This window comes from Vicugna pacos, chromosome 12 (assembly GCF_048564905.1).
Source record: "Vicugna pacos chromosome 12, VicPac4, whole genome shotgun sequence".
Lineage (NCBI taxonomy): Eukaryota > Metazoa > Chordata > Mammalia > Artiodactyla > Camelidae > Vicugna > Vicugna pacos.
In genome coordinates this window covers 58,504,320-58,645,091 of record NC_132998.1, presented here as the reverse complement: position 1 = coordinate 58,645,091, position 140,772 = coordinate 58,504,320, and the positions used below count along the sequence as shown (strand labels likewise).

The window sequence follows — 140,772 nt, the reverse complement described above, 5'->3', positions numbered from 1 at the left end:
CTCCATAGACAGAGTGCAGGTAGTCTCTCCAAAGAGGAGGGAGCGAGAGAGGTGGCCACGAGACGTGGTGTTGCCAGTTTTATGGGCTCAGTAGCTTTACGCCTACATGTGGGAGGACTATTCCAGCTACCCTGGGGAAAGGGCTGGGAGTCCCAGGAATTTGGCCACTGCCCACTCTTTGACTTTCTGTGGTCAGCCTTGGGACTGTCATGGAGCCTGTGGATATGTTATTTATCATGCTAATATGTTACCATGAGCATATAATGAAGCTCAAGTTCTACTAGAAGTCAAATCTCTGCCATCTCAATCCTCAAGACCTACTGGGATTTGAATCTTCTGCCATTTTGGTGTTAATTGCTGTCACTCCTTGAATGGCTGTGCCCTGCCCGCTTCCCTCCTGTCTCACCCACCCCCATCTCCTACTCCTCAACCTCCCCTTTCAGGGCCCAGGATGCACCCCCAATCCCAGCCTTCCCAGAGTCTCCTGCTGCCCCGTGCCACCCACCCCCTCAATGAATTCCTCCTTCCTCTACCCTTGCATTCATTTATTCACTTACTCATTCACTCACTCACTCACTCACTCAGGAAAGAATTCTGATATTGGCACTGGGTGCTGGCCCTGTGGGGACCCAGAGATGACCGTGCTTCAAGGGAAACAGACCCAGAAGCCAAACCACAGCATTACCCCTTCCTGAGCCACAACACGTGAATGCTCTCGTAAAGAAGAAAGTTCTCGTGGACCCTGAGGCTGTCTTCAATCATTTTTATTATAGTGTTTCCTATCTATTCACAGACACAGAGCCAGGTATAAACCTTTTGTGTTTATGTTTGCCTCCAACATTAAAACCAAAGCGAATTTACAAACAAATATAAAGAATATTAGCAGAACCAATAAAATTCAAATTGACAACAGGAAGGGACCTTGTCAGCTCTCACCACAGATGGTTGGGGGTCTAGAGGGCTCAAAGAGGAGCTGGTTCTCTGGGACTGGGGTCAGAGGTGGAGGGCCTTGGCCACAGTGAAGGGGCCTCCCTGCACCACCTCTGTTCCCCCACCTGCCTTGTGAGGCCCAGCAGGGATGGTGCCCGGCAGCACATGGCCATGCTGGGCAGCCAGGCTTCGGCTGGGCACAAGTCTCCCCCTATCTTTTCTCATCAACTGCCAGTGACTATAAACTCTCAACTGTCCTGGTCAACACAAACCCAAGCACACTGGGTGGCAGGACTTTTTTTTTTTTAAATTGTGGTAAAATATATGTAACATAAAATTTACCATTTTGGCCATTTGAAGTACATTCACACTGTTGTACAACCACCACCACCATCCACCATCCTGAACTTCACCTTCCCAGACTGAAACTCTGTCCACGTTAAACACGGACTCCCCTTCCCCTGCCAGCCCCCAGCATTCTAATCATTCTACTTTCTGTCTCAATGAATTTGACTCCTCTAGGTACCAAGCGTGAGTGAATCATACAGTATTTGTCTTTTTGTGACTGGCTTATTTCTCTTAGTATAAATGTCCTCAAGGTCCGCATGTTGTCATATGTGTCAGCATTTCAGTGTTTTACAGCTGAATAATAGCCCATTGTAAGGATACAATACATTTTGCTTATCCATTCATCCACTGGTGGGCATTTCATCCATCCGTGGGTTGTTTTCACCTTTTTGCTACTGTGAATAATGCTGCTGTGAACATCAGTGTATAAATATACGAATCCCTGGTTCCTATTCTCTTGGACGTATACCCAGAAATGAATTGCTGGATCATATGGTAATTCTATGTTTAATTTAGGACTTATTTTTAGGCGATTGTTCAGATGATCCTAAATAAGATTACAGCCAATTTGTTTTTAATTCATAGGCTCAAAACTCACTAAATTTTAAAACTCTCATACTCTGCAGATTGTGTTCCAAGACTCCAGTTTGAGACTCTCTAGAGCTACACTGTCCTGTGAGGTGACCAGGTGCCACGAGGGGCCGCAAAGGGCAGGAGAATGGCTGGCCTGCCTGGCAATGCTCTGAGCAGGTAAAAAACACCCATGTTTCAAAGACTTAGTATGAAAGAGCAATCTTATTAGTGATTTTTATATTGATCACATGTTGAAGTGATAATATTTGGGCTATATTGGGTTAAAGAAAGTAGAGCATTAAAATGAATTTCCCTTGTATCTTTTCACTTCTTGAGTGGGACCACTAGGGAATCTAGCACTGTGTTTGTGGTTTGAATTCTCTATTGGAAACATAACCCTCACAGGTTAATCCAGGTGCTTTCCAAGTGTAGAGGAGCTGCCTGGAGCTCGGAAGCCTTGGCTGTTTCTCCTCTTTGTTTATTTTTAATTGAGGTAAAGTTCACATTAACATACATTAACCATTTTAAAGTGTACAATTCCAAGTGGCACGTGGTGTATTCATAGCCTTGTGAAACCACCACCTCTCTCTAGTTTCAGACTTTCTTATCACCCCAGAAAAACGCCCCGTATCCACTAAGTAATTGCTCCTTATTCTCTCCTCCCCCAGCCCCTGGCAACCACTAATCTGCTTTCTGTCTCTATGGATCTGCTTATCCCGGACATTTCATATACATGGAATTATATAACATGTGATCTACTGTCTTTCTTCCTTTGCTGGGCATAATGTTTTCAAGGTTCATCCATTTTATAGAATATATCAGTCCTTTGTTCTTTTTTATGGCCAAATAATATTCCATTGTACGCATAGACCACCATCATTTATCCATCCATCCACCAAGGGACATGTGAATTGTTCCCACCTTTTGGCTATTATGAGTAATGCTGCTACGGAAAACTTGTGTATAAATTCTGCATGGACATGTTTTCACTTCCTGGGAGTGGAATTGCTGGGTTCTATGGTAATGGCTGGTTCTCTTTGTCTTTTTAACATTCATCTTGTTTACCAAAGTCCTAGATACCCATTGTCGAAGAGTCAGTTGCTTCCCAGGGTGTTAGGACAGACACTTGAGCTCACTGAAGGGAGGTTTGGGAGCACTTGCTAGGGACACCCCTCCCCCAATGTCAGTATTTTTAGGACTTTGTTCTTGGGAGGATTCAGTTCTTCAGAGAGGACCCTTAAATGTCCTGCCTGGAAGGTAAAGGGCTGGCTGCCGCTGGGAGCAGGACTGGGGACAAGGCGGAGACCCCAGATTCAGAAGCCCCAGACTCTCGGCTCCCTGATTTTAGTACAATGCTCCTATCTCCAGGCCAGGGACCCTGGGCTTCCTGTTGTCAGAGAATGACCCTGGTTTTCTGCTGGGGTCGGGAAAGGTGACTACCTAGCAATCCTGGGAGGGGAGTTGGGGGTCTGACTGCTCCTTATTTCACTGCCCCCTACGACTCCCACTTGGGGGCTGCCAGCTTGGACTGAGCCCTTGGCGGTTCTGTGGGGTAAATCACACTGGGGCCCAGCAGCCACCTGCTCACATGGCATGTGGCTTTTCTGAGTCTCTAAGTCGGCTGCCACTTTACTATTCAGCTTCAAAGGTGCACTGAGTTGTTTCCTATCCTGCTTGCACTATCCTTGTGGATTTATACCTTTAAAAAAAGAAAAAGAAAAGGAATTCTTTTCTGTCGTCTTCACATGGTTGCAGGAGGGGAAGAAATGTGGCACATGTATTCAATCTGCCATCTTTAGCAAAGTTGTCAGGACACGGCTAGCCTGGAAGTCCCGAGAAGCCCAGAGCCTTCAGAAGTATTCCAGCCCCCACTCTGGGAAGCTTCCAAACCCCCAGCTGGAAGGGGTCTCCCCCTCAGCCTGGGTCTCAGGGCCAGTTCTGGCTGGAACTCCAGGCGCTGCTGGTTTATCTTCCCCTCCAGAGTGAGTCTTAACTGAGTCATCGGACCCCCTCCTCTCTCTGCACCCTTCCACTCACAGCCCCCAGCGCGGACTGCACGCGGCCAGGTGCTCAGCATGCTTTGCTCCTAGACAGGAAGGGCACGCCGGGGAGAAGACACGGCCGGCAGAAGCTTGGAGATGATGAGTGCCAAGAGCCAGGGGACGTCACTCTGCTTTCATCCCTGGGTCGCCTCCTACCTGCTTTTGAACTCTTCTCAGATCCTCTTCCTGGGTCTCAGACCCCAGGAGTGCTGGGAAGTTCAGGAAGTCTGGGACTGGGAACTCAACTGTAGGCCACCCCACTAAAGGGTACTGAGGCCCTGCTGGTCCCCACGTGGCAGGACCGACCTCATTAGGTACAACAGAGCCTCAGGGGTTGGGACCTCCTGGGGAGGAGGCACCAGCACCCCCCCTACCACCCCCACCACTGCCTAACTTTCCTCCCAGCCCCACTCTCTGCTAAGAAGGTTCTCCTACACCAGGGAGTCAGGATGTCCTTGGAGGCTAAACTAATGTTAAGAGATCACTGTCAATTCCCACCTCTGAGGCCTAGAAGGGCCTTTGAAAATCACGAGGAAACATGGTGGGGCACAGAGAAAAGTCCTAAGTTCAAACTCCTGCTCCTTCCTGTGTGATCTTGGGCACCGGGCTTATCTCTGAGTCTTTGTTTCCTAATCTTTACAGTGGGGGTCACTAACATCTGTTCCTTGCTGAGCTGTTAACTGTTACATGAGATCTCACGTCAAGTACGTGCCTGGTACATCATTTCAACTCATTAAATGATAGTTGCTTTGCTTTTGGAAATGAGGCAGGGATCAGAGAGCTTTTGGGCCTCATCCAAGGCCCGTTGGGCACACAGAGGTAGGACTCACAGAAGCACCAAACCACGGAAGGCCACATGGAGGGGACAGGAAGGCAGAAGCCATTCAACTCGGCCTTTAGTCAAGAACTCCAGCAGCACCTGGTGTTGCGAGATTCCTCTCTGGGGCCTCTCTGGAGGTTTTGATTTGTGAGTCCAGCGTGCGGCCAAGGAATCTGCATTTTTGACAACGTCTTCATTGCCTCTCTCTGAAGTGCACCCAGGCTGGGGCCTGCAGCTCAGTCCTCCCCACTCCGTCTGACGTCAAGAGGAGCAGCCTCTGCTCACACACGGTAATGACGGGATGCTCCCACCATCCATAGGCAGCCCTTTCCAACATTCAACAACTCATGTGCTATTGGAAAGTTCTTTTTGATCCCAAGAAATCTGTCTCCTGGGGGTCTGGGAGGGCGATGAGTATAGCTCAGTGGTAAAGCACATGCTTAGCATGCACAAGGTCCTGGGTTCAATTCCCAGCACCTCCATTTAGATAGATAGGTAAATAAATTTTTTAAAAAAGAAAGAAGGGAAAAGAAGTCTGTCTCCTGATCATTCTGCCCAAACCTCTTCACTTGTCTGTAATTTACTTCTTCATCTTTAAAGTGGGGACTAACTACAGGACCAGTGAACACAAATCCCTGCCTGGTTGCACTGGGCGGGGTGGGCAGCGGCCACCATGTGGAGTTAACCCCAGGAGTTAACATCTTACAAGTTCCCAACTAGCACACAGCAGCTCGTCAGCAAGTTATTTCCTAGGATCACCTGGGCCCCTCAGCCTGGGACCTGCTAGGTTCCCTGCGATGTGCTGAGGTTTACACACCTACAGGACTGACAATGGAGCACTTCCTGAAGCATCAATTTACTTGATAATAAGTCATTTAAAATGTTGTTTTTGGAAAAAAAATTGCTTGTCTACTAAAATGAATGAGATATTATGGATTTGACAGCAGAATTCACCTAAATATTCAAAATAAGTTATGAAGTATCTCATTTCTTACAAATGCCCAAACTCTTAAGGGTACTGGGTGGGAGTAGTTTTCTGTTGGGTTAAGATGTTTCCTGTAGGAAAGTTCCAGAAGCTCTTCTCTGGGCAGTTGGCCTACTGTCTGTTCATGTTCATCTGAAGTTTCTTAAACCCTGCCCAGAGGCTGGGCTATTGAGATGACTGGAGGAGAGGGTCTAGGGAGGAACGAGCAAGCACACAAACGACTCCAACACAGCAGGTGCCAGGAGGCAGGAGGCTGGAGCTGCAGAAGGATCTTAAGGTCAGCACTTTGCTGAAGCGACAAGTGCAGGAGCTTGATCAGGAAGGGTGTGGAAACAGGCAGGGGCTCTGAGGCCCATCCTGGCCACTGTGTGACCTGGGAGAACAGGGGGAGAAGGGGCTGGACAAGACAGCTGGTCCACGCAGCATGAAGGCAGGGGGTCTCGGAGGCAGGAACGGAGCCCATGAACTGGTGTCAATACTCCTCAAAGCCACCGCCAGACACTGTCTTCCTTGAGGAAGCCGCCCAGGCTCGTGGAAATGCCCATCTTTGCTCCGAGCTGACATCACCTCTGCATGGGAACAAAGCACGTGCTCATGCCGAGCCCTTCGGGATTGGCAGGAATCTATGTCCTTTGGTTTCAAAGCAGAGGACCCAGAAAGAAGAGTCATGAAAGATGCCCTTGTTGGAAGAAATGTTCAGGACCCTGGCTGACAACCTCCATCTGGGCTTCGCTGAGAAGAGGCAGGAATCACCCCCACACCCCAACGTCTGGGCTCCTAGGGGAAGTGGCAAATAGCACCTGCTATGGACGAGGCTCCAGGGGAGCCTTCATTATACATGACTCTGTAGTGTTAGAGCGATGAGCCCTTAAGTCCTATGAAGCAGTTCACTTTGTGAAATAGTATTCATGGCATGTCCTCCACGCAAACAAAACCAAAATGAAGCCAAGGAACCTTTTCAACATCCACTAACCAGGGAGAGTGTGAGAACTATGTCTTGCTGACCCGAAGCCACACCTCTACTCACACGCCAGAACCTGGGCTCAGTCAGGAAGAGTAGGGGCTGCTCCACAGCCCAGCCACTGCCCACGGGCCTGGAGGACCTGGCCCACAGCAGGAGGGAACTACCACCCTCTCCAGATGCGTAGGGACCTGGAAGGATGCCAGACAAGCCAGTGCTCTCCCCTCGGGCTGGGAGACGGCAGCACTGGGTCTAGTCAGGAGGCCAGGGTGCACGCCCAGCTGCACCGCTCCCTGGCCTGGTGGGCTGGTACTTCCTGCTGCTGAGCAGGACAGGAGGAGGCATCCACCTCCCAGGGCCGTCGTGAGAGTTACACGAGACAGGAGTAAAAGCACTGTTAACATCACGACGTATTAATACCACCATTTATTCTTTCTTTACGATGGTAAAAAAGTAATTCTATTTCTGGAGACCAAACAGCATCACAGAGACATTCTTGGAAGAGAATTCCCTTTGTTCCCAATCCCAAGCCTCTGTGACTGACTTTAGATCTGCTCACCTGTACAACGGAGATGGCTTTGTAGCAGAGGGGGAGCAGGGCCCTCTACTAAGATCTGCTTTTCCTCTGCTTGTGCCTCAGCTCCCCTCAGAACCCGGCCTCTCCCTGGCACAGCACTAGGAAAACATATTCCTGGACCACAGAGCGACCAGGGGCCTTAGAACTGGCCTTTGACTTTTCAGAGTCCAAGCACATTGGAGGCTGCACACAACGGCCAGTCCCTGGTGAGCTGTGTCTGGGGCATCATCCTGGGGCAGGAGGCTGGGGGCTGGGGGTTGGGGGTGGTAAGAATCCAGGAGGGCCTCAGAGAGTGACAAAATGTTTGAGTTCTATTCCACCACTGTGTGACTTGGGGAAGTTCTGAGTCTCCTGGACCTGCTTCCTCCTCTGAAAATAGGAAGGGCAATTCCAGCCGACAGCGCTGGCAGCGCCCCTCCCCACTGAAGGCAGAGAACACACGTGAAGTGGGCTAACTCAAGGCCTGGGCTGGCCTGATCCCGCCCCTAACCGTCTGTAAAAACAGTGCACATCTCCAAAGCACATCAGCCACCAGAGCGGCTGGTCTCCAAGAACCTCTTTCCTTTTGGAATCATTTCCCTCTATTCTCTGTTTACAACGAGCTCCCAGGCCTGACCTAAGACCTGTTTGTTACCCTGAGGCCGGCAGAGACTGAGTCTCTAAGGACTGCAATCTTAGTGGCTCCCCAATCTGGGGCCGTCCCCAGCTCCAGTACAAAGCAAGGCAGAGCCAGCTCGCCCCGACTCAGGGCCTCCCCGCTCCTGGAGGAGCCTGACAAAAGCAGCCCCTGCCCCGACATGTCCCCTCCACCCGACTCTGGGGAAGCCCGGCGCTGTCTGGCCTACCCCCGGGGTAGGCTCCAGGACCACTGCCCCTCGGGGACTGGTTCCCTCCAGTTTCTCTCCACCTGACTCCCCCTCTGCAGCCATCCCAGTCCCCCTAAACCCAGGGCCCAGGGAAGGGTGCAGGTTTCAAAGGTGCAGAGACCAACTGGAGTTCCACTCTCGAGGATGGAGAAGAAAGGAAGAAACCACCGGCCAGTGCTGAGGAGGACACTAGCCGTGGCCACAGGCTCTTCCAGGGGAGGCGGTAGTGGGAAGTGGGAGGCCTTGAGAAAGCAGTGGCTGTGGGCCTGTCGCATGCAGGGTCACAGGAGAACGTCTTCACGTTCAGCCCCACTGGGTGGGCTCAAGGGCCAGTGTGCTTGTGCCCCTCATTCTAAGAACCGGTGATGGTCTTGGCTGAGGCTGCCTGGGGGGTGCCTCTGGCCCCCTGTGCAGTTGTAGTGACGAGGGACCGGGTCTGCACCGGCGCTGAGAGAACGTTCCCCACAGCACCAAGGGCTGTGGGGTGAGAGTACCATGCAGACAGAGGCCTGGGCCCCCACCGGCCCCCGCGGCATAGGCAGACGGCACAAGGCCTATCCTAAGGAGCCGGCCCCCGCCCCCAGGCAAGGCCTTGCTTGGGCTGCACCCCTGGCCACCTAGGGCGCTGTCACCGCGCTCTGCTCGCCGTGGTCCACGCTCCAGAGGCGGTAGAACTCAGCAAAGTCCACGTAGGGCTCGACCCGGCCGTCCTCGCCGGGTGGGAGTGAGTGGGGGGGCCGGGATCGGAAGAGGCCCCCGTCCGAGCTGGAGCTGCTGCTCTGCGTGTGTGTGTTGGTGGACTGCAGGGTCAGGGTCGGGCTCTGGCTGTGGGCACAACAGGGCGAGTCAGTCACAGGCCTTGGCGTCTGGCCTGGGGACATAGAGGCGCCTGCCTCAGCCAGCCCCTCAGGCTACCGGCCTCTCTGATAAAGGGGACCACAGGAGCCAGCCCAGCCAGATGTTCTTAGGGGCAGATGAAAAGTCAAATGTATTTTTGAAGCCCTGGCTATATGTGACTATTTAAATTAACTAGAATTAACTAAAATGGACTGCTCGCTTCAGTGCTCTATAATCATGCGTGGCTAGCGGCCACTGTGTAGGACACAGACGTGCCACCAGCACTGAGCTGGAAGTCATCCATCCTAGCCTCTCGGAATCCATCCTAGTCCAAACCCCACTCATCCCAGGCAGGAAAGGGCTCTTCTCCCAGAAAACCTCCTTCCGCCCTCCTCCTCATTCTCCTCTTACCGGCTACGTGGGGACAGGCCCCCCCATGTTCTCAGAGCTCCCTGGGCACCCACCTTCTACCACAGAGCATGTAACATCCAGGAATTACCTGCTAGCCCACCATCCTGCAAACTCCCCGCACTGTCCAGCCCTTAGCACCGGTCCAGCCCAGGGTGGGGGTGGGGGAGCAAATAAGGCTCAGATGTGGGATGGAGGGAAGGGACTATTTAGGGACCCAGGGAGCTAGAGGCACAGAAGGATGGCAGGTTCTCCTGCCTGGTCTGGGACAGTCACTCTCATACCCTGCCTTTGTGGACATAGCTGGTGGCTCCCCTGGGCAGCCCTGCAGGGGTGTGGAGAGGCCACCCCTACTGCGCTCAGGATGCCCATTGCCCAGCCGCCCGGCAGGCCCCTCCAGCCCATAGTGCTGGTTGCAGCAGCAGCCTGGGGGCAGGGAGAAGGAAAGCCAGCCACCCCCTTCCCGCGCCAGCAGCCAGCACTACTCCTTTCCTGGTGACCCTTCCAATTGGCCACATCCTGAGTGGGCTGGGTGTGGCATTTCTATTATTCTGTGCAGAGCTGGAATGTGGAAACCAGATCCGGGTCCCCTGATGTGATGGGGTGGAGGGGGGTATACATTCCACAGAAGTGGAGGGGGTGGGGTGGACATCAGACCTGTCAGGCAGGTCTGCCGAGAGGAAGGGGCAGGCCTGTCCCACCCCCAGGCTCCAGACCCCCTGCCCCCCTCCACAAGCCCCGCCTGAAACTAGAGAACTCACTTCAAAGCTAAAATCGGACACTTTAGTCAGAGAGCACTGCCTCTCACAAGTCAGTACAGGCCAAACAATGTCCCACAAGCACGGATGCATCAGGAGGCCACCCAAATCACACACTCCAAGACAGGAGGAAAGAAAAGAACAAGAGGAGAACCTTCCCATTAAATGAAAACAAGTAAGTGGGACCTGCAAGAAAAAATGAGCAGCAGGCTGTCTCCTCCAGGCCACTGTCCACACCGCCCCAGCCATGCCCCTAGCCTCCAGGCCTCGCCGGTTAGCTTCAGGGAGCTGCTGGAACCTGCGCTGCCTCTTCCTGTCCCTGCGTCTAGGGAGGCAAGCCCCGTCCTTCCGGGAATGGAGTTGGGGAATTTGAGAGGAATAAGACCTCAGGGCATCTCATTCAAGATTACTCAACTATAGAATGTGGCCTCGTGGCCACTCCTGTCCAAGTACCAAGGGCTGTCCCCAGGAAGCAGGCCTGAGAAAGGCTGGGGGAGGGAGTGAGCGCTTACTTGGTGAGGGTGGGAGTGGCTTCATCCAGGGTGGAAGCACTGTGGGCCCCGTTGACCAGCTGGCCCTGGGAGGGCATGACGAGGGACAGGGTCACACTGGTCTTGCTGGTGCTCTGGGCACTCGAGTAAGGCACAGATACAGGGTACACACGTCCTCCTGCGGCTTTGGGAGGAAGAGAGTGGTGGGCCACAGGGAACGGCTGAGAGGGGAGCCCTGGGGTGGGGGGATCAGGGCCTGAGGAGGCAGGTGGCAGCCCGGCCTGGTTCTCCCTGCTTGGCCCTCTGCCCCTGGGGACAGCAAAAGAGTATCTGTGGCAGAGACTCTACCAGGCCAGGCAGGGGCCTCCTCTAGGCAGCAAAGCACTGCCGGTGCTCAAAGCAGGAAGAGAAACAAGTGCTGAGTTGCCTCAGTGAAAGGGTTACTGCCTGGCTTCCAAAGATGCTTCGATCCAAGGGGATAAGTATGCTTCTTGTTGAAGCTGGCCCAACACAAATATGGCTGCAATAACAAGCTAGAGAAGTCCAGTGACCCCAGTGTTCGTGGGAGAACAAATCCATCCATGGATGCCTGACTGCTAGGGCTGGCTTGTTCGAAAAAAGAGAAAGAAATGCAGTCCCTGGAAAACGATGGTCTTGACACTAAGCAGCACTGGGAGTGAGGACGAAAGACAATCACCTCGCTTCCTGGGCAACATGACTTCAGAATTTAAAAGGTAGAAAGTGAAGAGTCTCTCCCCCACCCGCCACATGCCCTACCTTGGTCTCTTCCTCCAAGGGCCTCAGTTTCCCTTTCTGTAAAAGGGCTGTTAATGAGGACAAAAGGCAACGGGCGGGTAAGGTCCCTGGCGCACAGCAGCCAGAGTCTGGGGCTGCCGTCGTCCCTATGATGTGGCTGTGGCCCTGCAAAGTGCTTCTCCTGCACTCAGTCTTTCGGAGGCGGCCAGGACAGGGGGTATTGTCCTCATTTCACAGACAGAAAGAGAAAAATCAGTGCAGCTCAGAGAGCTTTAAAGCCAGGGCCTGGACTAGAACTGCTCAAAGGCAGGCCTTCTGACTCCACTCCATCCCAGGGAGCAAGGCCCATGGCCCCAGCCGCTCAGCCCCCACCCCAGCCCTGGGCGCCGTCCTCGGGTCCTGCCCAAGCTGCACACGTACCTGGGGCTGGGGCCGGTGCGGGCTGGCTCATCTCGCCCAGTGGGTAGCCAAAGTTCCTCACCAGCAGAGTCATGTCCTCATGCCTTGGGCAGAACTTGGCACGCTCCCCGCCACTGGCGAAGGTGTCGCTGTGGATACGCTTCACTCGGTCCACCACAGCCTGGGCCACCGCGTCCAGGGAAGTCTGCTTGGCGAACTCAGTGTCAATCATGGCGGCGATCTCCTGGGGGCAGGGGGAGCACAAACCTGGTGAGGAACGGGGGGGCCCAGGGACTGTAGGCCACAATGTCACAGCCTGATCAGGACACGTAGGGGTCACCAGCCAGGCAGGTGGATGTCCCTCCCAGCCGAGCCTGCAATCCGAACTTCTCCAGGTATTTAGGATAATTCTTCTGGAACTTTCTCATTAGAAAAGGTGTGACTTTGTGATCTCTGTCTGATTTTGTTGGCTTCCACACCAAAAAATGAGGGATAATACCTGTTTTACTGTGTTAGAATGAGGGTTAAATAACATAATGGATGTTCGGACACTTTGGAGACTATTAATTGTCATTATTATTAAGCTTTCTTTCCTGGAATGAACTTATTGCAGGGGATGATTTTGTCAGAAATTGAGGATACAGGATGAAGACAGGGTCCCTGCCCTCAGAGAAGTCCACTGTCCAGTATATTCTAGAACCCAGTAGAAGCCATTGGATAATTCTATCGTGAAGACCAAAAAAAAAAAAAAGCCACACTGATTAAGATAAAATACATGAACACAAAATCCTCTACATGGATGGCTGGCGAGAGTCTCCTGGAGGTAGGGGGCAGGGACAGTTGACAGGAAGTGACCTGGGCCTCGTGCAGGGTGGGCTCAGCTCCATCACTGACCAGCTATGTCACCTCTGGCAAGACCCTGAACTCTCAGCCCCAAGGTCCCTAACAAGGTGGCAGTGAGCCCCTGCCTCTACTATGTTATAAGGCTACTGGAAGGAATGAGATAAAATAGGTGAAAAACCTTGAACACAGGTATTAGAAGACACATACGACGTTCCCTCATAATTTTTAATTAGGACAGAGCAGAAAAGCTTACTTTCCTACCAGAATCATAGATGAAAGGAGAAATACATCCTGAGCTATCTGACCAATCTAGCAGGTCAAGGTCAAGCAAAGGCAGCTTCCCCTCAAGATCACCCTTGAAGTGACTGCCTCGCAGCTCCGCTTTAGTGTCGGCTGCCCGACACATGTACTCTGAGGCGTGGGAAAAAGCAGCAGCTCCCACTGGCTGAGAACCTATGTCTATCATGCTTAGCCCACACCACAACCCCACGAAGGCATCTGAGAGATGAGGAACAAACTGAATTATCCGTAGCTCAGACGGCGTTCACGTGGAGGCAGTGGAGTGGGATCTGAACACGGCCGCACACTCCCTGACTCTGGGTACCAGGCTACACCCCTCTGGGCTTTCCTCCTTGGCCTGGGCCCTTCCTGGACAGTCTCCAGAGCTACACATGCCTGTGGAAGTTCACTTCCCTCATCCTCTTCCCTTAGACTTTGCTCAGGGTCCTGGGGACTGATGCTGCTTCAAGCCCAGACAAGTACAGCTTTTGGGTGCAATGGGTGTTCTTGGAGCTCTGGGCTTTTTCTTCCCGGCTTTGAATCCAGAGAAGATATCTGGCGAAGGCATTTGAGAATTGGAGCTCTGGGTCCCTGAGCACTTTGCAGCTGAGCAGGAGGGCTGGCTGGGTCCCAGGGGAGCACGCCACCCTGCAGACTGGCCACCTGCGCACTGCCCAGGCCCAGCTCACCTGGTTGGCCTGCCCAGGCCCGTGGGCTGCCTCCAGGGCCTTGTACAGCCCCTCGGACATCAGCACCAGGAAGCCAGTCACCCCATCCAGGGGCTGTGCACCATGGACTTCGGGCTCCGCGATGATCGGCTTGGACTTGGCAGCGCTGTGGGAAGAGTGGAGGGGAGAGCTGTGCTTGGAACGGCCCCCGGGGACATTTATTCTGGTGAGGAGACAAAGCTACACCCAGAATGTAAAATAAAACACACATCTGACAAGAGGAAAAGAAACAGAGGAAAGAGCAAACCAGATAAAGACCCGTCTTATGAGGGCAATAGTCAAAATAAAGCTCAGTGGGCCAGGAAAGCCAGTGGGCAGCTGGGGCCAGAATGGCAAAGGTCAAATGCCCAATCCTGGCCCCATTCCGCATCTCCTGTCCACAGAGCCGGGCAGTGGTTGGGGAGGTAGAGTGGGGCAGCAAGATGGACAGGTTCTCTTTCAACAGCCCACTCCTCTTGGGCAACCCCAAGCTGACCCAGACCCCACACACACTCTCGGTGTGGAGGGATCATTACTGATGCACCATCAGGGCCAGCACACGTCAGGAGGCTCCAGCACGGGCACATGCACACAGGGCAAGGATAAGAGCATGCTCTTGGCAACAGGACTTAAAAGAGTCTGGAAACATCACGAGGGTCCATCAGTCAGGGCAGGTTAGGTGAGTGCTGACAGCTACACACTGGAATCCTAGCAGCTGTCACCAAGGGCATGGCAGCCTCAATGGTAGGTGTGCAGGAATGCAGGAATCAGCACCTCTAATGAAAAAGGGAGCTGCAGACCCCTGGGCACCGTACACTAGCATCTGTGGGTGTTTTCAAAAGAAGCCTGCCCCTCCCCACCCCCACCAAACACACACACACACACACACACACGTGCACCTACACATAGAAACTGCAGGGTACAAATGTGCAAGAAACCAGCAGCTTCTGAGGAAGCAGTCTGGGCTTGGGGCGGGAGGAAGTCACTTTTCACTGCGTATCCTTGGTGCTGTTTGAATTGTTTTAAATCACAGATGTACCTTCCCATAAAGCACATATAACCCCACAAATCAGAGACAAAAGGTTCCAAACTCAATTATTTAAATCTTGTGAGGGTAAGGAGTTCTAACACATGTTTTCTAAGATACAAGATGGGCATATCTCATTCACACACACACACACACACTCTCTTTCTCTCGCCTATGTTCCCAATCGGTGTCCTCACATACACCTGTGGTTAAGGACTCATGCTCTCAATTTAGGCTGCTGGAGTTCAAGTCTCGCCTCACCTCACTGCACTTGAGACCAGGCAGGCTACCTAATGTTTCCATGTGTCAATTATGAAAATACCTTTGGGGCAATAACAGTACCTACCTCACAGGGCTTGAGTGAGACTGAGTAAGACAGAGCGTATAAAGAGCGGTGCACAGGCTTGGATAAAGGCTCACAATTATTGTCATCACCTGTTTGCTATGAGCACTGGGTGGCACCCAGAAGGGATAATCCATCTTGACACCCCAACCCTGGCCCCAGCCATGAAAACACTGACCAACAGGCCTTTGGTCTATGGGCTGTCCCATCCACACCAGGCAGCTCAGGCCAATTCTGGCCTCTCCAGCCAGGCCCTGTGGCTCCGGCTGCTGCCCTTGGCTCTGGCCTGGCTCCCCAACTTGATTCTTTGCTGCCTAGCTCTATAGGACCCCACCTCCTGGCCTGCTGGGCCCAGGGCCCACCCCACATCAACCTCTCTGGGAAGACGAGTCTCCTTGGGCTCTGAACTATCTCGACTGTACCTTCCATCCCCAGAGCCTAAAATCTGCATCTGCCCTCTGGCCCTACAAACAAACGGGGGGCAGCCGGGCCAGCCTACCTACCTGAGTAGGTCGATGTCAGTGTAGCCATACTTGACCTTGTAATCCCCGATGCGCCTGGTGCTCTCCTGCCCACAGATGACCCCCACCTGCTTGATCTTTCCTGCATCCAAACCTACCAAAGGGAGAACACCATGACAACCCCAGACTTTGTTCATTAAGAAGAACAAAAAGAAGGGGATACAGACATATCCACAAAAAAACACGCAATGGGGATGCACTGAACAGGAAGTGAAGTCACACCAGGGCACCATGGAGGGCAGCTAACCCAGAGTACCCCAGTGTCCTCAGTCCCCATCCCCCTCAGAACACCCCTTGCTCAGAGTCCCTCCTCCAGCACCGCCCAGCCCGGCTCCCTCTGCTGCCTGAACTCACAGGGAAGGGAGCGAGGGGCTATGGCAGTGGCTGGAATCCCAGGACTTTGGGCTCTTGGGCTGCACCAATAATAGTGAGTAGCTCCATGCGCCAAGGACTTTCGGAAGCATTTTACACGTATTAACTCTTTTAATCCTTACAACACCCTGACTAAGTGTTACTATTTTTCTCATTAAACACATGGGGAAACTGAGGCACAGAAAACTTGAGTAAGTTCCAAAATCATCAACTAGTAAGCGACAGAGTTGGGATTCAACCCCAGGCAGGCTGGTCCCAAGCCCAAGGTCACAGCCTGTCCACTTCAGGCCTTTCACTGCATGGTCCCCAGAAAAGAGGCACAGGGTGAGCCACCAGGGTTGAACCCCACCCCTCCACAGACCCCTCAGCCCACTCACCCAGCTGCGAGAGCCGGAAGAGCTCATCCTCATTCTCTGTGGTGTGGTCCACGTTCAGCTGTGTCACCTGCAGGCCATCCACCGTGGATTTGCATAAAAGTGCACGGTTGGTACCTGCAGCAGAATTTGAGCAGCTGAGCAGACTGAGAGCGTAGGGAAAAACAGGACACGTTGAGAAAAGAGAGAAAGAAAAGGCAGGCATCTCACACGTGGAAATCCTTGAAATGGGCAAAGAAGACAAGCTCAAACCACTGAGCAAGTCACCAGTCAGGGAGAGCTAATGATATTGAGGAATTAGGTTAACCTTTTCCAGTGTCATCCGAGGATGATTATGAGTATAACTTAGACCTTTTCTCTGAGGAGACACAATGCAATATTTACAGATAAGATGACACGGTGTCTGGGTTTGCTTCACAACAACGTGGGGACAGAGGGCTGAAGATGAAATGGGACTGGCCATGAGGCGTGATGTTGGGGCTGGGGGCTGGGCACGTGAGGGTTCATTAAATACTATTCACTCTATTTTTTTAACATTATAACGTTTTTCCCATAACATCTTAAAAAAAGGAGGAAGAGAAGAGGGACCTTATAAGGGGGGCCTCTCAGCGCTCCTGCAGTCATCTGCACCCTGGGGGTACCACCTTCTCGGCTTCCCACATGGCCCTCCTTCTTTGCCCACATCCAGCACCCTGTGCTGCCCTTCAAGGGAGGCCGAGTGGGTCTTCCATAGCCAGGCAACCTCTTCCAGAAGAGGAAGCTACTGAGGTGACCCAGGGAGGGGACACAATTCATTCAAAGCCGCAAGCCAGTCCGGGGCAGAGTCAGGACTCAAGCTGGAACGTCTGCCTCCCAGCGGGTACTTCAATCACCTGGGGCTGGGACTGAGACGCTCTTGTGGAGTAATGGGAGACGCTCCATGGCCTTAGGACGCTTGAGCTGGAGGTCTTCCGTGTCCGGGAAGCAGACTGTCCAAAGGACACACGGACCCCAAGGCTGACCTTCTCACCTGACCTCCTGCCCTGGTACAGGCAGGTGACTCACCGACATTGGCGACATAGAGCCTGTTGTTGAGAAGGACTGCCACGACAGCCATGGCTCCTCCTGCAATCTCCTTCTCCAATGTCTTGAGTCTTTCGAGGATCTTCTGATACTGAGGAGGCAGCTGGTGCTGAGGGACAGCCTAGAAGGCACCACTGGGGCTCAGGGCAGGCCAGGGCCTCGGAGACCACCCCACTGACCCCCTCCCTGAAGAGCAGGCATCTGAGGGCCTGGCCAGGAGGGAGGCTGGCTGCAGCTCCAGGGCAGGCTTCTTTCAGGGAAGCCAGACTTGACCTAGCTTGTCCCGTCAGCCCTGAAGGTGCTGGCAGGTGACGTGAGCAGGTCGGCAATGAGGCGATGAACAGATTCAGACTGAGGACTGACCTGGAAGAGCCTTCTCTCACAGCCCCTGCCCACCCCAGGGGAGTCTCAGAGCACAGCTGCCTGGAGCCAGCTAGTGAGCACCCTCAGAGGGCAGACTGTCACCACCTGCATCCCCAGTCAGGAACTGTTCCCCTCACGCCTGCTGCTCTGGCCCAGCTGTGCCTATGGCCTGGGAGTGACATGGTAGACGAGTCCTTGCTCCTAGCAAAGCCGGGCTTTGACGTGCTTCTCGCAGAGCAGAGGCTGGGGAGAGTACCTCAGGGAGCTGGGACTGGAGGCTCGCCTTCTCAGCCAATGCATCATCGATGGACTCCAGGAAGCTCCTCTCCACCACATCGAAGGCCTGGGGGCAGAGGGCGAGGAGGTAAAGGCTGGTTCAAACACCACTGTCACCTGATGCTGGAACTTTTAACAGCAACAAGTTGTAGTAACTGAGGTCACCCTGTGATGCAGCTTCACATATGGCACCGCCAGGCAAGAGCACAGGCTTGGACCCAGGGTCCCAGCTCTGCCACTTGCCGGCTGGGCAGCCTCAGCCTCCTCATCTAGGGGTAAGCGCTGCTCTGAGGGCAACTGGGAGAGCCCACCCTGAGCACACGACACCTGGCTCACAGTAAGTCTAGGTCAGTGACAGCTGGTGTCATCGCCACATCCTGCCAGCCCCTCAACACCAGTCATGCTGCCACCTTTCCCAGGGGCACCAGATGAGAATCACTGGCACAGGCCCCTGAGGCCACGGACAGTGCTCACGCCCTTGGGTGCTGAGGCAGGAACGTGGCTAGGAACACTGTTCCCGAGGAACAGGAATCCACTCTTCTCATCTAAAACTAAGTTAATTCTGGACTCGCTTCCAAAAGGAGATGCCAGGAAGAAACACTCCAAAACAACAGCAAGCAGAAACACAGAACTGGCAAAAGAGCACCAGCCAACCAGAAGTGACTAGGCAAGGCCCGGGGTGCCTGCAGCGACTCAAGGGAGCGCCTGGGCCACGCAGAGGGGAAGGGGTCTGTTCCACCAAGGCTTGGGCCCTCCCACTACAGCCCTGGGTCCAAGGTGGCGTGCCTAGTTCCCCTTCCCCAGGAGTATTCCCTCCAGGGCCAACCCTGCCAGTCATGCGGAAGGACCACTGCTGGTTGCTCAGCCCTGCACCCTGGGAAATGGGGCGCCCCTGCCGCTGGGAGAGGCTCCCAGAGCTGGTTCCTCTGCAGAGACAAGGAGCCGGAGAGTCTTCAGACCAACCCCAGGCTGACCCCACACTGAGTCTCAGGGAACTCGGCCACCATCAGCCAGGCCAAGCACCAGTACCTGCAGCAGCACACGCCGCACATCGGCCTCTGTGTGCTCGGCGCTGAGCTGGCCCAGCAGGAGCTCCGCAGACAGCCGCTGAGCCACAAAGTTGGTCACCCGGTTGCCATCGTAGCCATTGAAGACCCCATACAGGAAGCAGTTGTTCTCACTCCTGACAGAGGGAGAGGGCAGGGGGCAGCCTGAGATCAGTGGCTCTCAGTAGAGTGATGCCAATTCCAGAGTGAGGAGGAGGAGGGAAAGGAATCAGGGAGACAAAAGATACAGTGGCTGTGGCTTCAGTTGCTCACCTGGGTCCTCCCAACAATTTGACCATCATTTCACTTTGGTCATGACCTTCTGGGATGCCCCCCACCCCTCTGGAGCAGGTCCTCAACTGGTCTGAGGTCTAAATGTGGAAGGGACAGCAGCAGACACCACTTCCCATGGGCCACATCTCACCGGCAAGCCCCATGCTGGACAGCTGCAAACCTGTCTTTTCTCGCTTGCAAACCAACTTTCGATGCCCAGGAGAGCATGCCGGCACTCTCACCTGAACTTGAGCCAGTTGTCCTCCGGTGGGTGGCTCTCGGTGCTCTTGCCATCAGCAGAGTAGCTGCGGTTGGAGGCTGAGCCCACCCCGGAGAGGTGGCAGAGCGGCAGGTCGTCCGTCCAACTTGGCTGCTGCTCCTGGGAAGGACATCAGGAAACCAAGAGGCATTACCTTCTCGCCCAGGGCAGACCCCACCTCATCACCTTCTTCTTCCCCAACAAAAGCCTAGCAGTCCCAGAGCCCCACCCAGAGGGTCCCACTTCCTTCTGGAAAACAATGACGTGTGTATGAACAAACACCTGCATGAGAGTTTGCATGGTTTTAAGGCTAGTCCACAAACTGTTCCCCAGGAAACCTGAAAAAGACCAGAGTTCCCAAACCCAAGGCTCAGCAGTGGTCTCCAGGAGTGCGCTACGCTGCAGAGCACAAGTGAAACACACATACACTAGGGAAGCAAACTCTTGGTATAAAACTTTGGTGGGCCCTCACCTCGTACTGCAGTAGCTCTGACTCCAATCCCCTGGGAACTGGTAAAAACCACAGATCTCCAGGCCCCACCCGCAGAATCAGAATGTCTGATCCTGTGGGGGTCAGGATACCTGCACTGTCGGCAGGGGACTGATTCAGGCTACCCAGGACCACCTCTTGAGAAACTGACTTACAAGGTAGCCTCAGTCACTCTTCCTGGCACTGGGGACTCCACCTCCTGGTCCCACCCACCTTGGTATCCTCTCCCACAACATCCTCTTCCACTAGTACCAAAGGCTCCCAGTGCCCTATCCATACCTCACTCTTTCCCTCTGCATGGAACACCCTCTTTATCCTTGTCTAGCAGTTCTCCATGTCCTTTGGGACTCTGGCTCAGAACTTACCTGAAGGAAGACCCTCTCCAGGAAGACCCTCCCCAGGCTTGGCTGCCAGCCCTCTCATGTATTCCTACTACATCTGGCCCCCCACACCTCAAAGCAGGCTGTTCAGTATAATTATGACGGAGCTTCACACACACACACACACACACACACACACACACACACACACACACTCTGAGCACCTGCATTTTCTAAGCCCCAAGTGTGAGCCATCACCTTTTAGTGAAAGTCTCCCCTACACCAAGCCCCCACCTAAGACTCGTGTCTGGTGCACAAAGGCTCCCCAGGCTCCCCATGTTGAACTAGAGCAAAATAAAACTGGGAAAACTTTAGTTCAACTGCAATGAGAGTAAAATTTGGATTGAAAGCTTTACTGAAATAGTAAACAAGCACAAATACTGCACCACAGCTTACAAGTTAGCAGTAAAAGGCTTCAAAAAAGGATGTGAAAACCACTTCAACAGGCTTTTGCAATCAGATATGTAAAAAGCCTGTGGTTAGCTTTTGCGGCAAACTTCACCTTCTGTTTATTTACATACTGACAGAGAATGACTTTATGGCTTTTTTCCCCCATTTTAATTGCTTTTGTGCTGCATTTATTCCAGAGCTTTAGTTTTGTGCTTCACACCCTGGAGCAATTTCGGCAGGGTGTGGAAGTTTATTCTCAAACTAACGTATAGTAACATTAACTTTGTGGTGTGCAGGCCTATGAATTTTGACACTTGGAGAGATCTGTGTAACTACCACCACAATCAAGATACAGAAAAGCCCATCACCCCAAAGCAGGCCCTCATGTTGCCCCTTCGTAGCCACACCCTCCCCTAACTCCTGGTGACCACTGACCTGTGTTGCATCACTATACTGTCTTCTCAAGAATGCCATAAATGAAATTATGCAGTGCATAACCTTCCCCTGCCAACCTGTTTTTTTAGTTCCAATTTCTAGTTTTAATATCTTCATCAAATCACCTGTTAGAAAGAAGACAGCACTAAGTAACATCTCAGTAGAAAACTTCAGAAAGAAAATATTTGTGATCCTAAAATATAACTATTTCAAATAATTCTCTTCAATAGTACTTACTAAGTAATTTCAAAGGAATGGTATCTCTTGACTTTTTTTTTTCTTTTTAAAATTTTTTTCCCTTTTGATTGTGGTTAACACATATAACATAAAATTTATCTTAAGCATTTTTAAGTGTACATTTTAATGGTATTAAATACAGTGTTCTGTGGTCTTCACTATCATCCATCCCCATAACTCTTTTCATCTTGTAAAACTGAAACTCTATACCTATTAAACAGTGACTCCCCATTCTCCCCTCCTTCCACCCCCTGGCAACCACAACTACAGTCTAGGTCTTTAAGCACATAACCTTTCGAGACTGGGCTTCTTTTACTCAGCATTACGCCTCTGAGATTCATCCAAGTTGGTACCTGCATCAACAGCTGTCCCTTTTTATTGAAGAGCAGTATTCCACTGCATGGATGCAGTACAGTTTATCCATTCGTCCACTGAAGGCATTTGGGCTGTTTCCAGTTTTGGGTAATTATGAAGAAAGCTGTTATAAACACTCACGGGCAGGTTTCTGTGTGAATATAACTTTTCATATCTCTAGGATAAATACCTAGGACTGAGACTGCTTTTTAACTTTATAAGAAACTGCCAAACTATACTCCAAAGTGGTGTACCATCTGCAGTCCCACAGGTAACGCACAAGAGTTCCAGCAGCTCCACACTGTCACCTCTACATGGTACTTATTTTTTTAATTTAGATATTCTAAGTGTGTAGTGATAGCTCATCACAGCTTTAATCTGCATTTCCTTAGTGGCTAATAATGATGCTGAGCATCTTTTCATGTGCTTATTTGCCATCCACATATTCTCTCTGGTAGAGTGTTTGTTTAAGAGTCATGACCATGTTTTAACTGTGTTGTCTGTTTGCTTAACTGTTGAGTTTTGAGAGTTCTTTGTATATTTTGGATAAAATTCCTTTGTTGCATATGTGATTTGCAAATATTTTCCCCAGCTGTAGCTTACTATTTCATTCACTTACAGGTGGTTTTTGAAGAGCAAAAGTTTTTAGTTTTGATGAAATTCATTTAATCAATTTTTCTCTTTCATGGTTCATAGTACTAATGTCATGTCTAAGAACTCTGCGCAGCACCAGGTCAAGAGATACTCAGTTTTCTTCTAAAAGTGTTATAGTTTTACACTTTACATATAGACATGTGATCCATTTTGAGTTAATTTCTATACAAGGTAGGAGGTTTACGTCTTTTTTTTTTTTGCATGTGGGTATCCAATTGTTTCAATACTATTTGTTGAAAAGATTATCCTTTCTCCATTGAATTACCTTTGCACCTTTGTAAAAAATTAACCGGCCATACCTGTGTGTGGCTATTTCTGGACTGTCTTCTAGTCCACAGACTTATGTGTCTATCCCCCCACCAGCTCCATCCTCTTGACTACCATAGCTTTATAAATCTGTACTTAAAATCTACATTATAAACTTGGTTAGTGTGATGCCTATAACTTTATTCTTCTTCAAACTGTTTTGGCTATTCTAGTTCCTTTGCCTTTCCATGTAAATTTTACAATCAGCTTTCCTGTATTTACAAAAAAAGATCTTGCTGGGATTTTGATTGGGATTGTTTTAAATCTATAGATTGATTTGTAGATGCTGACAGGCATATGTAGAATAGATAAACAAGACTAAACTGTATAGCACAGGGAGATATATACAAGACCTTGTGGTATCTCACAGTGAAAAAGAATGCAACAATGAATATATGTATGTTCATGAATAAATGAAAAATTGTGCTCTACATTGGAAATTGACACATTGTAAACTGACTATAACTCAATAAAAAAAATCTATAGATCAATTTGAGATGTGACATCTTTATTACACTGAATCTTGCAATCTATCCAATGGTATATCTTTAAATGTCCTTGTGTCTTCTTTATAGGACTTTTTTAAAAATTCACATAATTTTACCACAAAGGCTAAAAAGCTACCAATGCCTACTACTAGCCTTTGAAAACAGAAAATATGACTGAAACCTACTAATGGAAAAGGAACAGCAATAAGAGCTGAAATTCTGCTCAGCTCTTGGTGACACTCGGCATTGAATACTTTCAGGTCAAGCTACAGAGAAATAAAACAAAGGAAAAAACTGCTTCATAGTAACACAAAATCGTTTCTAGTTCTAAGCTTAACCTGTCTCATTTTAAAGCAACAAAAATGTCTCTCTTAACATAAGTGCGAACTTGAGTCTTGGAATCCACATACAACATTATGCGATTAGAATATATTTGATTAACACATGTTTTCACTCAACAAATATTTACTGAACATTTACAACAAGCTGGCATTACTCCAGGTGCTGCAGACACAGCGGAGAAAACAGAAGAGGGTCCTTGTTTGAAATTTCCTTTCTAGGGAGAGAGACTTCAAACATGTAATACAATAAATAAACGAAGCCCATTTAGACAGGGAAGTGTGCTATGAAGAAAATATATCAGGTAAGAGGACCGAGAGTGATGGGGAGGGCTCTCTTAGATAAGGTGGTCAGAAGAAGCCTCTCTGGGAAGATGACCTCTGAGACAGAACTGAAATGGCAATGGAGTGGTGGCCCTTTCAGAAAGTGGGAAAGGAGACTTCCAGGCAGAGTGACCAGCATATGCAAAGATCCTGAGGTAGAAAATAAAATGTGTTAGGTTTAAGGAAGCATGAAGCTGGCGTCGCCTCTGTAATGAGTAGCAGGGAAAGTGGCTTGCTACTGTGTTCACACACATGCATGCACATGTGTGCCTAGGTGGAGCAGTGTAAGGCCTTTTAGGCCAGAAAAAGGAGTTCATTGCCAAGGAATTAATTATTTTTCAAGGAACAGATGTCATGAATCATCCCCTATGTCTTAGATCTGATTAATATATCTGCATCACCAAGGACCTCACAGAGGTCTCACGCAACCTGGCAAGTAAATTTCCAACATAAACTCCTTTTTCTAGAGTCTGTCTCCTGCCTCCAATGGGGATGAAATTAAGCATAAGATTAAACAGGAGCACAAAAGCATCTCCTCAGTCAGGAGTGTCCCTTGTCCTCCTGAAAAGATGGGCTAAGAAGCCAATATTCAGCATCCCAAAATGCCACCGTTGTTTTAAAGCATGGGAAGAGAAGACATCAATACTTTCTAGAATCCCATCTGTAAGTAAGCTGAGGTTAAGACGGACTGAACTCATCCTCTAATATGAGATGAACAACAATGTGTTGCCTATGACGCAATGCCTGTCATTGATGCTGCAATCACAGTGCCTCCCCTGCCGTTATCCAACTCCCACAAGGGGACAGAGACAGGCTTACAGGGACTTGAATCTTTCCAACAAATTCATACTTTCCAGAAAGAATAAATATTAACCAAGCAACTAACCAAGTATCCCACACAACAGTGAGAGATACACTATGAAAAAGACTAGTAAGTTAATCTTTCACAAGGAAGAAAACAAACTCAAATGGATGACTGAGGAACTGCCACGTCAGGGTGTGGTGGCAGAGGAACAATTCACCTAACAGCACTTCACGGTGGGAGCTCACGACGTGGCTCCCGGCAGTGGCTGATACTGCACTGACCGCTGCAGCCCTATCTGGCTGATGTGAGGACAGCAAGCTCCCCAAAACCAGCACAACTGTGTCCAACAGTGGTCAATCTACCTGACAAGCACCACGTTCTTCAGAAAGTATTTACGGCTAATTCTGGATACTTCTACAACATTAAGTGCTTTTTATGAAATTTGATTTTCACACTGTTGAGCTAGTAATATTTTGGAAATGTATTATTTTATTAACTGACTGGCAATCAGTGTTCAGGTCAACGGATAACGACTCCAGAGCTATATTCATTTAAGGGCTGTCTTTGCCTATTCCTGATTGGAAAAAAACAAACAAACAAAAAAACACTTAAGGAAACAGTAATTGATGGAGATTTTCTTAAAGTACCATTATATGTATACTTCAGTGGGTCCTAATACCAGCATCTTCCTCAGTGGGGAAACACAAGAGGCATTCGCATTAAGAATCAGGAATACAGCAAGGATACCTGCAATCTCCATTACTTAATGAACTAGAGGTGTTTGCCCATGCAATCAGACAAGAGAAAAGAAGGAACCTAAGAATTGGAAAAGAAGTACAGTTATCTCTATTTGCAGCTGATCTTATAGTACCTAGAAACCATAAATGATAAAACTAACTCAAATGAAGTAAATAAGTAAGGGGCAGGATAGAAAATCAACACAAAAAGTCAATAGCCTTCATATATCTAAAGAAAAGACGGGCATCTAGTCTCCAAGTGAAAATTCCTACATACTGTCAACTAAAATGACAAAGTCTTTTTCCTCTGAAGTTCACTTGAGTCAGTCCCCCACAAGCACACTCCTGTAGAGGCTTTTTTTAAACCTAAATTTGTATCAGTTGGATTATATCTTAATGCTTTCATCTCAGCCTTCCAGTCTGTTGACATAGTTTTGAATCTCACCCTTTGACAGATTAACAATCTCACTCAGCTGTCTATCTTGTACAGATAAGGCCTGCTATACAGTGTTCTCAAATCATTTCTAAAAAACTGTGACCAGAACAAAAAGTGTGGGAAGCTAACCCACTTCTGACAGGAGGTGTCCGTGCCAAACACAGGAGGGAAGTAACACCTCCACCAAAGGTCTATTATACTTGAAAAGCCATATGTATTTTTGGAGCCCTGAGTGAAGAGGCTACTGACCTTAGGGGCACAGTCACAGAAACAAGAACACATTTTAAAACAAACCAACTATTTATATACATGAACCTTGCTGAGCAAAGTTCTTATTTCACACTGGCACTCTTTAAACACTAAGTGTCTAGCCAATCTGACTTGGCTTGCTATTTAAATAAAGAAAGAAGAAATAAGAAAAATTACCCAAAAACCGTATTAAAAAGTACCCATGGTGAGGCAAGGCCTCCCCTTTCTGTATTTCCAAATCCTATCTACCAGTAAAGGCCCTGCTCAAATCCAACTGGTGCCAGAGCCCCATGTCTCCCAAACCGTGCCAACCATCCACTCACCATCTTCAACAAGTTACCCACTTCATGTTTTTTCTTTCATCTCCCACTTTTTTCTTTCATTCAAATGATTTCATTTTGAATGTAACCTTTTCAGTACTGTAAGTGGAAAGCCATTATTACCTGCAAAATCTTGAAGGTAATAAGGAAGGAAAACAAAACAAGGCTATTAAATTCTAGCTGAACCCATGGCCTGCTGCCCTCTGAACTGTTGATAAAAGGTAGATTAGCAAGAATCAGAAAGGTGTTACGAACACACTAGGACCAAACCAAGTCTACATCAGAAAGTTCAAAAGGTAACTAAAAAACAAATAACCTCCACATATAATGATGAGGTTTACACAGGTACCCACCCACCACCTCACTGTATATGTCCCAGGCTCTGCAAAAATACTGCCCAAGGCCATGGAGTCCTTCCATGAGAAACCCATCCCCATGGCCTCACTGTGCACCAGTTCCCTGGCCATTAACCATTTGGCCTTGTGGCAACTCTCAGGTGGCAGCCTGATATTAATTGGGTACTTTAGTTCACTGATTCAAAGATATGTATTTTCAACATTTTTAATATCTCTGAAGTTGGTAAGTTACAAGTTAATTAGCAGTGCACTTTCTTTCTTAGTAGTATAGAAAATAGTGATGTGTCCTTGTAATCAATAGTGTCTTAAGTCCAATGACATACGAGCGACTTCTCATATACTCAGGAGCGCTCCTTCAATGGCCGGACGGCCTAGGATGTTGTCCCCACAGCAGCTCAAACATTCAGTAACAAGCGGCCAGAGAATTCCAGGAGGTGCTACCTGTGTGGGAGAGCATCTGGTCCTCCCTGATTTCAGCGGGGGCCCCAAAGCCCTCTCACACTGCTGTGGGTAGGTGAGCTTCACCTGTGTTCTCCCACTTCTCCCCACCTCCGTTGGGGATTAGCCATAACAAGCATTCACTGCTCATTCTATTAAAACCCACCAGACTGCCAACCCTCTTGCCTCCTTCCTCCACATTTCTGAGCAATTTTCGGAAAGGTCATGTATTTTCTATTCACAGAAACCGCCCACCCCTCCACCCCTGCACATACTGATGCATCCTCTCTCCCTTGCCCACAGATGCGGGCCCACAGCACCAGCAGCTTGAGTGCCCTGAACACGAGTCAGCCGGGAAGCTGAGAAGGGAGCGTCTCGCCCTCAGCACAGCCTCGTAACTACAGACAGCGGTGAGCACGGACCACTTTAACTCATTGATGGCTTACAAATTAATTCCTCACAAGAAATTTAACACAAAATACGGTAAAATAGAATCTGTTTCAAAAAGCCTAATTTTGACTTGATTGTGTGAGGGAGTTTCCAAAATTCATATTTTGGTATAAAGTTTCTCTGTGATTCAACTGTATTTAACCCATTAAGGGCATTACACCGTATGCACATATACTTAAGCATTAGCACCTCATGTACATATGTGACCACATCACATAAAAATAGCCCATAAAAGTCCCCAGAGACTCATCTCAAACTCCTGGGCAGCAGAAGTGGACAAAAGCATGATTTCAAGTTCAGGCTACAGCTTGAATATCAAATTATAGTATGAAAAGGCTGAGTGTTTTTGTGCCGAAAGCACCCGGATTCCTCAAAGGCAAAAAGGAAGCTCAGAAAGGGAGAAAAATGCCCCCAGGAAGATGGCTTAGGGTGGGGGGCAGTTCTTTTTCTCCGAAAAGCTTAAAACACCCTGACACCTCCTGCCATCTCTGTCTTTCTGAATGACCCCCTTTTCCTTCCTTGCTTCTCTGGGAGCAACTCCACTCCTGGCCCCCACCTCTTTCACTAGGGTTTCCATCAAAGGTTCTTTATGTTTTCATCACAAATATAGTCCTAATACATTCTTAAAGGGGCTACTAATAATTGTGGGGCGCTGACTGTGCTAGAGCAGCTGGGCCACATCCTGACAGTGAATGAGATGGTTACAGGGATGGTCTAAAGGAGGTTTTTATTTTAAGGGTATGTGTTTATTTTAATATACATTAGGAAAAAAATATATAGCTAGGACCTGTGATTTCATAGATATAATTGCTTGGGAAAAATCTGATTTCAAGTTGACTTAGAAAAAAATAATTAAAAACAGTTTAGGCAAAATTAAGTCTTGATTCTTCCTGCCCCCAGGGTGGTCCTCCCCCAGGGTTCCCCATCTCGGTAAATGGCATCACTGTGTTCCAACCAAACCTTGTAGTCCTTCTTGACTCTCCTGCTTCTGCCACACCCCCCACATCTGATCTGTAAGCAAATCATATCACTTCTTCCCCCAAAATACGGCCAGGTACTTCTCACCACTCTTCTGCCATCACTCTGGCCAAGCCTCTGTCACCTCACACATGGACAACTGGCAGCACCACTCAGCAGGTCCCAAGCTTCCACTCTCACCACTCAAACTCCTCTCCAGTCACAAGTCAGAGCACTTCATGCCTCTACTCAAACCCACCTGAGAGTTTCACAGCACACTTAGAGAAGAATCCAAAGTTCGCATCAGGGTCCACCAGGCTCTACTGGACCTTGGCTACTGCCACTGCCCCAGTGCCCTCCACTCCAGCCATGCTGCCTCCCTGATGTTCCCTGAACAGGCAAGACTTTGCATCTCTTTTCCCTTGAGCAGGAATATTCCCTTCCATATCCCATCAAATGTTAAAATGGTCTTCCCCTCTGTCTAAAACAGTCCCTCCACCATTCTGTCTTTTAATCCTGCCCAGTCCTCCTCATAGCACCATCTATGTTATATTCTAGATATTATTATATCATATATAACCCAGACTTACTCGTTGTTTACTGTCTCCCTTACTAGAACATAAGCTTCATGAGGGCAGGGTCCCTTGCACTTACACAGACTGAGTGCTCAGTGACATTTGAGGCAGTGAACTGTAGGCACTCATCTACAGCAAAACTGAACTTCATGGCTGGAGAGTAACCACACCAGGCTAGAAGGGTAACGTATTCATTTAATACAACACTCCTAGGAGTCCTCAGTTGGGGAAACCAAGGTTCAGGGATGCTAAGTGACTAGCCCAAGGCCACATGAGACTTTATGAACTGTTTCAGCAGGCTGTGAAGGGCCCAAGTTCTTTTGAACCTACTTAAAAAGCTCATATTTTCTTCAAAAGACCTTTTAAGGTACTACACTGCCTGGGGCCCAGAGGTGAAACTCCTCAGGATGACAGTCCCCGAAGTGCTCTGCCACCTTGGCCCCGGCAATCCCTCCCAGCACCATGTCAGCAGATCCCCAGCCCTTCCTACAAGCCTCCACCAACCTGGTCAAATTAGGCCACCTGCAGTCCCTCAAAACATTGACATTAGAGTGCCTTCCACATCGTATTAGTGATATATGGCTCCTTCTCCCAAGCAAGACTGCAAATGCCGTGAGGGTGGACACCAGCCTTGTTTACCTTCGTATCCCCAGGCCCAGTAATTACAGAACAGCAGCCCTCACAGTCCTGCTGAATGATGGTGTTTGAGCTACCCTCACCAGACTCAGGACAGTGGAGGGCAGGTCAGCAAGCCCAGTACATCACATGGACACTTGGGACACCCTGTGAGCAGAGACATCTTGATCATCATTAGGGTGGAAGGGGCCTAGTGTGAACATCCCCGATGTCCCTTTGTCTTTTATCAAAATCCTATGTGCTTAAAGCTAACTGTTCAACCTTAAAAGATTTCACACCACCCAGGAACACATTCTGGAGCTAGCAAAGCTCACCTCCGTTTAACCCGAGTCCCTTGGGCTCCCTCACATCTAGAAGGGAGGGAAGCTGGTAGCCAAACTCCTCAGCAAGCCAAGTCAGCCTACAGCAGGTATCTGTACAAACAGCATTTACCACAATCCAGCCAGTATTTCTGGAATGCTTACCACACTGAGGACATTTACACAGGGGCCCTGCCTCCTACAAAGCAGAGGATCAGGCCTACATAACCAACTCAATGAGAAGGCCAGCCTGCCAGGCAGTAGTCAAATAAAGGGGCAGCCAAAAGTGTGGAGAGGAAGAGAGCTATCCTCACCCAGGAAACCTGAGAATTGCTGTCCTGGAAAAGCAACTTTAGAAGAAACCTACACAAAGCTTGTCATTAGTTTGCAGCACTGAAGGTCATCCCTTAGCCTGAAATTCCGATGCTTCAAGACCCCTAGGGGCAAGAGGGCCAATGCCTGCTGCATCTCTGTAAGGCCAAGGCTGAGCACAGGACCTGGCTTGAATGCTTTACTCATTATTTTACAAACAATTAATTGAATGTCCGGCACCTAGTGGTGGTAGGTCTGGTGATACTTTTCACTGTAGATCACAGGTCCCTCTCTTCAAAGAGTTCACTTTTCAGTACACGAGAGAGACAAGTCCACAGGAGTACAACTGACTGCCAGGTCTAAGGAGGTGACAGGGGACCAGTGACCTGCCCTGGCAGGCCAGAAAGGTCCATGGTGCCAACATGCGTGTGCATTGACGTGCATGTGTGTCAGAAGGATGCAGGGGATGGAAGACACCAGTGACAAACACTTGAGGGTCCAGATTGGGGGCTGGGGTGCGTCTCAAGACAATCCTCCCCCTGCCTGCTTTTATCTAACCGATAAGGAAACTGAGGCCGATGGAGGGATAGTGAGTTAGAGCCAGGACCAGAACCCAGGCTGCCAAGACTCCAGTCATTCCTTCCGTATAGCCTAGAAATTAAGAGGGTTTCTGGAATCAAAATGCCTGATTTTAATCCTGCCTCTGCCACTTACCAGCTGTGTGGCCTTGGGCAAATGACCACCTCTCTGTGCCTCAGTTTCCTCATCTGTAAAACAGGAAGAATTACAGTACCTTTCTAACGGGGCTGTTATGAAAATTAAACTTACAAGCCTGGGGTAGAGTAAACAATACACAAGTGGCTGCTGCTGCGATGATTATTATCGCGCGACCACGGCCGGGGTTGGGCTCGCTACTTTGGCTCCCTCGGCTGCCGCGGGCCTTCGCCCCAGCCGGCTCCAGGACGCTCCCACCCTCCACGCGCCCTTGACCCTCGCGGTCGCTAGGACTGCGAATCCAAACCCTTGACGGACCAGCCGGCAGCGCGCACGCGCGGGCCTTGCAGGACCAAACGCGCCCGCGGTCGGGGGTGAAGGGGGCCGGCCCAGGAGAGGGGAGGGCGGCAGCCACACCCCGCCAGGGACGGGGACCGGGAGGCGGCCCAAAGGCGGAAAGGGAGCTGCGCCTGAACCCGACACCCCCTACCCCTGCCCGGGGCTCCCGACCCCCAGCCCGGAGAGTGGGTCGGTTCCTCACACTCTGCAGCAGGCTCCTCCTCTGCGCCGCCATCTTGGAGGGATGGGCGCGCCCGCCTCCCAGCAGAGCAGGCGAGAAGGGCGGCTAGAGCGGCCTGAAGTCGGCCGGGAGGACCGCGCCTCCGGGGAGCATGCGCCCAGCGCCACCCCACGGCCGAAGTGGGATGCGGCCGTAGCGAAGCGAATGCGCAGGTGCGCTCTTCCTTCCACCTTTTCTCTTGGAGCCGACAAAGAGAAGGAAGGCTTCCTTGTGTGGTTGCCCCTTGTCCATCTTTATTTGCGAGCTTTTTCCAGGATCCCTTTCAGGTGGGGCTCCTAAGGCCCTGGATTAGGGTACTTTATGAGCACTGTGGGGGCGAGGGAGGGCGAATTATTCATTCACTAAAGTATTTCATTGGGTGACTGTGCCTGGCCCTTTGGGGTGAAGCAGAATGCAAGAAAGGCCCTCAGAAAGCTAACATTTTAATTGAGGAAGACAACATTTACATACGTAAGTCATTTCGAGTGATGCTACACGCTGGGTAGAGAGTTTATGGATTTGGCAGGCAGGGGATTGTGGCAGGTAACTGGCAACAGGGTCGGGCAGGAAGGGACAGCTAGTGCATAAGGCGTGAGGAAAGGGAGCCGTGGGTTCAAGAAGCATGCGTGTCACAGAAGGCCACTGTGGCTCGAACAGAGGTGGAGGGGGAGGCTCTGACCTTGCGAGCCCCAGGCTGGTGTTGAGTTATGCATCTGGAGGACAAAGGAAAGTTGTTGACTTCTGAGCAAGCCATTGTGGTCCTGCTGGTAGAAAGAGCCCTTTGACCTCCATGTACTAAATTGGTGTTTAGAAGAGGACTGGAGTGGAGACAGGAAGACGAGTTAGGGGGCTGTTGTACTAGTTCTAGGCAACAGTCCCTAGAGTGGTTTGAGTCAGCTGATGGCAGTGGGTGAACTTTATTTAGGAGGTGAAATTGTCAGGACTGGACCATGGATTTGTTGCGGGGGATGGTGGGAAGACATGTGTCAAAGATTCCCCCAGATTTTTGGCAAGAACAGGTGTGAAGAAAGAATTTTCAGTTTGGACATGTTGAGTTTGAGATGCTTTTGAGACATGCAAGAAAAGAAGTCAACTCAGTCCTTAGAAGGCGAGGACTAGAGCTCAGAGCAGAGACTGAGGGGGAAAGACAACAGAGTGGGCGGGGGAAAGGCGGGGGGAGCAGAGTGGCACAGAATCCAAGGTGAGGAGGGCATGGGCAACAACATGATATGCTTTTGAGAGATGTAGTTAGAAGGTAACTAAAGAAGGTCCACTAGGTGTAGCAGTTCCCTTGGCCCAGACAGTTCGGATGGGATGGGAGGACAGATACCCAGATGCAGCGAGTTGACAAATGGCTGGGGAGTGGAGACATGAAGACCTAGAGTTCTTCTTGGTTGGTTGAGTGGGAAGAGGAAGAGAAGGGAACATAGGTTTGAGGGAGGATTTTTATTTTAGATTGGGAAAAACTTGAGCCCATTTAAATGTTGAAGAAAAGGCTTAATAGAGAAGAGGTGATATTCAGAAAGGGGAAGAGGGAAGCAGTCTAGGACTGTGATGGTGATTCACCGTCTTGCTGTCCTACCAACACAGCTCCACATGGCCCAAGATGGCTGTTTCAGGTCCAGCCATTTAGTCTGAGTCCAGCCAAGAAAGAGAAAGTTAGGAAGATAGCACTCACTTCCACTTTTTTTTTAAATTAACAAATACTTACTTGCAAGCAGTCTGTCTTCCTTTTTAAGGAGAACTCCAGAGGTTCCTCATGACGTTTCTTCTTTTATCTCAGTAACTGTAACCGAGCCCCATGGTCACATTCACTGAATGGGCAGGTGGTCAGGAAATGCAGGCTTTGCACTGAGCTACCATGTGCCCAACTACAAATAGTTTCTGTTACTGAAAAAGGATTGGGAGATGAATACCAGGAGACTGTGAGGGTCTCTGCCATGAAGGAGGGTGGGAGGGGGTCCCAGTGGTTTGTCTGTTGTGGAAGAGTACAGAAATAATTAAGATTTGGAGTCCAACCCACTCCATTCTAATCCCTGCCCCATATCCTGTCACTTGTGTGACCTTGAACAAGCCACCTTCCCTCCCTGAGCCTCAGTATCTTGTTCTGTAAAATGGGGGCAGCAATCTACCTGGCAGAATGACTGAGGATTAAATGAGATACTGTGGGAAAGCCTGACAACTGTGGTAGGCATGGATGTTTATTACATTCAGATTACAGTTTAATTTTTTTAAGCGAATAAACACATATTGAGCACCTAATGTAAGCCAGGTGCTTATTGGATGCTTTTTCATCATATACTTAATTTTACTTCTCACTCCAACCTGGTGAGATAGGTGTTCTAATCATCCTGATTTACAAAGCAGGAAACTCCAGTTCAGCAAGTCTTCCAACAACGAAATGGCAGGATTTGAGCTCAGGTCTTCTGACTCTGTTGTGATATAATAAGAAATATATATTTCATCTTCATCCCAGTTCCTAGAGTAGAGCTTCTAAAGGGTTTTGAAATTTCTTGATAGGATGATAGGAGCACCTTTTCTTATTCATAACAAGCACCTTCCCGCCATACTGGAGTTCACGATAAGAGATGACTGGTGGCTAGGAGCCCCTGGATAACTTCAGGGTAGGGGCTGATTGCAGAGGGACCAACCATGTGATTAGAGGATTGTACTTTCAGCTCCCTAGCCTGTTCTATCTCCATCTTCATGGCCCTTAGCAAAGGAAAGCCCTTGAAATTTTTCTTGATTCTGTAGGGGAGGAAAACTTTTTTCCTCTACCCTTCTAGGTTCTTTTTGGCTGGTCTAATATAATTAAATTGGCATAAGATGGATCAACAGGAGAAAAACAATCATTTGATTTAATACATATGGGAGACCCAGACATATGAGGTACAAAGAAGTGACCAAAGCAGGCAGCTTTTACACCTTTTAGACAGATAATTATTTGTAAGGATTTGACAAAACGAAAGGGTTTTTGCTCGGGGTAGCAAATTAATGAAGAAGCGAAGTTTGTATATACTTCTTTCTTGGCCTTGAGGCCTTAAATTTCCTATTGTTGGTGATAAGGATGCCTCCTATCCTCCTGGTCCAAGGAGGATATCTTCACACGGGATGTTTATTTCCTGCTTTCAGGGGGATGAGGGAAGGTAAGGGTGTCCTTCCTGTACTGGCTATTTCTCAAGAAACTTTAATTCAAAGTAATCAATATGCCAAAGCAGCATATTTGGGGGCAGCCTGCCCTGAACCACATCAATTCCCTCACCAAGAATCGCTCCCTCAGTCATTTTAGATCATTTAAAAAACCATAGTTGTTGTTTGAAGTGATCTTTCCGAAGCCAGGAATTATGGCAGTTCGGCGCTGGGTCTCCTCACAGGCTCCAGGGAAGCTGCTAGGGGAATGTGTATGGCATCAAATTGGTTGAGGAGTCAGATAGAGATGAGTGGATATATTGGTAGATGAGGCAGTTGGGGGGCAGGCAGTCCCAAGGTCCCCAAGTGACTTGCAGGGAAGCTGAGACTGTGACTTGGGGCTTCTAGACACCCCTCTCTCAAACACCTCTTTCCACCCTTGACCCCCTAACCAATGCCCTGTGATGGGTCCTCCTTCCAAAATTCCTTGGGTTTGATTTTTTCCAGGGAGCAAGAAGACACTGGGCTCAGCATGCACTTGGAAGAACAAGCAATAAGTCAATGCCTCCTGTTTGCAGGACACTGAGCTCCCAGAGGGTGAGAGTGGATACAAGGAAGTCTGCTGTGGGCAGGCCCCCTTCTCCTCTGGGGACAGTGTGCCCGGGAACCAAGCTGTAAAGTGAGTCCTGTTTTCTCCAGGACAGCCTCTGGGTCACACTGGGTTTTGCAATCAATCTAAGACATGCTTCTGCTGGAGGAACAAAGATATCACAGGTACTGACCTGTGTAACTGTTTAAACAGCCAGAGCCAGCTCTGGGCACCCAGATGGACAGGCCACCTGGCATGTTCGAGGGCCCCGATGAACTGTGCAGCGCACACATGGCCCAAGACATTGGGTAACTCCATACCACCACACCATGGCCTTTCCAAACCCCTGACAGCAGAGGAACAAACAGCCATGCAGCTCGTAGGCCACCTCCTGGAAACTGGGAAGGGCTGTGCCTGAGGTTGGAACCACCCCTGGTCATAAGGTCTGCAGCAAGGCCTTCTGTGCCTCCAGCCAGCTTCCCACAGAGCAGGCAAATTCCATCAGTCCTTTGTTTAGCCTCACACACAGCCCTGCGGGGAGTCTGGTTTGCAGATAACAACTTGGAAAAATGATGTTAAGGACACTAAAGGGTATTTGGAAGGGAGAATAGCATATTCGCCCACATCCCACCATCCTCATCCTCATCCTCACCTTCCCTTTGCCCTTCTCCCTCTTTTCTTGGTCAGCATGTTGCCATGTGGCCATGTGGTCTTCATAGTGATCGTCTTAATGGATGCACCAGAGTCCTTTGATTGGGTACCCCCTCCTTTTCAAATGGTAGCTAATAAGCTTGCTTCCAGTCGAGGGCTATCGGAAACAGCTCTGCAACATTCATTCATGTGATTAAAAACTATTTATTGAATTTCTTAGAGAAGCACAGTGAAATACACAAGGGGGAAATGATTGGCTTTCCAGTACTTTAGCAAAAGGCAAAAAGAAAAAGAAAGAAAGAAAGAAAAGGGGAGATAGAACCAGCAGGACAAAATCAGTGTAATCTGGGTGTTCTGGGATTTCATGGTGCCATGGTGCCATGGTGCCATGGTACCATTCTACCATTCTCTCCCTTTTTTGTATATGTTTGAAAGTTTTCATAATAAAAAATTAAAAGTAGAAATGTGAACACAGTCTCTGTCCTCAGGGAGCTCACAGTCCTGCAGGGAAACAGACAAGAGGAAACAGGTCCCGGCAGATCAGTGTGACAGGGCTGGCACGTGAGACCCAGAGGAGGGTCACCTCCTCTGACTTAGGAAATCAGGGAAGGCTTCCCAGAGGAAGTGACATCTTAGTTGAGGCCTGAAGGATACATAGGAGGTGGTCAAATGACATGGAAAGGAAGGGTATTCTAGGCAGAGGTACTTGCAAGAGCAAAAAGTTGGTAGAGAAAGAAAATGCAGCAGCTAAAGCCTGGAGCGATGGTCTGTCTGGCTTGAGCGTTGGTAAGGTTTAGCCAAAGCTGGAGCAGAGGGCAGGCGCTGGACAAATGGTGCTCTGGGAACTGTAGGAGTCTGGGGGCCACCAGGTGCCTGGCAGTTGGGGAACGATGTGATAGATCTGTATTTGAGGATGATCATTCTGATCACTGTGATCCTGGGTGCAGGGTGTGGGTGGTGGAGAGAGCCTGGGGCATCCCCAGGTTTGCAGCTTTTTACCTCTCCTGAATTACTCCTTTAAGATCATTTCCAGAATGCTCACCCTCACATTGTGCTTTCAGTTTCTCTGTGCACCACTGCTGTCTTCACTTCAGTTTACCTCTTCAAAGATGCTGTGGCCTTTTTGAAAGCAGGGACTAGGTTTTATTCATCTCTGCATCCCCAGTGTTTAGTACACAGCAGGGGCTAAATAAATGTTTTGTGAATGAATGACCTTTTATTGAGCACTTACCAAGTGCCAGGCTCTTTTCTCAGTTCTTTTCACGTATTACTTGTGTGCAGGGTCATAACCACCCTTGTGGAATGTGTTACCATTACCCCTGGGTGGGATAGGCCATCAGACTATGATGCAGGTCTGAAAGTCTAACTCCTGGAGGGGTGGGAAGTGGGGGGTGGGAGGAGGGGTTGAGGAAGAAGGGTCTCAGATGGCAGATACTACAGTCCTAGGAAAGTGTCAGCCAGGTTGCCTGGAAAGTCCTCTAGCCAAAGTCACTGGTTAAAGGAGTCCTGTGTCTCCTATGGGGACCGGCCTGCATTAGGTCCCCTTTGTTCAGTCACTGGCTGGGAGCAGCCCATTCCTGGAACCTCAGCAGAAACGTGAGGGTGAATCTGGAAGAGCAGCAGCTGGAGCCATTCTTTCAATGATGTGCACAATCTCCATTTTACAGTCATGAAAACTGAGGCCCAGAGAAGTAAGGTCACTTGCCCGAGGTCACACAGCTAGGAATCAGTAGAGCTCCTGTGCTTCAGAGGCCGTTTTTGTGACCCCCTACTCCATAATAGTGTTGTTACGGGTTGAATTGTGTCCCCTCCAAATTCATATGAAGTCCTAACCCCCAGAACCTCAGAACATGACCTTATTTGGAAATAGGTCATTGCAGGTGTAATACATTAAGATGCCATCATATTGGAGAAGGGCAGGCCCCTAATCCAGGGTGACTGGTGTCCTTATAAGGAAGGGGAAATTTGGACACAGATGTATCTCTGGAAAGCCATGTAAACACAAAAGCAGACAGGGGTGCCACACGCCTACTAGTCAGGGAACGTCAGAGGTCATCAGGAAACCTCCCTGTATCCCTGACTTCTGGCCTCCAGAACTGTGAGACGGCGCGTTTGTGTTGTTGAAGCCAGGCTTGTGGTGCTCTGTTAGAGCAGCCCCAGGAAGCTAATGCAGGTGTGAACACCGTTAGCAGCAGCTGACCACGCAGAGATATCTGAGGTCGTAGGTTGAAAAGCAGCCACGGGCTTAGCAGGAAAAGCACTTGATGGGCCACTTCCTTGGGTCCTGGTTCTGCCCCTTTCCTAGCTGTGTGACTTCCTCTCTAAAGTGAAGCCGTAATACCTACTTCACGGGGGTGTCACGGGTTCACAACACGCCGGGGAGATTATGCGAAGACATCCAAACCGTAAAAGGCAAGGTGGTGCTGTTATTACACAAAGGGAGACTGAGGCCCAGGGGGGATGACGTGACATCTAGAATGGGGCACAGCCATGATGTGAGCCAGGCCCCTTGGGATCCCAGGTGGATCTGGCTTCCTCTCGTCCTTGCCAACCCCCGGAAATGGCCCAGCGTGACAAGAGGAAATGTGCCCTGGCCCTCACCCAGCAGCGTGAACGAGGGTAGGATCCTTCCCAGGCTTAGCTCCAGCTCCCCACCTTGGTTGGTGGTGCTCCCAGCTGACACCCTGTCTTGTGAAAATCCATTCTAGCTTTTCTCCTGTGGCTCAAGCCTCTAGAGGGTATCTGTGCAGGCTACTCCTCTGGCTAGCCACTCCCAGGACCCCATTGGGGCTACCCTCCTGCACCTGCACCTCATCTCCGTCTGTGGAGGCTGCTGGCTTCCAAGGTGTCCAAGGAAATCAGATCCTTCCTGAGTCCAGTCCAGTGCCACCAGGTGGCCCATCTGCCAGGCAGGCTGTTTCTCCACCTGGCAGCTTCTGGAGACAAGGCCTCTCCTTTCCGGCCCTCTAGACCCTTCACTGAGCCCCCCAGACCCCCACTGCCCACCCTGGGTTTCAGGGGCCCAAAGGAAGGGGAGTTTGCTAGAAGATGGTCAAGAACTGACAAAGAAGAGCTATCTTTCCTGAGCATCCAGCAGGCTATGGAAAAAAGAAAGACCAGAGTTTGAGTCTCAGCTGGAGAACTACTAGCTGTGACCCTCCATTCAGCCACTCATTCAACAAAAACTTACCTGGCATCTACTGTGCATTATACCCTTAGAGAGCAGATATGCACGACTCTGGACACAGAGAGACCCAATTCAAGTCCCAGCTCAGTCCTTTACTGTGTGACCTTAGATGAGTTGCTTAACCTCTCTGAGCTTCCTTTGCCTTATCAGTTAAATGGAAGTTATTGTACCATCCTTTTCTCAGGATTGCTGGGAAGATAGAGTAGATATAGGTAAAGATTTAGCATGCACCTGGCACCCAGTGAGTACTCGTAAATGGCCTTATTGCTGCTATAGAAGGTGCTGGAGGTTGAAAGTTAAGTAACATGGAGTCTCTGCCCTTGAGAAGCAAATGAGGAGAAAGATGAACGTGAATCAGTGATTAGTAAACACACATGAGTTCAGGATAGAAGGACAGACATGCTGGATGGGGTAGGGGTGGGAAGGAGTAAAGAGGATGGAGAGGTGGAAATCCAAAAGGCTTCCCAGAGGCAGTGACAACCTTGGGCAATTTAGCTAATTTCTCTAAGCATCACATCAATTGTTTATTTTCTTTAATGAGTAATCATAGGCAAAACTATAGTGACCAAAAGCAGGTCATTGGCTCCCAGAGATGCAGGGAAACAGTTGGATATCACTGTACATATTATTTTATAACCTGTTTTTCCCACTGAATATAATTTAAATGTTTTATTTCATTATTCTTCTGCAGTATAATTTTTATTTCCCTCACGGTATCCCATTGTAAAGGCACAATCAAGTTTAATCAGTCAGTTCTGCTTGCGTGATGTCTCCATTGTTTCCTGTTTCTCAGGATCACACTCAAGGTTGCATTGTGTAGACCAAGATTTCTTAACCTTCTCTGTTCAAGAATACCTCTGGCCACCTGGAGAAATCCCCCCTTTCAAAATAATATTGTAAAATGTATAAAATAATATATCAAAGTTTACAAAGGAAACCAATTATATTGAAACACATTTATCAAAATATGTTTTTTAATTAATTAATTAATTAATTTTTAATGGAGGTATTGGGGACTGAATCCTGGACCATGTGCATACTAAGCACACACTCTACTGCTAAGCTATGCCCACCGCCATCAAATGTATTTTTTCACTGGGCCACAGTGGTCCAAAGAAAGCGTGAGACCCATGGAGCAGAGCCGCCCCAGCAGACCAGGGAACCCACAGTGAGAAGCAAAGCTGCCCTGGCCATGCAGCCTGAAGCACCCAGCCCCACCCTACCTGACCCAGCCACAATCAGCTGCAACCCAACCACACCCACAGATGTGTGGTTTTGTTTTAAGCTAATGAGCTTTGGAATACTGTGTTACACAGCAAAGCCTACCTGATATAGTAGGAAAGGTTAGCCTTCCCCCAGAAGGCATCAGCTAAGCTTATAATTAAACCTGGAGCAGCAATGGCAAACAGGCATATGAAAAGATGCTCCCCCCACATCATTGGGGAACTATAAATTAAACAACGAGATACCACCACACACCAAATTAGAGTGGCTAAAATCCCAAACAGTGACACCACCAAAAGCCAGCAAGGATGTAGAGCAACAGGAATTTTCCTTCATTGCTGGTGGGGATGCAAAATGGCACTGACACTTTGGAAGATAGTTTGGTGGTTCTTACAGTTACACACAGTCTTACCATATGATCCAGCAACTGTGCACCTTAGTACTTATCCTGAGTTGAAAATTACATCCGCACAAAAACCTGCATATGGATGTTTGTAGAAACTTTTTTCATGATTGCCTAAACTGAAGCAACCAAGATGTCCTTCACTAGGTGAATGGATAAACACTGCGGGACATCCAGACAATGGAATATTATCAGAGATAAGAAGAATGGGCTATCAACTTTCATGAAAAGACAGGGAGGGACCATGACTGCATGTTGCCAAGTAACGAAGCCAGTCTGAAAAGGCCACATACTGTATGATTCCAGCTGTATGACATTCTGCAAAAGGCAAAACTAGAAATAGTGAAAAATCAGTGGTTCCAGGGGTTCAGGAAGAGAGGGAGGTGAAGCACAGGGCATTTCTAAGGCAAGGTAATATTCTATATGTTACTGTAATGATGGATACGTGACATTATGTATCTGTAGGGTAAACTCTGGGGGCAGCGAGATAAGAAGTATGTGGGTCTGAAAGACAAAAAAAAGTATGTGGGAACTTCCTGCATTTCCTGCTTAATTGTTTTTCTTCCAGTTTTAGTGAGATATAATTGACATACAGCACTGTATAAGCCTAAGGTGTACAGCATAATGATTTGACTTACATACATCAAGAAATGATGACCCCAATAAGTTAAGTGAACATTCACCACCTCATAAAGATACACAATAAAAGAAATAGAAAAACAATGCTTTCCTTGTGATGAGAACTCTTAGGATTTACTCTCTTAACAATTGTCATAGGTAACATACAACAGTGTTGATTATAGTCATCATGTTGTACATTACATCCCTAGCACTTATTTATCTAATAACTGAAAGTTTGTACTTTTGACCACCTTGATCCAGTTACTCCAACCCCCTACCCCCCCCAAATCTGATCTCTTTCTTTTTTATTTTTTTTTGGGGGGGTGGGGGCGGAGGTAATAAGGTTTATTTATGTATTTAATGGAGGTACTACGGATTGAACCCAGGACCTCGTGTATGGTAAGCACACACTCTAGCACTGAGCTATACCCTTCCCTCCTCTACTCTCTTTTTTTATGAGGTTGTTTGTGAAGTATAATTGACCTACAATACTACGTTAGTTCCTGATGCACAATATAGTGACTGGACATTTCTGTACATTTCAAAATGATCACCAATCTTTATGTAAAACCTAAAACTGCTCTAAAAAATAAAGTCTATTATGAAACTTAAAAAAAATGGGTAGTAGTTATAGATGTGCTTCTTATGAACACATTTAATGGCAAGATCTCGTAGCAGGGCTGATCCAGTGGAACTTTGAAATGGTGATGAGTGTTCAGGAATTCTGTGACACTGTAGATTCTGTGGATGACAAAGCCCCAGGTAGGGCTAATTCTACTGTGGTTTGCTGCCTATGTGTATAAGTGAAGGAAGTGCTAACTTCATCTAGAGGTCCCTGGAAATAAAGGTGTTCCCATCCAGGTTCACAGATCCTGTTGTACAGTAACCTTTCTTTGACCTGAGGATTAAGTCCAGGAAATGGTTTTGTTGGGGCCAGAGAATGCACATTTTTAAGGTTTTTGCTGTAGTTGGAAAGTTGCCCCCTTGTTTGCCATTGCAATTTCCAGTCACCCAGCTCATAAAAAGGCCTATTCTCCTTCCTCCAACCTGCAGCTGGGGGTCCTGGAGTTCTGCATCCCCTGAGCCACTCTGCTCTTTAATGCTGAAATGAAAATCACCTAAGTGTCAATCCGTGAGACCAAACCTTTGAAGGTTCGCTTTGCCAGGTGACTTCCAAGCAATGCTGCCTGTTTCCTGCTCTGACCTGGCTGCCACTGATCACCTTGGCCACCTCCCTTCCTCTGGACCACTGCTATTACCCCCAGAAGTGGGTCACATCCCGCCATCTGGTGACATCTTCAGGCTTCATCTCCCAGGACGGCTCCTCTGGGCTCAATACCCTCCCTGAATTCCCTACAACACAGCTACCACCAACCTGACAAAATGTTAACTGCAGGTTTAAAGAGAACAAAAAGCAGATTTAAACTGGAGGTCACTGCCGCCACAGTCCACAGTCTGGGATTCTCCATCAGGCCGCGTGGCTGCTTTCTTCTTGGCCCCCTCAGCCTCTGTGCCCAGCGGGCAGACCTCCCCAGCCCCCCCCCCAGGGGAGAAGAAATTCTGGCCACCTGTCTAAAGCTCCTGCTCCCTCCTGCATAGAGCAGTCCAAAATCGAGATTATGGAGGAAAAGTTATTTAATTAGCAGACCCAGCTTACATAACGGAATAGAATACTTAACACCTGAGTCTAGAGCAGCTGGCTTGGGGCTTCCCCAAGAGCTGCAGGCAGCTCTTACTTCACAGCTGCCTGACCAAGAGGGCCCATGGAAGTGGTCTTTCCAAAATGATCCAGAACAAACATATTCCCTCTCCTGCCTTCGAACGTGCAAGCTGCTTATAACCCTGAGAACGACAGTTTCTAACATCAGCAGTTTTAAGATGCATTTTCCCACAGCACACTATCATTTTATCAAGATGAATGTTTGATAAATTGGTAAATTAAAAATGGTATCTTTTTTGATTTAATTTATATTTCTGTGATTACAAGAAAAATTGAACTTTGGCCCACTTATATTTCTTCCTATGTGAATGATCTGTTTAGATTATGAACCTGTATTTCTGTCTGCTAACATGTGGGAAATATTTTTTTCCCCAGCTTTCCATTTTCATTTTAACTTTATTTGTTGACATGCTAAACATTTACACGTTTGCATAGTCAGATCTCTCAGGACTTTCCTTTCTGGTGTCTGCCTTCTGCGTTATGCTGAGAAAGACCTCCCCTACCAAAGTCACATAAATAATCACTTAAATGATTGTTTACTCCAGTTGGAGTTTTAGTGCAGTGTAAGGACTCCAACTTGATTGTTTTCAAATACAGAGCCAATTTCACATTAAAGTCTTTTATTGAATAATCTCTTCTTTCCCCCACTGCTTTGAACTGCTACCTTTATTGGTTTTGTAAATCTTATACACCAGTTCCTTTGTTTTTAAAATCCTTACCTCCCAGGGATGTTAGAATGATTAAATGAAATAGCATCTTCAGAGCCTTTAACAGGAGAACATAGAACAAGCTCCAAACATATTGTTTCTCATCCCTACTCCTCTTTCCCAGAACTGTTTCCCCTCCTGATGCCATATGCATCTAACATTTGACTTCAGGATTCTGGGAACAGTTCCAGATACACAGAAGGTGCTTACTAAGGCCTTTACCATTTGGGCCCCCAAACTGCTTTTTGGCCTGTTATCATCTCAGGCAAGGTGACCTTGCTCATGAGGGCTGGAAGGGTGAGCCCCTGGGGAAGATGGTAATTATACAGTGCCGAGGAGGTAGGAGGGGGTGGTCAGGAAAGACTTCACAGGGGAGGTGACCTTGTAACTGGGACTAGGAGGGGAGAGGAATTGGGCAGTCAGAGGAGAGAGAAGGGGCATTCCAGGGCAAGGGAACAGCATGATCAAAGTAGGAGTGGGCTGGGGGACATTGGGCAATGGTGGAAGTTGAGTGGGGCAGAGGGATAGGGATAGCAAGTCAGGAAGGGTGTGCAGGGAAAGAATGGGGCTTTCTTTAAGTGAGAGAGTCACATGACTATACTTGTATTTTTGGAAGATCTTCTCAGGCCAGGCAGGGAGACTAGGGCTAAGAGGCTGCTGAGAAAACCCAGATAAGACGGGGTAGTGGCTGGGACTAGAGTGGTGGCCATGAGGATGAAAGGAAATAGTCAGTTTCCTAAAATATCCAAATAGATGAAATAGAAAGACTGGCGGTGAGTCGGCGGAGAGGGGAGTTGAGGATGACTCCCAGCTGTCTGGCCTGGGCAGCTGGGCTGACGGCGGAGGGTTTTCTTCAGTGAGCACTGGAGGAGGAGCAGGTTGGGGCCTGGGTTGGGAGGACTTGGAGATTGATGCGGCGAGGTAGGGGTGGAGAAGACACTGAAAAATTCAAAATATGCAAGCTCAGTGTATTGTTGCCTATATCCCAGGCATCTGTTGTAGAAAGACAGAGCCAAGGAAGTGGCAGAAGGGCTGGTAGGAAGTGGACAGATTGAAAAATATTTAGGAAGTTGAGTCAATAAGATCTGGCAGATGCTTTAATTTCTGGAGAGATAAATCTGGGCTAATACCCCTAGGGAGAATTGGAGACTGATGATGCCTTTTCTGAGATGGTGAACACAGAAAAGTGGAGATTTGGTGGAAAGGTCAATTCACTAACTGAATAATTCTCAATTAAGCACCTACCTGCTATATACCAAGGACTTTTGTATTTAGGCTAGAGCAATGACAAGATCTCTGTCCTCATGAGATGTACATTCAGTGAAGAGAGCTAGAAAATAAAGAAATAAGCAAACATATGTTAAGTGGTAAAAAGTGCCTTGGAGGAAAATAAAGTGGGGAAGGAGGCTGCTGTTTTTAAAGGCATGACTAAGGAAGATCCCATTGAGAAGGTGTCACGTGGGCAGAGACTTGGAGGAGGAGAGAGCATTCCAGGCAGAGGAAACTGCAAGTGCAAAGGCCCTGAGGCAGGAACATGCTAGATGTGTTTCAGGAACATTGAGGAGGCCAGTGTGGCAGGAGCAAGGGGGAGAGTGGCAGAACATGGAGTGGGAGAGATAGCAGAGGCAATCCTCTGCGGGGGCAGGTAGGTCATTATAAGGACTCTGGCTTTTATGCTGAGAAAGACAAGAAAACTTTCTGGAGAGTTTTGAACAGAAGAGAACCCATAGCTGACCTGTATTTTAAAAGCTTAAGAATTCCTTGGTCTTTAGATCCCAATCTCACCACTTTCTAGCTGGGTGATGTTGGACAGGTTATTTAATTTCTCTGTGCCTCAGTTTCATTATCTGTAAAATGAGGATAATTATAGGACTCAGTTTGTATGGTTACTGTGAGGATTAAATAAAGTTAATATAAAGAAAGCACCTAGAATAGTTTCTGGCACATCCTAGCACAGTAGAGTGGGAGCAGTTATTATGTTAATAGTTATTTCATGGCTGCTGGTGTTGAGAACAGACTGGAGGGGGCTGAGGTAGAAGCAGGGATGCCGTTTGGGCAGCTCCGGCAATGGTCCAGGAGAACGAGAGTGGCATGGACTAGAGGCCACAGTGGAAGTGGAGGGCAGTGGTCAGAAGTAGGAAGAACTGACAGCATCTGTCAATGGATTGGTGTGAAATATGACAGAAAAGGGAACCAAGGATGGCTCCAAGGATTCTGCACTGAACACATGGAAGAGGAAGCTCTATGAGCTGGGGAGGCTGGAGGAGCAGTTCCAGGGAGGGACATCAGGAGCTGGCCTTTGAGCATATTAAACAGGAGGCGTTGAGTAGGTATCTCAGTGTTAAAGGCCCTTGTCCATACAAGTGGCTTGAGCAGGGGAGGTGCACTTGGGAGTGGTCAGTTTACAGTGGATATTGAAAGCTGTGAGACCAGATGAGCTCACCAAGGAAGTGTGTGTGGATGGAGAAGAGGGCCAAGGATGGGTCTGGGAGCCTGCCACATTGACAGCTGGGGCTCAACTGTCGCTACCGCCCAATCGATGTGACTTTCGAAAAGCCTGCAGACTTTGGAAAAAGCTTGAGAAAAAGGCTTTGGGTATTGTTGGTGCTCTCTCAAACGTCTGAAGTAGCATTTCTAGGACGTGTAATTGGGCCAGGCTTGGGAAGGCACCAGAGATGGGTAAGCACAGAGGAGGATGGACGGATAACCAGAGCTGAAGCTTCTGCTGATCCAGAAACATTCAGAGCTGTGGGGAATTTTTGCATAAAAAAGTCTTTAAGCATATGTAAATTACCAAAAATACATAAAAATAGTTCCACAAAAGGCAGCAGAGTGGCTAAGAGCAGGGGTTTTGAAGGTGGATGCATTGTGGTTCTTCAGGCTCTGCCCCAGTGTGACCCCAGCTGTGCCCAGATTCTCCTCTATAGTGTGGGGTCAGCTTAGTGCCTCTGTCCCCAGGGGCTGAAGAAGAGAAATAGATGATGCTGACAGAGTGCTGGCCCTAAAAGAAAAAACAGTTTTCTTCTATACTTCTACTCACACTGACACTTCTGACACCACCTGCGTGGCGTTTTCCCCATACCAACCAGTTCTCTGACACCAGCCGGGAGTCCTTACCTAACCCTATCCAGTTCTGACACCATCTACCTGGAGTTAGCATCCAATCAAGCCCACAAGTGAGGGATCAGTTCCACAGACTGCCTTCACCCTGGATACCATTTTTGACCTACTGGATATAAATCCTAAGTTCCCATGACCCCCTGCTTGGGCTCAATAATTTGCTAGAATGGCTCACAGAACTGTGGAAGGTGCTTTACTTACTTATTACCTGTTATTATAAAAGGCTACATCTCGGGAACAACCAGACGGAAGAGATGAATAGGGCAAGGCATGTGGAATGGGGTGGGCACACCATTCTCCCAGCACCAACCCGGAAGCTCTCTGAACCCCTTTGGTTAGGATTTTTACGGCAGGTTCATTATGTAGGCATGATTGATTAAACCATCAGCCACTAGTGATTGAACTCAATCTCCAGCCCCTCCCCTCTCTCCAGAAGTCAGAGGGTAGGGCTGAAAGTTCCAATGTTCTAATCACATGGTTGGTACCCCTGGAACCAACCCCCATCCTTAGGGGCTTTCCGAAAATCACCTCATTTACATATGCTTAGGTGGGGTTGAAAGAAGCTTGTTATGAATAACAGAAAACATTTCTCTTACCCACATCATTCAGAAATCCCAAGGCTCTTAGGAGCTCTGTGCCAGGAACCAGGACAGATGAAGACCAAATATGTATTTCTTATTATACCACAATATTACAGGTCCACAATCAAGTGTAGTCATCTAATTGACAAGGAGACTAAAAGAAGGGGAAAAAAAGATTCAGAATAGAGTAACAGGGAAATAGAGTAGGGGCTGGAATCAGCATTGTGGGCAGGCCTGAACTCATGGGCATGTGACCTGTACAGTCACCCAGGGCCCTGCTCTCAGAATGGACCGAGCTCTTGGTTTCATGCTCTGCATTAGCTATCTTGAAATTTTTTTTTTTGGTTGTTGGGGTGGAGGTAATTAGGTTTATTTTTTCATTTACCTACTTATTTTTAACAGAGGTAGTGGAATTTGGACCCAGGACCTTGTGCATCCTAGGCACACACTCTACCATTGAGCTATACCCTCCTCCCAAATTATTTTTAGGGGGCAGGTAATTAGGTTTATTTTTTTATTTTTTGATGGATGTAGTGGGGATTGAACCCAAGACCTCATGCATGCTAAGCAGGCACTCTACCACTGAGCTATACACTCCCCCTTGAAATTCTTAATAATTTTCTCCTTGAACTCGTTTTATAAGAGCAGTCCAATGAGATGATGAAGCATGTGTGTGAGCAGAGACGATACACCAGGTGGCAGCAAGCAGGCCCTGGCCAGCAGGAACGGCAGGCAGTGGGCAGCCTGGGGGCCCGGCAGGTGGCCTGGCCACCAGGCGTGCACCCACATGGCTGGGCAGTCTGGGACACTGTGGGGCTGCAAGGGGCCAGGATCTACGGCCAGATTGGCAGCAGCAGAAGATGGCTGCTGTCCACCAAGGCGGTAGCGAGAGAAGGGACCCCACGTGGAAAAGCTTGTCCTATCGCATCTACACAAATATAAGCTCTATGGCCCATGTCTGGGACAGGAACTGCCTGAACTCACGCAGTAAACTGTCAGTAAATTATTATAAAGCTAAAGCACCCACATGGACTTTGCAATAAAGCATATCACAGAGTCGTTAGAATTCTTCAGAGCTTAGAACTTCTGGTTTTGAAAACTGCTGCAGCATAGCAAAGCAAGCATTCATAGGCTTTGAAATAGAAATTAAATGTAAAGATCATATTCTGCAGGAGAGAATTCTATTTTCATGTGAAATTTCACTATTCATAAGGACGGCAATTTTAAAATTATTTTTTCCTTGCAATCAAAGACAGAGCAAGCAAATACATAAACAGGTTATTAAAATTATATACAAATCATGAAGTCACTTTCAGTTTCTGGTACAACTTCCACAAGTTAACGGAATATGTTAGGGGAAACATTAAAATGTCACTGTATAAATTTACATGTAAAATACAAATCAGATTTACATGAAAGTGTTTGTATGAAGAGTTAAATCTTTTTAGAAAAATTGTTCCACAAGAAACATCAGCTCTAGATGTACTAACGTTTATATTTTGAAACAGTTTATCAGAAATTTCTCATGTGACAGCCTATGAAATATTCTTAACAGCTCCAGTAAGATGCCACATCAGCGTAAAGATCCTCATCAAAATTAAAAATGATAAAACATTATTTGTGATCTTGCATTTGCCAAAAATGACTAGCATAGCTTTCAATTATGTCAATTGAAATGAAGTTGGCAAAAGTATACACTTTGATGACTTTAATAAATGAATTTGCAAAAAACTGAGCCAGAAAAATCTAATGATCAATCAGATATCATATCAAGGTACTTGTTTATTATATAAAATTATGACAACAAAATTACTTTCGGAATTTTAGGTTTATGGTGTTCAGTATCACTATTCCCCCTTACTTATCATTATAAGTAGTAAAATATTTTGAAAGGAAAAATCTTTATATTTTAGTCTTTAACTGCACTTTTTTTTAATTGCTTTTTGAACACGAGGCCTTGCATTTTCATTTTGAACTGGGCTCTGCAAATCATGTAGTGGTCCTGATTCTGAAAACTAGTATTTTTTTTAAAAGGATTTTCACATTTCCCCAAATTGTCCTGACTCTGTGACAACCCTTTCAGACTTTTACAGACTCCCGTTAAGTCCAGTGAATGACTTTCACCACATTTTTAAAACCCGTATCGCAGTGTAGATGGCTGGTCATCTTGGAAAGATGACACTCTCCACCGTGATGTCCTATGCATCCCTTTTTGGGAAGCATCTTCTCGACCTGAGACTCATTCTTCTGAATCCCCTCCCTACCACAGATGGCAGATCTGAGTCCTACCATGCCAATTTTTGAAGTCCTTTAGCAGGTAATGTATGTGACAAGTGCTCTGGTAACTGTGAAAAGTGAAGGAATTACCTGAATAACGATGATGAGGACAGAAAGGACAAATAGAAGGCAGTGTCACCACTAAATAATCACAATTCAATTAATCTTCTTGGAGGCTGGGAGGAAAGGCTGTCACATTTGAGGCTTAGCGTCAAGCCAAAGCCAGCGTGTTCCACATTCCACTCCCAGGGATCCACTTTCTAACGCGGGGATGGGGAGACAGCAGCCTCAGGGGCGGGCCTTCCAGGGGTGGCCAGCTTTTGATTGTGGGCAGCCCTCAGGCCTCCTTAAAGCAAAAGGAACAGAGCCTGGGTAGACTAGAACCTACCATTTTCCACTTTCTCTCAAAATACGCACCTCTTCCGGGCTCCTCCCACTCCCAACTGACCAATCCCTCCGCCGCATTATGGAGGAAAGCAATATGATTGGCTTAGCCATAAAGCCCCTATCCCACCCTTTGCACCCGTCAGCCTATAAGGGGACAGCCCGCAGATTACGTGTTCACCTCTGTCCAATTAGAGGCCCAGCGGCGACTTCCCAGACCGGGACTGAGGCGGAACTTGCAGACAACAGGAAAGTGGGCGTGGCCGGCACTGTGACGGACAGGTCCACACAGAGTGCCGAGCTCCCCTGCTCCTCCAGTGCTAACCTCCAGTGCTTCTTCTAGTATTTGGGAAACTTTATCATACCTACAGCACCCCTCTTTACTCAGTCCATCATTTACCAATCTGCTCCTTCGTCAAATGTATCTTGACTTCTTCCACTCTTCTCATCACCATGGTGACCATCATGTCTGGACAATGGGCAGCAACCTCTTGACTACCATTGTCTTTTTAAAGCACACACCAGGATGGTCACCCGCCGCCCTTCAGTGGGTTCCATACAGTTGTAAGTAACCAAATCCCTACTCAAGGCCTCAAGGCCCTGTGACATGGAACCCAAGTACTGTCAGCCTGTCCCTCTGCATTCTCTCCTGTGTGTCCACAGCTCCCAAGCTCTTCCCTGCATTCCAGTTCCTCTCTTCAGAATGCTCACCAGCCCACCTTCTTGCCATCAAAGCCCTGTTCATTCTAGAGAGCTCAGGTTAAGGGTCATCTGCTCAGAGGGGCTGTGTCTGAGCCCAGGTCTAAACTCCATCTTCTGACATTCTTTCAGCACTTAACACACCTTAGATTTTTGCTTGCTTATTGGTTTAACATTCATCTACCTGCTGGAAGACCACCTGTGCCAGGGCAGGGGCTGTCTACCTGGTTCAGTGTTGAACTCCTAGGGCTCAGCACAGTGTTGGGCCCTTTATAGGATCTGGATAAATACTGTGCCAGCTCATGGCTACTAACTTTAAAAACACTGTCCTGCAAACATATGTGTCCATAAGAGCATGGGAATGGTCTGGAAGAAATGAGGTCAAGCTCCTAATCTTGGCTGCCTCTGGTGGTTGGGGATGGGACCAGGATAGGGAGTGGTGCACTACACGTAATGTTGTGGGGCACTGGCTTCAACTGTAATGATTTTACTTTTCAGCAAACTATAATGAACAAATAAAGTATGTTCCAGGTCAGGGGAGACAGAGGGGATGGGCAATGCCAAGCCACACTCAAGAAGAACAAAAAAACACTGTGACACTCAGCAATCCGCTGGTGGGTTTTGAGTCTTCACTTTATTACTATGTCACCAGAAGTCACCACCTTCACTTGGTTCACCACAAATGGATGGATGTCATAAAGGAGGGTGCCAAGGGGCCACTGGATTCACTCTTGAGACTTAACCAGGTGGTGGGGGAGTCTAGAGTTGGGGCCCAGGATGGGGACCGCCATTCACTGCACACACACACACACACACACACAGATATATTTGTGGAGCCTTATATTATACATCTTATATATAGAAAATATATATATATTTATACTATACACAGGCAGTAATGCTGCGGGAAGGGCCGGGGCACCCAGACAAGGGCTGTGGGCACCAGGGGATGGGGAGTATCACATCAAGGGGCAGCGCTGGGAGATGGATGGACAAGTCCATCCTCCCACAAACTCTTAGGAGAGGTGTTCCCCCTTTGTGCTCCTTAAGAGAATCAAAGGGGTCTTGGGCCAAGGTTGGGGGCCCCTGAAGGGTAATATGGGGGCTCTTGGTTACATGGGGGAAGCCTGGGACCCCCAAGAGTCTTTGAAGGTCAAGAATCACCAGGGAAGTTTGGAGTGGGGAACAGAAGCCGGTACTCTGGGAATTAGTCCCTCAACTATTACACCCCTAGGTGGACCAGAAGCCGCACCGAGGCAGATGGCCTGTGACTGTGCAGGATCAGTGTCAACTCTGAGGCAGAAGACCTGGATCCCGAAACTCTAGCTCTGTGCTTGACATTGGACAAGTCACTGTCTTCCTGGCCCAACTCTCCACATCTAAGCATCCTTGCAGCTCTAAACTTATGTGGAACCCAGTTTTCCTTGGTCCTTTCTTGCGCTTGATGGAAGGAGGGAGCCCAAACTCAGCAAGGTCAGGCTGCAAGGGTGCCCTTCTCCAAGGAAGGGCTTGGAAGCAAAGGGGAGGCAGAAGAGGGCAGCAGGAAGGGAAAAAGGGATACCGCTGGCCTGTGAGCACAGGCTCTAAGCTTGAGGCCCCCAGGAGGTTATCCTCAGCCAACAGGGGCAAGGCTTCCCCACCAGCCACCCCGCAGGGGAGTCAGGAGCCCCGGGTCACAATCATATCCTGCCCTCCAAATCTCTCATCCACTGTTTCTCGCCTTCCCTACCGCACAGCTTGACAGTAGGACCAATCCTGTCTGGGCTGCACCCAGGACGAGTGGAGGATGCTGAGATGATTCAGCACCCCCTACTCCTGGCAGGGGTCTTGTAAACTTCCCATTCTGGGGTGGCAGGGAGAGACTGTAATAAACACCCAGGGGTTGGGTGAAGCTTAAATGGTACCCTGCCCTCTAGCCCAGCATCATCAGCAGCTGGTCAGCACCCAGGGAGAACAGATGGGCAGCATCCTTAGGTCTCCACTGCCCATCAGCAAGGGAGGCTTTTGGTGGGGAGTGGGCGAGGGAGTGGGCTTTTCACAGCATCCTGCGTTGGCACAGAACTTCTCTCTGCCAGAAAAACCCATGCCCACCCATACCTTCATCTGCTTCACAAACCTCTGGGCTGGTACAGGTTCCACTGCTCAGCCTGGCAGATACTATGATCCCATCCTGTCCCTACTTGGGCCACCCAAGGGAGAGAACCATAGATACAGCCCCTTCCCCAGACATGGAAAACCAAAGTCAGCAACAAGCAGCTGTCACTCGGCTGTCTGGGGTCCTCTCCTGTCACTGCTGTCCCTTGGGAGGACGTGACCAGACCCAATCCATGCTTCACTAACTCACTCACAGGCTCTGAGCCTTTCTCCCCTTCTGTTAAGTGGGGACAATGATGCTACTTCTCTGCCTGGGAAATCCCCCCTCCTGCCCTGGTTTCCAGGCTAACTCCTGCCCATCCGCAGGGCCGCTCCTCAGGGCCCTCAGCCCGTCATGCACTCGAATAGCACTTCACCCTGTAATGGACCCTGGGTACAGATATTGGTTTAATGCTCATATCTGACATCTGCTCCTTGGGGCAGGGACCCTACCCTCACACTATCCCTGGCACAGATGTCTCATAACTGCTGAACCAAAAGGCAGGTGAGTGAGTATTACCTGCCTCTTCGGGTTCTTGTGGGGGCTGGTGGTGGGAACGTCCACAACCCCGTTGCCCTGCTCCCTGAGGACTGGCTGGTGGATGCTGGGCCCCAGGTCTCCCACACCTCTCTCCCCTCTTCAAGGCCTCCTCATCCCTTAAGACTCAGTGAAGAGCGCAGGTTGTGCCAGAGTCCCTCCCTGCCCTCTACAACCCTCCCTGTGCCCTTGGGGACACCTGCCCTTCTCCCCTTCAGCCTGTGGCCTCCCTGAGCCTTTCATATGTACCAAGGGCTCTCACCATTCACCCTGGGGACACTTTGTCCCATGGCAGCAGCTTGCAGGCTGGCCTTGCTGGGTCTAGAGCCCCTGTCCTCCCACAGAGAGACCAGACCCTTGGCAGGCCGTCTGGAAGGCCAGAAGAGGGACCCTCCATGTCCTTGACTATCCCTGGCTGAGCCCGGATGAGGGGAAGATGACACAGTGTCCCAGATCAGCTCTGTTTCCTGGGAGGTCACAAGGGCAGGGAATGGGGCACCTGCTGGGTGCCTGGGGCCAAGAAGCCCAGGTAGCAAGCCCAGCTCTGCCACTCACTCACTGTGACCTTGGGCCGGTCGCTCCCCGTTCTGGGCCTCCTTGTCCATCCAGCCCCAGGCAGGGATTTAGCAAGCCCCTTCTAGAGGCAGGGACAGCAGTCAGTCCTTCAGGAGACCATGAAGGGGTGCTGGAGATCCCGATGGGATAAGCACAGCACAGAGCAGGACAGGGGACCGAGGGAGTGAGGCGAGCCCTCTCGGCTCTCCTGCCCTGGGAGGAGGCCGGAGAGGGGTCATGAGATGTGGGGAGAGGGGCCTGGAGGCAGAGCTGTCCCGCTAGGGGGAACAGTCAGGGCAGAATAGGCCCCTGGCTTGCAGCAGAATCAGGGTGTCTCACGGGCTGAGGTCCCCAAGGCCTCCTAGAGTGACAGTAGCACTGAGCAGTGGAGCCCCTGGCTCAGGGATAGGGGGAGGCAGGGAGGACAGGGGACAGCAGGTGCTCTGAAGTCGGGCAGCCTGGCCTTGGTTGCACCTCCATCACTGGCTGCCTGAGTGACACTGGGCTTCTTGACTTCTCCACGCTTCAGTTTCCTCAACCATAACATGGAGACGGCCCAAACACTCCAAGCAGGGGGACTGTGTCAATCCTAGTGGGTGACAGCCCCCAGTCACACACCATAGCCAAACATTCCCGGCCGACCTTTCCCTCTGGTACCCGCAGGGCCCCCTCTACATCTCTTCCCCCTTTCCGGGAACCATTTGTCTTTCGCCACTCTGCCCAGAACAGGCCTGACACACAGTAGGTGCTCAATGATTGCTCGAAGACACAAAGAATGAATGCAAACCCCCCAGGGGCCTGCTGGACACAACTTACTGGGATATCGCCCCAACACCTACTGCCCCATCCCACCCGAGCTGCCCTGGACCTCAGTGAAACCACCTGGAGGCACTAAGCAGGGCAGCCTGGGAGGGAGCAGAGGGTCGGGTGTGGAGGGAGAGGGCAGGGGGCAGCTGGGGTAGGGCAGGGGCAGCCGGTCACTGCGGCTCAGTAGCCCTGCGACTGGTAGCCTTGGGGCTCAGTGTCGAAGGTGTTGGCCGGCTGCTGGTAGGTGCCGCCCATGCCGGTGGGGTCTGGCCCGGCGCTGGGCTCCACGTAGGGGGCGTAAGGCATGCTGGAGTCCTGGCTGGGGTCCATGTAGTCCTGGGAGAAGAGGGCCGAGTCGGCGCCAATCTGGTATCGCTGGAAGGCCAGCACAGCCTGGCCCGCCTGGGGATGGGGGTTGGCGAGGACAAGGACAGGCGGGAGGGGATGGTTAGGGGAGAGACAGACAAGAGCACTGGGTTAGTGGAGGTTAGTTCACAGGACACATGCAGTAGAGGGTTAAATATCCTCAAAGCACCCAGGATAAAACCAAGCTTGACTTGGGGGAATGAAGGCTGTCCTGGCAGCCAGCCCAGAACTACATTGTCTAGCCAGAAATAACTTCAGAAATCACCTGCTCCATGTCCCCTAATCCCAGAGGTCACTCTGAGCCACCAGAAATTCTAGAGTTTCCACTGTGGATGTTAAAATGGCCCGAAGGCCACAGCATCCTTCTCAAACTGTGTTTTCAGGGTGTTATGCAGAAAGGGAAAAAAAGCTTCCTGGTGGGACAGAGAACTGTTGGTATCTCCTAAAAGCTATTCTGTCTCTCTTGCACCTAGGCATAGCCATATGACTAAGTTCTGGCCAAAGGGTCTCCCTCAAGTTCTTTGTCCCACCCTTTGACCTGATGCCGCGAATGCAGATGTGATAGCTGGTGCTCTAGTTGCAATCATGGACCATGAGGTCCATGAGCCAATTGTAGGGATGGAAGAGGTCTGGGCCACTAAAGACTTCTGGAGCCCCTATGCCAGCCCTGGGCTGTCTTCCCAGACTTGGACTTTGTTTAAACCACTGTTATTTGTAATTTTTGCATTTGCTGCTGAACCTAATTCTAACTGAATACTTGGTCAAACAAGATTGGGAAACTGAGTTAAAGAGAAAGAAACAAGTTTCAGGACCATAGGATTTGTCAGAGCCTTGACTGTTTAATGTATGCTGGGAGAATCTATGGCAAGCAACACTTGCCAACCCTATCTGACCACTGAAGCCCTTCTTTCATAGGACCCAGCTGAGAAGGACTTGTCTACAGCACACATGCATAGGTAGAAAATTCTTTTTCAGTAAAAGCAATTACATTGTTATTAAGGACAATGACACTGACCACACCAAACTAGGAAAGAAATTAAATTTGTCATTAAAAGAAACTGTTTATAGGTTCACTTGAGAGCCTTCTCCAGAGATCTTCCCAACCCAGGTTATCTGCTTATGATGGAAAACGGCTAATGTTCTACATACTCCCATTTGGGGCCTGGGAAGACTGAGGCCTAGAAAAGGGAGGCTTCATGGCAGGGTTAGTACCAGAACCCAGATCTGGGACACAGGGCTCTGCCCCTTCCCAGACCAGGGCCCTTCCCACTTCCTTCCTTTTGATCAGTATCTAAGTCAACCAGGAAGCCAAAAGGGCCAGCAGATGAGAGGCAGGGGGTGAAGTGTGCTTGGCATTCTATTCCAGAAAGTTCCAGAAGCCCAGTGACTATGCATTAGCTTTTAATTTATGTCACTGGAAAAGGTCAGAGGGGAAGCCCTCCCTGGAAAGTGGCTGTTTAAAACAAAGTGCCAGGGGTCTAGGAAAGGCAGGTCAGGCCTCAAAGAGACGGGCTGAGAAAATCAGGAGTGGTCCTCTTGTATTTTCCACTATGTTAGGATGAGGTCCTGGCTGCGAGGGGCTCAGATGCAGGAGCCTGGAGAAGCAGGAGGTGGAAAGCCCCCCTGGGGTGGGGGCCACATCTTCAGCACCCTTGAGCCATCAGCTAGTCCACAAGAGCACACAGGGAATGAATGAATGAGTCCCTGAGAGGAATTTCTGCAGACCTGGTCCTCCCGCAGCTCCCTGGCTTCGCTATTCAGGCCGGTGTCCTGCATGGAGGCAAAGGCCTGGAGCAGATGACCTTGGACCCTTCCAGGGAGGGGCCTGTGGCTACCAGCACCCAGTGCTATCTCTGTGGTCACTCCTCTGTCCCTATTTCGTCAAGGCTTTCCTTGGCCATCGTGTTCAAGGAGCCACAGACAGGAGCTATGCAAGGGGGTAGGTCCCTGCTGGACTGAGGTGCAGAGGGGAGGCTGGGAGCTCTGCTCAGAGCCCAGGGACCTGGCGGTCCACCTGGCCCTGCTTCTTTAGAGCAGGTGTACTCTCTGCAGCATCTCCACCGTGCAGTACTTTGCTCTGGGGATCAGTCTGTGCTCCATCACCTCCTCAACTCCTGCAGAGAGTGGAGGGATAGGTGGATTCCTGCCCAGGCAGCTGAGGGCCCCAAAAGGCAACCTGTGTAGAATTGGAGGCCAAAGTCCTTTGGAAGAACAGGGACTCACCACACGGGAATCACTCGCAAAGTAGAGATTATGGAGGTATCCCTGACTCCTTGGAGAGAATGAATGAACGAATGAACAAAAGAGCCTACATTTATTGAGCATCTCTGTGCCAAGCCCTGTGCCAACCTTTGTTTCACCTGCACAACAGCCTTGAGAAGTTGGTCTATTATCACTCCTCAGCTGAGGGAAGTAGACTGAGGCTCAGAGAGGTGCAGGGGTCTGCCCAGGGTCACACAGCACATGGGAACAGAGCCAGATCAGGAGCCCCCTGATGTCCTTGGCCAGGCCCCCTTTGGCAGCCAGCCTCCACAGGGACTGTAAAATCGGCCTTCATGTCACAGCCATGGGACAGGCTCCCACACTGTGCCCACAGCTCAGCACCCTGGCAGCCCATGTGTGGAGCCACCTCTAACCCTCCAACAGCCTGCAGCAGTCCATCTGGGGGTGATTTCATTTTGCCTTCCCCTCTCCAGCCTGTGGGCTCCTGAGGCCAGGGACCACATCTGATTCATCACTAGGCACAAAACAGTTGCTCAATAAATGTTTACTGAGTGAACGGACACATGAAGAAGAAACAAAAGAGGCAATGAGTGAGTATGTGGTGAGTCTTAACCGGCTTCTCAAGCCAGTCTTCCACTGCCCTGCACACCCTGGCATCCCGGCCAGTCCAGGCGGTAGGACGCCCCCCAGCCTTGCCACCGGGCATGATTAGGGCTCCCTGCCTCTGGAAGCCAGGCCGGCCTATGGCTGTGCCGAGGTGGGAAACAGCGTGCTGTATTCCTCCTGGAAGGTAAGGTCCTTGAATCTCCGCACGGCCAAGGCTGCAGTCAGGCTCTGCCAGGAGAGAGCAGGGGTGAGGCCAGTGGGGAAGAACAGGGAAAGGCAGAGGGGCCAGCAGGAAGCTGGCTTCCGTGGGCTGGTGAGCACCTGTCAGTCGGGCTTCCAGACTCGCCCCTGGGAGTCCTGGTGTCCAATCGCCCACCCCTTCTCTGTTAGCCCTACCCCCAAGAGAAAATGGATATCCAGGGATCCACAAAAAGAGAAAGAAGTCTCCCCAGGACAGGCTGGGAGTGGTTGGGGCAAGGAAGCCTGGCTGCAGCACAGCTTCACAGGAGGGGCCAGGGCTGGCTGCCTGCATACAGCTCCAGGGCCTCCTCCTTGCCGAAGGCTGGGCCAGGACAGCTGGAAGGCCTGGAAGGGAGGGGGCTGCGGGAGGGGAAGGGATAACCCTTGGGATGGAGGCACAGAGCATATGTGACCCCAGATATCTTCAGGAGGGAGATGAGAAGAAATAAACTGAGAGGACCTGAAACCAGAGGGAAAGAGGGGCCAGCCTTGCTGCTACACTGATGGGGGTTCAAGACCACCGGGTCCAGGCCCGCAAGAGTGACCTCTGGCCAGTGGGGCTCAGAGACAAATTTTTTTTGACCCAAACAATGTATATTTTTAAACGTGAATAAATCACTAACACAGAGATGAGATTTCACATAGAAATTCAGAATTCTGGCTTTTCTGGGAAAACAGGAAGACTTGGGCTCTGTGGGTCCTCATTCCTGCTTCAGAACAGGGGCCGAGCAGAGGATGCCCTTTTAGGATGGCGGGCACACGCCACCTACTCCACTCACACCTTCTCACACCCTGCCTGCTCCCTGGGCACCTGTGTTTATGACACCCCCCCACCCCAAGTCCAACCTCCCCGTTTTACAGATGGGAAGATAGAGGCCCAGAAAATTAGAGGCAGCCCCAAGATGTGACCCATCCTGACTCTCGGGTGAGGCTTCTTTCCAGCCTTGAGCCTCAAAGCCTAGGCCTCAGCTTTCTCATCTGTAAGAGGGGGCAGTAAATACCTACCACCTGACTACTGGAGTGGTTGGGAGGGGGGTCTGTTACCACAGGCAGGGTGCTCTGCACCACGACCAGGGTCTGCCAACACCACGGGACTATCCTCGCTGGCAGGAGCAGCCCTGCTGTGAGCATCGAGGAGGGAAGCAGAACAGGGTGGGTAGGTACTCACCCACGTGAAGATGGAGAAAAAGGAGAAGGCAATGGCGGCCCGGGCAGCGTCCGTCCCTTCGTTCAGCGGGTTGTCCTTGGGCTTGGAGACCTGCCACTGGTTGGCCAGGTAGCAGAAGCCCACGAACCAGAGGAAGGCCCAGAAGGCTGGGTGTCCGCAGGGTCAGGCAGAACAGGCCACGAGAGTGGGGAGGAAACAGGAAAACCAAGGAACAGAGGGAGGTTCAAGACAGCGTCTCCCACGCTCCCCCACCCCCAAAGGCGGGGCAGAGTGGGGAGCACAGGGAGGGTGCAGGCGAGAACAGAGGCGGGTCACACGCAGAGCGGGAGAGAGAGCACAGAAAGGAGCCAGCCAGGCCAGGAGCAGATCCAGGAGGGCCCGGGCGGTGAGAGGGAGGGAGGCAGGGAGAGACAGAGAACAGTCAGTCAGCCCAGGCCGGTGTTTCTCTAACCTCAGTCAAACACAGGTTTCCCAGCTAAATCCCTGACGGACCCATGGTCCACCCGAGGCCCGCAGCTCCCTGGGAGAAATGTCCGCCTGGCCCCCCACCCGACGGCAGCCTCCCAGAGAACTGGGCAGGGGAGTATGAGGGGACACTGGGGCCAGGGTGGTGGCTCAACTCTGGGTCTGAGTCTCGACCTCTAATGTGTTTACAGCCTCACAAAGCCCCGAGATTGGTAAGGGGCCCTTTGAAAGCCGAGGTCCGGGGAGTTTAGTAGTGGGAGCCTTGTGGTGACAAGATATTCTCTGGGTGGCCGGGGTCTACCCAGAGAAGCCCGGAGCTGCTCAGGACAAAAATGTGTGTGTGACCACAGGGTGGTGCCTAGAACCCAGTCCCTTCCAGAGGCAATGCTAAGGAACCCTGGGGCTCCATGGAACAGTTTGAGAATCATTCATGTCACTCTCATTCCTTCAGGTCTAAGGGACCCCAGGCCTCAATGCCTGCAGGTAACTGGGCTCATCCTGAGAATCCTGGGCGTGGAGGTTGGGCGAGGTCCCAGCCAGAGACCTGAGACCACAGCCCTAGGCCAGTGACACCAAACCGGAGATCCTCCCATCAGTTTCTCAGAACGCAGAGGGACAGAGGTCAGGGTACCACTGCCAAAGCCCGTTTCTGAAGGGCAAGGGCAGCAGTTCAAGGTAGCTCCCAGCTCCAAGTTCTGACTCTCCCAGGGCATCTACTGTGCGCCAGGGCCATCAACCTGTTTAGCCCTCATAGGGCTCCACCAGGGAGGGGCCAGAAGAGGCCACTCTGCTCCCCTTCTCGCTGAGCTGTGGGCTGTTCTGGGGTCTTGGGCCCAGCCTGGTCTCACCCTTCCTTGCTGCCAGGCTTGTCACCCCAAGTCTGTCCCTTCATCCGCCTGCACCCCAGTTTCCTCATCTGGAAAATGGGGAGAAGGGTGGCAGGTGCCTCACAGGTGCACGTGAGGATAAGCGGGACCATGGTTGGGACTGCCCCCCTGCGGACTCTGTTGTGCTGGGGGACCCTGCCGGGGCTGGGGCTCACCCGACACGCCAATGTCGGACAGGACGGCCTTCTTGCGGTCCTTCACACTGCTGATCTGCGGGAAGTACACGTCCAGGGCCAGGTAGAGCAGGCAGGTGAGGAAGGCGAGCACGCCCACGGTCACCCCGTAGCCGCAGGCGTTGGAGTTGCGGTTGTAGATGCAGAATTCCTCGCTCTCTGAGGAGCTGTTGAGGTAGCCCTCGTTCACGATGGAGCCGAACACCACGATGGAGAACACCTGCCGGGGAGGTGGGGGGGCGGGGGCAGGAATGAGACCTGGGCAGGCCCCATCCCATACCAGCCCGGGGGGAGGGGGAGGCTACCAAGCCCCTTGGCCTGCTGCCTGCCCCTCTGTAAGCCCCTTCACCCCAAAAAGCCACATGGCCAGAGTTAAGCAGGCATTTCAGAGGGGAGGCCCAGAGAGGGAGGGGAACTCACTTGGGGTCACACAGCACAGGCGGGTTAATTACTTCCTTCTTCAGCTGCAGGCACTGAGGACCCTCCCACTGCAGGTGTGGCCCCAATCCCCTTCTAGTCTGCTGAAGGTCTGAGAGGTCTTCCTGGGCCCTGACACCAAGGTTCCTCTCGGAAAGGACCTGGCCTCCCAGAACAAGCGGTTTCCCGCCCTCTGGGAACCTGCCAAGCCCCCACGCCCCAGGCTGATTTCTCCAGATGCTGGCACGTGTCCAGCCCCATCTTATGATCCCCTCCCCTGTGCGGAGCCACAGGCTGCTCTGGGATCTCAAGCCCTGTCCTTGGTCCCATCCTTCCCTGTTGCCCAGGCCCTGACAACTGGAAAGAGTGATGAGTGAAAAAATACACCGGCCACAACAATACACAACCAAGTGGCAGGGCTGGCTTCAAACCCAGGGACTTGACTCTCAAGTTCACGCTTTTTCCTCCTGCCTCTCGCCTCCCCTGAAACTGAGGATGAGAAGGCCCAGACCCAACAGACACACACACAAACAAGAAGACGGACCCCCGGGTGTGGCCTGCAGGAGCCTGAGGTGCAGGCTGCAAGGGATTTTTACTGTCCGTTTTCCACTTCACTTTGCTTTCTAATTTTTCCACAATAAGAAGCTATAATTTCAGTGTGCGCTAGACACAGTTTTGTCCTTAGCTAAGACCCAAGATGAGCAGTGACTCCAGGGCAGGTGTGGGAAAAAATACGAGAAGCATCATTTTAAAAATCTTATCTTTTTAAGATGTCCACCCTTTCCATGGGCTTTAGAATGTACTGGACATATCAGTGTAGTAATAATCTATATAAAACAAATCTACATCTTTAAATTGAAGTATAGGGGATGTATAATATTATATGTTACAGATGTATAACATAGTGCTTTACAATTTTTAAAGGTTATACTCCATTTACCGTTATAACATATTGGCTATATTCCTCTTGTTGTACCATATATCCCTGTAGCTTTATTTTATACATAATAGCTTGTACCTCTTAAACCCCCACCCTTACATGTTGCTGCAAATGGCAAAAAGTCATTCTTTTTTACAGCTGAGTCCACTGTACATTGCTAGACTACTGCTGGGTCAGATGGTAGTTCTATTTTTAGTTTTTTGAGAAGGCTCCATACTGTTTTCCACAGTGGCTGCAATAATTTACATTCCCGCCAACAGTGTACAAGGGTTTCCTTTTCTCCACATCCTCGTCAACATTTGTTCTTTGTGTTCTTTTTGATGACGGCCATTCTGACAGGTGTGAGGTGGTATCTCGCTGTGGTATTGATTTGCATTTCCCTGATCTGCGATGTTGAGCACCTTTTCATGTGCCTGTTGGCCATCTGCGTCTACTCTTCAGAAAATGTCTATTCAGTTCTTCCGCCCATTTTTTAATCAGATTGTTTATTTTTTGATGCTGAGGTGTGTGAGCTGTTTACATATGTTGGATATTAACCCCTTATCGGTCATAGCATTTGCAAATATTTTTTCCCAAATCCCAGAAGATTGTCTTTTCATTTTGTTGATGGTTTCTTTCGCTGTGCAAAGCTTTTAGGTTTAATTAGGTCTCATTTGCTTAGTTTTGCTTTTAGTTCCTTTGCTTTAGGAGACAGATTCAAAAAAATTATTGCTACAATTTAAGTCAAAGTGTCCTGCCTATGTTTTCCTCTAGGAGTTTTATGGTTTCTGGTCTTACATTTAGGTCTTTAATCCATTTGGGGTTTATTTTTCTATACACTATTACAGAATGTTTGGTTTCATTCTGTTATATGTAGCTGTCCAGCTTTCCCAGCACCACTTATTGAAGAGACTCTTTTTTCTCCATTGTATATTCTTGCCTCCTTGGTTGTAGATTAATTGACCATAAGTGCATGGGTTTCAAATCAACATTTAATGGGAGGGTTGATTCAAAAATTTCTCCTGAAGGAGTGCATGATCAAAAGTTTGGAGACCACTGGTTCGTGACACTGTGTGTTAAGAAGGATTCTGACCGAAGTGTCTGTTAGCCGATGGAGAAGTAAGTTGTGACATATCCATACAATGGAATATTATTCAGCCATAAACAGGAACAGAGTTCTGATACCTGCTGCAGCTGGATGAACATTAAAATAGGTGAAGAAAGAATTGAAAGAGGCCAGACACAATGGTTACTATTATAGTTTCTTTTGTGTATTATACCTGTAACAGGCAAAATAGAGACAGAAGACTAGAGGTTACCAGGGGCTGGGGAAGGGGAGACTGGGGAGTGATTACTCAATGGGTATGGGGTGTACTGATGGGGCGATGAACATGCTCTGAAACTAAACAGGTGGCAGTTGCATAATACTGTGAATGCACTAAATGCCACTGAACTGTATACTTAAAAATAGCCTATTGTGGGTAATGTGAATTTTTCTGCAATTAAAAAAAAAGAAAAAGAAAAAGAAAGGTTTGGGATTCTGTGTCCTGGTTCAGCCACAGGCACCAAAGAAGGCAATTGTGGTCTGTGAGCCACACATCGCCAGTCCTGCTTTGGAATGTCCACATCACTGCCACCTGCAGACCCACACAGGCCTCCTGGCTCACGATTCTACACGGTCACAGGCTCGGAATCTTCACAGTTACCCCACAAAGCAGCAAAGGCCATTTGTTCTGCCCCCCATTAACAGAGTAGGAAAACTGAGGCTCAGAAAGAGAAGGTGACATTGTTGTCAGTAGTACAGGCTGAACTTGAACCCAGGGACCCTGGGCTACTGACACAGTCCAGCCAACAAGGCAGGTGCCACCGGGAGATGAAGGCTGGCTCTGATAGCCGGCTGCCTGGGCCGTGCACTGCACAACTCCAGGAACTACCACTCACACAGCCCCTGAGACCTGTACACCAAAACAAGTCCAAGGCTCCTACCAGAAAACTGCCAGGTTGGGAATCCCAGCACTGATGTCACCAGATGTCACTGATCCAGCAAAATGGAAAAGCCTCCTTTTTTTAAATTTTATTTCTTAATTGAAGTATAATTGATTTACATTGTTAGTTTCAGGTGTACAACGAAGTGATTCACTTTTACATATATATATGTGTGTATATATATATATATATATTCTTTTTCAGATTGTTTTCCATTATAGGTTATTACAAGATATTGAATATAGTTCCCTGTGCTATACACTAGGTCCCTGTTGCTTATCTACTTTATATATAGTAAAAAGTCTCTTGATTAGAGAGACTTCATACACTGAAGAGTCACACAGACCTGCTGGATTCAAATCCTAGGCCTGCTGCTCATGCTGTGTGGCCTCTGGCAAATGACTTAACCGCTCTGAGCCTTAGACTGGTCCTCTGTAAAAATTAACCTTCCCTCCAGGGCTGATGGGAGAATTTACATGCAAGCATCCTGGAGCAGAGCAGGGTACAGTCAGGGCTTAGTAAGAGTTAACTCCCTTCTCCAGGGGCCCTAGAAAAGAACGCAGAGCACCAGGAAGGCCCTCTGGAATAGCACTTCCTACCAGACTCGCTCCCTGGGGGCTGGAAGGGACACTGCAGCTGCACTGCTGCTGGAGGTGGGAACAAGGGTGGACCCCTTCCAAAAGCTGGCTGCAGGGAAGTGGGCAGGGCAGCAGGCGGCGGAAGTCTGGGCTTTGGGGACAGCAGAGGAGGAACCATTAAGAAGGCCCTCTTGGGAGAGAGAAGCAGGGAGTCTTCAGAGACACCAAGAGGAAAGTGCTGGAGGGAATGTGTCCCCAACAGGGGAAGGAGCAGGATCAAAACACCCTCCGAAGGGCCTGGTGGGGCCCACAGGCAGAGTGGAAGGAGGAGGCTTCCAGCTGCTGCCTGTTCTTCAGCCCCCGAAATCCTCACACTCCTCTCCACCCCACAGGCCCCGCAGACACGGGCCTTGGTCATCAGCACAGGTCAAAGGCTTCTTGGCACCTGGCACTGTGCTGGGAGGGGGCATCAAGGGGTAAACAGGTTCATGGAGACCCTGCTGTCCGGGAGCTGACCATCTGGATGGACAGGAATGAGGGGGCAAGAGTCTGGGTCAGATAACCTGGGCCTGCTGAATCCTAGCTTGGCCACTTGTCTAGTGGCGTGATCTTGGGCAAGTGACTTGACCTCTCTGAGCCTCAGTTTCCTTGTCTGTAAAGCGGGGCAACAACTGCAGCTAAATCACTGATGTTTCGTGAGGCATGAATGAGGTCACGCGTGTAAGGAACAGTATATGATGTGCAGTAAGCATCCAAAAAATGCCAGACTGACACTAAACAAGTGGATACGTCATTAAGACAGTGACCCTCGGTGGCAAATGCTGGGGGGGAGGCAGCAATGGTCAGGGAAGGGAGCCCCAAGGAGTGATTTTTGAGCTGAGCCAAGGAGCCAGCCCTACAAAGATCAGGGAAGCTTGTTTCAGGCGGAGGAACAGAAGGGGCAAAGGCTGAAGGTGAGGGAAGGAGCTAGGATGGAGCAGTGACCAGGGAGCTGGGGCTAGAGAGGCACGTGGGATAAGAAGGGGAAGATGAGGGGACAGGACGGGGACAAGGCCTGGTGGGCCATGGGGACACTAGATTAAATGCAGTGAGATGTCACAGGGGTGACGAGATCTGGCTCTGTGGATCACAGTCCCCACCCTGAAGCATGAAGGTCACCTAAGTGGATCCCCACCGCCTTCTGGATACAGTCCAAGCTTCCAGGGCTGGCGGAGAAGGCCCTCTAAGTAGCTGCCACGCCCACCTCTCCTGGGCCCCCACTCCCTCCATTTCCCACCAGCCACCTCATACCCTAGTCCTTGCCACTGTTTTCTTTCTGGAAGACTGTTTCTACCGCACCACAGGTCCTGGGCTATAACTAACTTTTCTGTTAACGTCTGCAGGGGCGGAAGAGCTGCCAGGTGGCCCTGCTGCTCGGCATGTGCCATCCAGGTTGCTGACAGCTCTGCACCCACAGGGCCCCCTGCATCCGGGGCCTGGGAGGCCTCGTCTTAGAGGCAGAGAACTGGGGCCTGTCATCAGTTGTTCATTCATTCGACAGTATTTCTGAGCACTTAGGATGTGCCGGGCCCTGTGTGAGAGGCTGAGGCGGCAAGGTCCCTGTTCTCACCAGGGAGACAAACGGCTGAGAAACGTGCATGTAAGCCCTGACAAGTGCCCTGAGGAAACACAAAGCAGGGCAGGAGGAGACAGGCTGGGTGAACGGGAGGCTCTGAGGGAGTGACCTCTGAGCAGAAGCCCGACTGCAGTGAGGCAGAGCCATACAACTACCTGGGAGAGGCGGGCCACGGAGGAGGAACCACAAGTGCAAAGGCCCTGGGGCATGAATAAGCTTGATGGGGAGACAGCTGAGGCCAGTGTGGCTGGAGCAGAGTGAGCAAGGTGAGGTCACTGAGGTAGGCAAGGACTGGCCCTAGGGACTTGAAGGGAAGGCTGAGTTTGGGAGTCACTTCAAGTTTAAGAGCAGGTGAGTGACTTGATCTGACTTAGGCTTGACAAGGCTGCGGGGCAAAGGTGAAAGCAGGAAGACCAGCAGGGGCTACACAGCATCCAGGTGAGGGACGAGGGGCTAGGCTGGCGCGGGCAGCGGGATGGTGCAAATTGGCAGGTGCTGAATGTTATTTTGGAGGTAAAGCCATGGCCTGCTGCAGGGACGGGGAGGGAGAGTGAGAACGGGTCAGGAAGCAGAGGTGCCCATGCCAGGTCCCTTGCAGGCCGCCGGGCTGGGCCAGGTGGGGGAGCCTCCCTTGGATCAGGATGCTAGTTTACAGATGGAGAAACTGAGGCCCGGGAAGGGAAGAAGCCAAGGACACACCACCAGACTCCGCACACTCCCTCCCGGTCCCCTAAGCCCTGAGTTAACACCTCCATTTAGCTGCCATCTCCGCACCTTGAGTGGGAGGGGGCCCCCAAGAGCGGGCCCAGGCCTCAGGTTTCTGCTCCACAGTCTGAGGCAGGAGGAAGCGGGACTCCCTCGAGACCCACGATGTGGCTGAAATACATGCTCTTAGCTCCACGAGTCTGTGTCCTTATTCTCATTTTACCCGCATCCGTCCGGGGACCTGCCCAGGTCACGCAGCTGGTTAGGGGTGAATGGAGGCTCAAACCCGAGTCTCTCTGAATCCAAGGCCAGTGCTCTGGGCTGGGCGGCCTCCGGAGAGGCTTGCCAAGGCCAGGTCTGCAGGGACAGCAAGGGGCACAGGAGCAGCTGCCGGAGAACCGGAAATTAAACCGGAATGAAACCCTACGCTGGCCACAGCAGCAGAGGCATGGGAGATCTGCTGCAGGGACAGGAGGCAGGTCTGCGGAGGCAGGACCAGCAGCCCGGAAACAGGAGAGGATGCAGGGTGGCCTTGCGGGAGGACCTAGAAGGGCAGCTGGTCACTGGCAGGCACAGGAAAAATCACCTCTTCCCCTCACATTAAAGAAAAAAAAAGGACCAAGGTAAATGGGCCAAGACTATTTTTTTTCACCATCTTTATAATCCAATGCTGAGTCTTTTGAAAAACGGGTTCCAGGTGGCACTTGGAGCAGAGCTATGTCAAACCAGAAAAACAAATCAGAAGGAATCTCAGAATCTTGGGCGACTGCATTCAGAGATGCGGGGAAACTGACGGAGACCCCAGAACTGCCAGACCCTCCCTGGTCTCTCACCTCTCCCTCCCCTACTCCCAGAGAGCAGGTAATGACAAGGCCACAGGCTGTTTGATCATTTTGCCCCTGCTGTTCCTACACCCCAGAATGCTCTTTGCCACCTTTTCCATCTTTCAAATAGGAACGAACTCCTTCTCATCCTTCAAAACCCAGCTAGAAGGCAGAGATTCCAGTCGCCTTCTGGGCCACCCTCCTTCCCAGTCACTCTCCCTGACCCTGACCCTGCACACACTCCTGCTTGAGACTCATTTACGGGACTGTCTGTCCCCTGAGACCCTGAGTCCGTAGCCCACAGCCTCCACAGGGGCCCTGCATCATTTGGGAGTGCCTGACAAAACCCACCTCATTTAATCCTCATCAAAACCTCTAAGGAAAAAAGAAACCGAAAAACACCCCCATAAGCAGGTTTATTCAGCCCATTTCACAGAGAAGAAAATTGAGGCTCACTGAGGCCCATAGCAGGCCGACCCGCAGCAGGTAAGTATGGGGCCTCCTGCCCAGGTCCACCCCTCTCCACCCCATGCCAGGATGTGAGCCAAACCTCCACCTTCAGCTGCCTCCCCATGAAGAAGAGAATTCTAGATCCCCAGCTCAGGATCCGCATGAGACCCAGGAGCAACCCCTGGTGTCCCAAGCCATGTCACCACCCCATAGCACAGGAAGGGCCTGGCTCACTTTACTCCTCATCCGCATACAGAGCTGGCCAGGCTGTGCCTGGGCCACTGCAGGGCATCAGGCTGACCCGGGCTCCAGGCCCAGCGCAGAGGTGGGCGGTGGAGAGGTCACTGCTATTTACAGGAACTTCCCAGAGGCCTGGATTTAAACATCCTTAGGCACGTGCTGAGTCTTCCCCCAGGTAAGCTGTAGAGAGATGAAGTCGGGAGCCCATGCCCTCCAGTCCTGTCGGCAACGAATGGCACCTCTCACTCTGTACAGGGACATCTGTTCCCAAGCCCAGTGGCTGGGAGGAACTCCTGGCCCCCGCCTCACACTGCAGGCAGCCAGATGACCTGCTCTCTGGCTCTCCACTTCATGGTCTCCGTTGCTGCCCACTTCCAGGCTGCAATGTTGTTGCCTGACCCCGGACAGTCTCCTCTCTGCCTCCTCCAAGGCAGCTCCAGATGCCGCCAGGAGGTGCCCACCACCCTCAACTCTCAGCAGTCCCTGCTGGGGCTGAGAGTAAAGTCCAGCCCCTAAGCCGTATGAGGTCCCCCTACATGGGCCGCTGGTCTCACCTCTGGCCTCTCCCAGCCCCTAGTGACCTCCAGTCCCTCATCCATCTGCACACTGGCTCCCACTCAGCTGCTCAGACTCCAGAATGGGCTCATCCTTGAACCCCATCCAACCTGGCAGTTGGGCCTATTTCTTCACCCTCCCCCAAACAATTCTCAATTTATTCCATACCCTCGATGCTGGTCCAGGCCACCATCACCTCTTAGGCAAGGACAGCAGTTTCCCAAGCTGTGTGCCCACTCCCACTCCTGCACTGTCTACTTTACAGCAGCTGGAAAGGTCTCTTTAAACCTGTCAGATCATTTCAAACTCCTGCTCCATCCCACCCACTCACAACCCCATCGTGAAATCCCCCTCCCCACTGGAACCTGCAAGGTTCCTGCCTTCCTCTCAGATGCCTTTCCTGCCACTCTCCTGTCATTCCCTCTCAAGCTCATTCCTGCCTCAGGACCTTTGCACTGGCTGTTCCCTCTGCCTGGGATGCCTAGAGTTCCCCAGAACTTGCAGGCTGGTTCCTGTTGGTTCCTTCTCAACATCCAAATCTCAATGCAAGCCACCTCCTCAGAGAAGCCCTCCACCTGAATCCCAGATGTACAATATTCTCCACTATCTCAATTAATTTTCTTGATAATATCATTATATACTTTTTCCTTATTTACTATTTCAGTTCTTGGGTGCATGTCTCCCCTAGAGACCCAGAAGGAGGGTCAGGAAAGGTTTCAAGGAGAGTGAACAGCAAGCCTGATAGCTGGGCAGAGGCACAGGCAGCACAGGAGTTGGGAGAAAGCATATTCTCTCCTCAGCATCCTTGGCTTGGGTCTCTGCTTGCATACCTAAGATCACAGGGAGCCCACTTCCTAAAAAGGGGCTGCAAAGTCCTTTCCTTTACCGCGAGTTGAACCTGCCTTCCTGCTGGTGTCCTCGTGACTTCCCCAGTCTGCCTCTTGGGCTCCGGGAAAGGGTAGACAAAGAAAGGGGCTGCTGTGTGTTTAAGGGATGAGTCAGGCTGCAAGGGCCCCCCTTCACAGGAACGGGGCCCTGCCTCTCGCAGGTCATGTGAGGAAGACGGCCAAAGTCAGCGCAGGGGCGCGTGACGGGCATCCGGTGGGCACTCAGCTTCCTCCAGAGCCTCGTGCAGAGCCGCAGGGCTAGGGTGGGGCAGGTGGGGCTCCAGGACCCTTCTCTCCTCCCTGGCCCAGGCGCCACGCTCTGCTGCCTTGGAAGTGACCTGCTGGGGATTAGGCTGTAATCTTCCTGCAAGCTGTCCCCGGGTGTTCTCGGCGGTGGGGGTGGGGAGTGGGCTCTGCCGGGCCAGCCTGTCCCCGAGGTACTGAGCCTTGGCCCGCTGATCTGAAGGCTTCCTCATCTTCTCCCTCCGTGGCTGAGTAGCCGCAAGGGGGTGGAAGCCTCGACAGAAAGGGGGAAACAGATCCAGAGACCAGCTGCTTGACCTGCCCAGGGCTCATGCTCTGGACAGAAGTATCCAGATGCCCCACCCCACAACCTTCCATATCCCAGGTCCTGCCACCTCTGATCTTTCTGAGGTGGAAGGAGGTGGGGGAGAGGGGGGAAAGGCAATACCACTCTGGAAAAGGGTTGTGAACACCAACCAAGTACTGGCTGAGCCCTTCCCCAAAGGACCTCATTTATGTACCAGTGAGCCCTGGAGGAAGGCACTGCTGTCCCCATTTCACAGATGGGGAAACTGAAGCTCTGTGAGGTCCCTCAGCTGGTAAGAATGGCAAGGTTAACCAACCTCACCCCAATGCCAGCCTCTGCCCTGCCAGCCCCTACATGCCTGCCATTGTCCACTCTTTCTATCCCTCTGAGGAAATTCCTGGTCTTCGGAGAGATAATCCGGTCCCAGGCTCTGCCTCACCTTCTGGAGGAGACACAGAGGGGGAGAGCTCCCCACTTCTAGAGTTCTTACGAGCCTTCATGAAGAGCACAAGGAAAGCGGGGAGGAGAAAGCAAGCTTGGGGGGAATCCTGGAAGGTTTCAAGGGGGAGGTGATATTTGAGTTGGACCTTGAAGACTAGATGGTAGGTGGAAGGGGGAGGGCAGAGCAGTGCAGTTCCCAGCCTCATTCACACACATGTGGAGCCCTTACGAGATGCCAGGCGCCGTCTAGCACTGGGGTTATGACAGTGACCTAACAGATGTGGTCCCTGCCCCCCAGAGCTTACAGCCTACAGGGGCAGCAGCCTCTCCTCACCGCTCTGCTGCGCCTCTTGGCCTTGGCCTTTATCCGTGCCATTCTTCCTGCCCAGAATGTCCCCCCTCTCCACCTGGCTGGCCCCATCCCTCTCATCTCAACTCTACTGTCTCGAGCCCAAGTGAGTGTTTCCTCACTCTGGGTCTTGTGCTCCGTATGTAAGAGGTTTCTCCACCACATGTCCCTCCACTAGACTGGGAGTTCTCGTGAAAACCAGGCACGCTAAAGAGAAGACAACAGGACGTCCGTGCCCTGAGGCTGTCGGAACCAAAGGGAGGATGTATAAACCCCTCACTGCGCCAGAGGCGGCTGGGAGAGCCATTAGTAACAATGGGCCACAGGATCTGGCAACGTGAAGGTCACGGGTGATCTTGACAAGATGGAGAAGTGAGGGAGAGAGCCTGAGCGGGGTGCATGTGAGAGAAAACTGGAGGAGAGACACCAGAGACGGTGACAACAGACAAATCTGAAGGACCAGAGGAATGGGCCAGGGGATGGAAATAACACACATTTGTAAGCTGATGGGAAAGAACCAGAGTGGAGGAAGGAGAAGAGAGTGGAGGGAGGGAGGGAATCAGAGTCCATAAACAGGTGGCTGGGATCTAGTGGACCCTGCAAGGCTGGCCTGGGCCACCAGATCAGGCGAGAGCCTAGGAGACGGGCAGGTGTGAGGAGGCCAAGGGTGGATGCAAGCCGAGCTTCACCAGGTGAGTGCAGCGACACAGGAGGGCTAGAGCTGGGAGCAGGTAGCTGAGGCCACCAGGGAGCCCAAGCTGGAGAAGGGGACGGGGAGGATGGGGTGACGGCTGGTGCATAGCTTGAGGGTCAATGGCTCAGAGGCCCCAAGCCAAGGACCACTGGAATCGGGGTAGGCGAGTGAGAGAGCTGGAAAGACAGGGAGAGGGGGAGAGGCGGACACCTGAGTTCACACAGCTCCTGGGAACAACGGCCAGGGCCAGGCTACACCCGCCGAGAGTGGCTCAGGTGGGGAGGACAAGACTGTAGGAGGAAGGAGGCCAAAGAAGGGAGAGGCCAGAGTATGAGAAGGATCATGGAAGCAGGAACTACAGTGACCAGGAACACAGACAGGGTGATGCTGGAGAGGGCAGGTGCCAAGTCTAGGCATCTTCCAGGAACAGGGGAAGTGACCTGGGGCTGGCCCACAATGAGGGAAGTGGCAGGTCCAGTGCTGGCCTGAGATTCAAAGCTCACGGAGAATGGTCTGGAAGCCGCTTCAGGAGCCAGATGGACCCTGCCCATCTCCAGACCTGGCAGAGGGAAGGTATGAGGCAAAGAAAGGCGTCACTAATAAGGCTGCTGGGGAAGGGCAGTCCTGGGGGGAGGCCAGGTTACAGTGCAATTTACAGAAGGCGTCAGGGATGTTCAGAGGAGGCTGAAGATTTGGGGAACAGACCATGTCCTCTTGACCCCTGGACCCTGAGTTATTTGAGGAGCCCTAGCTTATTGGGGTTCCTGAATGATTGCTTTCTAAATGGTCTGAGCCTGACAGTCTGGGGCTGTCCCAGCCAAAGGGCTGCCCCTTCCCCGCAGTTCCCCTCCTCCCATACCATCTTCCCCAGAAGAAGGGAGCTGAGCGAAATTCCCTCTTGGACCGGAAGGCTCCCCCAGAAACACAGGGGCACCAGCCGCCCTGCCAGCTCCAGGTGACACTGTTCTGCTCATATAGTAATGGACCCAGGGCCCAGGGCCGCCCGGCTGCAGGCCCGCATAAAGCATTGGGGGTTGGTTCTTGACTTCACTTCTTGAAACACTGACTAGTCCCAAAGTTCCCAACCTACAATTATCTAGGAGCAAGAGTAGGGTTCTTTGAGGGTGGAAAGGCTAGGAACCACCAGCCCAATCTGATGTCTTTTCCTATTTGACAGATGGGGAAACTGAGGCCCAGAAAGCACTGACATCTTCTCAAGTCACGCCACCAGTTAGGGACAGAGGGGGTGCAGAATGTGGCCTCAGGCCTCTGGGCCCCAGGCACTTCCCCATGCTCTGCCTCTCCTCCCACTGGACAGCTGGTTCTTCCGGTGTAGGTGCCAAATGCGGCTCCCTTGCCAGCCCTGCCATCTGCTCTCTTCCTTTCCTCCCTCCTCCTCCTGGTTTTTCCTCCTCTCCACCCTCCCTCCCCCAGCCTTTGTTCTTTCTTCCCAGGTTCAGGCCTGCCTAACAGCCTTACACAAGTGGCCACGTGGGACTCCCCATGTGGCTGGGAACTCCCTGAAGCAGGAAGCAGAGGCTGCGTCCTGGAAGTCAGGTGCGGGCTGCAATGCCAGCAACTCCAGTTAACCTCTCTGGGCCTCAACATCTCACCTGAAGTTGGGGGTAACAAAACCTACTGGACAGGGATGTCACACACCTGCAAGAGAGGATTGGATGGCAAGCCCTTTAAATGTCTAGTTTCACAAACCAAGTCTGCTCCAAACCTAGCACTCCAGTCTCCTGTTACAGATGAGGCTTGGAGAGGCTAGGATTTTCCAAGGTCCCTCTCTGGTGGCCCTGCTCTTGATGCCAAACCCAAGGTTCCTCAAGTTCCCACACTGCCCCAGAACCTGAAGAAATGCCCAAGACACGTGCAGAAACCTATCAGCCAACAACTACTGAAGACCTCTCTGCACTGACCCCATTCTAGACCTGAGAGAGATGGACCAGCCAACCCAACAGTCAGCCACAGGCAGGCGAAGAGGCGAGGAAGATTCCAAGATGATGAATGCCAAAGGAACACTGGATTTACCTCCATGGACCCAGATCCCTGAGTGACAGGGCCTTGCTCAGTGATGGGAGAGGTCAGGCTGGATGAGACCACATGTTTCCTGCTGGGCCCTCTGCCCCCAGGGCCTTCTCCAAGCCACACCTCCACACAGTAGCCAAAGAGAGCTTCTGAAACACGCCTCTTCTCTGCTTAAAAGCCCTTTCTGAGGCTCCCCATTGCCCTCAGATGAAGCCAGCTTGTGAAACTGTCATCCAAGGCCTACCCTGGGCTGCTCACCTGCTTGCCCCTTCAGCCTCTTGACTTGTCATTCTCATTCACAAACCCGGGCCCCCAAGAGCTCACCATCATTTCTAAGACCCACTCAGACCTCATGGCCCCAGATATTTATTTACACATGCTGTTTCTCCCACCTGAAGTGCTCCCCAACACTTCTTTATCAGAACCAGCTTAGGAGTCACCTCCCTCTGGAAGCCCTCCACATCCCCTGAGAGAGGTAGCCACTGCATTTCCTTCCTGTAGCATCCTGGATGGTGCTTATGGACTCAATTCTGTTCTCACCGGACTGAGAGTATCTCCGGTGGGACACATAGGCTGGCACGGACTTGATGTTTGTGGAAGGAATGAATGCACAGCGCAGTTGGCCAGAGGCTGTCTTCACTCTGGACCCCTTTTATCCACAGCTCCTGCGGGCTCCAGAATTTCTATGCTGGACAGCTAGGGTGTGGCAATCTGGTTGGGAGCCAACCCAAGGGGTCTCATCTTGAAGCTGCTGCCTTAGCAAACTCAGCTTTCATACTCAGTGTTTGCTTGGGGTGACTGAGGGGCTCTGATAAAAATGAGGGTGTAAAACTGCCCCTTCAAGCTGCCCCTTGGTGCCACTTCAACTCAGACCGGGAAGCTACGGGGAGAACACTGAATGTGGACACGGACAGAGTTGAAACTGCAGCTCTGACAGTCCAGAGCCCAGTCTCTGTTTCGAGCCAGTAGACAAGTCACTTCCAGCATGCACCTTACTTCTGTCATGGGGGCGATGACACCTACCCTACTTACAGAATCCTTAGTGTTACAGCCAAAGCCCTTAAGAGATCAACCCTGAAAACAGCAAAATTTCAAATGTTTTATTGTTTTATTTGTCCAAAACAGAGGATTAATTAGAGAAAAAAAAACCCTCTCATCTATCAGCTCCAATATTCTTTCCCAATAAATAATTTCAAAACTCTAAAAGTAAGGATATAAATTCCCAATAGAAGGTGGTCCTTTACAGGAAGTCAGCTAGCTCCCTGCCAGAACTCCATTTTCCCACCTGGCTCCAGACAAAGAAAAGGGTCACTAACAGGCTGCAGTCACAGAGCAAGAGGGCACCTCTGACCCAGCCCAGCCTCCTTGTTCTAGTGGGAGACCGGAGGCACAGGGGTGGCCACAGCTGGTGCCTGGGGGAGCCAGGAGTGGTGTGGCAAGTCTCCTGGCCCCCAGCCAGCACAGACCACCTCCCTGCCAACCCAGGTCAGAGGAGGTAGCTCTGAGCTTGCCCTGGACACTGTCCCAGCTCAGCCATCCCCTCCTCACCCAGGGCAGGAAGGGTCCAAGTTGCGGTCTGCCAGAGGGCTCACCAGCTCCCTCCCTACCTGAACCCACAGGTTCAATTCCTCAATTCCTACTGTGAGTAATCACGCTCCCAGGTGTATGTGTGTGTGTTGGGGTGGGGTGCAGGGCCCAGGGCGCATAAGGGCAGAGAGGAGCTGAGAAAGCCTCAGTCAAGAGATAAGGGGGTCCTGCCAGGCCTGGGGGTTCAGGTTCTAGGGAGGGTCCAGGCTTGGTGACACCCTAAAGCTTATATGGTTTGGGGGCCCACTTTCAAATAAACTAGTAACAGAAAAAGATCTTTTTTTTTTTTTTACAAATTTTACAAAATCATAAGCCCATATGCACACATTGCTAGGGCCCCTCCAGGGCTGCAGATGGGATCTGGGGAGCACAGAGGGAGTCCTCAATGGAGTGACCAACCATCTTGACTGTCTGGGACAGAGGGGCTCCCACGATATGGGACTTTCAGTGCTAAAGCCAGGAAAGTTCTAGCAAACGAGGGCAAATCGGTCCCAGATGCCCAGGCTCCATTAGCTCGAAGGTGAAGCTTCATGCCTGCCAGACCCTGTGGTGAGTGAAGGAGTGCAAGGGCGAAGGGCAGGTGGCTACGTGCGTCCACTGCATGCCCCCGATGCGTTAAACTGTCTCAGCGCACCACCTGCCTTTGAGAAAGCCTGGAAGGAGGCAGCAGCCCTCCCTAAGCGGTGGGGTCACACATGCTTTTTTTCTTTTTTCTTTTTTTTTTTTTTTTGCAGTAAGATACACATAACACAGAATTTACCATCTTAACCATTTTTAAGTGTACAGCTCAGAGATATTAAACATACATATTGTGCTACCATCACAGATGATATCTGTTTTGCTATAATTGGCAGGTATTCACTTCTATGATCAGAAAAAAACCTATGTATTTTTTAAGTGTCGATCAGCCTGTATCAGATGCCTTTGCTCACACAAAGGTAGTGAGCAGGACTAGGACACTCTGGGGGCCTTTGGGAGGGGTTTGGGCACTGGATAGGGGTTGGCCCAGATGACCTTCACCCCTTCCAGTCCTGAAATCCCAGGATTCTGAACTCTTCCTCACCCAGAGTAAGCACTGTGCCTTGGAAACAAGAATAGTTTGGTTCAAGTCCTCCATCTGCCTCTTACATGCTGAGTAACCTTGGGTCTCTCTGAGCCTCAGTTTCCTCAGGTGTGACACAGGTATGACACAGGTATGACACAGGTGTGACACAGGCTATTGGGGGTACCAGCTGGGTAATGGTGAGAGCAGCCCTACATACAGTGATGCTCAGTTACCTTTACTCCCCTCTGCCTGGAATGTTCTCCCTGCACCTTGATGCGCACATATGTAAACCCTCTTCTTCCTTCCAGGCCCAATTTGACATCACCTTCTCCATGAAGCTTCTCTGATTCCTTTCCTGGCTCTCACGGCCTCTGCCCCAGGGTACCTGGCTCACTCCCCAGCAGGACTGTGGGCTCCCTGAGCACTGAGGGCTGTGTCTGAGTCATGCTGCCTTCCCTCTGGGCCTAGCCGACTCTAAAGCTTTGCTAAATGAAGCCATCAAAGGTAGAAGTGACCCAAGCAGACAAAACGCCCACACCCCCTCACAAAGCCAGTGACTTCACCCTCCCAGGGCAGTGGCCCAGGGGCCAGTAAAGGGAAATAGTGCACAGAGCCCGCCCATCTGATCAGGCAGGTATTCCCCAGAGCTCTACCTTCACCAAGGATCTGCCAGGGTCTCTCGGGGAGCTGGAGATGACACAGAGGAATGAACTCAGCACCATAAACCCTGCCAGATGTACCCAAGGTGTCAGGCCCTGTGCCAGCACTGGGGACCCAAAGACTAAAGAACAGGACTTCCCTGCGCTCAAAGAGCTCCCCAGCTGGTGGACACTTGAGAAGAAAAGGGGTTTAAACGTGGCCACACTTCCTTTAGCACCAGAAGGAAGTTTTAACGTTTTTAGACGAAGGAAAGGTAGCTCCCTTTCTGTCTGGAAGGCCGGAGATAGACACTCAAGCTCTCCCACACATCACATTTTAATCTGGAGCGAGGGAGCTTGAGCTCCCCATGGCCACAGCTAGCTTTAGATGTAGCCCCTTGGGGTAGCTGACAGTGTCCCTGCCCTGTGTCCCCAATCCAGGTCCTTCTGATCTGGGCCCACAGGAATGGGCCTCAGGCCTGTAGAGGCAAGACCCTCTAGTGAGGGCGTGTGTGCAATGGCCAGCAACCCTAGGGGGCCTGAGGCATCCCTCCCCAGACAGCAGCAGGCCTCCATCCCCTGAGGTGCTTGCCCAGGCCATGTGAACCCCTCCCTGTGTGCTGACTGTCTCTGCCATCCTCCTCTCCCCGACTCTCCAGGTTTGAACAGGGACCCCACTCAGCCCTCTGCACTCGGGGATTTTTGCCCTCATCAGGCTGAACGGGCCTCTCTGCTCTTCCCTGTGGGCAGGAGACCTTTCTCTCACCGCTGTCCCCGCCCCACCCCCCAGGCATCCAGGTGTTGGCACAGATTCTGGAAATACCAGACCCCAGGGAGGTCTCAAGGAGGCTCCTCCCACCTCTCTACAAATCGGGAAACTGAGGCAGGCGAGCGGAGGCGACCCTGCCCACCTCGCAATTTAACTCCTGGTTTCCTGTGAACACTTCTCGAGTGGTTTCCAGCCCAAGGTCACGCTGCAGAGATGCAGCTCCCGGGTAGAAGCCAGGTATCCGGCTCCCGATGCATCGCTCCACTAGGTCCGGGCTAAGCCACAAAAACCTGCTTTCCTGCCCTTTCCTCCTCGAACGTCCACAGCAAGCGCGCGTGCACCTCAGCAAGATGATCCACCCCCCCCAAAAAAGGCCACCTGAAACCAGGATTCCGTCCCCACGGGCGCGGGTCCGCCCAGGCGGCCACGCGCAACCCGAGCCGCGAGGTGCCTGATCGCGGCCTGGAGGTCACCGCGACGAGGGGAGCGCAAGACAGGGACGCCAGGAAGCCAGGGCTTGGGGCGCAGGAGCGGGAGCCCCCAGTAGCGGGAGCCCCTGGCGAGCGCCGGGACCCCCGCCCGGGACCCAGGAAGGAAAGAGAGGCAGGCGCCAGTTCCCGGGCCAGACGGCTCCCCGCCGGTGGCCGCGCCCCTGCCCCGCACTCGGTGGCGTTGGGGTCCGTCCTGGCGTGTCACCCTTGTCCGCGCCCCCACCCCACCCCACCCCCAGCCTGGCCAGGCCACCCAGCTGTCCTTACCCAGGACACGACGCGCAGGATGGTGTGTGGCTGCCGGATCAGGGTGTAGGGGTCGAAGGCGCCCCCGGCTTTGCCCGCTCCGTACGCACCCCCTTCCATCGTGGCTGCACCCGCGCGGTGCCCCCCGCTCGGCGCGCGCCGCCGGCCCGTGCGCGTGCGCGGCCCCCCCACCCCCGTCTCCGGCTCGCGCGACTGACGCCGCCGAGGGCTCCCGCGAGGGGGCGTCGTGCGCGCCGGGCGGGCGCGGCGCGGGCGGGAGGGAGCAGGGGAGGGCTGAGCGCGCACGCGATTGCTGGGGCGCGGGTGCTGCGACCCGGGCGGAGGGCGCGCTTGTCGCTAGCTTGGTGACATCTTTGCTAAGTTGGTGGGAGGGGGGAAGGGGAGGCAAGGTGGGGGTGTGTGTGCAGCAAATGCGGGACTTGTCTCCGCCCCCGGACGGCGGGTCTATCAGGCCGCCCTGCCCCCATCAGAGCCCCTCTGAGCCTAAGGCCCTGGCTGAAACACCTCCGCGACTTGTTTGCTGGGTGCCTGTCTCTCTGTTTGCCTCCAATATAGTGAGCGGGGAGGAGCCGCATTTGGCACGGGGTGCTTGGCACACAGTAGGTATCGCAGGAAGATTTCTCTAATGAATCAGTGAACCAAGAACGAATTACCCTTCTCTCAGAGCCCTATAAAGCTCAGACCCCACCTCCCCAGAGGACCTTCCTTTTATGCTGACGTCATGTGGGTCCCCGTGTCTGCGCCCCACCCCCCACTCCCATCCTGGAGGGGCGGAGACACCTGGCACAGAGGCAGAAGCTGAGGAAGGGCAATAAATTCTTTATGTGACACCCCCCACTGCCCCCGATACCCCCGCCCAGCACTTTACCCCTTTCCTTAATCCAGTAAATAATTCTGTAATTATTTGTTTATTGTCTTTCTCTGCTAGTCTGCGGATTTCGTCTACCTTGTTCACTGCTGTAGCCAAGGGCCTGGCACACAGTCAGTGCTTAATAAACAGACCCTATCCCCATCACCCCATCACAGCTTGGCTCTACTAGAGCTGCAGGTTTCACAGAAACTGAGGCTGCATGGAGGAGTGCTGGCTTCCAGGTATCGCTTTTCCCATGACCTGTAGTCCTCAGGATTCTCTGTCTCCCTGGTTCCAAGAGCAGGATGGACAAGGATATCTGCAGAGGCTTTTTGTTGCCCTGGTGATGACAGGACATCCTGCATTCTATGATGACAGGACACCAGATCTGTGTGGTGGGCGTGAGGGCATCTCTTAAGAACATCACATAGACAAATGTCCATCTTAGGCTCCGTTTAGTGAGTATTAACTGCACCAGATCCTGAACTAAGGGCTTTACATACATTATCTCATTTAATACAGCAAACTTTTGAGGTGATTACATACATATACTATGATTATATGAAACGTCTAGAAGAAAACAAAATTTTTCTGACTTTGGGTTAGGCTAACAGTTCTTAGATACAATACCAAGGGCATGATCCATAAAAAAATTGATAAATTGGAATTCATCAAAATTAAGACACTCTTCCAGAGACATTGTTGGAAGAATGACTGAAAAGGGAAACCACAGTCTGGGAGAAAATATTTGTAAGGTGTATGGTTGACAAAGGATTTGCATCCCAAATATATAGAGGACTCTAAAAAGTCAATAATAAGAAAGCAAACAACCCACTTTTTAAAAATGGGCAAAAGGTTTGAACAGACACAATCCATCAAAGAAGATATACAGTTGGCAACCAAGCACATGAAAAGATGCTCAACATCATTAGTCATTAGGGAAATGCAAATTAAAGTCAGAATGAGATACTTCTACGCACCTATTAAAATGGCTAACATTTTAGAAATCTGACAGTAAGTGCTAACAAGGATTTAGAATAACCGGAACTCCTGTAGACTGCACATGAAAAGAACAAAACAGTACAGCCACTTATGAAAGCAGTTCAGCAGTTTCTTACAAAGGTAAGTCTACATTTATCATATGACCTCACGATCTCTCTCCTAGGTCCTGACCCCAGAAACATGAAAAGTTATGTTCACACAATACCCTGTACAGGAATATTTATGGCAATTTCACTGGGAATAGCCAAAACCTGGAAACAACCCAAATGTCCTTCCACTGTGGACTGTATAAACACACTGTGGAACATTCATGCAATGGAATACTACTCAGGAATAAAGAGGAGTGAACGAATGGTAAGACTAAACGACAAGAATTTACAGACCGCGTGACTCCCTTTATGTGACATTCTTGTGAAAGCAAAACTATATGGACAAAGAAACAAATCAGTACTTGCCAGGGGCTGGGAGTGAGGTTAGGAGTGGGTGGGTATGTGTGTGTAGGATTCACTACAGAGAAGCACAGGAAAATTTGAGGGGGATGATGGAATCATTCCATATCTTGTTTGTGGTAATGATTATACAATTGACTATATATATTTGTTAAAACTTGCAAAAATGTCCATAAAGGGGAGACTTTCACAGTATATGAGTTATACCTAATTTTTTTTAGTTTATCCAATTATTTATTTATTAAATTATTTATTTACTTATCATGTATCCATTAATTATCCAATATTTATTATCCTAATTTTTTTTTAATGGACAAAAAAGTGTACAAGGGTGATGGACTGAATCAATGAGTAATACTCAGATCAGTGAGTCATGTTCATTCATTTATTCATTCAATAAATATTTATTTGAAGCCCACTTTGCAATAGGCTTTGTACCAGGCATAGGGCCATAAGCGTGAAGAATTTAGAGACTGTCCCTAGCCCTTTCAGCACTAAGGTTTAATCACACTAATGTATTAAATCCCAGAAAGGGTAGTGTTTAGAAACCTGAGCTTCAGACTGAGATATTCTTGGGTGGAAGTCCTGGCTCCTTTGACCTTTCTTTCACTGTGTGACCTCGGGCAAGTGGCTTCACCTCTTTGTGCTTGTTTTCTCATCTGAAAAATGTAAATAAGCATAATTACCTACCTCTGGATTATTGTCAGGATTAAATGAGAGAATGCACAAAACGTGCTTAGAACAGTGCCTGATACAAAGAATGAGCTCAGTAAACGTTATTAGCCTCTCCACCCCGTTGATTTTCAAGGTTAGGTATGTACAAGGTATGTAGGCATTTTCTTAGAAACACAAAGCTGTAAATGCTGGAAAGCTGTAGCCTCCCAGACTTGCCCATGAACCTCAACTTTTTGCCTATCGCTGCAGGTCATAGAAACATCCTCCTCTTCTACCGTCTGTATTTATGTGTTCTGCATTATCGGCCTGGCCAAAGGAGGAAGTCAGGCTGTCCTTTGCAGATCAGCTTTCTAAAACCCAGAGCTGCCTGGATCATGCCATGTTCTGCCCCGTCATCTGACTTCCCAGTCCCGGCGGAGCAGGAACTCGCCTTTGCTCCCTCTCTCCTGCCCCCTGGAGGCCATTTTGGTATCGAAGGTATTAAGTCTGTTTTCTCTTTGAGTGTGGCGTTGCCTAGGCAAAGGAGCAATGCATTCATTGTATTTGAGTGGATGAGCCACAGCATAATCATAACATAAAAAATTTGCCAGAAGTACCTTTCTGGAGAGCTGTTTGCCAGTTTGTTTCAACTGAATAAATAATGTGCCGTCAGATACCGCAATCCCATTCTTTTCCCAAGGAAGGGTTGTAGGAAGTGCACGCTGATCTAGTGAGCACTAAGCTTGTGTATTGCACATTCGTCTAGTTATCTGTTCAATATACATGTAACACCACTGTGCACCAGGTCACTGAAGACCCCCTTGGGATCCAACAGTGACACAGAACATGGTCTCTGCCCTAAAGGATCTCATAGTCCAGGCATAAAAATAAACAAGGGTGGTGGATGAAATATGGCCACAAATTCTTTGATGCACCTCCCATAAAAAGGTGGAGTTTATGTCTCCCCTCCTTGAATATGGGCAGGCTTGTGATTCATTGAGCAATAGGATGGCTTTGTGCTGTTTTCCTGGCCCAAGCCTTAAGAAAATGTCAGCTTTCCCATTCCATCTCTTGGAACACTTTGAGCCCTGAGCTGTCATTAAGAAGTCTGACTGTGCTGACACAGCTGAGACATCACATCCAGACTCAGGCCAAGAATCCCAGCTGAGCCCAGCCTTCTAGCCATCACCACCACTGTCCTGAACCCTCCAGACTGACCCATGGACCAGCCGAATACAACATGTGACGTCAGTGAATGCCACACAGAAAAGAAGACTTACTTGGCTGAGCCCCAAGGCACAACACGATAACATCTAATAAAATGGCTGTTGTTTTGAGCCGTTAAGTTTTGGAGTAGTTTGTTATGCAGCAATAGATCACAACCATGACAAGGCAGCAGAGACTTCTGCACCCTACTCAAAGCAATGGTAGATCAAACACAAGAAGGAAAAGCTAAACAGAGCAAAATGGCTCAAAGATGAACAACTCTGTGGAGCAGAAATATAAGACGGGGAAAGGGCTGAAGCCATGGGTGCTTGGGCTCTGGGTCCAAGTAACCACCGAAGCTTTGGCTTTTGTAGGGTAATAAAGATGAAAACTTCCACAAGAGACAGAACCTGAGCCAGGCTCCTGCTTGAAGCCAGCGACAAGGGTGTCACTCCACCGCTAGGAAAGGAAGAAAAGAGTAGACCTGCGGGGGATTCCTGCCTGGGACTCTGACTTAAGAAAGCAACGGATCCAGGGAAGGAGGACAAAGATTTAGCTTGCCACCAAATGCTGAAACAAGACTCCCACTAGCTCCTCAACTGAGCCTGCAGGGTCCCCAGTTGTCCATAGAAAGGAGCTTTAGAGTATCATTGCGAGATCTGCAAAGATTTAAAATAATAATAACAATAACAATAGTAATAATAAAGCAAGAGACTACTGTGAACACCTTTATGCCAATAAATTTGAAATTAGAGAAAAATGGATAATTTCCTATGTATTTATAGAAAGGTATAATTTTCAATCAAAACTGATTGAATAAGGCAAGAAAAATCTATGTAGTCCCATAACCATTAAAGAAGCTGAAACAGTGGCTAAAACTCTAGTCACAAATAAAACATAAGGCCCAGATAATTTTATGAGTGAATTTTACCAACCACCCAAAAAGGATGATTTCATTGTTACACAAATTCTTTTAGAGTGGGACAGTGGGAATACTTATTTTATTCTATAGAGTTAAACTACTTTGACACCAAAATCAGACAATAGTTCTAGAAAGGAAAAGTTCAGGCCAATCTCACTGGTAAATATCATTGCAAACAGTGCTGAAGATATTAGCAAACTTAATTCTGCAATGCATAAAAAGATAATACATCATGAACAAGTTGGGCTTATCCTAGGAATGCAAACTTGGATCATTACTAGGGAATCAATAAATGTATTTTCTCATATAAACAGATTAGAACATAAAAATTACATGATCATCTCAATAGATGTACTAAAACTATTCAATAAAATCAAGACCCATTCAATATAAAATCTCTTACCAAACTAAAAATAGAAAATCCTTAACTTAATGAAAATTATCTATAAAAATCCTACAGGATGATTATACTTAATAGATGAAATGTTAAAAGCATTCTTTTTAAAAATTTGAGAAAAAACAAGAATACCAGCCATCACGACATTCAACATTGCTCTACAAATCTTATCCAGCACAGTAAGACAAGGATAAGATATATATAAGGTACAAAGATGAGGAAGAAATATTTATTATCTTCAGATAATATGATTGCTGTATGTAGAAAACTTTAAAATGTAAAAATTATTAGAATTGACAAAAGTTTAGTAAATTTGCTAATTAGAATATCAAAATATCAAAAGCAATTATATTTTTATATTCCCACAGCCAACAATTAGAAAAGGTAAAACTTAAAAGGGAGCCATTTATAATTTTTTTTTAATTTTGGGGGATGTAATTAGGTTTACTTACCTATTTACTTTTAGAGGTACTGGGGATTGAACCCAGGACCTTGTGTATGCTAAGCATATGCTCTACCACTTGAACTATACCATCCCCCCATTTAAAAAAATCTATTAATAATTTTAAAGAGGGGATGCATGGCAAGATCTTTAGAAAGACACTAGTCTAGATATTACTGTGAAACTATTTTGTATATGTGATTAACATACAGCCATTTGACTAAGTAAGTAGAAAACCCTCAATAATGGGGGTGGGCCTCATCAAATCAGGTGAAGTCCTTAAGTCTTCCCAGAGTGGAAGGAATTCAGACTCCAGATGACAACATCAACCTTTTTCTGAGTTTCCAGTCTGAGTTTCAGGTCTGGTTCTATAGATTTCAGACTTGCCAGCCCCCACAATCACATGAACTAATTCCTTAAAGTAAGTCATGCATAATTTTTAGTGGTTCTCTTGGTTCTGTTTCTGTGGAAAACTTTGACTGATACAAGTGGAATATGAAAATCTCACCACTAGAGAAGTCCTTTCACCCTCCCTGCTTTATGATATAGTCGTCATAGGTATCACCTCTACAGACACTGAAAACCCCATCTGTGGGAGTTTCAATACATTTAGAGGGGCTGAAATGGAGAGCTTGAGAAGGGATCGGGTAAAAGTGGAGGCCAGAAAGGCACAATTTGTCTGTTTCTTTGTGATTACACGTGTTAAACATTTGGACGTTAGTAGTTCACATATGATGTCATGCACTTCCCACTGCATCCCATTGGGAGGGACTTGGTGCCAGGCTGTCCCAGTATGAGTGGTGCTGCTGGCTTAAAGTGGTGACAGCAGTCTCCTCCTTGTTGAAGTACACTTTTCCTTGGTAATTAATAATCTGTAGCTGATACTTTGCATAACTATCCTGTTTTCCAGCTGCATTTCACCTAATGGTTTTAACATCTCTTTGACCATCCTTGCCTGATTTAATTAAGGATTACAAAGGGGTGACTTTCTATTTTTATTCTGTATTTATTAGCAGGGCAGTTATCTAGTGTTTTGTCTTAACATAATAATAGGTTTTGGTTGGTTGGATTAGAAACACAGCCCAGCTAGAATCCGAAAGGTGAGTGGAAGGGACCTGGGAACATCCATTAAAGAGATTCTGGTCCAACCCCCTCATATTTCAGAAAAAGGGACTCAGACTCAGAGATGAGAAGGGATTTGCTCAAAGGCTCCCAATATGAGCTTTTAATGTCCCACAGGAGCTTTCTGGTGTACAGAAAAGACTTTTACAATTACTTGGATTTGAAGCTTAAATGATTTGCCCCAACTGTCCCTAGCTGAGTGATTCTTACCGTGGTGCGTCCATCAGAATTACCTGGGTTTTTTTTCCCACACAGCTGTGCTTCCCCTGCCCCCAGCTTCTGATTCAGCAGGTCTGGAGGTGGTATCTATATTTTGAAGAATCCCAGATGATTCTTGTTTTGTTTCTTCTCAGAAGTTTACTTTGATTTTTATTTTTAAAAATTGTACAAGTAATTAGCAATGAGTGCATTCCTGTGAAGAATGCAGCAGGGTACACAAAACCATCTGGGAAAGCCACTTGCACACCCACCCCGTATGCCCACAGTACTGCTCAAAGGTATCCAGGGTTCGATAAGCCACCTTCCAGTGAGCTTTCTGTGAATTTACTTAATATATGTACCTGGACATGTATCTAATTTTTAAATAAGTAGGATTATAGCATTTGCACTGTTCCATGAATGTTTTTTTTTAACTTACTGATGTATTTTGAAAGTCTTCTCCCGTCACTATATATAGATCTACCTAATTCTGGTTAACAGGCTGCAAACTATTTCACTTTACAGAAATATCATTGACGGAAACCAGAATATGTCACGGCTAAATATGCCTCTTTGACATAAAAATTCTTTTGAGCTGAAAGCAATTAAGAAGTAGCAAATGCAGGAAAAGCTCTCTTTCCCCTCCCCTTTTCTAGAGTATAGATTTAACTTTACTGGAGACAACTCCAGACTCTTTCTATCCCAGAGACAACACAGAGAATCTGAAAAAAAAAAAAAATCTGTATTCCATTATTTTCCCCCCACATAGTTACTTCCCCACAGTTTGCCACCCTTGGAAGCTTAAAACCATGTCCTTTGTCCTGTCTTTCTCTACAATTGTGTTGTTCTTTGTCAAAGATGCAGATAAGCCCAAGTTTTAACCACCTCTTTGAGTTACTCATTCCTGGGTTTCTCTTATGCTTCTATGAGATATAAATGTTAATAAACTTCTGTCTGTTTGTTAAGAACCTAAAAGAGTAGAAGGAAAAAATTTTTTTTCTTTCCCGAAAATCATCATAATAATGGTAAGTACTGTTCTTTGTGCACCTCAGGTGCAAGCAGCTGAGTCCATCAGTGTCCATCAGCGTCCCCCAGAGAGCTGAGAAGGCACGCGGAGCCCAGCTTTGCTGGCAGGCAGGTCCTTTGTGTTTCTGCCTTGTTCCCAACCTGATTCTGCTGCTGGGTGCTTGCTCTGATGTAGTTTGCGTAGGTCTCCCTGAATGTGCACGTACCCTTGTACGTTAAGTATGTATGTCTTTGTGGATTAAAAAATTTTTTTTAATTTCTTTTTGTTTTCTTTCTTTTCTTCTTTCTTTTTGTTTTCTGTTTATTTATTTATTCATTTATTTATTATCATTTTTGTTTAATGGAGGTACTGGGGCTCGAATCCAGGACCTCATGCATGTTAAATGCACACTCTGTCAGCAAGCTATACCCTCCCCACCCTGTGTTTGTGTTTTTAAATAACATGAATGGCATTGGGCTATAAATCTTACTGTTTCTTCCCTTTTTCAACTCCATATTATGTTTTAAGGCTGATCCATGTTACAGCAGGAACATCTAAGTGGTCAGTTCCGAACGGTGTCCAGCATCCCATTGTGTACTTACCCATCTTACTTGCCCGTCCCCATGGTGGTGTCACTGGGCTGCCGCCAACTCCTGCTTCAATTCCACTGTCTCACTTGCTTCAAGAATGACTGAATTCAAGTAAAGGAAAGACCTACTCTATAGCAAAGGGAACGATATTCAATATTTTGTAATAACCTATAATGGAAAATAATCTGAAAAAGAATATATATATAAAACTGAATCACTTTGCTGTACACCTGAAACTAACACAAGATTGTAAATCAACTATACTTTAATAAAAAAAATAAAGAAAAAATGAAGGAAAGATAGGGGTTTATAGACCCACTTAACAAGGCAATAGAGAGCAGGGAGAAAGGGCTTCTATGGAAGGATAGATGGAAGGTGTGACAGCTTCAGATAAAGCTGGTAAAGTGATGCTTAGGTTATGATGATTAGTCTCCTTCCTGACTGTGACCCTCCCAGATAGGGGATTTATGGTAGCTGAATCTTTTAGGAGGTCCTGCTTAAGGCAGCAAAGATGTTTAGGTAAGGTTTTTTGTTTTTTTTTTCTTTTCTGGGCTGCTGTTTGTTCAGATGTTTATAGCTTAAAATAATCTTAATGCCACTGGAGTGTATTTTGGACCCCTATAACTGTATGGTCCACAAAACCCCAAATATTTACTCTCTGGCCCTTTACAGAAAGCAGAAAGTGTTTGTGGACCCAGACTAGTTGGGCTTGAACTTGCTCTCATCACCCTCCGTGGCTCCGTTTTCCCCCTGTATGAAATGAGGATACAAATGGGATGGAGTAAATATTCTGCAAGGGTTAATTATAATCTCCAATGAAAAGCCATCCTTAGTTTTAACATAGCTGAATACAATCATTTTTCCCAAATTCCAACCCCCTGGGCAGAACCTGGCATACTTAGGAATCTAGAGAAGATTGGTTGAATGGATAACGATGAAACCTACAACTCCATTCTCCTCCTAAATTCTCTAGCCCAGCAGTCCTCAATTTTGGCTGCACTTTGGAGTCATCTTGGAGAGCTTTTTCAAAATGTCTGCTTCCTGGGTCTCACCCTTAGAAATTGTCATTTGTTGCTCTGAGATTCAGCCTGGGAATCAGAATTTCTAAAATCCTCCTGGGTGATTCTAATGTACAGCCAATGTTAAAGAATCTCTGCTTTAATCTGTCCCCGAAACCCCTCCCAACCTCTGCTGGCTGTGGGACCCTCAACCACTCTGAGACTCAGTAATCCGGGTGGTAAAAGGGGATGATGAATAAGATGTACTTAGGACCTTGTTACTTAAAGCGTGCTCCATAGACTAGCACCCTTGGCACCCAGTCCTCCTGAATCAGAGCCCACATTCTAACAAGCTGCCTGGTGATTTGTTTGCATGTTAAAATTTGAAAAGCACTGTTTCAGGGGATTTTGAAGATCGATTGAGGTAATGAATATTATAATTATATGATGAATTGCATGTAATGGGAATAACAGTATCTGCTAACAGGCACTCCTTAGGTGTTCACTGATCGAGTGAATGAATAACCCCTTGATTCAGATGTGATTGCTCCCATTTTATACCTGAAGTAACAATGGCTCAGTTGACTGTTAGGTCAGCCAGTCAAACTAGTAAAATGCTGGGAGCAATGAGCATGGGAGAATGGCAAGAAAGGAAGGATCCAGAGGCTTGAAGGTCAAGACACACGACTGCATTTTTGGATATTCTGGAAGAATTTAGATATTCTCATTTTCATACTCCCCAGGGAAGAGAAATGTGTTTTTGTTAGAGACCCAGGAGGTCCAAGTTTGAGGCTCCACTGACAATACTTCCATTTCCCCCAAACACACAGGCTTACCCTTGCATTTATCCACAAATATTTATGCAGCCTGCCTCTGTGGCTTGGTGTTGGAAAAACAGAGATAGCTTCATCTCTGAGGGGGGATAAGGTCTGAGGACGGGAGAGATCAGGTGATTGAGGAAGGCTCTCAAAGAAATAACAAAGAAGGTAAGATCTGAAGAATGCAGGAACATTTAAAGATTTTTGGAATGAGCAAAAGAGACCACTGGCTATCCTTTTAATCAAGCTGGAGCCTGAGAGATTATCTAGTTCTTCGTAGTTTAAAGGTTCTTCTTTGCCCTTAAAGTGTTCTGCAGCTCTGTACACTGTAGATAAAGGACAGCAATGCAAATAATCCTTATCTATACACATGCAAATACATCCTGTCCAGTGGAAGGACACCTCTCCCCCACCCCCCAGACCCAGTGGAAAAAGCCAGTTTTATGTCCATTTGTAAATTCATTTCTACGTTTCTGTACTCCATATAACTACGTGGTTCTGGATCTTCTTCTTTGAGCCACTTACAGCATCTGCCTGGCTCCCTCCTTAATTGATGAACTAAATAAAAATCTTTGACATATGTTCATTTTTGTATCTGTACAAGTGTGATTTTTATCATCTTTTAAAATTTATGCTTTAACCAGAATAGAAGTCAGCCCATGTTCCAGGCAGAGAGAGAAGCAGGGACAAAGGCTCTGCTGCAGAGAGGGCTGCGTGTGGAATGGGAGAGGTCAGCGTGAGGGGCGGCCCCGGGAACCAGGGGATGTGCTGGGACCAGCTGGCAGTCCCCGGAGGCCTCATAGTATGGGAAACCGCTGGAGGGTTTTAATCAGTGGGATAATGGTCTGATTCTCAGTGTAAGATCTACCTGGTTGCTGGGTGGAGAATGGATTTTAGGGGCAGGAGGGAGACCAAGAGGATGCACTGGAGATTGGTTCAGCGATCCAGGTGGGAGGAGACTGTGGCCTGGACTTAGTGGGTTGAAGGTTGAGGAGGCAGAAGTGTCTGCTGAACCACAAACAAGTGGGGGTGGCACAGGAGAGTCTAAGAGCGGACACTAAGTCTGATTTCATTCATAGGATAAACACTCTAGGCCTGGGAACACAGCAGGGAACTCAGCAGGGTCCATCTTCAAGACCCCTAATGTGCTAGTGCTGGGAGTGAAGGTGGTGGTGACGGGCAAAGCCCGAGCAGGGGCACAGAAGCTTGTGGCTGAAGCCATGAGCTCCGAGGTATGATCTCAGCAAGTTACTTATTTCATTTGAGACAGTTTCCTTAGCTATAAAATGGAGATGATAAAAGAGTGCTTTCCTCAAAGGGTTGATTGGATGATCAAATGAAATAAAAGATTGTTCTGTCCTCAATCAATGGCAGCTAATTTCCCAAAGAAGAGTAATTGCCTCCAGCACATTAAAATAACCTCTGCACGGATACAGTGCTGCAAATGCTTTTGGACCTTAGGTATAGAGTTGAGATACAAGGCAGGGATCGGCATTAGTTTCCTGTGGCTGCTGTAACAAATGACCAAAAGCTTGGTGGCTTAAAACAACAGAAATTTACTCTCCCACAGTTCTGGAGACCAAAAGTCTGAAATCAGGGTTGGTTCCTTCTGGAGGCTCTAAGGGAGAAACTGTCCCATGCTTCCCTCCTAGCTTCTGGTGGCTACTGGCAACCCTTGGCATTCCTTGGCTAATCTATTTCCCTCTTCATATGGTCTTTTCTGTGTTTCTCTTCCCCTTGGCTTCTCTTATAAAGTCACCTGTCTCTGGGTTTAGGGCCCATTCTACTCCAGGATTATCGAATCTCAAGATCCTCAGTTCAAAGTTTCTTTTGCAAAGACCCTTTCCCCAAATAAGGCCACACTCACAGGCTTTAGATGGTCATATCTTTGGGGGACCACCATTCAACCAACTAGAAGAGCCATATTTATTCTTTCATGTAGCGAACCAATTTCTCCGACTCCGTCTACCAAATATTCCCGCTCTCCCCACTGGTTTGTGAGGCCACCTTTTTCATACATCAAGTTCCAGTTTGCAGCCAGCTGTGTCTGGGCTCTGCGGTTTATTCCATTCGCCTGCCTGGTTTTTCTGCCACACTGTTTTCACTACTGTGATTTTGTAATGTCTTAATATTTGGTAGAGCAAGTCCCCGACCTTGGCTCTGTTTTTTCAAAAATGCCTTAAAATTTTAAGGACTTTTAAGGACATCTTAGAATCAGTTTATGAGTCCGGCCCACCCCCTCAACCTCCAAATCCCTTCAGATTTTGGTTGGAATCCTAGAGACTTTATAAATTAATTTGGAGACAATTGATTTTTTAAGGCATTAGGTCAGTACACCCATGAATTGACTATGTCCCTCTTTATTCAGGTCTTTTTATGTCCTTTAATAGAACATAAAAGTGTTCTCCAAGGAAGCCTTGTACCCTCTGCTAGGATAATTGAGTGCGAAGAGTACTCTACAATTTACCAAAGGTTCCTTTTTCTATATTCCTTTTCCCTGGAGCTCTATTATCTACATTTTACAGAAAAGGGAACTGAGGCCCAAGAGGGTGAAGGAACTTACCCAAAGACACACAGAGTGAAGGAGCTGAGACCAGGTCTCCCAGCCCAGCCCCTGTTATGCAATGTGGCTTGCATACTAAGTACCATCCACCCCTGACCGTAGCCCAGTAAAGGCTTGGGTGGACAGGTCTCTCCATTCAATCTCTTGTTGACAAAGCAAGCCATGGATATACGAGGCTGGTTTACACTTGGTCATTTATTTTAAGATCTGCATGAAGAGACACGCGGCATAGATATACAGCAGGATGATGAGAATACAAGTTGCCTTGACTTGCTGTGCGAGGGCCTGCTTGGGTGAAGAGCTGAAGGCCATCTTGCCTGTTCTACTGCTCTGGAACCTGGTGCTAATGGGCACCTTGGTAACCCCCAGACCGCAGCCTCCTTGTCCTTCACTGGCATCCTTGTCCCCAGCCACTAGGCACAGGCTGATGGAGGCTGGCGTGAGCCTGCTCAGGGTTGCTGGGTCAGGTCCAGGGAAGCGCTGGCTAAGAGGGATGGTGGAAGCTGGAAGGATGGTGGTGACTGCATCCAGGTCTTTGGAGGCTGCCGGGCATAGCCCGGCCTTACCCAGGGACTGCAGGCCACTGCCCCGCATGGCCCGGGTCACCTGTCCCATGGCCACCCACAGCCTGTCCAGGCAGCGGACCAGCAGAGACGCAGCCACCTGCTGCAGCACAGCCCGCAGCAGCAGCTCCAAAGCCTTGCTGTTCTCGCGGTGGAAGTCGACCAGGCTGTAGTAGGCCCACTGGGCCATGGAGAGCAGGGCTAGGTTGACCTCCCATCGTAAGTGCTGCCGGAACCACAGAATGCAGTGGCAGGCTCTGTGGATCAGGGTGGTGAGCAGCTGGAGGCCCCAGCCCCGCGCAACGGTCAGCAGTTGCCCCAAGGCCTGTTGGACGGGCAGCAGTAGCTCCACGCACAGCTTCCGGGCCAGGATGAGGGGGAGCCCCCCACCCACCTGCAGACTCCTGCACCACAGGATGCAGAGGCCCAGCACATAGACGGAGAGGCAGTGGGAAGCCATACTTGCCATGGTGGCCTGCAGCCCCAGCACAGGTACATGGAATTTCACCAGGCTGGGCCCACATAGGAGCAAGAGCAGGAGCTGCCAGGCGCCTCGAGCCAGCCGGCTCTTATTCTTCGGGGCATCACCTTGGCAGCTGGTGGTGGAGGAGCAGGGAAGGGGGGCCTTCATGACCCAGAGGCTCTGTGCCCAGCCTCCCGCTCTGGGGGCACAGGTCTACACTCATGCCACAAGCTCATATTAACTGAGCTTTGGCCCAAATGCCTTGTCATTTGCAACAATCAGTGACAGCACAAAAGATCAGGATGTGAGCTCATGTCAAAGGTGGGGGCATTATTGCTTCAATGGGCAAGGGAGGCAGCCTCTGAAAGTGAAACTGTGATGTTCTGGTTTGGGCCGGCTGTGTTCATGCCCGCATCTGACACACCTAAGCCAGAGCCTTTCCTGTGCTGGGCCCCGCACGGGGGGGCTGACCTTGTGGGAGTGGGACACAGTCTCTGCTGCCATGATCTCTTACCTGATCCAGTCAGGTAAGAGAGAAGGACATTGAAATGCCATGGTCAGTCCACATCTCAGGTTTTCCCTGGCGGCTGAGAGCATCTGCCCTTCAGGGATTTGAGCAAAACCTTGGATCCTTTTCCATTCCTTCCTAGAAGTTCCATTTTGAAAAACAGTACTGATGAAAGACCATTTGTAAATAAAGTCAATCCACTTCTTTCCAGACTCTGGATTTTATCCTTGGATTAAACCAGCAATCTGGAATTGGGTAATGCAACCCCTTTGTTTTGACCTCTTGTAAACAGCTTGCACAGATCAGCTTGGTGAGTTCATTGGTCTGCACTGAAGGTGCACAGCCACTGTGTGTTCACGGCGTCCTGATGTTCAGGGTGTCATCAGCTACATCCCATTTTGGCCCCTTTAGGAGAACCCTGTCTCCCCAGCGACATTTCTTTCAAGCCTTATTTCAGGCACAGTGGATTCCTTTGGCCACTGGTTTGTTTTTTATCCTGTAGCTATTGTGAATCATGCTACTGATCATATTTATCTTTTTTATTTGGCTGCACAGAGGCTTGAAACCAAAAGGGAAGACTACGCTGGCATAAACAGAGTTCTATAATGTGTGTTTGGGTGTGATCCCTTTCTGGCTTCATCTTATTTCCCTTCCCTCGCTTCCTTACTTTTTTCTTGTTGAGTCGCATACATCTTGCTGGGTCTTTGACATGTTCTTAGAAGGAGAAAGGATATCGTTAACCCTGTAAATAAATCCAAATCTCTATATAATCGATCCTTTTCTAAAAGTAACACTATCTACCCAATATTCCAAAATGGAGATCTTGACTCCTGCCCTCTCTGCTGCCCCTCCCTGCCCCTACCCATGATGACTCATACAAATATAGTCTCCAGATCCTGTCCATCCTAAATATCTCCTGATTCTACATCCTCATGTCTAGCTTCAGAGCCCTTTCCCGGGTCACCCACTCTGATGGCTTGCATGGACTAGTGAAAACCCTTCTACCTTAACCCCACCTTTAGTTGGCCCTTTAATGTCATTCTTAGGCAGAGAAGACTCAGTACATATTTGTTGAATGAATGAATGAACCCCTCTTTTGACAGATGGGGAAACTGAGGCCTAAGGCAATATCCCAGTGAACCATATACAAAACTGTCATGACTGTGCAGATCTGTTGATACTCTCCTTTTCCCCTTGACTGCAAAGAGGGAATTCCTTTTAGGGGACTAATTTGTCCAGGATCTTAGGTAACATTGTTTGTTAAGTCTTTTTCACCCTCATCACAATTTTAGTCTTAATTGGCCTGTGATAGTTGCCCTCTAGTTCCCCTCCGCATTCCCCCAAGCACAGAGCAGAACTTCGTTAAGAATTTTTTTTTTCTTTTTTGTAAGGGGAGATACTTACGTTTGTTTGTTTGTTTGTTTGTTTGTTTGTTTTTTAAGGTAGTGGGGATTGAACCCAGACCTCGTGCAAGCTAAGCATGCGCTCTACCACTGAGCTATACCCTCCCCGCCAAGAATTTCTTATTGAGTGAATAAGTGACTCGGGACCCCAGAGCTCCTTTTCCAGGGAGAGGGACTATTGAACCCTGAGTCTGATGTCATGAAAACCCAACCCAGAGTCAGTCAGACTTGAGCTCTGTCCTTCACTAACTGTGTGACTTTTGTCAAATTATATCCTTTTTGCCTGAAACTTTTCTCTGTAAAAATTGTCTGCAATTCTGAATTGAAAAAAAACTTAAGTCATTTGGTGGCAAGAAACCAAATTAAACTGAATTTTTGAGGCAGCTAAGTTAGCTTTGAGCTGTGAGGCTATTTATATATTTATCCCACTCCATGGGAATATTCATGCTTCTTTCCAGAATTAATTTAATGTATTTTATTAAAGAGCTTAGGGAGGATTGCATAATATACAGTATGTGCACCATATTGCACAATATTATCTAAAACACGAGAAATGCTGAATTTGGAAACACATCTGGCCCCAAAGATTTCCAATAAGGGGTTGAGGACTATTATTGCTGCCACTCGGGGATGGTGTGAGGGTTAAATGAATGTTTTTTAACAACGGTGTGAGCAATGGCCAGACCCAGAATCAAAGAACATGACTGGGTGGGATGGAGGTGGAAGGTGATTAATGAAAAGAGTGTGTGTGCTTGCAGCGAAGAAGCTGGACTATCTAGTTAGGGCAGGTTCTTGGCTGACAGCCTCAGGAATTAAGGCTTAATCCCGAGGAAGCACTGGGGTGTGGGGGCCGGGGCCGGGCACGGGAAGAAACAAGAGATTTGGTTCTTAGCGAGGGCCTTTCATACCGAGGGTCTGGGAGGCTTCGTGAGGCCGGGCGGCTGGACTCGTGACCCCAGGTCGTGAGGTGTTTTCGCCGCCTCAGACCTTCAGAACCAAGCGCGGGCCCCCGCAGCCCGATACTGGTACGAATTGCCGAGATAGGGCTTGAGGGAGAGGGACCTGAAACCAGGACGCATTAAAGGCAAGTTGGTATCGGGAAGCGGCTCTGGGTTGGGAGCCAGGAAACCAGGGTTTCAGCCTTTTCTCTCCAACATGGAGCCGGTGGGAGCGGTGTAACTCGTCCCACATCACTATGCCTACAACACAGCAAAAACGCTGATCTACTGTGTGGGATGGAAATGGGATACCACGTTTGAAAGAGCATTGCAGCTGAAGCCCCAGCAGGATTACTCAATTCCAGAGGTGACTGCATTTCAGATGAAAAGAAGAGACGCAGCCATTTTCCTTCAGCGTAACGGCGCGCTTCATCAAATCTGGCTGCTGCCCAACGCCGTCGGGCTGCTGCACTCCAATTCTCTGTCAGCTACTCAGAAGCTTTTCACTAAGTTCGAGCTCAGCCGCTCGCCGTAGAGCCTCTATCTCTTGCCTACGAAGGTGACGTCCGGGTCGGAGCAAACGCAAGGCGAGGACGAGCGTACGTGGAAATGGGACCAAGTACCCGCCCCCCGACCCGACGTCCGCCGCGGGCGCGCGCTCGCACGCAGAAAGGGGCGGAGCCAGACTGGGGTTTATATACCTCGCGCGGGGCGTCCTCCGACCTCTACGGGCAGCGTTGGACGGCGCAATGGTACGTATCGTTATGGCGGCTTTCTGCTTATTTGCCGCGGCGGCATGCCTGAATCCTCGGCGCATCCCCGCCATCTCGGCTCGTCTGGCGCTGGGTGTCTGCTTTAGGAGCACTGGGGATTCAGCGGGGTCCGCATTCGGGTCCATTTTTTGAAAACATCCGAGGCCTGAGGTCGGCCTTGAGCCTGCCGGTCAGCTGGCCCGGGCCCGGGCCCAGGTCCAGCAATCTGGGTCCGAACTGTATCTGGGTCTTGACGTCATCAAACGAGATTGGAGTCGTGAGCACTTTGGTTAGGAGGGTCCGGAGGGGAAGCGCTTGGCACTATTGTTAAACTGGGAGGTGTAGAAATTCAGGCAGTAGGCGTCAGGAGAGACTAGGCCAGAGGTGTTGAGGCCTTGTTGTGAAATGTCTGGGACGGTTGGTACAACAATTTGGGCCTCTAGAGTTCTCAGAAACCAGAGGTGATGAACTTATTGACGGGCGGACAGAGACTCTGTGCTGATTGTCAAGTTCTGATTTGGCTCTGTCGAGTTCTAGTGGCCTCCATTTAGCAGTTTAGCTCTGGTTCGGAGCACGAGGAACGTTCAGTGCCTCTATCTGCTGCCCAGCCATTTGAACAGTTCTCATTGTGGTCAAGATCTTACTTGCCAATAAAGCTACCCGTTACGCGAATTTTAATGCCAGTACTTGGTGTACTTTTGTTCTCTTTAGAGGAAAAAGTGGATGGTTTTTTTTTTAAAGTGAGGGTTTGAGATAAATGTTCAACGCAAAGTTGCCTGAATAATTGATGTGGGATCCTGCAGAGTCAGTTTAATCCAGCATGTAAGCCGATTACCTGGGTTGCTGACCTGGATTCAATATTGTTGAGAATCCTCTTAGAACCTAGGCAGCTGGAATTGAAGTGAGGGCTACTTATAAGGTGCTAACGTTGATCATTTTCTCCTAGTCTCACAGGAAGTTCTCCGCTCCCAGGCATGGATCCCTGGGCTTCCTGCCTCGGAAGCGCAGCAGTCGGCACCGCGGGAAGGTGAAGAGCTTCCCTAAGGATGACTCCTCTAAGCCCGTGCACCTCACAGCCTTCCTTGGCTACAAGGCTGGCATGACCCACATTGTGAGGGAAGTGGATAGGCCAGGGTCTAGTAAGTACACACGGCATCCTCCCAGCTGGTGGGGACAGGGTAGGAGTTGGTGGGAACTGACTGGATGGGCCAAGCTGTCAGAAGAGGGCAGACTGGAGATATCAATAGAGCCTTGGTATCAGGTTGGAAGTAACGGGTTTTAGGATTGATGAGTGCTCTCGGTATAGGTGGCTGACACTGCTTGCTTTAGGCAGAGGGATGTAATGAAGTCAGGGAATATGCCGAGTAAATTTGTCAAAGCCACAGCATAGAGAAGGATGTTAATTTGGGAGATGGCAATTGGTAAGGGTCGAATAGAAACTCCACTTATATTTTAGTGGCAGGACTAAACTGAGCTTCACCTCAAAGCTTGAATACTACCCATGTTGCTGGCTGTGGAGGTTGAAGTAGAAAAGTCACCCAGCAGGACACAGCACTGGTTATTGAACCACAGTTGATAATGTTAAGCAATTAACATTGTCTGTCCCAGGCTCAGGTATTACTATCCCGGTATACATAGTGCTCTGTATTATCTAGGTAGTAAAGAACTTGTCTGGAGATTATTGTGATAGACCAGAACTGAAGCCACATTATTACTTGGCTGACCGGGATCCAGATATTTTTGATTTGAGTTGAAAATGTAAATGCATAGACTAAGAAGGAAGGACAGTCCTGGGAGCTCAGACTGCCAACGCAGACTGAGGCAAACTTCTTATCTGAGACAACTTGCCTTGCTGGTCTGAAAGGGCACTTCACGTTTTTCTGCAAAACACTGACCGCCTCTTGCTGGGGACTTCCAGTTAGCCCATTCAAGTCTGACGGCCTGCTTGCTTTGCAGAGGTGAACAAGAAGGAAGTTGTGGAGGCTGTGACCATCGTGGAGACCCCCCCCATGGTGATTGTGGGCATTGTGGGCTATGTGGAAACTCCTCGAGGCCTCCGTACCTTCAAGACCATCTTTGCTGAGCATATCAGTGATGAGTGCAAAAGGCGCTTCTATAAGAACTGGTAAGGGAAGAGGCTGCTCACCCTGGTTTAGGCTGGGGAGAAGGAGCAGTGTGCTAGGTAGGGCCTTAGCTCCATAGCAGGGGGCGGAGCTGCTCTGGTGTCAGGTTCAGTTGCCTCTTGAGCAGAGTAATTTTTGACAGACCTTCCCAGGTTGGGAGCATCACCTTGAGACATTTTATTCCAGTGTTAAGCTTACTGGGTGCCACCTTGAGGACTCAGTTCAGTATCCTCTTGGTTGTTGGGAAGTATTGAGAGTCCCCTTAGAAGCTAGAGCAGTAACACCCCCAGGTGTGTGTTCTGGTTAATGGCTAACTTGGAGCAAGAATTTGTGTATTTGAATGTTGTGACTTGCATTAATCTTGTGGACCTCTGCTTAGCTCCGCTCGGCTCTGCCCGATGAGCTCCATCCAGGCTCCGCTTGCCGGTGGAAAAGGCTCCTTAGAAGCCGGCAATGAGCCCCTTCCCCACACGGTGTCGGTGTGCCTTCCGCTCACCCCTTGGTGGGGTGATGAAGGCTGGCACCTGGCCCCCTCCCCAACTCTGCTCTGCTCCTGAAGGCATAAATCTAAGAAGAAGGCCTTCACCAAATACTGCAAGAAGTGGCAGGACGAAGATGGCAAGAAGCAGCTGGAGAGGGACTTCAGCAGCATGAAGAAGTACTGCCAGGTCATCCGTGTCATTGCCCACACCCAGGTGAGCACTGGCCAGTCCCCGCTGCTGCTGGTCTCTGGAGTAATGACTGCACGATCACGTGTGCCTTTTGGGGGGCTCAGTTATCTCAGTTATTTGTGCCAAGCCACAGGGTTTTAGAGTGGTAAGACTCAGCTTCCTTAAACATCGTTTCTAGTGGAGGTGGGGGTTGTTAAAAATACCAATGTTCTGCCTAGAGGCCTGGATTCCTGGAGCCAGATTAGACAGTTGGCCTGAAAAAGACATCCGGTGTCCCCACACTTAGGGTTGGTTTTTGTTGCCAGCAGAGGGCACTGTGTCCCTAAATGGTTCTTATGGGAAACCATAGCCCATTTTAGGAAAACTGGTTGAAGGAACTGGGAGGAGCTAATATTGTCAAGTTCCTGACTGGAAATGGTGTTGATAATGCTGGCTGTTGTTGGCACTTGAGCCCTTGGCTGGGTTTAAGTAGGTGCCTTTGAAGTCATTCTGGGCTGTTATCCCTGGTACATACCCGTGATCCCTAAATGATCAGTAGTCCTGTGTGGTTACTGAGAACCACGTTACCAGAGATCGGTAGCGTGTCCATTGCCGAAGACAAAGTTGAGTCGGGTGACACTGGGCAGCTTTTAAAAGCTTTATTAGATTCATCTCCTTTGCGGTTTGTATTCTTGCTTTGCTACTCTGCTCTCAAATATAAGTGATGTATTGATGCCTAATAGAACAAGGTAGATGGCCAGGGGGAACCAGGGCAGGGCACCCCAAAGGGACTGGCCAAGAGGACAGTAATCGGGAACATTGGGCTAGTGGTTCCAGGATGTCATTAAGTTGTACTGTCTTAAGGTAAAGATCAGCTTGTTCTGACCTGATTTAGGCACCAGAATTGAAAGGTGAATGTGCTGAAGTGTTGGCCTTATGTGCCACAGCCTGAGTTCCTCTCACCTTGAAGGATTCATTCCCTTCTAGATGCGCCTGCTTCCTTTACGCCAGAAGAAGGCCCACCTCATGGAGATCCAGGTGAACGGAGGCACTGTGGCCGAGAAACTGGACTGGGCCCGTGAGAGGCTAGAGCAGCAGGTCCCTGTGAACCAAGTGTTTGGGCAGGATGAGATGATCGATGTCATTGGGGTGACCAAGGGCAAAGGCTACAAAGGTGAGCTTTGCAGTGGGCCAGTTTCTGTGGTTTGCCCCTGGAAGAGGGGTGGGTGTCAGGCCCAGCTGTTCGGTGATGAGGCTCTGGAATGAGCGCTGGGCACAGCGCCCGAGTCAGACTGCGGAAATATTCCTTGCTGCCTTCCTTCTGAGAACAGCCCTGTGGTCAGGTGGCTGGGGGTAGTATGGGGGACAGAGGAAAGATCTGCTCAATTGCAGAATGCAAAGGAGGGCTTCATGAGTGCTTTAAAGTACACACGGTGATGTTCTAAAACAGGGCTAATTCTCCAAGGCTGTTCTGCTTGCAGATTTCTAAGTTTTACATCTAGGCAGGTATTCAACTTGGGTGGAAATATGAGAAGGGAGAGATCGTGGGGATCAGAGTAACGAGCAGATCAAGCCCTCAGGTTTACTCAGTCATTGGGGTGTTGTGGACAAAGGGCCAGCGGCATGGGTGCCAGGCACCTGAGCAACAGCATGCATCTATCTATTCCAGGGGTCACCAGCCGTTGGCATACCAAGAAGCTGCCCCGGAAGACCCACAGAGGGCTGCGCAAGGTTGCCTGTATTGGGGCGTGGCATCCCGCCCGGGTGGCCTTCTCTGTGGCTCGGGCTGGGCAGAAGGGCTACCATCACCGCACTGAGATCAACAAGAAGGTGAGGTGCTTGGAGAGGGCCTTGTGGAGGCTTAAATCCTACAAAGGGGAAAGGTGGTCCAGTATTGAGTTGGGGGTTTCCAGTCCCTCTTACCATTGATTGGTCCACTGGTAGTGGAGCATCACATGGACTTAGCTGCTCGTGCCTGAGCTGCTTGTGTCTGGTTGGCACAGTTCTGACACCTGGGTGTCAGGTGTTGTGATTTGTAAAGTGCCATCCTTGAAGGTTCTGGTGCAGTGGCCGAGGATAGGAGCCGTGTCTATCCTCTCCTGCCCCATGAGGTTTGGAGAGGCCTCATCCATCTCATTGGGTAGCAGTGTCTTTAGTTTTGGTTCAGCCAGCTTTTTCTTAGTAATGGGTGCCTCATTACTAGGCCCGAGGTCACAGCTGCTTTCCCAGAATCCTTTGCAGGCTAGCACACTCACAGGTTGAGGGGTCATTTGTCCTGATGGCTTTCGTCGTACCCTTCCTCCAGTCTGCTGTATCTAGGGGCACCAGAGGCCCCTGAGCTGTCTTCCTGTCCGGTTTTTTCCTGCTTAACTATGCTCATCTCCCCTCCAGATTTATAAGATTGGCCAGGGCTACCTCATAAAGGATGGCAAACTGATCAAGAACAATGCCTCTACTGATTACGATCTGTCTGACAAGAGTATCAACCCTCTGGTGAGTAATGGGAGCTGCCCTTGCATAAGCCTCGATGTCTGGTCTGGCAGGGGATTTCCTCTAGTGAAACAGTCCCATGGGCCCCCCTGTAGGCGGGGAGGTCTGTTGACAGTTCACATCTGCACAGCACCCAGTCCTTGTAAATGGTTGGGGCTGGCCGGTGATAAATGGGGTCTCAGGCAGGCTCAGGCACTGGAATGAGCACCGGGCACTGTATGTCACTGTCTCGCTGCCTGCCTTCTGACAGTTGTGGTCCGGTGGCTGGGATCACCAGTGCCTGGGGTGGGGGTCATGCAAGCTGTCTGACCTGTCTCCAGCCCTGTGCTTGATCTGTGCTGACCAAAGGGCCTTGCTCTTTCCCAGGGTGGCTTTGTCCACTACGGTGAAGTGACCAATGACTTTGTCATGCTCAAAGGCTGTGTGGTGGGAACCAAGAAGCGAGTGCTCACGCTGCGCAAGGTGAGGCTGTGGCAGGAGGGGAGGCTTGTAAAGGTGGGGGCAGGGCTGAGCTTTATTAGGAGAGTTGAAAGGAAAAGGGAGAGGCTGCTGCTCCTTGACTTTGAAGTCCTGGGAGGAGGAAATTCCCTGTCTGGCCTGGCCCAGCTGTTTGCTTCTGTGTATCCTCCCTCTGCCTGGCACAGAAGGAAACGCTTTGGTAATGGCTGGGCTGTGTAGGTGTTTGGGATTTGGGGGATGGTTCCCGACTCCATGGTTGGTTCAGATTGAGTTGACCTGTGCCCTCCAAGGTGAGGGGCCTGTGAACTGAGATGGTGCAGAGAAAGGCTTGGCTAATCTTCCCCTCTTGGCCGACAGTCCTTGCTGGTGCAGACCAAACGGCGGGCCTTGGAGAAGATTGATCTCAAGTTTATTGACACTACCTCCAAATTTGGCCATGGCCGTTTCCAGACAATGGAGGAGAAGAAAGCATTCATGGTGAGTGTCCACCTTGCTGCCCTCAGACTGGGGTTGGGGTGTGTTTCAGCTGCTCTCCTGCACATCTAGTGCCGGTGCAGCTGGGCTGGCTCCGGGGTCGTGAGAAGGGGCCGCCTGGCGCCTGTACAGGGGCTGGGGAGACCAGCCCGGAACCTGATCCTGCTGGGGTTGAGGGATGTTCTTACTGCCTTCCACCTCTAACTGAGCCTGCTGCATCTCTCCACAGGGACCACTTAAGAAAGACCGAATTGCCAAGGAAGAAGGGGCCTAATGTCAGAACAGATTGTACAGCTGGTGGAAGCTCAATAAAGTTATTTTCCAGTGACATCTGCTTCTGATTTAACCTTCCCCATCTGGGCTGATAGCTCCTGGGGCATGCTGCCCTCCCCTGCCCCGCTTACCTACACCTGGTTGTCTCTTTGTCCTACCGCTTCCCTGCCAAGGGGGTCTGGAGCAGACTGGATTTAAGTGGACTGCTGAGCCTGGAGGGTTATGGCCAGCCTGGGGAGTGAGCTTTGCGCAAATGTTTCCCTCACTGGGGCCAGGGAGCTGGGCTCCACTTTAGAAGTTGTTTGCACAGCTTGGGTGGTGGCAGCCCCCGCCAGGGAGATGGGAGGGAGTGGTGAGGACCTGGTGTTCCTGTTGCTCATAGCGGGGTGGGGCAGGGCAGACCCTGCGTCTGCCGAGTGTATACAACATGCAGGAGGGGTTCCAGTTAGGGCTTGTTGAGGATATTTTGTAGCCAGCAGCCAAGGTCTGTCCCCGGGAGGGGGCAGCTGAGAGTGTCATGAAACCCTGCACAGCACCCGGGACTCAGGTTTACAAGGAAGGCCCTGATTTAAGTTTGTTAGGCAAGTGACAACTTGGGCATGCAGGTGTTACATGCTTTGCCAAGGCTCACCCAGCTGGGGAGGTCGACCCCAATTCCCATTCTGGTTTAGATCTGACCTGGCGACTTAACTCAGTCCCCACCCCCCTGCAGGTGTCCCTGTGCTGTACTGGTCTGGCTGAGCACCTGCCATCTAGGCTGGGAGCAGCTTAGCTGCTAGAGCCCGACACCCAGACCTGTGATGTCTGGCCCACCCTTTGGAGTGACCCCCCTCCGCTAAAGTCTAGCCCACCTGGCTGGAGTTCCAAGTGTGCCGGTTTCCCCCACTTCTCCCTTCCCAACCATTGCTGCTCCCCAAAACTTGTGCCTGTGTTGCAGGCGTTGCCTCAGCCCCACCTAAGCAGAGAACTAGTTGCAGCAGCTCTTCACCTGGGTTCTAGTGTCTTCCTGACCCCTGGTTTTCTCATTTGAAAGGCGTAGTGATTGTAGTGATTGTGGGTGGAAGGGGCTCACGTTTATGGTGCTGTCTCAAAAAGACTTGGAAATGGCCTAAGGTGTTTCTAGTTCTCAATAAGCATGGCATCCTTAGTGTTTAGAATAGACAAAACGCGAAATAGCCAAAGTCAAGCACAGGATGCTGGAATCTGGGTTCTGAGGCAGAGGCAGACTGAAATGGAGTGTGCTGAGTAAGAGTCCTTAGCCTGGGACCCCCAAATGTCTGCCCAGCATTTCTAGAGCCCCTTCTGAACATGGGACTGTGGGCCTCAAAGCCAACTTCTGGGCTGGTTTGCAACCCCCCTGCAGCACCTGTCTGCTCAGGATTGGCCCAGACTGGCTGGAGCTGCACTTCAGGCTGGAGCCACCAGGGGGCGAGGGTGGGCAGCACCCTGTTGGGACAACCTTGCGGGAGGACCTTGTTCTGGGCCTTGGAGCGGGTAGAGTCCCCTCCCCAACCAGAGGGGTCTCTTCAGATCCCCAACAGCCCCAGAATCAAGTCGACAGCCAGAGGGCGTCAGGACCTGCCCCAAGGCCACCAGACACCTGACAGCCAGGCATGATGACGAGGCGTCTGGTCCTCAATCTGGGCTCTGTCACTGCAGGAGTTTCTTTCCAGTCGTTCCTGGGAGGCTGATGAGCTGGGCAGCGACCCCACCTCGTCCCCTCACCCATGCCAGTTACCCTTGGCCTCAGTCTTGGGGCTTCCCCCCACCCTTACACCTGGAGCCCCGCTGCCCATTCAGCCCAGGCAGGAGAGGCTTTGCTGGTTGTCATGGCTGGGCCTCACTCCCTTTCCAGGGCACTGCCAAGTTATAGGTATGGTCAGGATGACTGGGGACGTGGGGTCTGAAGGACAAGCTGAGGGCATGCACACGAGCACCCAACACTGCAGATAAGCCACATCTTGTGTGTCTCCACACGTGTGACATGCACAGAAAGCCTTTTCAGGTGTGCTTGACAAGGGCTGAGTCCTTGTCTTGACCATCCTCGTGTCCCCATCCTCGTTTCTGCCCTGCCCCTGGCCAGGGAGTGACCCTGGCACATCCCAGAACAGTTCTGAGCCTGAACTTCATCTGGTTAGTGACTCACTGCCTTGGCACTGGTTGTGGGACAGAATGCAGAAGGCTGCCCCAGCACATGGGTTGAAGCTGTGGGCAGGACGAGTAATAGGGCTTCCCGGGGGCAGTGGAAGGCTCACCCACATGTGTGGGGGATCCCCTTCACTCTCAAGAAGTCCTGGGTGGCTGCTGTGGACATAGCTCTCCTTTGGGTGCTGGGGAAGCAGTACTGAACTCAAAAGGCCCATCTCTCAATGAGCTTGTAGTCTAGTTGGGGTGGGCAGGTAGGAAACACAGGTGAACAAGAGTTTCAGAAGTGATGAATGCTGTGAAGAAATGAAACAGGACACTGGGATACAGAGGGGCGGGGTGAGGCCAGGGAGGCCTTTCTGAGACCTGAAGGAAGAACACCCTAATAGCAGGTGCAAAGGCCCTGAGGTAGGAAAGAGGCTTTTGGGCTCAGATCTCAACCCCCAAGGGAGGCAGCTCTTCAGGGGAAAGTCTGCATGAACTCCATGCAGGTGGGACCGGATCCCTCTGCCTCCATAGCCAGGGCCTGGCATATAGTAGGTGCTCAATAAATGATATTTCCCAAATCTCTGGGACTCCCCAGCGCTTGTGTCTGGGTGTCCCAGATGGGTGACCCCAAGCATTTCTGCAGGCCTGCAGCGGGTGGGGCAGCAGTCTGCCTCCTGTAGTCTGTGCCTGTGCGTGTTGGAGTGCCTGTCGGTGTGCGCTTCCTGTCACCAGAAGCCCCAGATAGGCCTCTCTGGAATCCTGTGGTGACAGAACAAGAAGTCTCATTCCATTCCTCCCGGAAAAAAAAAAAAAAAAAAAGGGAAAAAGAAAAGAAAATACCTGCTGGGAATTTCTGAGCAAGTGGGAACAGGGTGGCAGGAGCCACCATTGCCTTAAAAGGCAGAGCCAGTGACTTCGTTGAGCTCACCTGGGGATGGCCTTGGAGGGTGGAGGGGTGGACAGCCAGCTGCCATCTTGTGGGCTTACCCTAAGGTACTCTCCTCGGATCCTCCTTAGTGCGGGCTGTGCTGCTCGGCCCTCTGTCCTCGTCCCTTGACACCCCCAGCCCGGCCCCGGGCCCTGGGTGCCCAGCCCTGGCTTCCAGCAGCCTCACCCTCCTTCCATTGGCTCCCAGCACGCAGCTACTTGTCTGAAGCTTCAATGGGTCGCCTGCCCTCTGGGCGACGTTCTGTTGCTCAGGCTGGCATTCCAGGCCTGCTGACCTGTCTGGCACCATGCACCTCCCGGGGGCCAGATGCCTGGGCTGCTCCCCGGAGCCCAAAGAGCTCTCCCTGTTCTTTCAGCAGCAGGCTCAGAAGCCTGGGCTGGACCCCTGAGAGGAGACAGGCCTGCCCCAAACTCCATAGGAAGCAGGAAGGCAACATCCACGTGCCCAGGAGTGAGGGAGGTGGCATCCAGGAAGCCTCCAGGGCCTAATACCACGTCAGAACTATTAAATCCCTGGAGCCACGATGCTGCCCAGGGCCTGACCTCACTGCCCCTGGCCATCGATAACCAGCATTCACACTGATTTTGAATGCCTCCAGAGGGCAGTGCCCGGCCTGGCAGCCGCTAATAATTATGAATACTTGACACGTATCCAACACTGTCCTAAGCACTTTAGATACACAGACTTAATATTCAGGGTCACACCTTGAGGCAGCTTCTATTATTATCCCATTTCACAGATAAGAAACTGAGGCTCAGAAAGAGCAGCTTGCCCTAAGGCACACACTCATAACTATTAGCGCCGGGATTTGAGCCCAGGCATCTCTTCACCCTGACCCTATGCTACTAGGGGCCTGGAAAACATATTTTGGCTCAAGAGAGAAGTCAGGTGCCTATTTGTCGAAGATCTGCTGTATGCCAAGCCTTGTGCTAGACTTTTTTGAAGTTACCTCATTTAATCCTTGCAACCACTGTTCCCAATTTTCAGATGGGGAAAGTGGGGCCCAGAGAGATTCAGAGAATCCCCCCAGGTCACAGAGCTAGAAGGTGTTGCTCCGCCAGGCATCTTAGATGCCATGTCTCACTAAGTGATTGTAACAGCCCCGTGAGTCATGAGTCTATGTTCCTGGTGTCACTCCTGTTGTCACAACGAGGACACTGATGCATGGCGAGGTGAAGCAAGGGCCCCTCACTCAGGTCAGACTCTCAGGAGTGCTGAAGCAGGGATTCAAATCCGGACGCCAGAAGCTCGGCGCCAACCACTGCACCGCACTTCCCTCACTGAGTAGGGCCTGCACGGTCCTGGAGAGGAGTGGGAGGGACACCACCCCAGCGGCCACCTCAGCACCAGTGTTCCTTTGACCACCCCCCCTCGTAGGCTTACATCTGGGGTCCATGCTTGCTTGAGAGGTGGGGGAGCATGCCACCAGACAGGTGGGGGTAGGGGAGCCAGGGACCTCAAGCGGCCCCAACTCCTCCTGCCCTGACCCCACAGCTGGCCTCCAGGTCACCGGGCTTCATGTGACTATGGAGAAGTGGGTCCTCCCCGCCAGCTGCCTGCCCCAGCCCCACGCAGCCAGGCGGAGGAAAAGGGCTGTGAGAGAAGGCGCTAAAGATAGCCAACTGGCCGACTTCCCCATCCTCACTGGCCACCACCTCGTCCCCCGTGGGCTCCTCCAGCAGGCCCCCACCCCACAGCAGCCACTCCTCAGAGTCTGGTCACCCAGCTTGGGGCACCACACAGGGCCCCAGGCAATGGTCATGATATCTTGAAGACTCCCCACCCTCCTGGCACCAGGCTGGGCAGGGACTTGTCTTGTCCCATTCATGGAATTCCCCTGACAAGAGAGGAGCCTTAATATCACCCCTATTTTATAGAGGGGAGCCCTAGCAGAGGGGCATCAGCTCCCAGGAACACAGCAGCCCATTCACACACCACGAACACCCCTCCACACTGACACAGCCACACTATTTCCATCATGACTGGTGCCTGTGAACACACTAGTATGGCCACATGAAGGCCCTTGAAGATACCATGACTTCACCATCCGTCTGTGGGTCCATCTCCACCTGCATGGAGGCACTTACACAAGGGAAATCGGTGAACACTACAGATCAGGGCCTTTCTTGAAGAGTTGGTTGTTAAACATTGACCAGCACACCATCGGCTTCAGCCTTCAGATCTAAAGACTGAACCCAGCTAGAAGCCAGCAGAGGAGTTGGTTGACATGGTCCCTAGATGTCAGTGTCCTGGGGCACCGAGCAGGGGGTGAAAGGGTGGAGGTAGGCTCTGGAGGGAACGGCACGGCGATCCGGCACAACTCTGCCCTTGCTTCCTCGGGGAAAGCCATTATCCTCAGCACCCCACATAGACAGAACCATCCAAGGCAGGGCCTGCCCCTGCTCAAGAGCTTTCCATGGCTCCCTACTACACATGCATCTGTGCACATATCAATAACATTTATTAAGCACAATGCATCAGGCACCTTCAAGACTCCTCATACATAGCCCCAGCCTGCCTCAGTCATGTGGGACCTCCATCGATGTCCCGCCCAGGCCTCTTGGCTGTGCTGCGGTGGTGACATGGTGTGGAGAGTGGGAAAGAGCTGTCCAGGACTAGATCCTGGCTCGGTCTCTTCCCAGCACCACGACAGCCCTCGGAGGCTGTAGGGAGGATTCAGTGGGATCCTGCCTAGGATGTGTCCCTGCTGTGGAGTCCTCGCTTGACATCTGGTCCTTACTCTCCATCAGCGAACACTGAGTGCATAGACAGCCCTGTGAGGACGCAGGATCGCTTCCGTTTCACAGGTGGCAAAACCAGGGCTCAGAGAAGGCAGCCAACTCACCCAGGCTCACACAGCCGGCATGTGGCTCTGCCTGGTCTGGCAAAAAAGCCCACTGAGCCAGAGGCGGCAGTTGGCAGCCCAAGGGCCAGCCCAGCCCATGGCTATGATCAGTTTGGCCATCCCAGAGAGCTTCACAGCTTTGCTTTTATCTCTAAGACCTGATCGATGGCGCAAAGCTGGAAGCAATGAGCGGAGAGTCGGTAAAGGAACGTGGACCCTCAGCCTGGGGAGGTCCCCTGCGCATGCTGACAAAGCAGCCCCAGCCGCACATGAACCTGCACATGGGGGTGGCCTCCACTGTGCCTTTGGCAGGTGTGAAATAGTTCATAATTAATTTAAAAACACAAATGGTAAGTCCAACCTGCGCTGTCAGCATGGCATATTGGAGAGTGACCAGCTGCCCTGAGGACTCAGTGTCTGGGCCTCGTGTTCCTCATCTGAAGCGTGGGGACTTGGAGGGCTGGGCTGGACAATTTCTCAGGCCCCTTTCAGCTCCAAGGGACTGTGAGGGCCAAAGGCCAGTGCAGAGTGAGGAGAGAGGGAGGGATGCAGGGAGGGCAGAGGGCAGGAGAGAGAGAGACAGAGACTCCATGGGCAGCAGCAACCAGGGAAGACTTCCTGAAAGAGGGAGGCTTGAGCTGAGCTGTGAGGGCTGAGCAATCCCCAGCCCAGGGCTAACCTGAATAGGAATGGATGGTTCTGGAAGCGTGAATGGGAAAGCACAGTTCAAAGGAATAAATTTGTAATAGAGACATTCAGGCACGGCAGGAAGTAAGCTGGGGAGAGATCTGGGGATGGGCCGTGGGAGGTCTTCCCTGAGATCTTCCTTTGTTTTTCATCACAGGGGGCCCACTTCTCCAGGCCAGGCTGGGGTGGGCGGGGCTAGGGCGGCTGACCTCACAGCCTGTCCACGTGCTGTGTGCCTGGAGCTTGCCCTGCACTGGATCATTTACTCCTCACATGTAGGGGCGGCAGGCACTGCGAGGACTCCCAGTTCGCAGAAGAGGAATCTGGGCTTGACCCTCAGGCTCCTCTGGCCCCTTTGATCTAGAGGAGGGAAAGGAAAGGAAGCCTCTTGTAGAAGCAGGAGGCCAAAGCCTCAGAGCTTCTGCATGGGCTGTTCCTCCTGCCGGGAATGCTTTTCCCTCTTTCCTGCAGTGGCTAACCCCAACTTGCCCTTCTGGGCTTGGCTCCAATGTCCCCTCCTCTTGGAAGCCTCCCCAGCCTCCACTGGCACTGGGATCCTCTGACGCTCTCTCTCTGCTTCTCCCTCACACCGCCACCAGGACTATCACTGTATTACCATTTTCGCTGCTTTTGGCTCCGTGTCCATCTTCCCAGCCAGATGGCAACCTCCTTGAGTCAGGGGCTGCCTCTGCCCTCTTCTTCTTGTGCCCTCTGCACCCAGTGTGGTGCTGGGCACATAGTAGGCAGTCAATGAATATTTGTTGAAAGACTTACTGACCAAAGGCATGAATAAACACACTTCCGAATGAATGAAATGATTTGCCTGATTTCACCAGGTGGTCAGGGCAGCGTGGCCCTGGTGGCGTCAGGGGTCCTGTCTCTTGCCTTCTGTCTTGTTTCCCTGCTTCTGTCTGGAGGTTCTTGTGTGATCTCCACCCAGCAGCCAGAGTGACCATGTTCAAACTCAAGTCAGGTTGCATCCCTCTGTATAGAGGTTCAGTTTTGCAAGATGAGAAGAGTGGCAGGGATGGATGGTGGTGATGGCTGCACAAGGTGAATGTATTCAATATACCACTGAACTGTGCACTTAAAAATGGGTAGGAGGAACAATAACAAACAACAACAACAACAAAGAACGAAAAAAATGGGTAGGATGGTATGTTTTATGTTATAGATACTTTAATACAGATACACAGACACACACACACACACACACACACACACACACACACAATGTCATCCCTCCTCTGCTTCAGACTCTGCATAGCTCCCCTCAGATGCCCAGTCACCAGAGTTAAAGCTCAGGTCATCCCAGTGGGCCAGGATCCCCCATCTCCCCGACCTCACCTCCCTCTGTCTCCCCACACTCATCTTCACCCACGGCCACACTGGCCTCCTCTCTGTTCCTATAACATGGCAGACTTAGTCCTGCTTCAGGACCTTTGCACTGGCTCTCCCTGCTTCCTGGAACGCCCCTCCCCTAGAAATCCACAGAGGTGCTGCTTTCTTGGTATGGAGATCACCCTGGTTGCAGCTGCAGCCTTCTCCCCCAGCACTCCTGACGCCCCGTGGGTCTCACCTTTCTCTTCTCCACAGCCTGTCACTTGCTACCCTCTGTAGAATGGACTTATTCATCATGTTTATGGTTTGTCTTCCCCACTCCCTGTTCTGTAGTCTTCCAGAGAAGTTGGGTGGGAAGGGTTGTGGTCTGGAGCGCGTGAGAGAGAGGGGAGAGCTCCAAGGCAACAGCAACTTCCTCAAAGCAAATTTAGGAAAAGCTGAAGTGAAAAAGGCTTGGGCAGCTGAGTGCTTCCTGCAGTCGGTCCCAGGGCCCAGGGGCTCGTGTCCATGACTGCCTGAGCGAGTGTGTCTCTCTCTGAGTAGAGGTACATGGGAGGACCCTGAAACAAGGGATCTGCCCTCTCAGGGCCTTAGGGGTCCAGCTAGGTGGTCTCTGGCTCTTGGACGCCCTGAGACCTCCCAGCGCTCTGGGGCTCAGAGCTTCTGTCCTTCCCCCGCCCCAGACAATGTGACCACGTGGGCCAGGCTTTCAGGGTCTCTATCCCAGCTCTGCCACTGTCTAACTGTGTCACTCTGAGGAAGTAATTTAGCCACACTGTGCCTTGGTCTCATCCTCTGACAAATGGGTGTGATCAGAAAAGAAGCATTCCTATGGTTGTTGCAGGGATTTGGTGTGGGAGGGGCTGAGACCAGCAGTGGGCCCTCAGTAAAGATTCACAGTTCGTATTGGTTTAAGGCCCAGCCTGTGTGAGACCCAGCCCTGCCACGGGGAGTGGGTGTCCAGGCAGAAGCCACCACTGGGAGCACAGTGGAGCTGTAGAGGGAAGCCCAAGGTGGCCCCGGGGAGGTACTGGCCCTCAGGTAGTTGGTCTCAGGTGAGGCCTCAGAGATGAGAATGCTCTGGCTAGGGAAGGAGAGGGGAGCACGGGGCTGCAGGGAGAGAGATGGCCTGGGGTGGAGGGCTGCCAGGAACTTGGTGAGACCTATGTCTGGAGTACAGCTACAAAGTCCTAACTGAGTTAGACTTTGTCCCAGGGGAGGTGGAGAGACCTGGAGATGTTTGAACGGGCATGGAAGCCTTAGCTCAAGGCTCTGGTTCCAGGCCAGTGGGGAGTCACTCTCAAAGCATAATCTGAGAAAATGAGAAATTTTTGCTCAAAATACATAGACGACAAGGTGTGAGTAATAGAGTATGCTGTTTGGTGGAGTGGTAAAATATCAAGGGGCAAAGAGGCCCAAGGGAACATGATCTGGGAAGGCTTCCTGGAGGAGGAGGCCCTGGAAGTGAGCCTTAGTGGAAGCAATAAGAGACTCTGCTACAGCATGCTGAATGACTGGGTAAATGGCTGCCCTCTCCAGTCTCAGCTCCCACCTGCCCTGCCAGGCCTGACCCGTGCCCCTCCCCTATGGCTGTCTCAGCTCTGACATTCCGCGGTCAGGGAAGGGGACACCTGGAATCTGCCAGGGGCAGTTTAGACAGAGACCCGGCCTGCCTTGGTTTCCCCTCTGCTCTGGGCTGGGGTGAGGCAGAGAGGATAATAATGCTTGATTGTCAAAACCTTGTATGCCTTGGGGGCCAGATGCCAAGGATTGCTTTCCATTCCTAGGAGGGTGGGCCCTTCCTGCCAGGAGAAAATTCCAAGCTCCTGCAGCCAGGGAGGGGGTAGATCCTGCCACCCCCTGTGACCACATACCTGCTGCCCAAACCTGTGGCATCAAGGGCTTTCTTTCTCTTCTCCGTCTCTCTCTTGGCAAAGGGAGTCTCCCAGGCCCTGGAGGAGAGGCCTTTAGCAACTTGGATTTGCTCAGAAGCGCTCCCTCTCTTCCCCTCTCCCTTCCCGCCTTTGCTGTTCCAGGAACAGAAAAATCTGTCCAAAGCAGGGGCCTGTGGAACAACTTGACCAAGGCCTGGCTGGTTCTGCTGCTGGATGTCTGTTAGTCTCGGGGGTGGAAAGAACCCAGGGCTCATGTCCTCTGGGACAATGGGACTGTTGTTTGGGAATTTTCTGCTTCTAAGAGCCCTTGCTCCCAGAATTCCCAACCATGGAAATCCAAGTTTCCCTGGTTCTGATCCTTGGTTGCAAGATGCAGCATTTCTGAAATAATTTAATTCTAAGAGTCTTGGGGGCTCAGAGTGGAAAATCTTCCAATATTTGATGGTCCTAGAGTTTTTTGGTTGTAAGAACACATGGTTCTAGAATTTTCCAGTTCAAAGGCGCTGTGGTCTTGGAAATCTGGATCCAGGTTGTCTGTGGTTCTGATGCCACACCTTGGGTTGAGGGTGCCACAGGAGCTGGGGGTGGGGCAGGAGGAGCAAGTGGGGAAGGGGTGGCGCAGTGGCAGGCCAGGTGCGCTGGTGTGGGTGTTGGCGGCAGCTCCAGTGCTGACAGCTGGGCAGGGGCCACCGCCTGGGTTCATGGCACCTGGCCCTGACCCAGGGCTGGGAGGGGGATCCAGGAGAGGCCAGGCTGAGAGCCTTCCACAAGATCTGCCACCTCCTTCCCTCTCTGGGATCCATTCCTGTTGCCCATTGAACTCACAGTGGCTGAGAGCGCTGGGCCCACAAAGGGCAACTCTCCTGCCCCGCCGTTGAACAAGAGTGGACTCCGGGCACAGTCAGGGAGGGAGGGCTTTCCTGGTCCCACTGAGGACAGGGGCAGTCCGAGACAACCCACCCCACCCAAGTCTCTGCTGCCGGTCCAGGGCTCTTTCCACAGGGTCCCATGTTAACCAGCCCTCAAACACCAGTCTTCTTCCCCGGACGTTCAGTGTCTGGTCACAGACTGTCCCCACAACCCTCCTGCCCAATGGCATCCCGGGACCATCCCAGTCAGGAGCTCAGAGTTTGACGCCAGGGGGCCTCAGTCTTCCCATCTGGGCATTGGAGGCAGTGAGCTATCAGTCTGTGGTGCCCTGACCGTGTCCACTCTGACCGTCTGCTTCTTCGGCCCCCTGGCCCTTCCCCAGGCTCCCCTGTGCCCTCTGGCTTCCAGGGGGAGGGCCTCCCCGCCCCTTTGTGGCTCTGCTTGGCATGCTCCCAGCAGGCTCGTGGGAGCTGGAATTCTGAGCGGTCCCTGGCGTGTGCACGCTGCCTCCCGCCTGCCGGGGCACCTCCCCTGACTCGGGGCCAGGAATTCCTCCCGCTTGCTCCCAACAAGCCCCCGGGGAAGAGAGAGCTGTGGGAAGGGGCAGAGAACAGGCTGGAAGTTAGGACTGATTGGGGGTTGGGAGGGAGCTGTGGTCTGGGGACACTCGAGGTAGGACAGGCTCTGGGTGGGGAGGGGAAGGATGGGGAATGGATTCTGACCACATCCCCAACCCTTGTCTTCAATTGCATCATGTGCACAGGACAGTTTTAGAGTCCTTCTCTGCCCTTCTGTGGATTCAGTCACTGATTCAAGTATTTATTGAACACCTACTAGGTGCTGGGGTACAGCCATGAGGGGAACAGAGAGGATCCCTGCCCCTGGGGGCTTCTAGTCTGTGTGAGGACAGACGATAAAGAAGGACACAGTCTGAGTTGTATTCCTTCACCCCCCCACTGGACTGTGAGTTGCTGGGGGCTTGGACACTGGCCTTGCAGCCTCTGGGTCCCCTCTTGGACACAGCCCTCTTCCAGCCCTCTTGCCACCCCTATGACCCTAACCCAACAGAGTGCTGGGGACTGTGGCCCTCCGCTGGGCATGGTGTCCCCGGAAGCACAACACTCGGAGGCATAGCACTGTGCTGGGAGACAGGAGGGCAGGGTTCCTCCCAGCATCTGCCCCTCACCTGCTATGTAACCTTGGGAGAGGCACTGCCCTCTCTAGGCCTCAGTTTCTCCATCTGTAAAATGAGGCACTTGGACCACAGGCGATGGACTTTCCCCACCCTGATGGCTTCTCACTCTGGTGTCCCAGGCCCACGGAAGCCCATCATCCTCCACAGGGCTTTGGCTACTTGAGGGGGTTGGCCTTGGGGCTGGTGACATATTTCCAGCTGCCTACCTGGCCCCGCCTCAGCTTGCCTGGTCCTCCAGCTGTGCAGCCCAGAGCAGTGATGTCACTGCTGGGGAGACGGTGACCTCAGGTGGGGATTACCCTGCTTCAGGCTCCTCTGGCCCAGCGCCAGACCTGCTTCCTACAAGGAGCCTTCATGGGTTACTCTGCTACTCTGAACACCTCTCAGCTAACCCAGACCCTCACTGTGGGCTAGACCCTCATCCGGGTCTGAGTTGGGGCACTCCAAGCCGATCTGGCATATCTAGAGGGCCGGGCAGGGGTCTCTAGGGCAGAGCAAGGAGTTCTGGCTGAACCCTAACCAGATGTGTGATCTTGGGCAAGTCACTCCCCCTTGCTGGGCCTCAACTCCTCTCCTGAAATAGGAGTCAATTTCCAAACCATTCCTTCAGAGGCCTTCCGGGAGGAGTGGGTGGGAGGCCTGACCTGGAGCAGGTGGCCCTGGATGTGAGGCAGAAAGAGATGATTCCCCTGGTAGGAGGACCAGTTGGAACATTCCCTACTCTCCGGCTTTAACAGCATTAATGATCAGATGGTGTCTGACCCAGTCCCATGCCGGGCTGCCTCCTCCACACCCACGGCCTGGAACAGAGCCCTGGATCCCCAAACCTGCTCCTCCCGGCCACCCCCAGCTCAGTAAATGGCCCCACTGCCCATCTAGTTGCTTCAACTAAAATCCACTGGTGCCCCCGACTCTGCCGCCCGCAGCTGAACCAAGGAATCTCACACTGGAGGCAAAAAGCCAGGGCTTGAAGGCTTCACTTACACGAAGGTCAAGAGCAGGCAGGCCCTTCCCCTAGGATGGGGGCTGGGTACTGAAGGACCAGAGGGAGAACAAGGAGCTTCTGGGGCCCGGAAGTGATCTGAGTCTTGATGTTGGAGCCGGTTTTCCGGGTATGTTGAGTTAAAAAAATCTATCAGTTTTGATTCTGCTTCTGACAGCAGGAGGGAAAATCTCCACTCGCACAGCTTCCAATCCAGCAGGGGTGGGCAGACACTAAACAAGAAAAACAAGTAAATCAGAAGTCAGGGCGGGAAGTGCTTGGAAGCCACAGCGCAGGGTCAGGGAGATGAGCCCGGAGGGAAGTGAGAGAAGGGGCCTGGAGGCCCTTGTGAGGGACCCCGGGGAGGACGGCGCAAGTGCAAAGGCTCTTAGGAGGGAAATAAGGCCACAAATCCACATATCCAGATCTATCCTGCAGGGGTTAGAACAGATCGCAGTGAGTGCTGAGCAGAAACAGAAACCCGGAAAAAGGAGATTGGAAGTCGTCATTTTAGGGATTGATATTGGCAGTCATATGTTTAGGGGTCATTTTAGAAAAGGGAGCCCCAATTTTAGTGCCCATAGAGCACCTCTTATCTAACCCAATCTGCATCTTCTGTTTTCTCTTGAAGGGGCTCACATCTCCCCAAAGGCAGGGCCATCTTGAGTCCTTACCCCACATCCCAGCTCCCAGGTGTGCCTCGCCTGGGACCTGGGCTCCGGACACGTGTGACGGATGAGTGAACCTGCCTTTGTGTATCAGACACACATCCTCGCCGTGAGGATTTGTTTGGACGCTTTTGCCCTGGACGCCGCTCGGAGCTGTTTTTGCAGGAGAAGGAGGGCGTGGGCTGCGACACCCGACCTGGGCTGGATCTCATCTTGGTTGCTCCTCACTGGGTGGCCTTGGCAAGCTCCTTCCTCTCCGAGTCAGCTTCCTGGACTGTAAAATGGGGATATTCACATTCGGGCAGGGCAAGCTGAGCCAGGTGTTGTAGAGGGCCAGCAGAGGCCTGGCCCACGCAGAGGCTGTGAGCTGGGGTGTCCAGTGGCCCAGCAGGTGTAGGAGTTGAGGCGGGAGGCACTTTTAAGGAAGAGTAATTATACTGGGGTCCAGGGACTTGGATTTCGGCCTGTGTGATGTGGGGCAAGTCATCTCCCCTCTCCGATTCCTGGTTGGATCCTTGCTGCCCTCAGGCTGGGGACTGGGACAGGGGTGCTCTGGCTTGTGGAGCCCCACCTGGCAACAGGTGGGTGTGGGGTGGTGTCAGAGGCCGGGGGGCAGCGGCTGCTCAAAGTGTCTGGGGCAGACAATGGCACTGTGTGTGGGGGAGCGGGGCGGGACGGGTGGCCCGGTGGCTCCCCAGCAGGAATGTGCCGGCCTGTCTGGGAATGCGAGTGTCACTCCCCTTGTGACTCCCTCCCCCACGGTGGGCTCCCTCACTGGCCGCCCCCTCACCAGGCTACACTTGCTTCAGAGTCTGGAACGGCCAAGGGAGCAGAAGAACAAGGGAGGCGCTGGCAGCCCCTGTGCTCCTGGGTCCCCGCCTCCTGCCAGGCTGAGCCAACTCTGGGCCTTGGAAGAGTGGTGGGGGTGTCACAGAGCTTCCCTACTCCACTGACTTGCTGGGTGACCTTGGACAAGTCCTTGCCACCCTCCAGGCCTCATTTCCCCATCTGTGTGGTCTCTGATTGCTCTGTAAGGACTTCCTTGGGTTAAAACATCTCTTGTGGCCCCTTCACCTCTCCCTTCTGTCTCATTCTCCCCTCTGCAGAGTGGCTACTTGGTCTGCCTTGGTCACCACTCTGTCCCCCAGGCTCAGAACAAAGGCTGGCCATGGCTGAGCACAGTACACCTTTGCTGAATGAAGCCATTTTCATATCATTCAGATTATTTTCTGCTTGTTGCCCACAGGTCCTTTCTCTTTTCTTCTGGTCTTGCCAGTGGGTTCTCTGGGCAGTGGGTGTCCTTCTCAGCCACTGCCAGTGGGGTTCATCCCCACTGGCAGAGGGGAGGGTGGGAGGAGGAGAAGAGGTATGTGTCCTCCGCTCCCCACCTTGTTCCCCGCTGGGCCGACCACGGCTCCTCTGTTTGTGGCCCTCCTCCTGGCCTCCCCTCTCTCTGGCTTTCAGACCCACGTGCCTTCTTGCCCCTTGGCTCTGGGGATGGTCACAGCTCCTCCACTGCTTCTCTCCAGCTGCTTCACATCTCATCTTCCCATAGCTCAGACTGGTGCCTTCCCCAAGATTTCTTCTCCTAAAGCCCTGATGTCTGTTTCCTGACAGGACCCTGACACATGCACTCATTTTGCCCTCCCAGCCACTGGGCCAGGTAGCTTCATGATCCCCATTTTACAGATGAGAAAACTGAGGCCCTGAGAGGGCCTATAAATGACTCTAAGTATTGTGGCCAGGGAGTGCCAGGATTTGAACCCATGTCTCTGTTACTCCAGTGTCTGGGGACTTTGGTCCTAGGCAACACTTACTTTTTGCTTTCCTGGTGATCACAATACTAAGAGCTTAGAATGCTCAGATGGAATGACCCGCAAGTAATAAAAAAATTCCCCAACTCTCACTGCGGCATGGCCCTGGGCCCCGGGCCAGCCACTCCTTGGAGACGTCTCCTCCACTCCTCTCTGTGGCACGGCTGTGAGGGAAGGAGGCCGGGTGGGCAAGGAGGCTTGCAGTCAGGGCAGGTGGAGTCTGAGCCTGGGAGTCTCGGGGGCCAGTCTCCCTCCGAGTCCGGGCTGTCTCCATCCTGCAGCCGTTGAGGGGGGTGGGGGGCAGACAGTCCCCTCCCAGGGGAAATCCCGGGCCGGTGAGTCCAGGGGCCAGACAGGCTCCCGAACTCCAGAGGTGACCGGAGCCACTGGATGACTTCATGGGCCTTTCCCACTCTTGAGTCACCCACACCTCAGGGCACCTTTAGAGGGAGAGGAGGCGGCTGGCTGGGCTGGTGGGCAGGGTGGGGCCCTCTTACCTAACGGTGCAGGGGGAGGCGGGCGGAAGAAGGTCGGGTGCAGCCCTTGGATTTGTGGTGTTGCCTCTGGTGAACTGTGTGTGGGCACACATCCCTCCTCTAGAGGTTCATCTAGAATCCCCGCTTCCAGCGTGGGTCTGCCAGACTCGGCCAGTTCAGCCCTGTGGATGTGGCTGCACCAGTGTGAAGGAAGGCATATGTCCCTGTCTGTCTGTCTCCTCCTCACCCCACCCTCAGCTCAGGGGTGATTCAGCTCAGGTGAGGAAGCTGATTCACCTTCCCCACCTGGCCCTGCAGAAAGGGCCACTTTCTCTTCCCCAGGGGCTGGAATCAAACTTGGACTTGACTGTTATTCTCAGAAAGGAGTGACTCTGCCATGGTGGGGCGGGGTGGGGGGACTCAGCACAAGGACTTAGGGTGTCGAGGCTCCAGGAGGAAGTCACTGAGCCTCCACTAGGTGCCAGGCTCAAGGCATCTGCTTGGCAGACATTATCTTCAGAGAGTCTGCAAACCAACCTGCTGTCAGGGCTCTCGTTTTGCAGATGAGGAAACTGAGGCTCGGGTTGGGGAGGGGTGACTTACCTAAGGTCATACTGCCCAGGTAAGTGTCTGTGGGTGGAGATCTGACCTAAGCCTGGGGATTCTTGCCCTTGGAGGAAGTCTCTGGCCCAATCTTACACCCCCAGGTCCCCACTGTGAGTGCAGATACCCCTTCCTTAGCAGAGGCAGGGAGGAGTGGGGGGTACAGAGCCAGCCAGCCTCCTCTGCACCCCCCACCTGTGTCACAGTGTCCAGGGGTGAACTCCTCTGTACCCTCGTCGTGGGTTAAGCCTTTCCCCCACCATTCTGCTGCCATTAATCTTTAAACAGCCTGTTGATTAATTAATTACCAAGACCAGAAGGGTTCAATTGAGTGCACCGGGTGACTGTGACCGGGGTACTCTCCCTTTGGGCCCCGTTCCCTTGGCCCCAGTGTGAGGAGACACATGCACAGGGCCTGCCAGACCCCCAGACACAAGTAGGAGCGTCATTGCCACTGCTGTTGGCAAATCCTGCTCTGTCCTGGGTCCTGGCCACTGCATAGCCTGCAGACCGCAGGGGACAGGGCAAAGGCCGTCAGAGGCAGGAAGACGGACCCCAAGAGGCCAGACAGGGCGAGGAGGGCTGCTAGGGCCTCCTCACAGCCTGGGTTACATGGGGCTGTTTGACCCCCAGCGCGCACCGGGAGATCTGTGTCACTGGCGTCCAGCTCCGCACTGGCTCTGAGGGCTGTCTGAGCCCAGCCAGGCCCAGTCTGGGTTCTGACTCCCTCTGCCCCTTCACCAGCGTGAGCTTCGGTCTCCCTCATTTACCTCACTGTCCTGCTTGACTGACAGTGTAAACTGGGAAGACCAAGTCTCTAGTGGAAACTGGGGGCTGCAGCTGCTGGGTGTGGAGATTTGGGGGCAGCTTCTTGCTGAGAAGCAATAGGACAGGACACTTGGCTCCAAATTCAGGAGGTGACCTCGGCCAATCCTTTCTTCTCTACCAGCCTCAGTTTCCCCATCTGTAAAATGAGGGGCTGGGTCCCCCCTGCGGGGACCTCTCATAGATGGGTGGGTTGTGGGTGCCATGTGGAACCCTCAGCCCACTGCTCCCCTCCCCACCCCCATGTCCCGGGTGCTCAGCTCATCCCCCCGGGAGGTGCTGGGCTATGAACGCTGGCCAGTCATCTCTCCTGTAACATGGGAGGTTCATGGTCTGGAGGTCTGAGGACCCGAGGCGACTGCCAGCCCAGTCAGCCAGGGCCAGTGTAGGAGAAATGCCAGTCCTGCCACTTTGACCATTTTCACCTCATTGCTGGGGGGACTGGGTCTCCCAGGAAACTTGAGATGCTGACCCTGGAAGCAAGGGAGCTTTGAAGACGTCTCGTCTTCTGGGATTTTAGAATTTTTTAAAATTAAAATGAAATAACACAAGTAATACCTAAGTCCATAAACACAGATTTAATGTAGGAAAGCACATTCCCCTCCCCCACTCGGGGGTTGAATAGTGTCTCCCAAATTCATGTCTATCCAGAATCTCAGAATGTGACCTTATTTGGAATGAGGGGGTTTTGTTTTTTTGTTTTTGGCAGATGTAATTAGAATAAGGATCTCAAAATAAGATCATCCTGGAATGGGATAGGTCCTAAACCCAATGACAATGTCCTTAGAAGAGAAAGGAGAAGGATTTGAAAACAGAGACATGGGGAGAAGAGAGCAGAGCTGGGAGTGATGCTGCTACAAGCTCAGGGTGGCCGGAGTCACCAGAAGCTGCAAGAGGCCAAGAAGGATTCTCCCTTAAGCCTTCTAAGGAAGCATGGTCTGGATGACACCTTGATTTCGGCCTCTGGCTTCCAGAAGTATGAGAATAAATGTCTATTGCTTTCAGTCCCCCAGTGTGTGGTCATTTGTTACAGCAGGAAAACCAACACACACTCCAGTCCCAGGGCCCTCCCAGTCCTCTGTCTGCCCCCTCACGGCTTCTCTCTGCTCCTCCGACAGAACTATCTTGTACACACAGAGACCGTGCTGTTCACACTCACGTAGGCACACATCCCACGTAACGTTCTGTAAATGGCTGTCACCCCTGCCCACGTGTGTCTGGGAGATGGCTCCAGGTTCTACTCCTACAGATGGCTTCCTCCTTTCTAACGGCAGCAAGTCATCCACCTTGTGATTGTACCATCCCTTGTTTAATGAGCCCTCATGGATGGATGTGCACATAGTTTCCAGCTTTTCTCCGTGATACATGAGGCCGTGATGAACATCTCGGTGCTGTCTCTTTTGCATCTGCCTGAAGAATTCCCGAGCACAGAAGATTCCTTAGAAGGCGTATGACTGGGTCAAAGGGTAAGTTCATTTACAGTTCTGTTGGTTTTGTCAAATTGAGTCAAAATGTATTAGAAATGTAGATTCTTGAGAAGGAGAAAATCATGGAAATAGACTTTGGGGGCTTATGGTGTTGAATGCTTCCAACTCCAGAATCATGAAATTTCAGGGCATAGGGAGATGGGCCTTGGAGAGGCATCTGTACTGGAGTCTCACTCAGGGAGACCCCAAAGTGACTACTTTCAAACCCCGCATCCCCCTGGGTGGGCAAGGAGAAAGCAGAGGAGCTAGGACTAGGGGGCCCTGGAGGACCTGGGAGAACTCTGGCATGAGTGAGGCACCTGCTGGACCTGGGCACCCATCTCCTCTGCCCCACTGAGGCTTCTCCTTTCCAGCCAAGGTGCTGGACCAGTTGGACCTGTGTGGCCATACTTCATGGTCCCTCTGTGCCTGGCATAAAAGGAGACGTGAATGGAGAGGGCAGGCTGAGGACAGAGGAAATGGGGCCACCTGCTCTAGGACTGATCTGCCAGCCCTGGCTGGAGGGCTGGGATCTGGGGCAGGGCAGGGGGCTCCGGGCTAAACAGTGGTTGCCTGCCTTGGGGCTGCCCCCGTCTCCACTATGGCAGTTTTAGAACATGCCCTGCCCCCTCCATTATTTGACAATCAGCCTATGGAGAGGTGGGGTCTATGTCCCCTTTCCTTGACTCTGGGCTCTGTGGATGCTTGGGCAAAATGGTGGAAGTGATGCTGTGTCAGACCCAGTCTGTGAGAAACGGCAGCTTTCACAACCCGTCTCTCAGGATGCTTGCTCTTAGACCTCAGCCACCTTGCTGTGAGGAAGTCCAACCATACCATGAAAAGGCTGTGTAGAGTGGAACAGAGGCCCGCAGCTCTCATCCCAACAGAGCTAATAGGTCTTCCAGCCGCCAGTGGAGTTGCCCCAGCTCATGCCACCAGGAGGAGGGAAGTGCCTTCGCTGCTGGGCTCTGCTTAACTTGCAGATCTGTGAGTAGAACAAATGCTTGCTCTCGTTTTAAGTCACCAAGTCTTGGGTCCATTTGTTATACCGTGGCAGATAACTAGGACACCCCCATGGCCAAGGAAGTCCCCACCGGTGCCTGAACTTGGGCTTTGGGGTCAGTCCCACCAGCTGTATGTCAAAACCTCTGCAAATAGTGATTGTGATAACACTTGCTCCGTGAAGCACTGAGACGGTGGAATGAGATGGTGTGTGGAGGGGCTGGCACAGCGTGGGTGCACAGCCCATGGCTGCTGGTATGGCTCTTGACTGTTACTGTTGTTATTGTCACAAGCACTAACACGTTACCCACTCCAGTCTTCATTAAAACAGGCAAATCCTTTATTGCTTATGCCTTCAGGAGCCTCCTCCTCCAGGAAGCCTTCCCTGACCACCCCAGGCTGAGCTGTCACCTTTTCTGTGCACTTACAGCCCCTGTTCTACCCCCTGCCACTTCATGGGTCCCACTGTGTGGTCACGGTCTGCTTATAGCTACCAGGCTGGGAGCTCCTCGAGGGCATCATTAGAAGGGCCGGCAAGTGGTTGAAGGGTCCAAGTGAGGACAAGATATGTGTGCACAGAGGTGGGGGCCCTGGGGGTGCTTGCATAGCTGAGTTACCCTCAGCCAGCCTGTGCAATCCAAGGGTGCACTTGGGTGGGTCTTGAGTGCAGGCCTCTGTGCGTTTTGGAGGGCCTGTACAAGATGCGTGTATGCACATATGTAGGTATATGTGGACGTGTCTCCATGCACGTGTGTGGACGCATCCCCATGTACACGCCTCTGTGCATGAACATATTGGTATGCACGTGCTCATGGATTTGCATGAGTGCTGAGTGCATGGGTGTGTCCATGTGCATGCGTGTGCTCCCAGGGGCAGGCTGCTGCAGTGAAAATCCTCCCTGTGGCAGCTGCTACATCCGGGTCTCACCATTCCTCATTTGGGCACTAAAAATAGCCCGTGCCCAGCTCTGTCTCAGCGGGCAGGGGGCCGATGGGCAGCCCCACAGGTCACTAGCCAGGCTATTGCCCTCCCCCCTTCTTGGGCCACTGCCCCGCCTGCCTGTCCTTGCCTCAGGTTTTCATGAGCTCATGCAGGCCCTGCTCAGCCAGGGCAGGGAGGGGTGGGGAGGTGCCGAAGCCCTGCCCACGTCCAGGCGGCTGGGTACCAGCAAGGCCTGATAAGGTCAAGCATGGAGTGGGGTCCGCCCCCTCTCTCCAGCCAGGGCCAGCCGGGCGGACATGAGTCAGCACAGGGGGCACTGGGCAGCCCAGGCCGGGGCACTGGGCAGCACTGGCTGGCGGCAGGGAAGGCCCTGGGGGTGGGCTCGCCTCCCTGGACAAGGCGGCAGCAACTGGCCAGAAGGAATCACCTGCTGGCGTTGGCCAAGCCCTGACCTCATTCTCCACCTTGAGGAACCCCACCTCCACTTCCTCCCAGAAAGCCCCTCTCGGAGGGCCCCAGTGGGCTTTCTGCCCTGGTCTGGTTGTGCCCTTGGCTTCTGGAGGGCTTACACCCAGCTGGGCAGAAGGACGCTTCATAGTTTAGCTGCACTGCCCTCATTCTTGAAGTCAAGCCTGTTTACTTGTCTCCAGAGCCTGAGCTTCCAAGAGCAGGAAGCATATCTTTTTCATCTCCATGTTCATATTGTGGGCCTTCATTTCTTCTCCCTCACAGCCTAGGAGGTGTCAGTCTATCCTCCTCTACAAGGGAGGGAGCCAAGACCTGGCTAGGATGTGACTGGCCCAAAGCCCCCACTTGCTGTGTGACTTTAGGCTAATGACCTAACCTCTCTGGTCTCCTTATCAGAGGAATCAGTGGGGTACTAATCTGGTGATGCTGTGTATTGTCTAAGGGGATACCGTGAATTCTCGAGGTATCCTGTCTGCAAATCCCACCCTGGGCAGGATATCCTGGGGGATCCCAGACGTAGGCTCCACTGGGGGAAATGCTTCTGGCTGGACCCTAGATGGACTTCAGACCTGGGGTTGAGCCACTTACGGAAGGAAACCAGCTGCTCTGAGCCCCCTTGATGGGCAGGAGCATGAGGGTGTGGCTGTGGGGCCAGGAACAGCCCCACTAGCTCTCAGGAAGGAATCCAAAGAAGGAGCCTGTAGCCTGGGGCCTGGGTTGGGCCATGATAGGCCTCAGGCTGTGGATCTTCAGCCGAGAAAGGGGAAGGCCTAGGGGAGGAGCAGGGACACCCTGAAAACCTGGGCTCTGAGCTCTGAGCCTGCTTCCGTAACTTCTGGACATGTGGCTCTGATTTCTGATCTGTAAAATGGGGTCACAACTGCCTCACCTCACAGAAGTATTGTGAGGACTGAATGGCTCACGTGCACAGGGCCTGGGCACATAGCAGCCTCGTGGGGGCAGCTCCCCTCCCCCATCCTCTCTAGCTCCCAGGGAGCTGGTCCCAGATCCAGGACACCTGCAAATCCTTCTCATCCCAGGCTCAGAGAATGACACGAGGGGAAGAAAAGGGGACAATTAAAACAAACAAAAACTATACACTTGCTGAAGATTGTTGCTCACGTGTCCAACAATCAAAACACATCAAAAGGTGTTGAGAGAAAAGCTCCCTCCCACCACTAGTCCGTTTCTCGAGTGTTTTCCCAGAGATGGGCTCGGCAGACACATGCCAAGAAACGTTCATATGCTTTCCTCCGACTTAAACACCTGCCCTAAACAGAGCTCTCTCTTGCACCTTGGAGAGCAGCTCCTATCAGAACAGACAGAGCTTCCTCATTCCTTTCTGTGGCTGTGCTGTGCGGGTGTTCCATGGTTTACTTAACCAGACCGCAGACGGAAGCTTCCTTTCCTTCCCTCTTTCTCTCTCTCTCTGTCTTTCTCTCTTTTTTTTTTCCCTCTCTCTCTTTCTTTCTTTCTTTTTCTTTCTCTTTCCCTTTCTTTCTTTCCTTTCTTTCTTTCTTCCTTTCTCTTTCTTTCTTTCTTTCTTCCTTCCTTCCTTCCTTCCTTCCTTCCTTTTTCTTTCTTTTTCTCTTTCTTTCTTTCCTTCTTTCTTTCTCCCTCCCTTCCTCCCTTCCTTTGTCTCTGTCTCTCTCTCCCCACCCCTTCCCTCCTTCTCTTTCTTTCTTTCACAGCAGAATGGAAGCCTTGAGTCTGGACCGGGAGACTGGTTCAAACCTGGGCTCTGCCTTGCCCCCCATGGGGGACCTCTCGCTTCCTGTTCCTCCCTCTGCCGCAGTTTTCTAACCTGTAAGGTGGAGGTTGCTTCCACCAAAGAGGTCACATTGCCAACCAGTGGCCCATAAGGCTGTATCTGTTTATGGATGTGTTTTGCTCCCCTGGTTTCCCCCAGATCTAGAGATTTCACATTAAAAGCCAAATTTCTGGCTTTTCTTGAAAAATGAAAGCTGGCTAGAGCCAAGTAGCAGCTGCCCCCTTTAGATCGGGCAAGGGAGTCCATGTGGCTGCAGGTGCCACTGTCCCCTATCATGTACATTTCCACCGGATCCACAGGAGGGTCTCTGACGCTGGGGTTAGAGTCGTGCAACATAATGAGGGCTCTGTGAACTCCCCCTGGGCAGGGTTCCCATGCCCTCCACAGGCTCAGCTTTACATTTTGCCAGGTTCTCAGCTTGTCTGGGACTCAGCAGACACAAGAGCCATGGCTAATCCAATCCTGGGGACCCAGGCCTTGAGCAAGAGGCTCCAGAGCGTCTCCCCTACCAGAAGGGAAGCGGAAGCGACGGCACCATGTCCGGGACGGGCTCTGGGCTCTGAGCCAGGCGGCTGCATCCCAGGAGGCAGCAGCTGAGGCTTCTTCCCTAGGCTGGAGCCGGAAGCTAGGCTACAGGCACCTGGAGTTCCCATCTCCTGGTCCCCAGGATGTGGATGCCTGCGCATGACCCCCCACGCCTTCCTCTTTCCCACCTACATTTGGCAACCACATCCTGCAGGGGTGGGCCAGGCCTGCAGGGGAGGCAGGGATGAGGGTGGAGTCCCAGGGAACCTCGGGGGCATCCTCTCTGAGTCGGTTGGAATCTCTTCTTGGCTGCGGAGTGCCTTGGAATACAGTTCGAACCACTGATGGAGCCCTTTTGACAGATGGGAAAACAGAGGCCTGGAGTTGGGAAAGGTGTGAGGGCCAGACTGGGGGGGCACTTGCCATCCCTCTCCCCACAAAGTCTGCTACAGAGCCTGGCACGTGAAAAGGCAGCTAATGGTTCCCCAGCCCACCTCCCCTGGGAAGGCTGCCCTGGCCACCCCCACCCCCCTCCCATTCTCATTTGTCCTGAAGGCCACTTCTTGGGTTGGACACCCCACTTTTCCAAGCTTCTCTTTGCCAGATGCCCACCTCACACAGTTGTGGGTGCAAAAGAGAAGACAGTGCAGATAGCAAGGATACCACTCCTGGCCACTGCCACACCTGAGCTCTAACTGGATGCTGGCCAGGCGAACTTGGAGTATCTCATTGTTAAAGCAGCTTTATCGAGTTGTAATTTCCGTACCATAAAGCTCACCCATTTAAAGTGTATGGTTCAGTGGCTTTTAGTATATTTACATAGCTCTACAACCATCACCAGAATCTAATTTTAGATTCCCCTTACCCCTTTCCCCAGCCCCTGGAACCACCAATCTATTCTCTATGGATTTGCCTCTTCTGGACATTTCATATAAATGGAATCACACAATGTGTGGTCTTTGGTCACTCACTTCGTTCACTTAGCATAATGTTGTAGCATGTATCAGTACTTCATTCCTTTTTTTTTTAAATGACTGAATAATATTGAATTGTATGGATTATATATATTTAGGTTATCCATTTATTCGTGGATGGACATTTGAGTTGTTTTCGCTTTTTGGCCATTGGGAAGAATGCTGCCAGCAACATTCCTGTACAAGTCTTTGTACAGACACATGTTTCATTTCCCTTAGGTATATACCTGGGTTGGAAATTGCTGACTCATATGGTAATTCTATGTTTAATATTCTGAGGAACTGTTCAACTGCGTCCAAAGTGGCTGAATCATTTTACATTCCCACCAGCAGTATACAAGGACTTCAGTCTCTCTGCACCCTCACCAACACTTTTTTCAGTCTGCCTTTGATTATAGCCATCCTAGTAGGAGAGAAGTAATATCTCGTCGTGGTTTTAATTTTTGTTTCCCTCGCCACTATTCATGTTGATCATCTTTTCATGTGTTCACTGATACACACTTTTGAGAGAAATGTTTATTCAAATGTCAGCATCTCATTTAATCCTCACAACAACATCATGAGATTTGTACCATTATCAGCTCTGCTGACAGCAAAGGAGAAAATCAAAGTTCAGAGGAACTCATGAGAGATGGTGGGGACAGGGCTGGGGAGCTCTGGGCCACCATGCTAGGGCACTGAATCTGGGGAGGAGAGCCTCATGCATCATGAAGTCATGGGAGTGGAGGGCATGGGCAATAGGAAGGGGGGACAAAGAGGTACAAGGACTCCCCCTGGAGCTGCAGGCTCTTAGAAGTGAGCCCCAAGTCCTATTTCTGTCTGCCTCTGTCTCATTCTGTGACCTTGAATAAGACATCTCCTGCTCCAGGCCTCAGTTTCCCCATCTAACCTTTATTCTGCCATGTGAATCAGATTTGGTGCCACAAGTGAATTCACTGAAAGCAAGATGTGGGGCTTCCAGACTCTCTAGTCACTGGCCTGCTGGGGCCAGCTGCGGGCCAGGGTCTCTGTTCTGGGTCTCAGGCCAGCCTGCACTTTTAGGCTCTAAATACTGGGAGGTTCTGGGCTGGCAGCAAAAGCCTTGCTCAAACTAGTGGTGGGCAGAGCTGTGCCCGGGCCGCTGGTCAGTGGGGAGCAACATGTGTGTCCCTGGGGCAGTGCCTCCCCCCACTGTCCACCTGCTGCTGCCACCTGGGCGTTGCGGGGAGGCAGGAAGCGCCAAAGGGGGACAGACTGGGGTCAGGCTGACCAGCAAACTAGGCTGAGAGCCCCATGTCTGGTAAGAAACTGAGCAGACTGACCCACTCCCTCATTCATTCAGTCCCTCATTCATTCCTCTGTCATTCAGCCAGCCCTGGGCGCTGGCCTTCCACAGCTGGTGCCTTCCTGATGAAAGCACTGATGATGGTGTGGTCACCGTCTCAGGACCCTTGCTGAATGAGTGGACACCACATGGCTCCCAACCCATGCTGCCAGCTGAATACACCCAGCCCTGCCCTCACACAGCTCCTGGCAGTGACCAGACCACAACGGATCCCCAGCATGTTTGCCAGGGGTCAGGCGCTGTCCTCAGGCCCTTGAACAAGTTCAGTCATTTAATCCCCCGTGCAACACCCTTATGGTAAAACCATCATCTCCGTTTATAGGTCACACTGCTCCAGTAGTTTGGCTGCAGAGCAGGGGCCAAAGCCTGGTGTCCTGCTCCCAGCTCTGGGTTCCTTCCCCAAACCATGTGGCCCCTCATCTTTGTTATGCAGCCCCCTTCTAGAATTCAGACATGGTGCACTGCAACCCTCTGCCCCCCTTCTCAAAATGTTTGACTAATATCTGAGGACGCATGTCTGGTGTGCAGAAGAGGAACTTGCAGCAACCAGGGGATCTGCGTTCCAGCCCTTACTCTGCTGTCAAGATGCTGTGTGACTTGAGCAAGTCTCCCAACCTCTCTGGTTTCGGTTTCTTCATCCGTCAGGCAGAGGGCTGGATCGGGTACTTTTGAAGGGCCGCTGGCAAGGCTGTGTCTCAGGGCAGCTCTGGAGAGTGTGGGGTGGGTCAGGGTGGGCTCCCTGGGGGAGGTATGGGTGGAACCAGGCTTGGGGAAGGGCAGCTGCAGCCTATGAGTCATTTTCCAGGAGGCACTGGAGACTTGTCCCCCTCCCCACCAGTTATGGCTGGCTTATCATTCTCCTGTCTCGAGTGGCTCTTCCGAGCGGCAACTCAGATTTCAGCCTGGAGTCTGTGATAGTGAAATCGTGGGAGACCTGGGGGCAGGTGGGTGGCCCCACTGCTAGTAGGGCTCCGGGCACCCCATCTTCCCCAGGTTATCTCTGGTCTGGGACAGGCTGGGAAAGTGAGAAGCTGCGTTATCTCCTCCACTTCCCTCCGGAGATAAGGCTGCCTCAAAGCCCTCTTGTTCTGCCCCCTCCCACCCTTGGGCCCCCTGGGCAGTTGGGGGAGGTCCATGGCGGCACCGAGGCCATGGTCGGGGGGCAAGAAGTGAGCCTGAGTGGACTGAAGCCCAGGCAGGGAGTGGAGTGAGGGGCTGCGAGGCTTTTCATACTTGTTGAGTACCTGCTATGTGCCAGAGCATAGGAGAGATTAGAAATCGTTCCCAGTGTGGCCCAGGCAGCGGCTAATCAGGTGACCAGAGAGGGCAGGTCCAAGGACCCACTAGTTACTAGCTCATGAGGTGGTCAGGGGGAGGGTCTGAGCAGCGTTGGGGGACATTTGAAGGCCTGATGCCGAGACTGGTTACCTTCGGTTTGGTGTATTTCAGGATTTTAGCAAACTGTAAGGCCTCCCGGTGACTCCCAGTCTACAGTGTCAAGGTGAGCATACTGGGGCAGAGACACCTGGGCACTAATGTACCACCTTTGTGACCTCAAGTTCTGTAAAATGGGTCTGGGGGTGGCTTGTTCTGCACAGACAGCGGAGGTGGAAGCAAGGCTCTCTGTGCCTGCTGTCGCAACCTGTGCCAGCGCAAACTAGGGAGACCTGATGAAATTTCTATTTGACCATTTTTGACAAAAACAGCCATTTCCTGTGCTCAGGCTGTTGTGAGTGCTGGTGAACGTAGGGATTCAGGTTTCCCAGGCCTCGTTCCAGGTACTGGGGACACAGCAGTGAGCGAGCCGGCCGGGCCCTGCACTCAGGAGCCCAAGGCCAGTGGGCAGACAGGTAACTGCGGGTGTGAAGCGGCTGGCGGCTCCAAGGAAGGCGTGGCAGACAGAGTGACAGCCCCACGGCAAGGATCACCACATCCTAAAGCCTGGAATTTTGCCTAATGGGAGAAGAGGGATTTCACAATTGTGATTAAGTTAAGGCTCTTGAGATGGGAGATTCGCCTGGATCACCCACAAGGGCCCTGGATTTTTATGGGAGATGGGTCGTGATCAGTAATGTCTGTACTTTATCAGAGGGAGACAAACTGAGCTGAACACTTCAAAGTGGTTAAAATGACAAATGTATGTTAGATATATTTTAGAAAATCAATAATGTAATCAACTCCAAATTATGGAATTATATACTTAAAATAGATGAATTGTATGGTATACAAATTAAATCTCAATAAAGCTGCTTTTAAAAACCCAAATGGAGGGACATTCTACGCGATACCCAAGCAGCATTCTTCAAAAGTGTCAAGGTCAGGGAAGTCTGAGGAGCATCCCAGCTGGGAGGGAGGAAGGAGACACGAAGCCCAAACGCCACATGGTACCCTGGACGGATTCTGCAGCAGGGAAAGGACATGGGTGGCAGAGCTGGTGACATTTGAATAAACGCTGTAGCTCACAGGGCTGTGCCAATGTCAACGTCTGCACTTTGCGAGGAGCAGCACAGCCCCGTCAGATGTTAGCACTGCAGGAATCGGGGTGAGGAGTGTGTGGGAGCTCACTGAATTTCCTTTACAACTTCTATAAAGCTAAAATGAGTTTTAAATAAAAAGTTAAAAAAAAAACACCGAGGGAGGGAAGTGGGTCACAGAGAGGAGATGTGATAACAGAAGCAGAGATGAGAAGATGCTGTTGTTGTCTTTGAACGTGGAGTTAGGGGTCACAAGCCATGGAACAAGGACGGTCTCTAGAAGCTGCAAAAGGCAGGGAAACAGATTTTACCATAGAGCCTCCAGAAGAAACAGCCCTGCCGACATCTGGGTCTCCCAAACTGTCAGATAAAAAAATCTATGTTGTTTTAAGTCACCATGTTAGTGGTCATTTGTTATAGCAGCTGCAGGAAGCTCATACAGGAGGTCAGGAGGAGTGATGGTGGCCACAATGATGAGTGCTTAGAAAAGACCCAGCTCTGCTCTTAAAGACTTTTATGAGCATTAACTCAGTTAATGCTCAAATACTCCTCTGCAGAAGGACAATTAGTATGCCCATTTTACAGATGAGGAAGCTGAGGCACAGAGAGGTTAAGTAACCTGCCCAAGGCCACACAGATGGAACAGTGGAGGGGGATTCTCCCCCAGGTAGGAGGCTTCACCTCATGTGTGAATTCTGACCACATCTGCTCAGCTTTGAGCCCTTTACAGAAAGGATTTGGTTAGTTTCACAACTACCCTATGGGGTCGACGTTTTTGTCATTCTCCATTTTACAGATGAGGAAACCGAGGCCCAGTGAGATGGAGCCCCTTGCCCAAGTCACAAGGACAAGGCTAGGGAGTGTTACTCAGATGCTGCTGCCTCCAGCTGGAGCCTGGAGCCCCCTCCTTCCCCCGTCTCCACATTCCCTGTGCCCCTGAATGGGAATGGCATCCTAGTCAGATGTCCCCACACCCCTGCATGCCAGAGGCTGAGGGACATCCCAGCCCCATTGTTCAGGCCAGGAAGCCACCTCCTCCCTCGATGGCCATGGGAGGCAGTCTCTTGGGGGAAGAGTTCCTTCCCAGAGAGGTGGACGCTCAGGGAGCAGGCGCTGGTTGGGCCCAGGACAGAAGGCACACACTGGCCCTTTAAGTGCAGGGCTGGGGTCACTGAGTCTCTTCTTATCATAAACCTTTTCTGGGGGTACCCAGGGCCAAGGGCAGTTGGTGACAACTGGGGTGGGGGTAAGAGGCTCTTGTTGAAGGCATGGCCTCCTTCCTCCCTGAGCTCAGTTTCATCAGCTGTAAAATGGGAGAGTGGGGCTGGGGCTCTGTCAGCCCCCGGTGTTCTGTGAGCCTGTGGCCCATGGGTGCCTGCTCCCCTGTTCATTCATAACAGCTGAGCGAACGCTTATCGGGGTGGCCACACCAGGCCTGTTCCAGTGAAGTCTCACCATGTCTGGGAGTGAAGCATTCCGTCACAGTCAGTTTCAGAAGTGAGGAAACTGAGGCCAAGAGAGGCTCAAGGTCACCCAGCTGGTGAACGGAAAGCTGGGCTCTGGGCTGGACCAGGGTTCAGGAGCCAGCTGCAAACCCTCTCCTGGGTCAGAGGGGGCTTCCTGGAGGAGGTGGCATCTCAGCTGAGCAAGAGTAAGCATTGAGCAGGTAAAGGAAGGGGGAGAGGGCATTCTGGGCAGTGGGAACCCCAGGTTCAAAGAAATAAGAGAACTCAAACCTGGCTATCAGTTCCCCTCCCAGGCTCGTCTTCCCAGGGCTACCTCCTGGCCCAGTGCTGTCCTGGAGACCCTTCTGAGCTTCCTCTGGCAGAGGCAGGGCAGTCCGTCCAGCTGCGTGCCCTTGCAGTACCTGGCAGCTTCCGCACTGGACTGTCAGCCAGATGCAGTAGAGAACCTGGGCTCAGGAGCCCGACTGCCCCTTCAAATTCTGCCTCTGTCACCTGCAGCTCTGTCACCTGGCCTGAGTGATTTCACCTCCTTGTTACTTGTCTCGGTGTTACTGTCATTACTGTTCTCAGTACTGAGTCCCTCCAGCCTGGCCGATGTCACAAAAGGCCTGTGGACTGAATGTATGTGAGAAGCACAGCCGAGGAGTGGAGCACATGTGGGGCAAGGAGACAGGCGCAGGCGTGGGTTCTGGGCAACAGAGGTCCTGGGGAGCAGCAGTCCCCAGCGACCATCTGGGAACCCGGCCCAGCCTGGTCAGATCTGCAGAGTGTTCAGGAGATGCCAGAAGTCCAAGAAATCTCCCAATTTTTAAGGGGAGGCTAAATTTTAGAAAACAGTTTGGTTAAGGACAACTAGGCTGGATTCTGCCCTCAGGGCTGCCAGATGTCACCCTCTGCCTTCTTCTGCTCTGACTCTAACATACAAATGAACACCTTGATTTACTTATGCAAATGAGCACCTTGATTCGCACAGAGCCAAATGCCAAGGCAATCTTCCTGTTTGATCCTTCCCTCCGTGCCTTTGAGTTGGAGACATCTTGAGGGAAGAGGTTTTGCGCATTTTGCTCACTGCAGTATCTCTGGGACCTAGACCGGAGCCTGGCACACAGTATTTGCACCTTTTCTGTTGAATGAATGAATGAATGAATGAGTGAATGATTAGAGGAACGCATGATGGTGGAGGTAGATAAAGTACTGAGGAGGGATTGCAGGCACTGCTGACTGGCTGAGTGACTGTGGACAGTTCACATCACCTCTTGGGGCCTCTCTTTGCTCATCTGTAGAATGGGTGTGGCTCAGGGCCTTTGAAAATCAATTCAACCAAGAGTGCCAGAGACCTGTATGACTCACTGACCCAGTAATTCCATTCCAGCCAAGGAGATATCACTAAATATGGAAAAAGAAAGGCTTTATGTCCAAAGATCTACCAAAATATATTATTTATAACGTCGAAAAACTGGAAATAACTGAGATGTCCAACAATAAGGGAATGGCTAAATAAACTATGGAACTTCCACTTGACAAAATATTAGGCAGCCAATAAAAATGAGGTTCAGAGAAGAGGAAAAAGAAACGAGGTTACGGAGAGTGAAATAACCAGAAAAGTGCCCATGATATAATGGCAAGCAAAAAGGCAGGATACCACCTTTTTGTTTTTTTCTTTTAATATGCAGTATGATCTCAGCCGTGTTTAAAAAAAGGTCCTAAACAAAAAACTATGGAAGGAAATACATCAAACCTTAACAATGATTGTCTCTGGGTGGTGGGGCTGTGGGTGGTGATTTTTCTTCCTTATTTTGACTTTTCTGCATTTTTCAGATTTTCAGAAGTGAACATGCATTGTTACTTTTATAGTAAAGACATTAAAAATGAAAAAGAATTAGAATTCTGGAGTGGGAGTTGATGCTGTCTAAGATCTGCCCAGGTCTCTGAGAGAGAAGGTCAGTCTCACCTCTGGGGAGTCAGAGAATGTTCTGGGCTTGGGGTGGGCAACCTGAGTTCAGAACCAGGGCTGTCTGTGTGACCCTGGGCAAATGGCTCCACCCCTTTGGGCTTCAGTGGTATCCTCTGTCAAATGGGGTGTGGTCCCCTATTTCACAGGGGTGTAGGAAGAGCAGGACAAGGACATGCCTTTCTTAGGCCTTCCAGAACTCCGACCAAATGAATGAAGTGGCATCATTACTATGGGAAGGCCAGTTCTGCTTTCAGACATCTCAGTGTCCTTGTCAGGGAGTCCTTTGGAGTATTTTAGTCTCCTAAGGTACAGATGTTTCTGACTCATTTTGGAAAGTAGAACTGGGGTGATTTCCAGAAATGCATCACTGAATGGAGTAGGAGTAGGAGCAGGACCAGGGGCATAGACTCCTGGTTCCTGGTCCCAGCTCTTCCCTCACTGCTGTGTGACCTTGGGCGAGTCACTCAGCCTTCCTGACCTCAGCCTTCCTTTGCCCAGGGCTCTGAACACAGAGATCACTAAGATTTCTTAACTCACTCTGTTCCAATGAGGCCATCTCACTAAGGGCCAGGGACACAGGAGTATGAGAGGCAGCCTTTACCAGCTGAGGTCCCCGGAACCTCCCACGTGTGGCCTGTGACCTCACGTTCAGTTCATCAATCCCTGGGAGAATGTGGGGGTGGGGGGTGGTTTGGGGGACATGTCCTAGCAGGTCTCTGGAAGCTCATGATAGGATTTTCCCAACACCCACTGTCATATTTGATCTCTGAGCCCAGCAGTGGGAGAAGGGCGGAGGCTGCTTTAGGGCGGCACTATGTACACGAGAAAACTCCTGTGTGCACGCAGCCAGCAGATAAGAGTGGTGCCCAGCTCATTTCCAGACAGGGGTAACAGTGGTCCCCATCCCTGGTGCCACAAGGGACCTCAAAACCTCAGTCCTGGACACGCCCAGCTTCCTACTCTGACCCATCATAGATGTGTCCACACAAACCTGTCACATTCCTTTAGACGCCGATCAAGGACCTCAAACCTAACTATGGTCTAATTAACCTTATGGTTAATGTGTGTCCAGTGCTTCCCGCAGGAGCCATCCCAGTGAATCTTCAGACCCATTCTGTGACACAGAGCCTGAAGCTCTGCAGCACTTACAGATGGGGAATTGGGGGCTCAGAGGGGTTAAGAAACTCGCCCATGGTCACACAGCTGGCCAGGGGACATGGCCAGGATTTGAGCCCAGGCTGCCTGGCTCGAGGCCACACTAGCGACCGTGATGCTCTGACATCATTGAGCCTCTTCTAGCTGCTGCTTTGGCAAATGAGGAGAAGCTCAGCACAGGTCAGTAACTTCTCAAGGTCACAAAGCAAACGAGCGCATAGCCCAGACCTGCTCCAGACCCCTGGCTTTGGGGAATTGGGTTTTCGTATGTGAATGTGCGTGGGTCTGTCTGTCACAGTGATTCCTGACTTCTGTGCCCAGCACAGTGCTCATCACACAGGCCAGCAGAGAACGTGCCAAGTGGACCTGGATAACTTTCCTGTTTGTTCGTTCACATATTCATCCATCTACTAAGGTCTTTCTCAGTGTCGGGCCCTGTGCCCCACTTGACAAGACTCGTCTTCTGCTCAGAGCCCGGGGGAGATGACAGCTGAGGTTGGGTCAGAGGGAGGAGGGGAGAAAGGACATCCTGGGCCTAAGGAATGGCTGATGCATCATGGGAACCCCCATGGTTTCTGTGAGGGTTGGAGGAGGCTGCCAGGGTCTGACATTGCTGGGGCCAGTGGGGGAGTGAGGGGTGAGAAGGTAGATGGCAGTCGGAAGGGAGCCACTGCCACCAGTCTGGAAGTCTGAGGTCCGCCCCTTGGCAGGGAGTGAGGCAGGGGAGATGTAGTTTGGGAAAGGATGCAGTTCCTGCCTTCCCGGGTCACAAATGGAAGGGGAAGTGGGGGCAGGGGGCTGCGGCTGGGTGGGGCTGAAGTCACAAGGCAGGAGTGGCAGTGGTGGAGCAGGACCCGAGCTCAGCCCTTGGTGGGAGGGTGGGGGTGGGGGAGCAGTTCTGCAAGTGCTAGTCCAGCAGAGGAAGGAAGGGGAGAGGGAAGTGGACCCAGCACCCGGGCTCCTCTGACGGCATCTCCTGCTGCTGGCTTCCTTACTCACTTCCCCGCTGGCCTTGTTGCTGTTTCTCCAATGTATCCAGCTTGTTCTCACCTCAGGGCCTTTGCACATGCTGTCCTCTCTGCCTGAAATGGCTCTCTTCTTTTTTTTTTTTAGTGGAGGTACTGGGGATTCAACCTAGGACCTCGCGTGTGCTAAGCATGAGCTCTGCCACTGAGCTATACCCACTCCATTGGCTCTCTTCTTTTAATCACTCAACCTCTTACACGTCACCTGCTCAGAGAGGTCTCCCAACCCTTATAAACTGCACTGCCCCCTCCCTGCCCATCTTCCCTGTCCCAGCACCACTTGATTATTCATTACTGTCCTCATCACTGCCTGTCATTCAATCACATATTTGTTCACTTGTTCATTGTTTATTCCCTGTCTTGGGACATACACCCCATAGGACAGGCACTGGGTCTGTTTTGTTCATCACTGACTCCCCAGCTCCAAGCACAGTGCCTGGCACAGAGTGGGCCCTCAACAACACACCACTGGGCACTCACAATGTGCGGGCACCATCCTGTGGGCAGTAACTATTTAATTCTGAAAATACCATGGGCAGGGGCCCAATCCTGGATTGGTGGGGCCTGAGGCTAAATCAATCTCAGGACCTTTAAGGAAAACATGATGATCAAGATTATGAAATAGGAATGGTGCCTCAGATGCGGTCCTGCAGGTGGGTGCCGGGGTTTAAAGTTCATTTGTTGCAGGGCAAATGTGTCCTGCCTCTGGGGTGGGGGATTATCCCTATGTTACAAGCGAGGAAACTGAGGCACAAAGACGTGAAGTAACTTGCTCCTTAGGTCTGCAGGTGGCATCCCTGGGATTTGAACTCAGGACATCTCGACTCAGAAGACTGCAGTTGCTATAAAGCTTTTACATCTATTGATTATGTAAATGATTTATTGGACTTAAACCAATGATTTACCTTCTCAGGCTTCAGTTTCCTCATTTGGAGCATGAGGGTGTACCCTGGACAGGAAGGTGGGCAGCTCAACGCCCGTTCTCTCACCCTCTTATTTATTGGGGTTTCAGCTGAGTGGAAGGGATCTGGAATCATTTATTCATTCATTCATTCACTCTTTCAATAGATACCGGAAGCTCTACTACATCCAGGCCCTGCCCGAGGCCCTGAGGATAAAGCAGCAAAAACAAAGTTGCTGTTGGCCGGGAGCTTGCATAATAATGAAGAAGGCACACAACAAAAAACTGAGATCTAATTTATCATCATCATTGGGAGGTGGAAATTCAATGGAGAAAAATAAAGCAGGGAGATAATGGGGAGTTTTGGGGGCAGAGTGGTTAGGGAGGCTTCACTGAGTAGGTGGCATGGGGGCTGAGAGCTGACGCAGGTGAGGGAGCGAGCCAGGCAGACATCTGGGAGGAACAGCAATCCTCGGCAGGAGGAACAGCACAGGCGATGGCTCTGAGGAAGGGATGTGCTTGATGAGTTTGGGGAAACGGCTGGAGTGGAGTGGGGGAGGGGAGAATGGGGAGAATGGGGAGAATGGGGAGAACTGAAGTCAGTGAGGTTGTGGGGGCAGACTGTGTGGGACCTGCAGGTTGCCGTCAGAACTCGAGGGAGATGGAGGCCACCGGAGGGCTTTGAGCAGCAGTGTCTGCCGCACAGTTTCACTCTGGCTGCTGTATGGAGAACAGACTGCAGGGCTGAGGGCAGAAGCAGGGCGACTGGTCAGGAGGCTTCTGCAGTTGCCCAGGCAGGAGGTAATGATGGCCCAGATTAGGGTGGTGGGTGGAGATGGGAGAAGTATCTGGATTCTGGATTATTTTGAACATCAATCCAACAGGATTTGCAAAGGTTTGTGTTCAAATTAGCTATGGCTACATGACAAACCAACCCCACACTTAGCTTAAAACAAGTATTTCATTCTTTCTCATAGTTTCTATAGATTATGGATTTGGGATGGGCTTGGCTGGGTGGTCTGGCTTGGGGTCTCTCACGCAGCTGCAGCCAGTGGCTGCCGTGTGTGCTGGCAGGGCGGCCTCCTCCACCTGTGCTCTCAGCGCCGTTCCTTCTGGTCTCTTCCTGTGGGCTGGCTGGGTTTCCGCACAGCACGGCCGTGGCTCAATGCTCCAGAGGTGAGCATCCCAAAAGGGCCAGGCAGAAGCTACAATGCATTTTCTGACCTAGCTCAGAAACCACAGAGCATTGCTTTTACAAATTCCAAGGCTATTCACATGGGAGGAGCTTATCTCCTATTGGGGAGAAGGGTCAACTTCATGCTCTAAGAAGAGCAAGTGAGATGGAAGATATGCTGTGGTCCTCTCTGGAAAGTGCAACCTGTCCCAGATCGAAGAGGCTGCATTTAAGTGCTTGTCACTGGGCGAGGAGACCAAATTGCTCAGCCTCTTTACGCCTGCCTCCTCCACTTCCTCATTTGTAAGGGGGAGCGGACACCAGCTACATCCTAAGGTCGGGATTCCACACGAGTCACGCCTCTCACAGGGCCCAGTGAACGAGAGCTTCCCCTCCCCATCCCCTACTGACCATGTTCGCTCCAGTCTGTGCAGCCTGGAGAGGTTCTCCGCAGAGAAGAGGGAAACAGGCAGGCTTTGAGTGACTGTGCTTCTTGGCAGCTGTTCACTCGGCGCCATCTGCCCTCCTCCTTGCGTGTGCACGCCCATGGGCCCACGCACACGCATGTGTACAGGTGTGCTTGTGCATGCACACCCACGTACGCATGTGCCTGTGAGTGCATCTCTCTCCCAGGCAAGCCGGCAACGTCTCCTGAGCTCCTACTCTGTGCTGGCCACCTCAGCCTCAGGCCAGCTGCTCCAGCAGGAAACCTCGCCTCAGCCACCACAGCCGGATGCTCACCTGGTCCTGAGGGTTCTTCTCAAACTCAGTTCTCAGGGCGGCCTCAGCTCCTTTCCTGGACTAAGCCTGTCACTGTCACCTCCATCCTGCCAGGTCCCTTCATCTCCCTCAGCCCTCCTCTCTAGGGCCCACGCAGCAATCGCCTCACATGCAGACGTGATCACATCCCTCTCTTGCTTACATGGAATTCTAGAAGGTGCAACATTATAGAACTAGAAGGCAGCCCAGTGGTTGCGAGAGGCAAGGGGTGAGATTTACCAGGAAGGGTCCCGTGGGTCCCTCACCTTTAGGGTAAGGAGATGCTCTACGTCCCGAGGGCGGTGCTGGTTACACCACTGTATACATTTGATGTTTGACTGGTGACTTTCATTGTGTGTACATGACACCTTGATAGAGCTGACAACACCTAAACCACCCATTCATAGGCTTGTGGAGCACCTACTGGGTACCTGGCACTGTTCTAGACACTGAGGCACAGCAGTGGACCAAACATAAAATCTTGGTCCTCTTGGGTGTGGGAAGATGCCAGATGAAATGACTCCAGGCACTAGAACAGGCAGTGTTGCTACCGGGAAAATCAAAGCAGCC

The 140,772-nt window shown here is 51.0% G+C and overlaps 3 protein-coding genes, 1 long non-coding RNA gene and 3 other non-coding genes across 12 annotated transcripts; 4 read left to right on the top strand and 3 right to left on the bottom strand.

The window, feature by feature from the left end:
* Positions 1-7,067: 7,067 nt before the first annotated feature.
* On the bottom strand, positions 7,068-31,801 carry TAB1 (TGF-beta activated kinase 1 (MAP3K7) binding protein 1). Of its 4 annotated transcripts, XM_072973550.1 has the most exons (13): positions 31,718-31,774; positions 31,177-31,229; positions 21,192-21,316; positions 19,480-19,616; positions 18,948-19,101; positions 17,899-17,985; positions 17,262-17,400; positions 16,221-16,334; positions 15,454-15,565; positions 13,563-13,707; positions 11,773-11,995; positions 10,618-10,780; positions 7,068-8,927 (listed from the first exon to the last, which is right to left on the bottom strand). In XM_072973550.1, exons 3-13 carry the CDS (start codon positions 21,306-21,308, stop codon positions 8,720-8,722), a joined length of 1,599 nt encoding a protein of 532 aa, XP_072829651.1. In that variant the 5' UTR covers positions 21,309-21,316; positions 31,177-31,229; positions 31,718-31,774; the 3' UTR covers positions 7,068-8,719. The 4 variants fall into 4 exon arrangements, with proteins under 4 accessions (XP_072829651.1, XP_072829652.1, XP_006207159.1 ...); XM_072973551.1 differs by lacking the exon at positions 31,177-31,229 and having other exon boundaries at positions 31,718-31,754; XM_072973552.1 differs by lacking the exon at positions 10,618-10,780 and having other exon boundaries at positions 8,765-8,927.
* Positions 31,802-43,892: 12,091 nt separating this feature from the next.
* LOC140700513 (uncharacterized) lies at positions 43,893-50,195 on the bottom strand. Its single transcript, XR_012078922.1, has 4 exons — positions 50,035-50,195; positions 47,683-47,821; positions 45,212-45,296; positions 43,893-44,905 (listed from the first exon to the last, which is right to left on the bottom strand). It is a non-coding gene; the product is annotated as an uncharacterized lncRNA (long non-coding RNA).
* Positions 50,196-51,634: 1,439 nt separating this feature from the next.
* SYNGR1 (synaptogyrin 1) lies at positions 51,635-79,444 on the bottom strand. Of its 3 annotated transcripts, none has more exons than XM_072973553.1 (4): positions 79,227-79,444; positions 61,171-61,408; positions 59,664-59,809; positions 51,635-55,462 (listed from the first exon to the last, which is right to left on the bottom strand). In XM_072973553.1, the coding sequence occupies exons 1-4, from the start codon at positions 79,323-79,325 to the stop codon at positions 55,241-55,243; spliced, it is 705 nt and encodes a 234-aa protein (XP_072829654.1). In that variant the 5' UTR covers positions 79,326-79,444; the 3' UTR covers positions 51,635-55,240. The 3 variants fall into 3 exon arrangements, with proteins under 3 accessions (XP_072829654.1, XP_072829655.1, XP_072829656.1); XM_072973554.1 differs by having other exon boundaries at positions 51,635-55,396; positions 79,227-79,443; XM_072973555.1 differs by lacking the exon at positions 51,635-55,462 and adding an exon at positions 58,179-58,483 and having other exon boundaries at positions 79,227-79,439.
* Positions 79,445-97,526: 18,082 nt separating this feature from the next.
* Positions 97,527-97,590, top strand: LOC116277517 (small nucleolar RNA SNORD43). The gene has a single exon (XR_004186980.1). It is a non-coding gene; the product is annotated as a small nucleolar RNA SNORD43 (small nucleolar RNA).
* Positions 97,591-97,995: 405 nt separating this feature from the next.
* RPL3 (ribosomal protein L3) lies at positions 97,996-103,594 on the top strand. Its single transcript, XM_031671758.2, has 9 exons — positions 97,996-98,209; positions 99,027-99,195; positions 99,753-99,888; positions 100,831-101,017; positions 101,513-101,673; positions 102,235-102,336; positions 102,700-102,795; positions 103,150-103,269; positions 103,496-103,594. Exons 1-9 carry the CDS (start codon positions 98,170-98,172, stop codon positions 103,538-103,540), a joined length of 1,056 nt encoding a protein of 351 aa, XP_031527618.2. The 5' UTR covers positions 97,996-98,169; the 3' UTR covers positions 103,541-103,594.
* LOC116277521 (small nucleolar RNA U82P) lies at positions 99,698-99,752 on the top strand. The gene has a single exon (XR_004186984.1). It is a non-coding gene; the product is annotated as a small nucleolar RNA U82P (small nucleolar RNA).
* Positions 101,082-101,175, top strand: LOC116277520 (small nucleolar RNA U83B). Its single transcript, XR_004186983.1, has one exon. It is a non-coding gene; the product is annotated as a small nucleolar RNA U83B (small nucleolar RNA).
* Positions 103,595-140,772: the final 37,178 nt, after the last annotated feature.

Excerpts from the sequence above, each read along its gene's own strand:
- TAB1 (XM_072973550.1), bottom strand. The coding sequence starts at position 21,308 with ATGAAGATATTAAAACTAGAAATTGGAACTAAAAAAACAGGTTGGCAG. Across the intron at positions 19,617-21,191 it reads AGTATAGTGATGCAACACAG|GAGCAGCAGCCAAGTTGGAC; the intron begins GTCAGTGGTCAC and ends TGTCCTTCCCAG. Across the intron at positions 16,335-17,261 it reads GCTCTATGTCGCCAATGTCG|GTACCAACCGTGCACTTTTA; the intron begins GTGAGTCACCTG and ends ATTCTGCTGCAG.
- SYNGR1 (XM_072973553.1), bottom strand. The coding sequence starts at position 79,325 with ATGGAAGGGGGTGCGTACGGAGCGGGCAAAGCCGGGGGCGCCTTCGAC. Across the intron at positions 61,409-79,226 it reads TCCTGCGCGTCGTGTCCTGG|GTGTTCTCCATCGTGGTGTT; the intron begins GTAAGGACAGCT and ends CCTCCCCGGCAG. Across the intron at positions 55,463-59,663 it reads TTTTCTCCATCTTCACGTGG|GCGGGCCAGGCTGTGCTGGC; the intron begins GTGAGTACCTAC and ends CCCCATCCCCAG.
- RPL3 (XM_031671758.2), top strand. The coding sequence starts at position 98,170 with ATGACCCACATTGTGAGGGAAGTGGATAGGCCAGGGTCTA. Across the intron at positions 98,210-99,026 it reads AGTGGATAGGCCAGGGTCTA|AGGTGAACAAGAAGGAAGTT; the intron begins GTAAGTACACAC and ends CTTGCTTTGCAG. Across the intron at positions 103,270-103,495 it reads AGGAGAAGAAAGCATTCATG|GGACCACTTAAGAAAGACCG; the intron begins GTGAGTGTCCAC and ends ATCTCTCCACAG.